Source organism: Vitis riparia, chromosome 4, assembly GCF_004353265.1.
Source record: "Vitis riparia cultivar Riparia Gloire de Montpellier isolate 1030 chromosome 4, EGFV_Vit.rip_1.0, whole genome shotgun sequence".
Classification (NCBI taxonomy): Eukaryota; Viridiplantae; Streptophyta; class Magnoliopsida; order Vitales; family Vitaceae; genus Vitis; species Vitis riparia.
Window position 1 is genome coordinate 9,295,113 of NC_048434.1, and position 140,000 is coordinate 9,435,112.

At 33.9% G+C, this 140,000-nt stretch overlaps 3 protein-coding genes and 1 pseudogene across 3 annotated transcripts; 2 read left to right on the plus strand and 2 right to left on the minus strand.

Annotated features, from left to right (window-relative positions):
• Positions 1–28,965: 28,965 nt before the first annotated feature.
• Positions 28,966–80,598, plus strand: LOC117912368 (structural maintenance of chromosomes protein 3-like). The gene is given in 31 exon segments (XM_034826926.1): positions 28,966–29,194; positions 29,322–29,397; positions 44,104–44,142; positions 44,255–44,322; positions 44,424–44,495; positions 45,433–45,512; positions 45,644–45,722; positions 45,819–45,936; positions 46,013–46,188; positions 51,868–52,113; positions 52,216–52,337; positions 53,517–53,551; positions 53,554–53,660; positions 55,052–55,224; positions 55,342–55,441; positions 55,994–56,130; positions 56,272–56,435; positions 56,438–56,472; positions 58,609–58,696; positions 58,791–58,940; positions 60,233–60,384; positions 60,605–60,796; positions 60,886–61,069; positions 61,160–61,230; positions 61,387–61,538; positions 63,993–64,161; positions 64,272–64,418; positions 72,306–72,401; positions 72,643–72,817; positions 79,657–79,848; positions 80,126–80,598. Coding segments are annotated over 30 exon segments (3,609 nt in total). The 5' UTR covers positions 28,966–29,179; the 3' UTR covers position 79,848; positions 80,126–80,598.
• A 33,897-nt stretch (positions 80,599–114,495) lies between these two features.
• On the plus strand, positions 114,496–115,678 carry LOC117913531 (leucine-rich repeat extensin-like protein 5). The gene is made up of 2 exons (XM_034828523.1): positions 114,496–114,585; positions 114,866–115,678. The coding sequence occupies exons 1-2, from the start codon at positions 114,504–114,506 to the stop codon at positions 115,375–115,377; spliced, it is 594 nt and encodes a 197-aa protein (XP_034684414.1). The 5' UTR covers positions 114,496–114,503; the 3' UTR covers positions 115,378–115,678.
• An 8,163-nt stretch (positions 115,679–123,841) lies between these two features.
• LOC117913472 lies at positions 123,842–125,130 on the minus strand. The gene is made up of 2 exons (XM_034828457.1): positions 125,035–125,130; positions 123,842–124,635 (listed from the first exon to the last, which is right to left on the minus strand). Exons 1-2 carry the CDS (start codon positions 125,126–125,128, stop codon positions 124,208–124,210), a joined length of 522 nt encoding a protein of 173 aa, XP_034684348.1. The 5' UTR covers positions 125,129–125,130; the 3' UTR covers positions 123,842–124,207.
• Positions 125,131–137,193: 12,063 nt separating this feature from the next.
• The window catches only part of LOC117913220, an 8,046-nt pseudogene continuing 5,239 nt past the window's right edge, over positions 137,194–140,000 (minus strand).

Sequence of the window (140,000 nt, forward strand, 5' to 3'; positions counted from 1 at the left end):
TTTATTTTAAAAAAATGAGTTTGAAAACTTTGGAAATCTCTTTGAGAATGGTATTTCAAAATAAATAAATAAATAAATAATTTAAAATAATAATAATAAAAAAAACAAATAAATAAATAAATTTTGAATTTTGGAAAATGGGAATTTTGAGAATGAATTTTGAAAATTAAAATTAAAAAATTGAAAATTTGGAAGGATTATTTTGAAAAATGAAAATTCGGAAAATTAAATTTTAAAAATTGTAATTTGGAAAATTGGGACTTCGAGAATGGAATTTCGGAAAATTAAACTAAAAAAATGAAATTTTGGAAAATTATTTCGAAATAGAAATTTTTTTGGAAATTGGAATTTTTGAAAATCGAAACGTGAAGATCAAAGTTTTGAAAATTATATTTTTTGATGTATGAGAATAAAAATAAAAATAATAAATAAACATATGGTACGTAGTCGGTGGGAATGTGGGCCAATCTTCACTATTTTCCGATAGCCCCCGAAAATTGAATTTGACAAAGGATGACCAAAGTGATAAACCGAAACCTTAGATCTTACAAGCACTGAAACTTTAACAACATTTAATCTTAAGATAAACTTAATCAAGCACTAAATATTATGCGACCTTTAAAATAGTACAACGATACGTATCAACTAATATTGACGATTTGGAGTCATAAATTTAATCGACTAACTAACAAATGAATAATAAAACAACAAACACATAAAATAAATAAAATTAATCAAAACTAAAATGAACTATTTTTTTAAGCACAAAATGACAACCTGGGGATAGATTAAACTAATAGCCTACAATTTGAAAGCATAGAATTAATAGAAAAATGGAATTAAAAAATCTTAACATAAACTAAACAATATGAAATCAATCGAATTAATTAAAACCCTAAAGAATATCAACTCAAGCAGGATCAATCAAACTAAAATAATTTTTTTTCTTTATTTATTTTAAAACATGATATATCAATGCGAATGGAATAAATTAACCAACTTAAATTCTAAAATTAATAAACTAAAAGAATGAATCATGAATTAAATTTAACAACCTTAGATATGAACAGATGTGACATGGAAACAATTGAACTAATAAACTGAATTTTAATAATATCTAAACTAAAAGATAAATTAAAACTAAACTAAAAGAAATTATGAATTTCCTAATTGAGAACCAAAATAGTGCCAATCAAAATTCTAATTTTTAACCACTATCACAATTATCTAAACTCTAAAAAAATTCTAACTTTTCCATTATTAACAAAATTGCCCAAACAATACTTGGAAAAACTAATTTGTCAAACTAAGAAAATAAATTGTAACTACATTGAACAAAACATAATTTTCAAGCTAGAATAATAAATCAAAAATAATTTATTTATAATTAGATAAATATATATATGATCAATTATTTTAATGAACTAAAATGTTATAAGAGTGCTTAAATCTAAGGTAAAATTAAAAACTAACAAAAATGATTTTTAAAACCAAATCTCTAACCTATAGAATCAATTTAATTATAATTAAATAAATTACAAAGCATTAAATTGGTAACAAACGAATAAATAAATAATCAATAATTAAATGAATCAAAACCACATCAAATAAAGATTAAAATATGTATTTATTTTTTCAAGTAAAGCTACCTAAAATCATATTTTATGAATTTAATATAATACATTAAAACTAACCTTTAACGTGATGAATAAAAAAAAAATTAACAAATGTGAGATTGTATTGCCATATTGAAACAAACACGTGTTGAAACTAATAAACATATCAACCCACTCACCCAATATAATAATCCAAATTAAAATGGTACACCAAATATAATAACTTAAACAATTAAACCAAAAAGTAGTATTCTTGCTGCCATATTAAAGAAAACGTACTGGACCAATAAAGCATTCAACCCAATAAATAATCTAAATAGGAATCAAACCAGACTTTTATATATATATATATTTTTAAAGCAACACAACATAAAAAAAACTCACCCAGCGGCTAAGTGCGGGGACTGTTCTTCCCAAAGTGGCAACCGTGTAAGTGGATCTCCCTCAGGTGGAGGTGCGTGTTGAAGGTGCTTCCGGAGATGTGCGGCTGGTATGGCGCAGGGTGCAGCCGTGACACTTGCAGTGTAAGATCACGCTCCGGAACCTGATATGGAGCCGTTTGGATGAAGAATCTCTCCTTAAAATTCTGGTGCGGCTATGGTGTCTCCGATGAGAGGGGCTGGACCCAAGATTGTCTTCGGAACTCGGCTTTCTTTCCTTCCTTCACTGGTACGGCTATTCTGGAAATTCCCTCAAGGGTGCGGCTTTACCTTGCACCTCCAATGGTGCGGTTGTACTGGAAAAATGTCTCAATGGTGCGGCTGCACCCTCTCACATTCCAGAAAAAAAATCTTGCTCCTTTCACCCGGATTCTCCCTAGTGCAACTGCTCCCTCCCCCCTGTTTGGTGTCCCCTTTCTTATCTAACCTCTCTCTCTATTTTGCTCAAAACCTCTCCCACTTCCCTTCCTCCTCGAATCTGTACCTCTTCCAAACCTCCCGACCTTCTTTTTTTTTTTTTCTTTCCTTTTCTTCTCTCTGTTTTTCTCCAAACCTCTCCCACTTCCTTCTTCTTTTTTCCTTCTGCCTCCTCTTCTTTAAATCTGAATGCCTTTTTGTTCCAAACCCTTCCTAATCCCCAGAAAAACCCCTCGAGAACCCCCTTTGCAGCCAATCCTTTTCTTTTTCTTCAAGACTTCCTTTCTCTGCATTTTCCCGTGCCTAAACTCTTCGAAACTCCCCCTAATCTTTTCCCAAGGTCCTCTTCATTCCATGCAGCCTGCTGACCCTCCCATTTTCTTTTTCGAACCCTACTCCACCATTTTATTTATTTTTTTTTTTATGTGGCTGCCCAACTTCCATACCTTTCCCTTTGCTTATTATTATTATTATTATTATTATTTTTAGTTAATAAAATAAGAAAATAAAAATAAAGATAAAGATAAATAAAGATAAATAAATATAAAAATGAAGCTAAAATAAGAAGAATAACTTAATGATAAAAAGATCATACAATAAATGAATACTAATAATAATAACAATGATAATGATACTAACAATAATAATAATACTAATACTAACAATAATAATACTAATAATACTAGTAATATAATAAATAATATAAGATCCCCAATCACCTGCATTTTTTTTTTTTTTTTGAGAATAAATAGGTAGATGGATAAGTGAATAAAGCGAGAAAAATAAATAATTGCCAATGCACGTAACAATAATCTAAACATTAAACTATAACACAGATAAAAACAAAAAATATAAATATAAATAAAATAGACAAGATATCAAATTGACACAATCAAAATATTTGAAAATTCAACTCAAGCAATCCAAAAAATATAAAAAATAAAAAATCAAGCCAAATACTTGCCTAATCTTAAAAATGAATCAATCAAGAAATTAGTCTTAAAGAATTAAGCCTAAAGAAAACATTTAAGTGACCCAGGTAACCTAAGTGGAAACTGTCAAGGTGAATTAGGTTGAAATTAAATTAAGGAGGTGTCTAAGTGATTGGAAAAAATGTGCTAAGTGACCTAGGAGTATACCTAATGGGCCAAGTGCAAAAGTGGGCTTAAGATGCTGCCCAATGGGTCATCAGAGAATTGTCGTAAAGTATCAAACGGACATGTAATAGAACATGTGCTAGTAGGACAAAATAGAGGGTCTACACTTAGGTGGATGTGTCTAGATGAGAGAGACTTACTGTTGTAATTCTCTTTCACGTTGGCATGTTGCCGATTATAGAGAAAGAGTGTACTTTTGAAAAAGGGTTCCAAACACACAACTCGAAAGACACTGGAAGTGGGGCATTCAACCAAAGTGTTTTTTTTTTTTTTTTTTTTTTTTTTTTTTTTTTTTTTTTTTTTTTTTTTTTTTTTTTCTGGCAACATGCACAAGAAAGTTTTCCAGCATGCATCAAATGACCATTGTAAATGTTTATTAATTATTGTAGTATTGCATGACATTCAAAGTCCACTAACTTTTATTGTTTAAAGAATTGTTGATGCATAGTGGACATAGCATTTCGTGTAGACTTATATTATAATATGCATGAAACAATGAGGTGCTTAGTTCATGAACAATGTTTTATTATTTTTATAGGCACTTGTATTTTAGGTTCTAAGCTATTGCGTATTTATTATTTTATTTTAAGTGTTCGGTTTGATCTCACAACATAAGAATTTTTGTTTTATTCCTCGTAAATTCATTTGAACATGAAGATAATTAAAATAATTTTTAACATTCATTTTAATTGCTATTTCTCAATGGTCCATGGTAAATTAGTTTTCTTAAATTCTCTCTTTTAATTAATTTTAGTTTTGCTTAAATTTTGAATAATAGTAGAAAATTGGAATTTTTTTTAAAATAAATTTAGTTTTGATTAATTTTAATAATAATGGAAAATTAGATTTTTTTTAAAATAATAATATAAAATAGGATTTTTTTTTCTTAGTTTTGGTTAATTTCAAGTAATAGTGGAAGCTTGAGTAATATTTTTTTTAATATAAAAAATTCAAAGTAAGATTAATGTCTATGCATATGGCCGGCCATGGGATGTTTCAAGTATGTTAGTGGTTTGTTTCATTGAATTAAAAATTCAAGTGAATGTGGTGTATCATGGTGTTATTGGTTTACATTGTTATAAATTTAAAATGAAAGAAATGAAAACTAATATCCATGTAGCTTATAATATTCATGAAATTTTGTTTGTTTATTTATTATTATTATTATTATTATTTTTCTTCATTTTCATAAAACCATTTGTTGTTAATTTTTAAATATCTATGTTAATTTATATTGCTCCTTAAATTTTTATTCTTAATTTTGGTCAATCCACATTAATTTGCATTGTCATTAAAATTATTAATTGTTATTTTGGTTGATCCATGTTAATTCTTTGTAGTCCTTTGAATTTTTAGTTTTTAATTTGATGGCCTATGATAATTTGTATATACCTGGGAGTTTTTAATTGTTGATTTTAATAACTCATTTTAGTACATATTGCTTCTTGAATCTTAGTCTTTGGTTTGGGCTGATCCATGTTGACATATATTGCTCTTTGAATGATTAATTGATATTTCGGTTGATCCATTGTTGTTCAATAGTTTTCTTTAAATATTAAGGTTTTAGTATTTATTTACCTCTTATTAGTTTGGGATTTAAATATCCTTAGATGTTAGTTTTTATTATTTTCCAATTATTCATTCTTATTGAACCTAAATTAGTTCATGTTTTTATTATCTCTAGCATTAGTTTGGTTGTTCCTCATTAATTTAGGTTTTTAATATCCCTAGTTGTCAATTTATTTTAATGTTTCATGTAAGTATATACTCTTAATAATTTTAGGGTTAGTTTCCCTTAATTAATTTTCTCATGTTCTGATATTCCAGTTGTCAGTTTTCAATATTTCATGTGTAAATAGTATTAAAGTATGTGAGGTTGAGACTATTTCATTATTATTATTATTATTATTATTATTATTATTATGTTATAAGATATTCCATCCCAGGCCCACACTTTACATGGCCACCTTTGGGATGCGAGTCCCACCGACTACGTATCATCCTTTTATTTATTTATTTATTTATTATTATTATTTTTTTTATTCTCATACGTCAAAATATAATTTTTAAAACTCCGATCTTCATGTTTCGATTTTCAAAAATTCCAATTTTCCAAAAATTTCTATTTTCGAAATAATTTTCCAAATTTTCATTTTTTAAGTTTATTTTCCGAAATTCCATTCTCGAAATTTCAATTTTCCAAACTTCCAAATTTTAAATTTAATTTCCGAAATTCCATTTTCAAAATAATCTTTCCAATTTTCCAATTTTTTAATTTAATTTTTTCAAAATTCCATTCTCGAAATTCCCATATTCCAAAATTCAAAATTTATTTATTTATTCATTTTTTTATTTTATTTTATTATATTTTATTTATTATTTTATTTTGAAATACCATTCTCAAATAGATTTCCAAAATTTCCAAACTTATTTTTTTAAAAAAAAAAATCCACTTCAAAAATTTCCAAAATTTCAAATTTAATTTTCAAAATTCTTATTTTCAAATTTTTTTTATATAAAAATGAATAAGTTTTCATAATTCCAAAATGATGGAATTTATGAGAATTAATTCATAGCAAAAATAAATTGGGCTTTGGTGGGGGCCCGACATTCATAACATTTTTTTTTTTAAATAATTCAAGTAAGTTGTGCTCTTGATTTTGTTTGATTTTGATTTGGTTTTGTATGAGATTTTTTTTACACTTGTCATTGTACACTAACCTTGTTTTCATGACAGCACTTTATTACCTGCTACTAAGGTACACTCTCACTCTCACTTTGTTTATTATTTCGTTATCATGACTTATTTTTGAACTATGATCATTTTGGTATCCATTGATCTCCTAGTTAACTGCCATGTCTGCTTCACCTTATTTAGTAGATACCCCTTTTTTTAGGGGCTTAGAGGGGTGCTACGGTTTTTACCGTACCTTCCCAATAAGTAACCTGATTCCTGGACCCAGACTCAAGTTTTTCACAGACAGCTTTTCCAAAAAAAAAAAATCAGGAATCCATTTAGGGGTTTTGTTCTTACTTGTTTTCCCCTTTAAAAATAAATAAAAGTAAGTGGCGACTCCAAGTCTTTTCTAAAAAACATATTTTTCACCAAATAAACGAAAAGAGAGTCTCGCCGATCGAGTAGGAACGCATCATTAAAAATGCAGGGTCCACAGGCCTAAGGAAGATGTTCTACATGTTCCACAAGGTTGGATTTCCATGATTCAAGCTTTGGAATAATTTATAAGAATCCATCAAAGAGAACAAGTCACAAATTATATGGATCGAATGGAGTTTCCTAAATTGATGATTACCGGATTTTTGACTCATCAAGGAGATTGGCTGGCATTGCTAAAGCAATCTTTTAAGATTGCTAAATTACCTTTCTTATTTATTATTATATTTTAATTTTCAAAATTTACGGGGAAGCAATAAATTAGAAATTCTCTTGTTTCCTTTTTACTTTGGGGTAGGCATGATTTTAGAAAATAATGGGTTTAATTTTCAGAATCCAACTCAAGATATTTTAGTTTCCCTTTTCTAGCTATCTGCGAAATCTAGACAAGATATTTGAGGATTTTCTAACTGCTAAATGTGTGGACCTCTTTGTATTTAAATAGCCATCAACTTATTGAAAAATAATACAAATTTCATTCATAATTTTGTGAGAGAAAATTCTCTTTAGTTCTTTTAGAACTCTTCGAACTTATCAGAAAGATTTGTATGGCGTTTTCCTTTGACTTATCAATTAATCTTTCCATAATTGATTATGACGTCTTCATTATACCAAGGTTTTGCTTCCATATAAGCAATGGGTCGCGGTTTCATAAAAATATGTTTCTAGGCGATCTTGGAGCCATTCTTGATCCATAAGTTTTTTAATTTCGTGGTGTGGATCATATCAATAGGTGGCTTGACATAACACAATTTTCCTATTCTTGCAGTTTCATAAGACCTATATCCCAATAATCTATTATGCCTCTTTCTAGATTTTTATCTAGAATTGAGTAGATAACCAAATCTTGACTAATGATTACAATATCCCTACATCATTCCCAATGACTAAATTATTATCTATCTATAAGATCTTAGAGCACCACCATGCTTCCTTATGCCTTCTTGTACCTATTAAACCCTTTATTATGAAAACATAAGGTTGCATGAAAAGATGTTATCATCAAGATAGCAATTGAAGAACTCTATCTTGACATTCATTTGTCATATTTCATAATCGAGATGCACCATAATGGGTATGAATATTTTGATAGATTTGACTATGACTATTAGTAAAAAAACTTCTCATAGTTAAAACAATATTACTATAACCTTTAACTACAACCTAGCTACATAAGTCTCAATCTTTCCATCTACTCTTATTTTTCTTTTGTATACCAACTTATATCTATGGGTTTTATCCTTATAAGTGTTTTTTCTAGAACCCAAACTATGCTAGAACTCAAGGATTCTATTTTCATCAAAACTCTCATTTTTCATATAGTATTTCCAATTTGATAAATATTCTACCTTGGACTTGATTTTCAAAGAAATATATTCCCATAATACAAAATTACCAAAATATCCCTATAACAAACAATTAAGGTTAGATCAACATAAAAACCTTAATGAGCCCATTGTTGCTGCCATAAACATTTGAGTGCCGTAAAAAAGTGTTTTGAGTGCCCAAGTCACTTGAGCGTTGATTTGCAATGCTTAAGCATCAACGCCTACAACTCCGATATGAGAATTGATATTCTTGAATTCTGATCATTTTTCTACCAAAAAACTTACCTTTCTATAATGGTTTTCCTCCATCAATATCTTATAACCATGGAAAGTTTTTTTTTTTTCTATTTCTTTGGTCACCATAAATGGATTAAAAATAATGATTTTTATGTAGTATGAAAAATTCCTATGCTCTTCAAACAAAGCTTATAAACTCATCTAAGGAAATGAAAAAGATTTTACAAACAAAAATCAAAACCTATACTCATTATAGAGTTTACAACCCATTCTAGAGAAAGAAACAATAACCAATATTCAGTCATTCATAAATCATAAAAATAAACCTGTTCACCCATGTATCCCTTTTAGCCATGAGGTGAATAAAAAATAACTAGCAAACTAGAGTTAGCACACCCTAAATTGGATTTATCATGTTTTTCTTATCTTATGATCACTTTGATACTAGTTGATGGGATACCCGTGGATCATATGTGCATGCTTTTACCAACAGGTCACCTACTAGTTGGCCAATAACCTAGTTTCCTTCTGCATTCTCGTCAGATTCAATAGGTGCATCAGGTTTTTTCCATTGAGGCTCGTACATCACCCATGCCGATACAACTTCACGATGAGTTCTGTACGATTTATAAACATTACCCTTGAAACCAATGACATGAGCTTGGCATTCAGGCCATGTTGTGTACACCTCCGGCCTCCTTCCAACAAAAACAACGTAGATCTTGTCTTCATTTGCCATGTATTTGTTTATACTAACGCAACCACAAAACAATCTATTCATGAGGCCTTTCTTTCATATTTGCCTAAAACTTTGATAATATGCTTAATTGAATAAATCAAATTTGAAATTTATGCCTTCAAACATACTTGGAAAAATTGGTTGATATACGTTTGGAATGAAGGTTCCTTACACGGTGCTTTGAACTAGCATATGGTGTTAAAGTTGAGGTTATACCATTTATATAGTTTGAAGATTGGTTGGAGGGCCTAGTCGTAATATTGGCATGAAGGCCTATCTGCAGTACAGTAGCAAGTACAAGACCTATATGAAAGTTTAAAATATAAATACATATGCCTGATAAAAGTGTCATTGTCAAGATAATTTTCAGAAAAATAGTGTTCTTGTGACCATCGCTTTCAGTCAATCCTAAAATTTAATAATATCCTATGACCAAAGTGTTCTTCATGTACATTATAACGTCCTATTGGGTAATTCTGAAAGATCTTCAGAACGAATATATTCGATTCGATTTGCGATGACACGCAAAATATTCGATTGGATTTGTCATGTGAAACTACAATTTATAGTCATTCTTGTCCTACCAAATTGGAGTTTTTAACTCGTATTAATTGGAATGCATAAGATCCAATATTTAGATGTAATGCCTCTTCAATCTTAAATTTAATATTGGATAATTACAGCTTCATAACTACAATCCTTTAAGCATTGCTACAGTGTTGTTACAATATGAAGACCTATATGTTAAAAGAATGGAATTATTATATGAAAATGAATCAATGTTGTTACATGAAAGGGAAAGCTCTAACATTGGATGAGTCCATATGCTTACATCGGCCTTGTTATAGGAATTGTCGGTCGAGTAAAAGGAAAATTACAATCCCAAAAAACTAGGATACAATTTACAATTGACATTTGAGAGCCCCACATGTATGGTTTCATTAAGGATATTCTCCCCAATAACTAATACTATTTCACTACACAAGGAATGAAAGGACCTCAACAATGGCCAAACCAAGCCCACTACTTAAATTCTACATATTCACCTTGTTCCTCATTTTGTTCAACTTGCCTTGTCTCTTCTATTTTCATAACAAAAAACAAGCACTTCTCCATTTAAATTCCTCATTCATTGCTATTTGATATACACTTCCTCACAATGAACCTAATATGCTACCACTGTTACACGTACTTTTGCTCTAACAATAACCAATCACATTGGAAAAGCTTCAAAAAGTTAATATACAATATGAACTAAAACTTTCATAAATCAAAAATACAAATGCAATACAATGACATAACATGAGTTTAATAATAAATAATAAAACATTTTATAATGTAGTCCAAACACCTAACGTAGCCTATCATGGAATCTAAATTAAACCAATTAAAATATGTGTATAATTCCAATTACATTAGGTTCTTGTAACAATGAACATACATTTACAATAAGAAACGAAGGTTTTAATTCTCTCTGTTCACTTCGAATTCAATGACAATCAGCTTAACTAAAAAAACAGTCCAACTCCTACTGATCCCATACTCCCATTGTTCAGTTACACAAGTGGCACCATACAAAAACATTTACAGAACTACATTTGTCCAACATAAATTACAACCAAATCAAATTTATACAGTATCATAAAAAATTACAATCCCTATTAATCCCTTTGGACACGCTATCGGTGTGCATTCTATGGTGAAAACAACAAACTCTCCATAATCTTCAATCTATAATGTTTCAATTTCCTGCATTCATTCAAGTTTATAGCAACAAATTAGCAAATTAATTAATTTAGGCTTTTGTAACTATGTTAACATTAATGAGATGATACTACATAATTCCTCATACGTACCACATCGATTGATTTGGACAACCCGCCCCCCCCCCCCCCCCCCTCCTCCCCCCCCAATTGACCATAACTCCATGAATTTCATTACAAACACTCCGCAATTGTGCCTACCTCAATATCATGACCAAGACATTATTAAGTGTGGAATTATGAATAACAGAGGAACTTAAAATAAGTTGCAATCCATTTTAACATAAACCTAGACTGCAAGATAAACACACTCATTAGGTTGGAGGGGTACATCAGGTGTTAGGAAATTGAATGTCCTCAATTCATAAGGTGAGACCTCTTTCTTGTGTGCAACCAACCATAGGACAACCTTAGCTTGAAACATTTATTAATGCAACAATTGAAATTTTTTTGGCAAGACATACCTAACAAATTATTAGTTGTTACTTGTTACTTTACCAGATTTTGTTGTATTCCACTTAAAGTTGTCTTCTTCCTACTAGGTCGAGAATCTAGCGGTTAAATTCTCTTGTTCGATAGGTCATATATGTAGAGTGTCCAATGGTTCTTTATAAGAACCGGTAAGAAGACCTGCACCAATAGACTGTCATTAAATATACATTTAAATAATGAACCTTTATGCAATCAAAAAGAATTCCAAGCATAAAACGCTACACTACACCTCGTTCACATTCATATATGGAATATCCATAGGATACAAATGTGGTTCAAATCATCCTATAACTGCCTCCCTCACTAAGTGTTTTCCCTGGGAGTGGATGACCATTTCTTGCATATCAAATAGGGGATAGCATCAAATTTGTCATTATAGGTAATGCATGGTTCAAGACATAAAATAAAGTTCAACAATTATTTAATGGATTAGTCATCATTACAGCTGTGTAGGGGGATAGAAACAGTTTCATTTTCGGTTCATGTTCATACTACAACAATCTACAGTAGACATCAATGACCTGATTTCGTACATCATAAAAGTGTAAGCAACTAAATACTTCAGAACAATACTTTAATTTTCAAACTTAAAATAATGCATAAAGAGGGATAAGAAGTCATATGCACGTCGTTCCCTATCCAACCTTCCCCTTCAAAGCAGCCCAAATTGCCTCTGGTTAAGCTAGTGTCATGCATTGCCACTAGTTTCTCACTATCGAAAACACATACAATTTAGTTTTTGTTTTATCACTTTCATACAATGAGAGGAGTGTGTCTGAAGTATGTTACCTAGCATCCAAATCCCCTCCAAAAACCAATGCAATTGCTTCTTTTAGGTCCATTCTTATGGTATACTGTTTGGTTTGTGGTTGGGATATAAATGGGAACAAGAGGCTTGGAGCCATTCGACGTACTCAGCATCTCTGAACGTTCCTATTTGTGGGGGTTATAATAAAATCACTCAATCGCATTACATCACCTTCTAGTTGTTCTTCATAATCTGCAATACAAGATTTAGCAATAGTCAACAAATAGGTATGCATTATGATTGGGTCCTTAGGTTGTTTACCATATGGGTGTTTGCATAAATTTTACCACTTACCACTTACTACATTAATGGATACACTGGGTTGCAACTCATAGTCAGGGGCGGCAACGCAATCTGGTGTGTATATCACATGGTCTGCACCATGTCAAGGCATGTCCTCTTCACCAGGAAATACATGGTCATCGGTTGTGGGATTGTCGGTTGGTGCATAGTCAGAGTAACGAGCAGCATCTATATTGACCCGACTATGTCTTCGAGCCCCTAACTTCTACATAAGGTCACACATTATTCCCAGCTGCTGTTATATGCCCCTTTGATATTGGTCGATTGCTCATTCTACATCATGATATTGATGCCATATTTCCTATCACATGTAAATTCATGTGCACACAGTCATTGTCTATCTTTGAGCAAAAAATGTCACAACCACATATTTCTTTGTAGTTAACAAGTATAAAAAATTACAATGACAATGAAATGAACCTAAATTAAATTTTTTTAAAATTGCCAGCTTACATCAACATTTGTCTCATGGTCCACATTAGTCTCTGGCTCCACAATAGTCTCTGCAGTTGGAGATCTCTTGAACGCCTACAATTAGCACTCAAGATTAGTACTAAAATAATGAGTGTTATGCTGGTAATGACAATATATTTATGCATGCATCACTTAAAAATCAACCTCAACATGTCCGAATCATCCAAACTCCCTTATCTCAGCAGCTAGTTGTTTCTTAATCAATTCATCAGTCCATGCCAATGCTGGGGGCACTATGATGGGGACTTGGACTGAAGGAATTTGGAATTTAATTACACAATGCAACTGCATAATAAATACAAACATCAGCAAGCAAATGTTACTTAGTAGTGCAATAAAATTATATTAGAAAATGGAAGACAAATCCCTAATAAGTTCACTACCTGTAGAAACAAAATGCAGCCATGTACCCAAGGGGTGTTTGATTGTTGATATCGTCTAATTCTCTCTACGAGCTGGTCAAGCACAAACTGGGCCTAGTTGATGTCATTTCTGAATCCATCCTCATGGATGGTATGCCACAAGTTATGACAGTCATTGAGCCTAGACGTGGGGGCTAATAATGTGGCACATGTGTAGTATATGAATGCTCGACAGAACTCCTCCCCAATAGGTAAGTTGAGGAGTTTCTCCTCGCATGCCCGAATTGTACCAAATAGATGCTTTGATGAAGTAAATGTAACCTACAGAATATGCCCTTCTGTTGGGAGGGTAAAATGAGGCCAACATCGGTGGCTAAAACAACATAGTGTTTGTGGGATGAGAACTCTATCCGTCTAAATCCAACATTGAAATGCTGGATTAGAAACAAACAAATGTTGTGTCAAACCTCTATGTAGTTTAAGGTCAAGAAACCTCCAAATTGGAGGTCTCTTGTGGCTTGCAATTTTTCCTCGGGTAAACGGTTGCTTATTTTCTTGAACCTTGCAGTTGAGCATTAGGTGGACATTGATGGCCCCTGCATGCAATGATTGATAGCATGGCCATGTTAGGAATAGCAACATGAGTGCAGTTGGTGATGCAAAAAATATGTTAAAAAGTAAAGATGTCATTTGTAATAGTTATAGAATGAAGTAACACAAAATGGATGATTAACCATATCAAGATATTCACCATAATAGCCATACAAAAAGTTGTGGTTCAAGTAAAGGTGAACACTTTAGTAAGATGATATGGATACTCATGAGCTGATATGAAAGATAAGGATTTTGTCTTAAAAAAACAATGATAAAACTAAGATACCCATAAAATAAAAATCATTCCAAAATAAACATGTAGGAAATGAGGATGACATGGATAATAATGCAACAATAAGATTTTGATCAAATAAACTTAGAATTGTTTTTCAACAGACAGAAGCAATTACAATCCCTGTAGCTGTATAGACAAGAACATCAGATCCCTAAAGCCTGATAGTTAGATATTTACTGAAGTACAGGTACTTAGTATTTATGTGTCTAACCGTTTTCCATATGACCAAATTGTACAAAAATATTACCCGACAACTTACAAAACTGATAGAATAAGATTAAATAAATAAATGTTGAATTGTTAATATATTATATTAGAGAACTTTCCAACATAATTGAGACATGATAACTATAATAAGGGAGATGAAGAAATCACATAAATTTCCTGCATAATATATATATATATATATATATATATATATATATATATATATATATATATATATATGTTGCATTAAAATGTATCATAAAATGAAAATTTCATAAAATGATATCACATAATATATCCACAAGGGAGTCATTTGTTTACACCAATTCAAATATGTAAATATCATAAAATGATATTTTACCCCTTTTGATACCAACATGCATTCTGATTTATGTTCTCACAATACATATAAATTGCATAACTTTAGAGTATAAGTTGTTGTGCCACTCTACTAGAAAAAGTCAAAACCTCTCAAATAGTATGTTTACAACAGAAGAATGCAAAAAGCAAATAAGATAAGCAAGTATGATGTACCATACCGAGATAGGGTGTGAATTGCTACCAGAACCATTTTGACCATTACTAGACATTGTGAATAATATAACTGCATCATTGAGCATAGAAGAGTACAACGTTATGCACGACTAAACTTACCAAGTAAATAACTACACACCAAGTATAGTACCATACTATGAAAGTTCAGCTAAGTCACATGAAAATGCATGCATCTAATGATGTGAACCCACTACAACGAATATGGTAGAGATCTCATCCACCAACACATTCTGAACAACCATACTCCCTCTTAATATTCAGCCAAAAATTGGACGAAAATAATGAGTAGGCTTTACTTAAAATAGGCAAGTGAAAATATACAAGTTAAAGGATACCACATTGAAAGTGCAATTTCAATTTAGTTCATTTATGAAAACAACTCCAAATCATGAAAATTAAAAAGTTGTGCATCGTGCCTATAATAAAGGCAACACATAAGTACCAAAAACAACTACCCCATCACCATATAGCAAATAATGGAATAATGAGGGATCGTCCAGAAGATGAAAACCTTACAAGCAAAGAAATGAACATGTCACGACAATGAATTATTACATTTAGATCGGTTGTGACCTATGCCATTGCATCGAGAGCAATGAATAGGTCTCTTATGGCTAAATTGTGACTCAATATGACTTTGTCGGGGTCTTCCTGGAGGACGTCTAACTTACGGGGGTTGGAAACCAGGAAATACATTGCATCCGCCATCTTGCAAAGTCCCATCCTCACAAACTTTGGGCATGTTGTGCATTGGTAATGGTTGAAACTGACCCGAGTAAATCAAATGTTGAGTGAAGATATTAAAACATGGGTCGATTTACTCCTACACATCATGTCTCAATATCCAGATCACAGCACATACATGTAGACATGGCAATCCAGACATTTGCCATGTTAGACACGTACACTTATGTTGCTGCATATCCACAACCAAATAAACATCTCCAGTAAACACCTTAAACGTCCCACCCAAATAGGGTATCACAGTAATCAGACTAGACCTCATGATATTTGACATTAGTTTTTCCTCTGTTTCGGTCCAACCACGCTCTTCCACTTTTCTGTACCACGCATATGGGTGTCCAACATGCCTAAAAGCTTATCCATGTGCATCAACAACAACGTATAATGTAATTAAAATACTAAAACTTAAATACGTAAAAAAAAAAAAAAAAAAAAAAAAAAAAAAAAACTAGATATCATCCTTAAAAACTAACTTATGGATACATAACTATATCAAAATGATCACTTTTTATCTTAATTTTTCAAGCTAGAAAGTGAGCAAAATTGATTTGAATGAATTTGAATTTACTAAAAGAACCTAATTAAATTGAAAAGGAATTATTGATTTCTTACTCAATGGATTCAAGATTGAGGATTTCACAATCCAACTTCAGATTTAGGGCTTTAAGTGAAACAAAGGTTATTTATTTTTATTAATATTTTGGTAATAAAAATGTGAGATTAAACAAGATCAACTTGAGTTCTATAACTCGGGATTGCACTGATTTCCAACTTTTAACAATTTATTTTATTTCTAATTATCTATTAGATGAATGAAGGTAAATATGGATTTAGGTCTAAGATTTTAGGCATTTTCCATTCCATATGGATTTGCTAGGTAAGGCACTCATGTGCAACATGTGTGCAACAGTATGTATAAAAAAATTAATTCGCTTATATATATATATAAAGTATGCCTTAGTATATTTCTAGAGTCTATTGCTAAAGTTCCTTTTGAACTTCCTCATGGTCCTCTAAAAAAACAAACAAGATTTTATTAATGTTCTTAGCTAATAAGTTTTGGTTGGTTGTTTGATTGTATGTATACGCTTTTAGTAAGGGTATTAACTAATAGTGTCACGCCTTAAGATCCACTTCAAAGGTGTGACAGTCATTTCACATCTCTAACCCGAAGGTTCAAAAGGGAAATGACACAAATATTCATCTTAGAACCGGATGGTTTCCAATTACTAAATTCTTATTTAGAGTAATAAAATAAATAAATTATATAATTCTCAATTCTCAACTTTAAAACTAACACATCAACCAAAGTATTATTGTCCAAATAACTCCAAACTCAAATAATTTAAACAATAATTAAATTTTAACATCTAAACAATGTCTAAAATAAAGTTTGAACAAAAATCTTAATAAAGAAAATTCTCCAGCCCAATCATCACTCTTCGCTCAAACTGAGAGTACTTGAAAATTTGTCAATGAAGAGGAATAAGCTCAAAGCCCAATAAGGAAAGTACTAATATAGTTTCATGAATAAAACATTTTCAATTATGATTTCAAATAAGAGATACAATGTATAATTGTTTTTGTAAAAACTTTTGAGTTCAGAAATGCTAATCCATTCAAAACTTTTCAACTAAACATTCTTATATCTATTTCAAAACAATTTCTTGTCAAATTCAAATAAAATATATTTAGAATATTTTTACTATGACTATTAAGTAACAAATGGTACCCAATTAGGTGAACTTTACAAATAAGTGACTAACTAGATTGATTCTTGGCCATTTGTTCTTTATAGACATATGTGTTGAAATTTTGGTTCAGAGATATGTAAGATGTGGATTCTTCTTATGGTACAATGCTCCAATGTGTGATAGGTCGAAGAAAATTGTTCCTAGATTGTTGAATAGTCTAAAGAAAAATGAGAATGAAGTAATTGTTTATCGAAAAATGGCTAAATGCATGTTTTGGTTGATGATCATTCTATGGACAATTTGTTTGGTTCTTCTAGTCATCATGCTACAAAGAAATGGTGTTGGCTCTTTTGGGCAAGATTTGTACCCAGTGTTACTTGGAAATTTGTAAATCCGATGAAGATTCCCAACTTGGTTTAGTTTTGTATTTTTTGTGAACAATTTGAATAGATGAGAAGTCGTGGTTGGGTCTTTGATGAAATTAAGTTATAAAATCCATGTTTTGTAATTAATGGAATGACGAGATTTGAATTACCATTCTACATTAATGTTTTGTAATTAATTTGTTTGTGACATGTTCAAATCCAAAATCATGTTAATAGAAACAAATGCGTACACATTCCTCCACTAATTGATTTGAATGTAGAATTGGCAATGCAAAAACCTCAATTGGGACTAGCTTCTATAACAGTCATTCAAGTTGAGTAGTTCTTGGTGAGGAAATGAGATGGAGTTAGGTTTTCAGAGAACCTAGTACATTTCAATGATGAATTTGCAAGGAGTTAGGTTTTGAGTTTTTGTGCCAATTACTTGAAGAGTAAGATCAGTAATGAATTAATACATAATTAGTTTTTCTTTTAAAGAGCCATGTAGTGTGCTCAAGCTTTGGAAGATTTGATCTATGACATTATCTATATATTAAAACCAGACTTGATAAAAACTTTGTTTAGCATGATGTTAAGAATCATATATAGTTTATTAGTAACATAACCTTGTTTAGAAGTGCTTAAGGACAAAATATTTTAGCATGGTGTATCAGGATACTACTAAGGTTCTTTGTCCAAGCAAGCATATAACAAAATGAATACCCATGTTTCATGAGAAATGAATAAATGAATAAACATCACTTGCTACAAAATTGAATACCCCTGCGTCATAAAACCACTTGTAATAGTTCTTTTATTGAACACACAAATTGTCAATCTTTGTAAGTAAAATGAATAAAAATAAATGGCCAATGAACTACCATGTTTGTATTAATAACTATATAAGAGTATAGTAGTCTTATTATATAAGCAATATAACTTGTAAAATGAGCCAACTATATAAGTATAACTTATTACAAAAGCAGGGCATTGCATGATATTACAAAACAAAAAATGTTTTCCATGTTGCCCAAAGAGTATAAGCATTCAACAAAAAAAATATCCTTCCCCATAGAGTATTATTCCCATGCAATCCAACATTTATATATGTTCATAAAAAAGAAGCCTAAAACATATCCCACAAAACGGACTAAAATTTGCCTTAGAAACATGTTTGATCATATTGCTTTGTAATGTTTAAGTCTGCACTTGATTGCTGAGTTCCATGTTCCATCTCTGCTTCATTTTGACCTCTCCCTGATATGCAAGTTCTTTTATTATGACCTTACTTGCCATATGTTCTGCACTTCATCACTTAATAAGTCCTTTTCAGTTTGCACGCATTCCTAGCTTGTTTAGTAGGTTCTCTTCTTCTTAGTGTCTTTTGTCTTCCAAGTGGTTTGTGATTTCTTGGAGGATATATTGTAAGTAGTCCATATTTTAGCCACATATCAGATTCATTCATTGGCTTCAGAAAATGTTCATAGGCCCTTTTATATGGTGCTACATGATAGCATGAATGCTCAAAATCTTCTGGTTCCATATTCCTATGAAATATAGCTAAGACTACATTTGGACAAGGGATATCGGTTAAGTCTCATCTTCTGTACTTGCATGTTTGATTGCCAAGATCGATAACATATTTATCACCATGCATGCAATTGATTTCAAACTTCAATTCACCGACCTAAGTAGGTATGCAACTTGTTGCCTTAACCTTATTCTTCTCCAAAATCTTATGGATATTCGGGTATAACAATTTCTGTCACTTATTCATGTAAGTCCTCCTTGCATTTATCCTCGACATAAGATATACCCTTATGTCCTCGAGCATACTCAATATTGGCTTCTATCTTACTTCAACAAGAGTTGCATTAAATGTCTCACACAAATTGTTGAGTAATAAATCACACTTAAATGATGTACCGAAATGGGATCTTGACGAATTAACTTCTGGCTTGGAGGCTAATCAGTTATAAACATTTCCATCTTCTTCATTCATCCACTTCACGTGTCTATTAAAAGTAGGCAAATTAGATATAATGACTATTTTTTATACTCTATCTTTCAATGCTAGTTCCTTGAAATTTTGCTTAAAGTGTTATACAGGTGCCTTAAGCAATGTCTATACTTTAAGTTCTGCAACAATTTCTCAATAGCAAGCACCAAAAACCCCTACACATACACACACATACTTCAGTTTATTAAACCAATAAATTTTTCAATAGCACACAGAAATGAAAAGTAACTATACTGGCAGCTTTCAGTAGATGAATGTATGGTAAAGGTAAATTCTCTATGTATAGACAACTCTTAAAATCATACAAATATTTACTGTTTATTTATACAAATATCTACCATTTAATTATATAAATTAGCCCCTAAAATTAGAACAAAATATTAAATGTATCCCAAAATAATAACTATAATTTATACCAAGACCCTAATGCAACATCAATGCTTCAAGCAATCATTCAATCACACAAATCCAAATAATAAAATATTAAACTATAAAATGTAGAGTGACATCATCATATGTAACACATTTAAGGACCAACCCAACCTAATAATAATCTATGCATAGAGGTGGGCATAAAATATAGACTCTAAAAAATACATAATACTTAACAAATATGTTAAAGACTAAGTTTATAATTCTATACATTTTGCTTATCACTAGTGAAAGCCTAAGCCTCGGAATTGTTAATGGAGAGGTCTTCAATCAATAACTCCATAAACCAAAGATTTTTTATAAGAAAAAATCTAAATTTAATTTAAATTATTTTATTTTTAATTTAATTTAAATTATCAATTATATGACCTTCTTTAAAAATGGCAAAGGAAATTTGATTCAAATCATTACTAGATATTAAAAATTAAAAATTAAAATTATTTTTCAAATATCATACAAAGTTACTTTAATAAATTATTAATTACAATAAGGATAAAAACTAAGTTAATTCTAAAAGATAAAAACTCTAAATAGTTTTATATTATTATGATATATTATTTATAATATATATATATATATAATTCTTAAACTTAATTTAAATTATCTTATTGAATACTGTAAACACATTAAAAATAATAAAATCAAATCTTCATGATTAGTAATTACCTTTCAAATCATTATATCTCTTCCTACCCATGGTTCCACCTATTTCAACTTTAATTTTTTTTTTTTTTTTTTTTTTGTGTAAAATCCATATTAAAAGATTATAAAATTTGAAATGACACATGAGAGTGACCAAACAAATTAAAATCTCCAACCTCAAACTTTAAGTTATGTTTTGATTCTCTACGTAGTCTTTACGTTGACTCTGAACAGTTTTTAATATTTCTCTAATAGTATAACTTTTTCTACAGCACCTTAAACTATAATATTGGATCTAAAAGCCTCTTATGGTGTCGTACCAACCAATTATTAAAAATTAATTTTTAGATATTAAATCATTAAATTATTGATATTAACTCAAGTTTTAGAGAGAAATTACACTATCAATAAGTCAAATATTACTTTTTGCCTTATTTTTGCCCCCTAAATATATATATATATATATATATATTTTGCCTCCTCAGGATCCTATTTTTGACTTCGCCCTAAAAGTTATTATGATAAATTTTGAATAAAAATTTAATTTTAAAGAGTGAGAAGAGAAAATTAAAAATATAGATAACTATAAAAAAAAACAACTACACACGTAATTTTAAATTTTATTCAAAAGTAATAGCATATTTATTATTCAAAAGAAAAATCATTTTAAAATATCAAATTATTGATATTCTACAAGTCTAATATGTAAAATTTGTTGTAAAACAAAGACAAATAAAATGCAAATCAAAGTAGTAGAGATAAAATATATCTTACTTTGATATATAATATGGAAGAAGGAATCAAAGAAGAGAATTGAGAAAGTGAAAGAAAGAGAGAAAGAGAGAGAATGAGAGGAAGAGCTTTCTTTCTTTCTCGGGATGCTTTTACATGGAGGGGTAAGAAGCCTTTTATAGGCTTCATAATATGAACTCCATTTACTCATCTTTAAGATGAGTAATGGGAGTTCATAATGGCCATCAATGTGGTCATTCATTCTTTTCATTTACAACACTCCCCCTTGGATGACCACCATATTAAAAGAATATGCCTCATTAAAACCTTGCTAGTAAAAAAACCCTATAGGAAAAACCTAGCGAAGGAAAAAGAGTACAATATTCTTTTCTTGGTATATTAGGACTGTCTCGTTAAAAACCTTGCCAGTAAAACCCAGTAGGACAAAACCTGGACGAAGGAAAAAAGAGTACAGTACACTAACACCCTTTTACAAGCATACTCCCCCTCATGTCGATATCCTTGAGTTGACGCATTCCAATCATGTGTATTAACTTCTTGAATGTTGAGGTTGGCAATGATTTTGTGAATAAATCTGCTAGATTATCACTTGAGCGTATTTGTTGCACATCAATTTCACCACTCTTCTGGAGTTCATGTGTATAAAAGAATTTTGGTGAAATGTGTTTAGTTCTATCTCCTTTAATATAACCCCCTGTTATTTGTGCAATGCATGCAGCATTATCTTTAAATAATGTTGTCGGGTCACCTTTGATAGAGGAGAGTCCACATGATTCTCGAATATGCTGGATCATAGATCTTAGCCATATACATTCACGACTTGCTTCATGAATTGCCAGTATTTCCGAATGATTTGATGATGTGGCTACCATTGTTTGTTTGACAGATCTTCATGAAATAGCAGTACCATTGCAATTAAACACATACCCTGTTTGTGACCTGCCTTTATGTGGATCTGAAAGATATCCTGCATCTGCATATCCAAGCAATTGTTGCTTTGATTCCCTTGAGTAAAATAAACCCATATCAGTAGTTCCGCGAAGATAACGCAATATATGTTTGATACCATTCCAATGTCTTCGAGTTGGAGCGGAACTGTATCTTGCTAATAAATTGACAGAAAAAGCAATGTCTGGACGTGTACAATTGGCAAGATACATAAGTGCACCAATAGCACTAAGATACGGTACTTCAGGACCAAGTAACTCTTCATCCTTTTCGCAAGGACGAAATGGGTCCTTTTTCACATCAAGTGATCGAACAACCATTGGAGAACTTAAAGGATGCGCTTTATCCATATAAAAACGCTTCAAAACTTTCTTAATGTATGTTGATTGATGTACTAAAACTCCATTTGGGAAATGCTCGATCTGCAGGCCGAGACAAAATTTTGTTTTTCCAAGATCTTTCATCTCAAATTCTTTTTCAAGTAATTTGTTGTTCTTGTGAGCTCTTCAGGAGTTCCAACAAGATTTAAGTCATCAACATACACTGCAATAATTGCAAATCCGGTTTCTGATTTCTTAATGAAGATGCATGGGCATATAGGGTTATTCACATACCCTTCTTTTAGCAAGTATTCGCTAAGGCGATTGTACCACATGCGTCCAGATTGCTTTAATCCATACAAGGATCGTTGTAACTTGATTGAGTACATGCTATGAGGCTTTGTATTATTTGCATCAGGCAATTTAAATCCTTCGGGGATTTTCATGTATATATCATTATCCATGGATCCATATAAATATGCTGTAATAACATCCATGAGACGCATATCCAGTCCTTCTGAGACTGCCAAACTAATTAAGAAACGAAATGTGATTGCGTCCATGACAGGAGAATATGTTTCCTCGTAGTCAATACCAGGTCTCTACGAGAAACCTTGTGCTACTAATCGCGCTTTATATCTTATGATCTCATTATTCTCATTGCGCTTTCGTACAAATACCCATTTGTACCCAACAGGCTTTACATCTTCAGGTGTTTGGACTACAGGTCCAAAAACTTCTCGTTTTGTTAATGAGTTTAATTCTGCCTGTATAGCTTCTTTCCATTTGGCCAATCATTTCTATGTCGACATTCTTCCACATTTCGTGGTTCGGGATCTTCATCATTTATTATGATATCAGAGGCCACTTGGAAAGCAAAATATTGTTAATAACAATATTATTTCGATCCCATTTTTCTCCCGTTTGTACATAACTTACTGAGATCTCACAATTTTCAGGTACCTGTGCCTCTTCAGGGGCTTTTTGTTCAATATGTGCCTCTTCGGGGGCTTCTTGTTCAATTTGTGCCTCTTCGGGGCTTTCTGCATTATTTGTGCCTCTTTTAGGGCTATAGATTTATCAATTTTAAACTGATCAGTCATTTTGATGGTCTCTTCTAGAGTGCCAAGTTTTTCTTGGGTTCTCCTCTTCCGGGGAGTTACATCCTTTGAGCCGACAGGTCTACCACTCTTCAGGCGTATCTTAGATTCATTTGTTAACTGTCCTACAGGGACATCAATCCGTGCTGGAGTATTTGCAGCCGGGATATGTGACTTTGTCACTTTCTTGGTATCAATGAATGCATCTGGTAATTGATTTGCAAGATTTTGCAAATGAATGATCCTTTGAACTTCTAGTTCACATTGATTTGTACGAGGATCAAGATGGGTCATAGTAGATGCCTTCCAACTAATTTCTCGTCGTTCTTCAAGAATCGACTTTTCTCTCCCTAATGATGGGAAAACACTCTCATTAAAATGACAATCCGCAAAGCGGGCTGTAAAAACATCGCCTGTCAAAGGTTCAAGATATCTTATGATAGATGGAGAATCAAAACCTACATAAACCCCAAGTCTTCGTTGGGGACCCATTTTAGTGCGTTGTGTAGGTGCAATTGGTACATATACTGCACAACCAAAGATTCGTAAGTGAGAGATATTTGGTTGTTTTCCAAGCACAAGTTGTGAAGGGGAGTATTCATGGTAAGTTGTAGGTCGAATACGGGCTAAAGCTGCAGCATGCATAATAGCATGTCCCCAGGCGGAAGTAGGTAATTTGGTTTTCATTAGTAATGGTCGAGCTATTAATTGGAGACGTTTGATGAAGGATTCTGCTAAACCATTCTGGGTATGAGTATGAGCAACAGGATGCTCAATATTTATCCCTACTGACATGCAATAGTCAATGAATGTTTGAGAAGTAAATTCGCCAGCATTATCAAGACGTATTGTCTTAATTGGATAATCTGGAAATTGTGCTCGTAATCTGATTATTTGTGCAAGGAGTCTAGCAAAGGCTACGTTACGTGTAGAAAGGAGACAAACATGTGACCACCTAGTAGAAGCATCTATTAAGATCATAAAATAACGGAATGGTCCACATGGTGGATGGATAGGCCCACATATGTCCCATGTATTCTTTCTAAAAAGATTGGTGACTCAGATATGACTTTAGTAAAAGATGGTCTGATTATCAATTTACCTTGTGAGCAGGCAGCACATGAGTATTCATTGGGCGAAAGAATCTTCTGGTTCTTTAGTGGATGCCCATGTGAGTGTTCGATTATTCGACGCATCATTGAAGACCCTGGGTGACCTAGCCTGTCATGCCAAAGGACAAAAACTTTTGGGTCGTTGAACTTCTGGTTCACGACAACATATGATTCAATAGGCTTTATAGTTGTATGATACAACCCAGAGGAGAAAGCCGGGAGTTTTTCCATTATAAGCTTCTGGCCAGATATGATGGAAGTAATATAAAGATATTCTACATTATCTTCATTCATAGTTTCAATATGATATCCATTTCTGCGGATATCTTTAAAACTGAGCAAATTCTTCTGGATTTGCTAGAATATAACGCATCATTTATATGGAATCTAGTTCCATTTGGCAACATTATGTTTGCTCTTCCAGAGCCTTCAACTAAGTTTGTAGTACCAGATATGGTACTTACATTAGCTTTTATTAATGTCAATTCGAGGAAATATCTTTTATCTCGAAGAATTGTGTGCGTGGTCGCACAGTCCGCGAGACATACATCATCCTCATTCATCTTGAGACCAAATAACACATGGATTTCAAATATAACAAAAAAAAAACAGGGCATAATGTAAATAACAAAGTAAATCAGATGTAAATATAAGACATAATAATATATTATTTTATATATAAAGTAACATCAATCAATGTTAATTTTTTCATCATTTATCAAATGGTCTGTTTTTTCATTGGGACCTCCAAAGAAATCAATGTCATAGTAGGTTAGGTCCAATCCATCACCATCGGTAAAGTTCATCTCTATCTCTTTTCCTTTAGCTTTATTGATGCTTGATAGAGGTCGACCAAATGTTTGGGCGTACGACAGGTACGCGACCAATGCCCCTTCATACCACATCTATAACAATTATTCTCATGGTTCTTAGGAGGTTTATCTTGTATACGCTTCCCATTTTCTTGTATTGTCTTAGTATTGTTCCACTTCTGGTGGTGCAATGAGGCTTTCATTTTCTGAGAATTATTACTATAAGAACCATGGTATCGGGGATTTCTTCCACGACCACGACCACGTCCTCGTCCTCATCCACGTCCATGAGTTTGGGACGATATTGCATTCACTTCAGGGAATGGTTCAGATCCAGTTGGACGAGACTGGTGATTTCTCATCAAAAGCTCATTATTTTGTTCAGCAACAAGAAGACATGATATTAATTCAGAATATTTTGTAAATCTACGCTCTCGATATTGCTGCTGCAGGAGCACATTCGAGGCATGAAACGTAGTAAAAGTTTTCTCTAACATGTCTTCCTCTGTGATTTTTCTCCACACAGCTTTAATTGAGAGCTGATTTTGAAAAGTGCAGAGTTGTATTCACTAACAGTTTTAAAATCTTGCAATCTTAGGTGCATCCAATCATATCGAGCTTTTGGGAGAATCACAGTTTTCTGGTGGTCATATCTTTCTTTCAAATTACTCCATAGAATAAATGGGTCCTTTACCGTAAGATACTCATTTTTTAAACCTTCATGGAGGTGATGGCGAAGGAAATCAATGCTTTTGCGCGATCCTGCAGGGATGCTTGATTTCCTTGTTTGATCGTAGCTCCAAGGTTCATTGCATCAAGATGTAATTCAGCATCAAGGATCCAAGATAGATAGTTCTTTCCCGAAATGTCAAGTGCCACAAATTCGAGTTTTGTGATATTCGACATTGTCAAATAACTTCATATATATGACAAAACAATATTATTAAAATCAGTTATAATAACTTGATAGCATTGGTATAACTTTGATTATAAACAAAATCAAATAATTTGTTTATAACTTTTAACAATATGTAACAAAACAAATCAACAATAATATAAATATGTAAAATTTTATTCTATATAAATAACTTCAAGTTTAAGATACGAGAATTACCTTTAGAGCAATTCGTGCTGATAACGTTTTGTAAAACAAAGACAAATAAAATGCAAATCAAAGTAGTAGAGATAAAATATATCTTACTTTGATATATAATATGGAAGAAGGAATCAAAGAAGAGAATTGAGAAAGTGAAAGAAAGAGAGAAAGAGAGAGAATGAGAGGAAGAGCTTTCTTTCTTTCTCGGGATGCTTTTACATGGAGGGGTAAGAAGCCTTTTATAGGCTTCATAATATGAACTCCATTTACTCATCTTTAAGATGAGTAATGGGAGTTCATAATGGCCATCAATGTGGTCATTCATTCTTTTCATTTACAACAAAATTATTATAATAAATTGATTTTCCAATTCTTTAAAATTACAATAGAAAATTAAAGGTCTACATGATTATAAAAATTAAATACACATGTCCTTGTAATTTTATTTAACTTATTAATAACACATTTATTATTAAAAAATTTATTTTCAAACATTAAATTTTCTTCTCTAAAGTTATTAGAAGGTTTAACATCACTCACACATCAAGTGCATCCATGCACATGTGCCCCTACTAGTGTTATATTAAAGTACAAAGTTTTTAAAGGCAAAAACAATGTTATTAAAATTGGATCGATCAAATTATAAAAATTACTAATTCACTATTCAATAGTTGAACCAGTGATTGAATCGCGGTGGAATCGGTGATGTTATAGATATATAATTTATATAAAAGTAAAAATAATTATAAAAATTAGGAATATATATAATTAAAAAACTTAAAAATACTTATTTTTTATATTTGATATTTTCAAAGAATAATAATAAGGATAAATATGTTAATATTTTTCATTTTATTAAATAAATGTGTAATATGTAAATATGAACAATATTTAAGATAAAAGGAAAACTATATTATTTAATTTTATTTATGTTAAACATTATATATTTTATTATTTTAACTTATATTATTTTTGTGTTATTATATTTATTTAAATGTTTCAAAAAATGAAAGTTTCAAAAATTTAATAAGGATATATATAAATTGTACAATAATAATTAAATAAAATGTTTCTAGGCACAATGAATCAATTTCAATTTTATAACCACCAAGTCCATTCCTAGCACAAAATCATCCCTTTTCCACATTTCAGAGTCGTCCTATCATCCCACATCAGAAGAGTTAAAGCCTGACACTTCTAATTTGTGCATGGGAAATGATAATCTTGGTTGGGTAAGTGAGACATAACCGTTAGCGGGTTGAGTGTGGCGAGCCCATTCTAAATTTATAGAACCGGCTCAAGGGAGCAGAAATGCTCCCAGTCCAACTGGTTTCATCGGCCAATCCAATCCAGTTTTTAAGACCATGGGCGGATGTATAAGATGTAATCATTTCAAAACTCTCATTTTTATCATTAATAAATATTTAAATATATAAAAAATAAAAAATAAAAAATAAAAAAATAATTAAATTATATAAATATTCAATCAATTACATAACTTTTTTTTTTTAAATATAAAGAATGAAGTTTAAATTCTACAAATTTATTTTCTAAGTAATTTAAATATTAAATCGATTATCTAATTTTTTTGCTATTGGAAAAAAATTAATAGCTAAAAAAAATTTAAAATAAAAATAAAAATAAAATCAATTATTTAATTTTTTTCTATTTTAAAAAATCAATTATCTAGTTTTTAACCCATAAAATCAACTATAGAAAAAAGAATTAAATTTTGCCTAATTTGTTAATTTTTTTTTTATTTATAAAAAGAGGCCTGCCTCGTAACATGAGGTGCGTCTTGGAAAAGAAAAGAAAAGAAAAGAAGAGAAAAAGAAAAGGAAGAAACAAATAGTCAACAGCAAATAGCAGTAAAATAAAATATTATCTAACGCTGAAAAAAAGACAAAAGAAAAGGGAAAAATGAAAAATGCAAAAAAAAAAAAATATAAAAACAATTCGGGAGAAGAGAAGGAATTAGAACTGGAGAGAAGAAAGACCGAAGAACAAAGAGGGAGTCGAGGACCATACCTGGAGTTCTCGTCGGAGCAACGGGAAGATACCGAAGCTTCCTATGCCGGAGTAACCCGCCGTCGACAGTCCACCGACTGTGAGTTAAGAGCTAGGGTTGTTTGTGTTTTTCTGCTGTTCTTCTAGAGAAATTGGATGACCCGGCATTATCAGCATGTATATAAAGCAGGTAACGATCTCTCTACAAACGTGTTTTGAGTATGTGTCCGTCTACAATTTATATGTAATTTTGAGTATTACCCGTAGTATTTGCTTTTCAGTTTTGTGGTTTTCTGATATTTGGGGTTCGAGTTCAGGTTATTATCGAGGGTTTTAAGAGCTACAGAGAGCAAATTGCTACTGAACCTTTCAGTTCAAAAGTTAATTGCGTAGGTAATGATTGTTCTTTACCCTTTGAATTTTCTCCTCCATCAAACAGTTGATAAGTAGTTCTGCCTTTTGGCATTTGGTTGTTTTAGTTACCTATGGATAGCTGTTAACATCTGCCCTGTTGCTTTTCTGTCTTGTACTCTTATTTTTAATATTCATCTGGCCACGTTTGACCGGGTTTCATTCATAGTAATGGTTCCAAGATACGTGTAGATGTATGAAATAAATCACAAGCTTACCTCCTTTACATTTTCACTTGAGTAAAAATGGTAATAGGTGAAGATAGTTTGAAGTACGTTCAATGGGATGTTGAATTATGTCAGCATGATTTAAGAGTGTAAATAGTTTTGTTTGCTTGGTTTTGTATATATTTTTTTGATAGTAAATAAGAGCTTGTATTAGAAATGCCTAGAAGTGGCGAAAACAGTACACACAAAGTATGCAAACATCGCTCAAGAAACTAAGCAAAAAGAAAGACAAAAAACCTTTGATGGACAAAGTATGATCCTTTAAACACCCTAGCCCCATTCACAAATCTATATGTATATCAGTAACTTGGTTTCATATTGAAGAATAGAAATGATTTCATGTTTTAGATGTTTGGAACCAATATTTATATTGATATAAATAAGAAATAGGAAATGAACTTTCCAAAAGCTAATAAGAAACAAGAGGTGAATAACTATACAAAAGCAAAATATGATTGGAGAGTGGGGAATGGAAGCAGGGAGCAGGATGTGTAATGGAAACCTTCTTTGACGTTTCTAAAATTATCTCTCGTCTACAAAACAAAAAAGTTTATAAAACTATCATTTCAATGTGAAAAGTTATTTATAACCAGAAAATGTTGAATCCAAGAACAAGTATATCAGACTGGGACCAATTCCTACTTGTTAAAATCAAATCCCTAGTATGTACTGAAAGGTTGCTTATTATTTCACATAGATGATATTTTACTTTGTATAATTTATATAGTAATATACAGGGTAAATTCTCTGTCTCTCACTATATCTATTTATCTACTTATCTATCATGTCTTAATATCCATTTGCAAAATCCTTTAAATCATAGATAATTATAAATGAAAGTACGTAAATTTATTTCATTCACATTGGTTGAGATCAATGGATTGGATCTAACAGTCAGAATATCATAATTTATTTATTTATTTATTTATTTTTTTTGATTTTGTTTTGAGTATTGTGACAGACAAGAATCACACAATGCAGGAATGAATTCTGCAGTTTTTAATGGCAAAGAAAGTAAATTAGAAAAGGAAAAAAAATGATGAAAAACACAATTAGTCACACAATGTACATGACAAGACAGACATGGTTTAACAATAGGGGTTATGGTATGGGGGAAGTAATTAGAGCCAACTTAACCAATATATAAAATTTCAAATTTAATGTATGGTGGCCCAAAAGCCAATCCGAAAACAACATAGAGAAAATCTATGTTCCATGGGTTTTGGGTATGGGTGTCGGATGTTGGTATGTGTCTTGGTATCCGATCCTTCGTATCCAAAAATCTTAAGGCATAAGAATTTGGTTGGAAAGGATCTAAATTATAGGTAGTACGACATTAATTATCATATTTTAGTTGAATGTTTAAACATTATTGCAGATTTCCTATTTATTTATAGATTTTTAATATATTAATTTTGATTTTTTATTATATTAATTAAATATTTTTATATGTTATTAATTATCATACATTTTTATTTAATGGAATGTTAAACATTATTGAAGATTTTGTTTAATTTTAGATTTTTTTTTTAATAGGATGTTAGAGAGAATATTTAAGAAATTAGATGCCAACATATTTGTTATTTACCATAAATGTTGAGAACTTCTAGGAAAATATATAGTTGATTTTGAGGGACCTTTATTAGTTGAAAACTTTCAAAATTCATATTTTTAATTGTTTAAATTAAAGCTAATTTATTTTAAATTTTATACAAATTAAGTTTTATTTTTTTAACATAATATAGTTCAACTTAACTATGTTTCTATGTAAATATATTTTCTTAAAATCTTGTTATTTTAAGTTGATAAATTAGTTTGAATAATTGAATTTAATATATTTTTTAAAAGTATGTGATTGAACTTCATTATACTAGGGAGACCTCTATGTTAGAATACTACTACATGGGAATACACAAATAAAGCATCTCATCACTTCATAAGGTTCAACTCCTCTCCTTTCAATAGAGTCTAATAAATGTTCGTTTCCTTGTTAGCCATACCCTTTTGTTTTAGACACCCAATTCTAATCGAGTTGAACAGACTTGAGATGAATGTCTTTAAAAGTAGTGGTATAGGATGCTCAAAAAGAGGAATGGTAATGAATTAGGCTCTGGAGAGTTTTTGAAGTCCTCCAGTTGTCCTAAAGAATCCTGCCATTTTGTTTTTGCCACACAATCCAAATCAAGGTGAGACAAGCTATTTGCCAAGGGACCTTGCATGTCCCAGTACTCCCTAATCCCTATGAGAGATGGTTAACATGTCACATATACTCCTTAGGGAAACCCAATCTAAATTGGCAAGATTAAATAATTTGTGCCATGACCCTTTGATGGACAATGTAGAAAAAGATGCTCAATCGTCTTTGCATTCTCCATTCACCAAATGCACTAGTCAGAACTAAGGGTTTTGCAAAGTCTTCTCAGTTGTAGCACGTCACCAGTGTTTACTTTCTTATGCGCCCCTAGCCAAACAAAGACCTTGACCTTAGATGGAGCTTTAGATTTGTAAAGAAATGTAGCTAGAGGAAAAGAAATTGGATTTGATAGATTGTGAAGAGTGAGGTTATGAGCTTCTTTAGGTTGTTCAACAAGCATGATAGTTTTGTGAAGAATTTGAATGCAACCTTCTTGGTTTTAATTTCCAAAAAAGGGGGGAGGGGCGGAGGATTTTAGGGATTTTAGACCAATTAGCTTGGTGGGTGGTTTGTATAAGTGGTTGGCCAAGGTGTTAACCAATAGGCTCAAAAAGTTGATAGGAAAAGTGATCTTAGAGGCCTAAAATGCTTTTGTGGAGGGAAGACAAATTTTGGATGCTTTACTTATTGCTAATGAAGCCACTAACTCGATTTTGAAAATGAATAATTGTGGTATTCTATGCAAACTTGATAGAAATTCTATGATCATGTAGATTGGACTTTTTTTGCTTTTGGTCTTGCATAAGATGGGTTTTAGTGAAAAGGGGATTAGGTGGTTGAAAAGGTGCATCTCTACAGTAAGCTTCTCTGTTTTGGTTAATGGTACCCCAACTAGTTTCTTTTAGAGTCCTAGAGGCTTAAGACAGGGGGATCCCCTTTCAACCTATTTATTTGTGGTGGCCATGGAGGTGCTCAGTTGTTTGATAAAAAGGGTAGTCAACGGAGGTTTTTTATGGGCTGCCAAGTGAGGGGTAAGGAGGGAGATGGGGTTAATATTTCCCATTTGTTGTTTACGGATGATACCTTAGTCTTTTGTGAAGCATCTGAGGATCAAATGACTTATTTAAGTTGATTGCATATGTGGTTTGAGGCTACATCAGGTTTGAAAATAAATTTCGATAAGGGTGAGTTAATTCTAGTGGGAGAGGTGAATGATATTGAAGATTTGGCTTCTGAGCTTGGTTGTAAGGTACGTGGGCTCCTTTTCTCTTATTTGGGCCTCTTGTTGGGTGCCCCATTTAAGTTTGTGGCGGTTTGGGATGGAGTGGAAGAGAGGTTTAAAAAAAGATTGGCCATGTGGAAGAGATAATATATCTACAAAGGAAGGAGAATTACCCTTATTCGAAGCACCTTGCCTAGTTTGGCCATTTATTTTATGTCTTTTTTATGTATCCTAAGGCTGGTTAGATTGAGATTGGAGTAGATTTAGAGAGACTTTCTTTGGGGAAGTGGGCCTCTTGAGTGGAAACTACATCTAGTGCGGGGGGATTCTGTTTGCCTAGACAAAAGGAAAGAGAGTTTGGGCATGAAGTGTCTTTCCACACTCAATAAGGCTTTTCTAAGCAAATAGAATTGGCATTTTGCTATTGAAAAGGGGGTCCTTTGGAATCGTGTTATCAAAGGGAAGTATGGGTAAGAAGAAGGGTGGTGTTCTAAGGAGACGAGGGAGGTATTTGGTATTGGTTTTTGGAAAGCCATAAGGAAGGAGGGGGTCTTGTGAGTAGTATTATCTCCTTCTTGGTGGGTAATGAGTGGAGGGTTAAGTTCTAGAAGGATAAGTGATATGAGATTGCTTCTTTGGGTAGCTCTTTCCCATCCTTATTTGCATTAGCAATTTCCAAGGATGTGTGGGTGGAGGATGTTTGGGATTCTTCTGTTTCAAGAGGGGGGTTGGAGCCCTTGCTTCTCTAGACCCCTCAATGATTGGGAGGTGGGAAGCATGGAGAGGTTTCTATCATGCTTGGATGGGTTGAGGGTGCATAGGGATGAAGAAGATAGGGTGCTTTGGATAAAGAAAAAGAATGAGAAGTTTATAGTGAAGTTGCTCTATATTGCTTTGGAGTCGGGGACATCAATTTTTTTTCCATGGAGCATCATATGGAAGGTGTGGGTACAACCTAAAGTCAGTTTCTTTGCTTGGGAGGCAACATTGGGAAAAGTTTTAACTTTGGATCAAATTCAGAAAAGAGCAAGGTCTTTGGCGAGTAGATGCTTTTTGTGACATATTGAGGAAGAATCCATGGACCGCCTTTTTGTCCATTGTGTAAAGACAAGGATCTTGTGGGAGTTGCTTTTTACTCTATTTAAGGTGTCTTGAGTGCCATCCTTGTCAATTAGAGAGGCACTCTTAGGTTGACATAGTTCGTTTCTTGGCAAGAAGTGGAGGAAGGTTTGGAGAGCGGGCCCCTTATGCTTATTTTGGACAATTTGGAAGGTAAGAAATAGAATCGCCTTCAATGGGGATGACCTTTCAATCCTAAGTCTAAAATGTTCTTTTGTTTGTCTTCTTTGGTCAGAAACAAAGTTGTTTATAAATGATGTTTATTTAACTCTTTTCAGTTTTCTTGATTGGATGAGCTCTTAGTGAGGGTGGTTTGGTTTAAGTCATTCTTGTTTTGTAGCTTTGGCTTTTGGTAAGTGTATACCTTCTATATAACGTGGGTCGCTCTTTTGGTGACCCTTATTAATATATATTCTTTCTCATCTATCAAAAAAAAAAAAAAAACTTTACCGTAAATAAGCTTGAAGAGGATAATGACTTAGCTCTTGTATTTGGGGTAAATGGAGATAAGTACATATGAGAGAGAGGACATGAGTCTTTTGATGTCCTTAATCTTCAAAATAGTGGGGTTACAACAAAAATTAAGGTTTCAAGAAAAAGGAGAGGTGCTAAGGATACTTGAGATCGAGAGATTTTTAGTCGTGACAACGCTGAAAAGATTGGGATATCATAAACATAGAGGTTTTTTTTTTTTATTGATAGGTAAACAAAGCAAATATATTAAAAGCGGTTCCAAAAGGCATACAAAGTACACACGAAGTATATAAATAGCAACAAAAAACAACCAAAAGAAAAGAGAGCCAACAAACCAACCCCTAAAATGCAAGATGGTGGCTTAAAGCCTAGAAAAACAAGAACTTAGACAACAACATGAAACACCTCACTATTACCACCATTGCTTAACCTTGTCGGAAAGACTAATCAAGAAGAAAACTACCTTAACCCAAAAGACCCAATCTAGATGATCACTTATAGACCACCTCCTTCCTATTGCTTCGGTTTTTCTCTTTTTTTTTGTTTGAACTGCAGTAATTAACCGAACATTCCAAATTTCAAAGCTCCTTGACTCAATGAGGTGTGGAAAGGAGCCTCTTCTTTGTAATCGAATCTCTACACCGTTTTCTGGATTCCAACTTCCTCAGAAGGGATGCGATTTCCTTCTCATTCCCGTTCACTGGCAAACCCAAAAACTTGCTAAACGAAATGAATTTTTCGGAAGAGGGTCCAGATAGGCTTTTTACTGTTGCCGGGCTGCTGCTAGGGCTTTTTAACCCTGGAGCCCCCTCCTCCCTCCTCACCACTCACGGTTGGCATCGCAAGCTTGTCAACCTTGGGTTGATTCTTTGTATCTTCCTCAACCATGTCCTCACCCGATAACACACGTAAAGGCCTGTAATTATCTTAAAAAAAAGTCTTGTCTTGCTTGCTCCAAGAAATCAAACTATTGGTCTTCCCCACAAAACACCCTGCGACAATGGGCAAAGAGAGCGTCGCCCCCCCCTCTCTCGTAGCCATTTGAAACTGAGAATTTATCGGTTGAGAATCTTGCCGCTTCCTCCAAAAGAGCCTCATCTGTTATCAGGAGACAGGGTGTTGAAGGTGAAGTTGTTGGTGCCCTAGCTCCATCATTGGGGCCCTCGTCTACACCACTGGGAGCAAAAAAAAGCCCTCTTTCCCTTTAAAGAGCCCTCCCAGGACAAATCTTCTTGGCCCAAACTAACCTAGCCCACCTCCAATGGCCCACTCTCTAAAAACTTCACCACTTGGCCTTCGTTGCATTGGGCCTCCATTTTGCCACGACCTAGAGGAATGTGGGCTCCAATTGAAGATTCAAGGCCCAAAGAAGCTTTGCCAGAAATAGCCTTATGTGGAGCCTCATCTCCACTTTGATCCCCTCTCTCTTGGGCTGCAGCAAAGCCAACCCTTGAAGAAAGACCAGCTGCGGGCTGGTCCTTCAAAGTTTCGGGCCCAAGAACATTTAAAATACCTTTAGTTGGGCGAGAATCATGGTCCAGGTTAGTTCCCCAATCACAAATCCTCAGCCCCAAAAAAAAAAAAAAAAAAAAAAAAAAATTCTTACCTTATTACCTACCACAAGGTGAACGTGTCAAGAAAAATCTTGAAAAACATGTGCGATGGCTTTCCAAGGACTTCGATGTGACTATCTAATCATAATGTTGGCATTTCAAACCATTAGTATGTGCCTCATAAATGCTCAAATGACTTGATGCAAAGAGCTAAAACTTCCCTAGGATACCTCTAAAGCCATTTCCCTAAGAGGGCTCATTCCTCAAAAAAATCTTCCAAAACCCTAATCCCCTAACTTCCTTAAGCTTGCAAACTAGGCCCTAACTAATGAGGTAATCTCTTTTACCTTCCCAAACTTGACTAAAGACAATCCCCTTGCAATTTCTAAATCTTAGGTTCCACCAAATGATGAATCTTGAAAAGAGAGGAAATAGCTAGAAATATGAGACACACATGATTAAATTAAAATTATCTTCCCACTAATGGAAAAAAAGATTTTTTCCATCCATTTAATCTCTGTGAGATTTTGTCAATCACTTGGTCATAAAACATGCTTGCTTTCAAGCTCCCCCTTAAAGGAAGACCTGGGTTGGTTGGAGACCAATAAAAGAATTTGCAAATGAGCATTAAAGCCAACCTAGTGATATGACTCTCTCATATTAATACCAGAGGGAGTACTTTTGTCTAAATTGATTTTGAGTCTTGATATTTGCCTAAAAACCAACAAGATCAATATTAGGTTTAGTAAATATTCCATACAAGCTTTAGAAAATAGATGGTATCATTTGTAAATTACAAATGAGACACTCTACTCTTATTGTTGCCCATCAAGAAGCTTTCTAATGAATTGCTCTTCTTTGCTCTCAGCATCATCTTACTTTAGAAATCAGTTGCAATGGTGCAAAGGAATGGAGAGAGTAGATCTCCTTGTCTTAAGATTCTAGTTGCTTTAATCTACTCTTTGGTGCTTCCATTCTGTATTATTGTAAAACTTGTTGAGGACAAGCAACCCATCAGCCAATACCTCCATCTTGCACTAAACCCCTTCTTTCAAGTGCATGGCCCAAAATATCCTAATTCACATGATCCCAAGCCTTCCTAAAATCAAATTTGAAGACAATCCCTTCCTTTGAACATTTTTTCTCATCCACTATTTCATTGACTATCGAGATTGCATTCAAAATTTGTCTTCCTTCAACATAAGATTCCTAGGAACTATAAATGGTTTCATAAAGGACTCTTCAGAGATGCCTTGATAAAACTTTAGCAATGATCTTACATAGGTTAGTGATCAAATTTATAGGTTTGAAATGTGAGATCTTATCGGTTTGACTTTTTTTCCGCAGAAGAGCAATGAAGGGAGCATTTGTAGTTTGATTTATTACCCCATTATTGTGAAACTCCTAGAATACCCTTAGTAAATCCTCCTTAATCACATCCCAATTCTCTTGAAACACCACTATGGTGAAACGTTCAAGCCCATGAGCCTTTTCCTTATCTAACTAAAAGAGGACTTAGTAAATCTCCTCTTTGGAAAAGGGGCAGTTCAATTGTACAACACTTTGTGCTGAGATCAAAGTCCAATCCAATCCTTCTTACCTCTAAGAATCTCTAGATGGATTGGAGTATAACTTCCCAAAAAGTGTATAATCTCCTCTCGTAGAACTATCCAAAATTGTCCTTTCTTCATTAGCCAAAGATATATATTTTTTTTTGTTTGATAGACAACAAGATTATGTATTAAGAACCGCCAAAAGAGAGGGGGCGCGCCTTGTATATATAGGCAGTATACACGGAAACAACCCAAGGCACACCTCAAACAAAGATGGTATACACTAACAAACAAAACAAAGTAAAGCCAACCACAATAAAGAGTATCTAGGCAATTCAACATAGAGGGGAGCTTCAACTCCAAAGAATCCCTAGACCACTCAAAAAGTGTCCGAATGAAGAGATTCTTTAATCTTTGGTTGGAAAGCTCTTCATTTTTGAAGGTCCTTTGATTGCGCTCTTTCCAAATACACCAAAACAAGCAAATGGGAGCTAAATGCCAAACTATTTTTTTTTTTCTTTTGAAACCCCTCAACTTTCCATTGTAGAAGGAGATTTCTCATTGAGTCTAAAATTAGCCAAACCAATTGAAAAAGGGCTAACAAAAAGGTCTATAGCTCTCTTGTCTTGGCACAATGAATCAAAATGTGAGTGGCTGATTCTTCACTATCTTTACAAAGATTACATTTGTTGACCATTTGCCATCCACTCTTCATTAAACTATTTACGGTTAAGATCTTCCCCCAAATAGCTTCCCAAGCAAAAAAACAAGTTTTGAGAGGATCATGAGTTCCCCAAATCTCTTTGCTAGGAAAAACTACATTATTCTCCATCCTTAGGGAACAATAATAAGACTTGACACTGAAGATTCCCTTTCTATCTTCTTTCCAACATATCACCTTCTTGCACTTTTAACAGGTAAAGAAATCCTAAAAAGCAAGTCACCTCCTCTACCTCCCAATCTTGGAAGGGTCTTCTAAATTGGACCTCCCAACATCCCCCTTTGTATTATTCTCTTTTCCATAAATATGCAATTGTAACATTTTTGTGGGATGCTATCCTAAAAAGAGTAAGGTTAAACATTTTTCAACTTGAAGTCCCCTGCCCAAATGTCCCACCAAAAACTTGTACGACTACTATTTCTTATGTGGATAGAAGTTTTGACATTGAACCCACCCTCTTCTAATATCCCTACAAAGGCTTATCCCAAAGGAATCCCTCCTCCTTCTAGTAGTCCAACCCCCCTCCATCTCCCCAAAATTTTCACAAATGATCTTCCTGCACAAACTCTCATGCTTAATAGAGAACCTCCATAAACATTTACCTAGCAAGGTTTGATTGAGACTGTCTAGTCTTCTTAGCCTCAACCCTCTAAAATTTTCATTCGTGCACGCATCTGACCATTTTACCAAGTGGATCTTTTCCTATCTCCCAAATCTCCCCACAAAAGTCTCTTTGAATTTCTCTCTAATCTAATTCTCATTTTTCTAAAAATTACAAAGAGAGACATAATAGATAGGGAGATTTGAAAGAGTGCTCTTAATAAGGACTAGTCTTCCTCCTTTGGATAGGTATTGTTTTTTCCAAGCAGTTGATTTCCTTTTAAATCTCTCCTCAATTGAGTCCCATACACCACAAAACTTATTAGGGGCCTCAAGGGGTAAACCTAGATAAGAAGTAGGGAACTTTCCTACTTTGCATCCAAAAAGAGAAGTTGCTCTATTTACATCCTCCATATTCCCTATTGGAATAATTTCACTCTTTTGCAAATTTATTTTTAAGCCTGACACCAATTTGAAACAAATGAGAATCCATTTCCAAATTTTTAGCTGCTTTACATCATCCTTGCAAAAAAGAAGGGTATCATCGGTGAACAAAAGGTGTGAAACTTGAGTTTCTTCTTCCCCGTTACCCTCAATCTTGAAGCCCTTAATGAACCCTCCTTGTTTGGTCTTTGCAATTAGGTTGCTGAGGGCTTCCATTACCAATATGAAGAGATAGGGTGAAAGAGGGTCCCCTTGCCTCAATCCTTTAAAGACCGGGAAAAAATTTGTGGGCTGCCATTAACAAGAATTGATGATAATTCAAGGGAAGAGGTTAGCGCAGAATTGGAGGATTGGGTGTTGTGGAAAAAGACAAAAAATGGGATTTTTTCAGTTAAGTCCCTTTACAGTGCAGTAGAGCTGGGAAATGCAGTCCAGTTTTTTAGGAACATCATTTGGAGTCCTTATGTTCCTCCCAAAGTGGGTTTTTTTTTTGCTTGGGAAGCCTCGAAGGGGAAAGTTTTAACATTGGATCAGCTAAAGAAGAGGGGCTAGACCCTAGCTAATAGATGTTACTTTTGTCTCATTGAAGAGGAGTCTACTAATCACATTTTAATCCACTATACAAAGACTAGGGTTTTGTGGGAGTTATTATTTGCTCTTTTTGGTGTGATTTGGGTTCTCCCTTGCTCGGTAAGGGAGGCGCTTCTTGGTTGGTATCCTTTGTTGGCAAGAAATGCAAAAAAGCTTGGAAGCTGGCTCCTTTATGTCTTTTTTGGACGGTGTGGAAGGAAAGAAACATGATAGCTTTTGACAATGAAGAGTTTTTGGTCTTGGACGAAGTTGTATATAGATATTGGACCTTTACCTTTAATCGATTTTTTTGATTAGTTGGGGTCTAGGTGAGGGCGAGTGAGGTTTTTTGCATCCCCTCTTTTTTTGTTCTTCTTTGCCTTATGATGCCTACTGTATACTTCCTGTATACCTTGGGATATCCTATGGGCTTCCTTTTTCTACATTTATTTATTTTATTCTGATTTTACCTATAAAAAAAAAATAAAAATTGTCATTTTCATAGAGGAAATGCAAAAGTGGATCCACTGTCTCCATTTGGGGTTGAAACCCATTTTTTCTAAGACTAAAAGGAGGAACTTCTAGCTTACATGATCGTAAGCCTTTTTAATATCCAATTTGCAAACTAAGCGCTTGCATTGGAATTATGTTTCGTTGAATCAATCGCCTCATTTGCAATCAAAGTAGTATCTCTGTCTACCCCCCACAAAAGCATTTTGACTATTTGACACCACCTTGCCAATCACCCTTTTTAATCTATTAGCTAGGACTTTTGCAAGAAGTTTATAAAGGCTCCCCAGCAAGCTGATTGGTCTAAAGTCCTTCACATCACTTGCCCCTCCTTTCTTAGGGATGAAAACTAAAAATGTTGCATTAAGGCTATGAGTCAGGGAATTTTGCATATGAAACTCCTCAAATAGTTGCATCACTTCTCTGCCCACTATAGGCCAACAAGATTTCCAAAAAGCCAAAGATTTGATGAGCTTCCTGGTTTGCCTACCATTTGCCACCCTATGGAAATGCTTTAAGTTGTAGTCCCCTTTAATCACTCATCTCATCCTTGCCTTTTGGCTCTAATGCACGTCTTCCTTTAATAAAAAAAATCCTCCAACTCCCCCTTCCTTAAGGCCCTTAACACCGAAAGCTCAGGAGACATATTCCTTTTTTTCTCACTCGCATCAATGCTAGCAATATTAGTAAGAATATTATTCTTCTTCTTCTCTTCAAAAGACACTATTTCATTCTTTCAGTTTTGATTTAATAAATTGTAGCTTCTTCATAAATTTATGACCTTCCCACCATTTAGTTTAAAACTCTCTCCATTGAAAGCTAAATCTTTCCTTCAGATTTAGGTGGAACAACCACATGTTTTTAAACCTAAGAAGGGTTGGCCCCCATTTAAATGTGTTGGTGTCTAAGGCGATCGGGCAATTATTAGAGGTAACCCATGGAGAGTTTCTAGGAGGCTTTGAGGGAACCTTTGCTTTCACTTGGTTAAATGAAATCTATTGAACCTCTTGTAGATGCAGGATTCCTATGACCAGGTAAAAGATGTATTCCTAAGAGGGGGGTCGATTAACACACTTTCTCTTATAAATCCATCAAAGTCCTCAGGCTAGGGGTTAATTTGGAACCACCTAATTTTTATGAAATTCTTCTTGTGACATTAAAATCTTCCCTAACACACCATTTCAAATGGGTTAGGCCAAAAAGATTTTGTAGCTCTATCCAAAAATCTTGCCTAAGGGTGGTATTGTTGGGACCATAGATTGAGGTCAACTAGAAAGTCCTTCTTCATCTAATATTAACTTAATCGTTAATACCACCTCTATACAACTAAACTTGTTTAAATCCTAAATAATCAATACCTAACTCAAAGCTCCACAAGCTAGAAGAGAAGCCCACTCCTTGTTCCTAACTTTCCACACATGCTCACATACCTCCTATCACGTATTTCCTTTTTTATTTCTTGGGGCATCACTATTTCTGGAGATGTATGACAGATGAAATCCCTCACAAACTTTTCTTTTTAGAACCTAGTCTATCACGTGTCTCCCTTTTTGTTCCTTGGGGCATCATTATGTTTGGAGATCTATGACAAAGGAAATCCCCCACAAACCTTCTTTCTTTCTAGAACCTAGTCCTTGGATATTCTAGCTAATGATCTTCATGCCAACTCTTTAGAACCTGTCAACCTTTGGACCATCTACTAAGAAGCTCTAAAACCTTTGGATAAAGGTCTATCCTTCTCCTAAAATACACCTAATCCATTGGCTTTGCCGTACTACTGCATGCGGGATGATATTCTCACATCACCAAAAGACCCTTTGGAAGATTGCTTGTCTCACTTTGATGTGGATTGTGTGGAGAGAGAGGAATGCTAGGATTTTTTAGGGTACTTGGAATATGTTTGAGATGATGTGGGACTTACTTCATTTCTTTGTTTTGTTTTGGGTCTCTTGTATTGATGTTGTTAAAGCCTTTTCCTTGAATGTGATTCAACTTTGTTGGCTTTCCGTATGTACACCTTAGGGTTGGGCATACTTTGCAAGGTGCCTAGATGAGCTTTTGGTGATGTATTACTTGTATAGTCTCTTTTGTTCCTTTTGTACAAATCTCCTTGTAATGTGGAGGTTCTTTTTGGGTCTTTTGATTAGGTTTGCATTTTATGGGGAGGATTTCTCATCCTTCTCATAATTTCTTTACAGTAATTAATACAACTTCTGTTTCCAATAAAAAAAAAAAAAAAAATGAAAAACTTGATATTCATGGTGGCCAAATCGATTGAATTCCAGCCATTTTAGTAGGGGAGAGACCCTCTATGGGAAACCCATCAAACGAGGAGACTGATTCTAAGGGTTGTCTTGTGATATGGGAATGAGTCTCCCTAGAGGTGCTGGAAAGTGTCAACCTTTAACACTTTGCTATAAAGAGCTAAAGGAGACTCCGCACCATCATGATTGGGATTACCAACATTAGAGACAGGCTTTGCTTCAACATCACTTACTGTGTAAGGGTTAATTGGAGGATCAAAATTGGGCAAAGATGGTTGAGCAGAGGTGGGGGATGACTGAACGGAAGTTATTCCAGAATTGAATGCACGAATAAGGGGAAAAGGGGACAAATCAGAACCCCATTTGAGTTCTGGCACTGGTCCCATTTGAGGGAATATTTAAGAATCAATTTTCTGAATTGTAGTTAATATTCTACTTGATGCTAATATTTATGGTTTGACCAAAACCTTGTAGATGAATCATGGCAGCGTAATGGCCTTAAATATCAAAATTTATGATTTTTGATTAGTTTTATGGGTTGTTTTGGTTCTTTTGGACTAGCTAATGCTCACAAAAGTTAGTTTGAGATTCTTTGATAGAGAATGACATTATCACTGATTTGTTTCCTTTATGGATCTTTTTGCCATCTTGGTGCTATAGAGAGCCCTGTTATATGACTCGACATTATTCATTTGCTCTTTTCTTCTGCACTTTATTTTTGTTGGTTCCTTTGCTTCAATGATGGTGGCAATGTGATGGAATGCGAGTCTAAACTTGTTAGATAAAAAGAGCTGGTTATTTTGTAAATTTTAAATGTTGTGTCCTTGATTTGAGTACAATTTCTTGGTTAAATTATTCTCATCCTCTATCAGTCTGCCTTATATTGTGCCATGTATATTGGTCTATTTTGTCGCAAGTGCCTGAAAAATTATACTTTGGCGAGAAATAAGGAATTACTTCTTGGTGTAAATGAATAAAAAACTTCAAAGCATATAATAAAGTGGACGCTTGTTCTAAGGACCATCTGATTTTCTTGCCAGTGGCAATTATCTAACCACGATGGAGGTTCTCTTGCTAAGCAATGTGCATTTGGCTTGTTTTGTTTCCCATTGCAGAGTGATAATATTGTCATCTTTCCCATGTAGTATTCTCACTGCTTTTTATTTCCATCCTTTTATGAAATTTTCTATCTAAAATATTTTGGTGACCATGTTCAAGTGAGATTCTGGTTCCCCATCTTGCTTATTCTTTTTTTTGGGGGGGTTTAAAATAAATTATGTTATAATGTTCTTCTCAGTTGGCGCTAATGGATCTGGCAAGACGAACTTTTTCCATGGTGAGTGAATTTATACTTTCATATCATTTTTCCTTTTTGTACTCTGCTTTTCATGAAGCTCATTGACATCAAACTTGCTTTTTTCTTGTTCTGAAACTTATCTCACTTGTAGCAATTCGTTTCGTACTAAGTGATCTCTTCCAAAACCTGCGCAGTGAAGATAGACATGCACTACTTCACGTATGTTCTTGTGCTTTTTTTTCTTTTCTTGCTATCATATTAGGCATTTCATTTTATGCAATTTCTTTGTTCTTAATAATTTTATATTTCATACTTAACAGGAAGGTGCAGGGCATCAAGTTCTATCCGCTTTTGTGGAGATTGTGTTTGATAATTCTGACAATCGCATTCCGGTAATATTTGGTAATTTATGTTTTGTTATTCCCATATTTGGTCAATGTTTGGGGTGTGGGAGGTGGAGCTTTGGGCTATTACATTTCATCTCATATAAAGTTATCTCTTGCATATTTTTGCTAGTGAATAAGAAAATTCAATTTTGTTGCATAAGACTGGTAAGTGTTGCTTCTTGCTGTGTGCGGAAAAGATCAATGTAAATCATATTATATTTAAAGCATTATTAGTTATTTTTTCCCTAATTACTTGACATTTTTGATAATTTTTCTCCAAGGTTTCCTTCAGCTTCATCATGCACATTACTGGGGATAAAAAAAGGAAAAAGAAAAGCATCACATAAACATAGTTTGTTTGCAAAAAGAATTAGAACTATATTATGTATGGATTAACAAAGGCAAGCTCATTTTTAACAGATGCTAGATATGGCCTTTTTCTTCTGTTTTCTCAGTCAATGACCATTGGAAGCAATAGGAACAAAGAGAACAGTACAAGGTTAAAGATTGAGTCAGACAACCTTTTCCAAGTGTCATTTCATGTTTCTGCGTTAGAATATCTAGTGCCAATAAAGGGTACACTGATTCTTTGTATTTTTGGGGTGGTGTTTGCTCTTGAACTTAATACTGATGAGTGCATTGGTTGGACCCAATGTTGATTGTCATTGGAAGGTTTGCTTCCTTTGTGCGATGCACATCTTGACAAGGTTAAGAATATTGTAATCTTGTGGGTTATATAAACGTGTCAATTAATTAGAAAATAAGTTATTTAATAATAGTTGTTCTAATCATGTAATATCACAAGTGTTCCTATGCATAGATATATTCTGCACCTATCCTTTTTCCTGGATTCTTGTGCAACAAATGTTGCAAGTCCTCTGGTACCTGGGTCATTTTTTTCTGTTTGGTCATTAACTATTTCAAGCATCTGCACTTTTGGCAGGTTGACAAGGAGGAGGTGCGCTTACGAAGAACTATTGGTCTGAAAAAGGATGAGTATTTCTTGGATGGAAAGCATATTACGTAAGCATAATGCTTACCTTTTGTTCCAACAAAAAAAATGCTTACCTTTTGTTCAAAAAATAATCCTTGTTCTGTATATCATGCTTTTCATTCTTTACAGCTTTACTGACAATTGACAACGCAATTTCCAGGAAAACAGAAGTTATGAATTTACTGGAAAGTGCTGGTTTCTCTCGTTCCAATCCTTACTATGTTGTGCAGCAAGGGAAGGTTTGCCACTGATGCCCACTTCTAATGATTTGATATCTACATTGTCTTAATCTGCTGAACTGCATATGTTGTTATACACTTTTTTATGTTTCACAGATAGCATCATTAACATTGATGAAAGACTCTGAGCGACTGGATCTGCTGAAGGAAATTGGTGGCACCCGAGTTTATGAGGAGAGACGACGTGAAAGTCTGAAAATTATGCAAGAAACTGGTAAGTCACCATTTGGGATTTTGCTTCTCGTATATTTCGTATGTTTCTTACAAATATATATATTTTTTTCATTTAGGTAACAAGAGAAAGCAGATAATTCAAGTCGTTCAATACTTGGATGAGCGATTAAAGGAACTGGATGAAGAGAAAGAGGAACTGAGAAAATATCAGCAGCTGGACAAGCAGCGGAAATCTCTAGAATACACTATTTATGACAAGGAACTCCATGATGCTAGGCAGAAATTGGGGGAGGTCAGTTCTTTTAGATGCTTGGATTATAAAGATGTTAATTGTTTTTATCATTCTTGCACTAGTCCACTTTATTTCCTTCTTGGAGTATTAACTATGGTCTTGGTTTGACAAAAAAAAGCACGCGCACAGACACACACACACACACACACACTTAAGGCGCTAGATATTAGTGTTTGCTTGCCTATCTATAGACAAGGCTTCTATGACCAGGGGCTAAGTGTTTGGCTTATGGGGAGGCTTAGGACTTATTTGGTTTTTCACCTGTTATTTGCATATGATGCTCTATTGTTTTGTGATGTGGATGGAGATCAATTGTTATCTGTGAGGTGGATTTTGTTTTGCTTTACGGTGGCCTTGAGCCTTAAAATTGATTTCCATAAGAGTGAGCTCATCCTGGTGGGTGACATGGTGAATGTGGAGTTGCTTGTGAAGATTCTTGGTTGCGAACTAAGGAAATCTATTTAGGATTACTATTAGGCATTCCCTTCAAATTAGGGTCCCCTAGGGATTTAGTGGAGGGAGGATTTAGTAGCTTTTTTTTTTTTTGATCAATAAGTATATGATTGTATTGCAAAGAGGCGCTAAAGAAGCGACCCACCGAATTACAGTATAAAGGGATTTACCCCCTTACAAAAGGGCCCAAACAACAAAGGACAAGGCAAAACAAAAAAACCTCACCCTTAATGCATACACACCCACTCTATAAATTCTATTAAGGTCGAAGGACCATTTTTTATCCACAATTTGGTTTCCGACTACAATAAATACACAAAAGATACTTTCAGCCTTTGAATGGACAACCCACAATCCTCAAATGCAATTGAATTTCTAGCCTTCCATATAACCCAAAACAAGCATAACGGTCCCAATTGCCACGCCACCTTCCTCTTCTTTCCCACAAAAGAGCCCCTCCATCCTAAAAGGGTTTCCTTGACCAAAAGGGGAAAAACCCACGAAACACCAAAAAGGAAAGGAACACCATCCATACTTCCCTTGTTTTTTCACAATGGATAAGAAGGTGGTCAATTGACTCCTCACTCTTATGGCAAAGAAAACATCTATTTGCCATAACCCAACCTCTCTTTTGCAAGCGATCCAAGGTTAGAACTCTCCCCCATGAAGCCTCCCATGCAAAAAAGCTCAATTTGGGCTGCACACAAGAGTTCCATATAATTTTCAAAGGGAAAAAAGCAAGAGACCATGGCTGCATGGTCCTATACAAAGATTTCACCGAGAATTCCCCATCCTTTGATGCAATCCACTTCATCCTATCCTCCTCATCCCCCCTAACCTTCTTCCCCTCCAAGCAACAAAATAGCCTTTCCACTTCTTCCAACTCCCAATCATTGAAAGGTCTATTGAAACAAGGGTTTCAACTTCCCCCCCATTCCCCCTCAGCTATCCACACTTCATTTACCCAAGCCTCTTTGTTCGAAGCTAAAGCAAATAAAGAAGGAAAAGCCTCACTCAAAGGGATGGTTTTACACCATTTGTCTTTCCAGAACTTCACCTTCTCACCATCACCCACCACAAAGCCAAAAGAAGGGGTTACTAGATGTCCCATTTTACTTATTGCCTTCCACAACCCAAACCCATAGGCCTCCCTAGTCTCACAAGATCTCCACCCTCCTCTTTCCTCCCCGTATTTCCCTCTGATCACTTGATTCCAAAGAGCCTTTCTTTCATTTGCAAAGCGCCAAGCCCATTTGCCAAGGAGAGCCCTATTGAAGGCCCCAAGACTCTTAACCCCCAACCCTCCATTTCTTTTGTCTAAACACACAATTGACCATCTTACTAAGTGTGGTTTTTGCTCAAGAGCCCCGCCACCCCACAAAAAGTCCCTTTGAATCTTCTCCAATCTGATTCTAACCACTCTAGGCATCTGGAAAATAGACATAAAATAAATCGGTAAATTTGACAAGGTATTGTGTGCACTAGAGTAATCCTCCCCCCTTTTGAAATGTACTGACGTTTCCACATAGCCAATTTCTTTCTGAATCTTTCTTCTATTCCATCCCACATTGCAACACTTTTAAACGGAGCACCTAACGACATCCCTAGATAAGTGGAAGGGAGTTTTCCCACCCTGTAACCAAACTCATCAGCCAACTCATCCACATTCTTGACTCTACCAACCGGAATCAGCTCACTTTTCTCCGGGAGGATTTAGTAGCTTGTTGGAAAAGGGAATTTTTTTTCCAAGGGTGGAGACTGACTTTGATCAAAAGCGCATTTTCTAGCCTCTCGATTTACTTTATGTCAGTGCTTTTGATCTTGCTTGGAGTTAACACTAGATTGGAGAAGATTCAGAGGAATTTATTTCAGAGAAGCAGTAACTGGGAGGAAAAAGTGTCATTTGACCGGATAGTCAATTGTTTGCTTGGAGAAAAGTGAATGAGGCTTGGGAATCAGAAGGCTTTTAGAGCTCAATAAAGCTTCAAGGTATGCAAAAGAATGGGATTTGATGTAGAGAAGAGTCATCAAAAGAAAATATGGGAAGGTGGAGGGGGTTTAGTACCAAAGGTAGGAAGGGAAGGGTATGACGTCAGTCTCTGGAAGGCTATATGAAAAGGTTGAGAAGCATTGCAAGATTGTACAAGCATTATTGTTGGTGATAGATCTCAAACAACGTTTTGGTTTCATTCTTGGAATGGGGATTGCTTGTTGAAGGAATCTTTTCCAGTTTTGTTTTTGGTATTTTCTCTTGTTGTGATGCTTAGGTAGTTGATTTTTGGCAGGGGGAGGTGACCATGGCCACTAGTTTACCCATTTTGGGAGATTTTTTTTGGATATGGAGTTGGGATTAGGGCAAGTTCTTCTTTATAGGCTAGTCTGTGGTGGTTATGGGTGGTTGTGTTCATAGGTTGGGATAGAGTCTAAATAGAAATGACAATTTTGTGGTGAAATCTTTCCATAGCCTTTTGAATCTAAGGGTGCAAGGCTTTTTTCCTGCCAAGGAAGTTTGAGTTCCTTGGGCACCTTTTAAGGTTAGTTTCTTCGCTTGGGTGGAAATCCTTACTTTGGATTAGCTTGAAAGGTGGTATTGGGCGATTATGAGTTGGTGTTTAATGTGCAAGCAAGTGAAGAATTGACAAACCTCATTCTCATTATTGTATGATAGTGCATAGTTTATCATAGTATTCTCTCTTTTTAGTGTGATGTGGGTGATACTTAGTTCAATCAAGGAGTTGTTAGGATCACATGAAAATTTTGTGGGAGAGTGCAAGAGGTTTTAGTGGATTATCCCTCTTATCCCTTTTTCTTCATCTGGAAAGAGATCATAATACAAGCTGTTTTGAGCAAGGGTGAAAGTATTGGTTTTAACGGATATGTCGGTAACTTGATTTTACGGATATATCGGGAAATATCGGTAGATGTTTTGACACAAAATACTTGTATGACAAAAATTGATAAAGAAATTCATAGAAATATTGGAAAAAACTAAAAAATGATAGAAAAATAATAATACATATATTGAATTGCTTTAACAAAAAAATTGATATACATTGAAGAATATAAAATAAAAAATGATAGATAAGTATTTTTTATTTAAAAATGTTGACAATTTTATTTATAAATTTATATTAGTTTGTATTAAATTATTATAGAAAATATATAATAAAATAATTAAAATTAGTTTATTTATAATAATTTTATTTTAATTAATTCATAATATATAGTATATAAAATATCAGTATATGCGTAGATGTTTCTTTTCTTTGAATTGATATCAACAAAGTACAATTGGTCTAATGGTAGGGATGGTTCACTTCAATCTTATTAAGGTCACTGGTTCGAAACCAATAGTTGCATATTTAGGTGTTCTTTCTATTTAGCCTTAAGCAATCCCACATCAGAAGTGGGAGAAAAGGCAATGCCATATTTAATGGCCTTTGCAGCTGACAGTGAGCACAGGCGCATGGAGTGGAATTGGCCCCAGTTCCATGGGTTGATTTCTGGCCCAGTAACCCAAAAAAGAGTTTTGACCGAAAGAGGACTGCTGACTTATTGCTTGAGGGCTGAAATATATCAGAAATATCACCTATAGATCGACGATTAAGGAGGGAAAATAACGAAAAATCCTTCAACCGAGCTATTGATGTCCATATCGTGTCGAGGGGTGCTGATACCCGATATTTTGGCGAAAAATCGCTGATATTTCTCGACATTTTAAATCTTGATTTTGAGGATGTAGAGAGCTGGGAACTAAAATAGAAAAATCTCTCTGGACGCACTCTGCTATCTTGTCTGATATGGTTTTAAGTGTAACATTGTATCCTTTCTAAATCTAGTTGACTATTTAGGTAGGGGTTTAACGTGTTGCTAATGCCTTAGGCATTCATTATATACTTTCTATGTACATAGGGTGATCCCTTTTTATTATGCACTTTGAATAAAGTCCTTATGGCCCAGTAGGGAAAAAAAAAAAAAGAAAACTTCAAAAAATTTGTTTTATGTTTTTAGAAAGCAAGAGTTAAAGATCAGGTTGATATCAGAGAACAATAAATAGATGTTCTTTGTTGTTTAAAAAAAATGTTCTCGCAATTAACAAAACACTGAAAACACATGGAAATAATAAGTAATTGACAATGTTTGTTACCCTTGTTAAAAGTAGATAATCATTCTAATTAAGAGGATGGTGTTTTAGGATGAGGATAGTCAGCAACATTGGGAATTTAAAGGGAGGAAGATTTTTGAAATAATGGAAAGTCAAGAGTTCTACAGGAAAAAATTTGGTAAATAAAAATCTGAAAACTTAAAGATTAAACTAAAATCTCATATCGATCTATATATACGAGCTAAACTAAAATCTCATATAGATCTATATATATGAGCATACGAGAGATCTTCCATTCAATTGTAAGGATGTATATATATATATTTTTTTCCAAACACCTTGACCTATTCTGATTTAGGCTCCTTAGTTTTCTAAACATCCATGGCATTTACCAAATTAACCCCACTTGTACATTTTAATTTCTTCCAATTCCTTATCTGAAAAGTTGGCTAAAAATGGAATTTTGGCACAGGGAATTTTGTTGAGAAGTTTTGCCCTGTTTGAGTTGATTTTACTTTACTTGGATTCTCTTGTTGGATTTTTGGGGGTTCTTCCTGTTTTATATCTCTGTATTTATTTTGGTTTGGAGGATAATCCATCCTTGTAACTTTCTTTACTGTGAATGAAGTTCTTTTTATATAATGATTAGATAAATGTGTATATTTATTTATATGTATTGGTATGTTTCTAATTTTTATTTCAGTATTGACTCTTTATGATGAATAAAATTTTACTTCTATACAATTTAGACTCCCTTGGGAAGAAAAATGTTTTTCTTCAGTATTCTTGCTTTGCATCGCCTTACTTTAGTAAATCAGTTGTATGGGTTCCTTTGTTAAATTGCATCAATTGCTTATGAGCTGCGACCTGCTCTTGATCTTATCTTGCTTACTCTTTGCTTGGAGTGCAAAAATTATTTTATTTTATTTTATTTATTTAAAAAAATTTTTGAATTGCAATATGGTTTGTGAGCAAATTTTTGTGGATTTAACTTATTGTTTCTTTGTAAATGCTTTGAGTCTTTACTGTGCCTAAGCTCTAACCGAGCACTGCTCTTGTTGATTGTTTTATATGGCGGAAATATCTTGATGTTTGTATCTATGTTTTTTCCCTTAATTCAGGTTGAAGAGGCTCGAACCAAAGTTTCTGAAACGTCCACAAGGATGTATAACAGTGTTCTGGAAGCCCATGAAAAGTCTAAGGACTTGGATAAGACATATAAAGATCTAACAAAAGATGTTCAAGGTTTAAACAAAGAGAAAGAATCAATTGACAAGCAGCGATCTGAGGCACTACAGAAGCGCACACAGCTTGAACTTGATGATAAAGATCTACGAGAAAAAATGTCTGTGAATATTAAGGCCAAGGTATTCTTCTAATAAAGTCCAGTTAATACTTTATAACAAAAAGTTTTAAGAGAAGAAAAGTTTTAAGAGAATGGTGCTGCATTTGTATTTTCATGATTCCAGGAGGATGCAGCAAAACAGCTTGAGATTCTACAGAGAGAAATTCAAGACTCAACAGAGGAGCTTCACAAAATTACTCCTTTGTACGATGAGAAAGTCATAGAGGAGAAGGAGATATCTAAAGGGTATGTTTGCTGAACATTTACCACTTGAACAATTTTAAAAGGCATGTTTATATACTTCATTTCAGGTTTTTAACAGTGCACATCTTTTCTTTGTTAATATATATTTTTTTTCACTCTGTAAAGATATCTTAGTATCCTATCCTAGTTTTTGCCTGGAATGGATAGAAGGGATTCATTTAGCCCTAACCCTAGTAGTTGGGATACGACTTTGCATTGAGTTGTGTGCTAATGGGCCTCTAATTCCAGCTGGAACACACTTTCATTTACACTGGGTGCGATATCGAATCTATGTTTCTGCACAGGTGCAGTTGCCACATTGTTGGTTGTGCCATCCAAAATTGGCTTCACATCTTTTGTGATGCCAATTAAGCAAAGAATTACAGTTTCTGCAATTGTCAACAATTTTCTTCTGTTCTTAGCTTGTTGTCATGGACTTAGTCTTTTCCTAAGCTCGTGCGGCACTTAGACAAGTCAAGACCCTTGATCTTGCTAAGTCAGCCTTACTCTCAATGCTTAGCTTGTTAGGCTAAGACGCTCACAATTTGGAAGCTTTAGAAGGCGTAGTAGGCAACTCTTAAAGAATGGAAGTTGTTATTACTTAAGGAAGCCTTTACAAGTGCTTTTGGGAACTCACTTGCTTGGTTAGGAAGTGATTTGGGTGGTGCCTTGGCCAAATGAGGCCCTCACCTATTTATAGGTACCAATGGAACTCTCTAGAACCTTGGAGGGTTCCTTACAAATCAAGAAGATTCTAGAATACCCTACACAATTCTATGTACAACCCTATGTACAAGAGATCTCTAGAATTCTCTAGAAAGCCTTGGATTCCTCTCATGCCTTCCACTATAGTGTAGAGATGTGTGGACATCTCTAGGCATCTCTAGAACTTTCCACACTCTTCCCTCCAATGGCTTAGTGTAGATGGCTCCAGGAGTCTCCAGAAGCTTCCTGGGCTCTATATAAACCCATGAGGAGGCTCATTTGAAGCATCCTATGACATTGTGCTACCTAATCCCTTCATTGAACTTTGGCATAGTGGCATTTTATTGTTATATTCTTTCTCTTTATTATTTGTAGAGTGCATATGCCTAAAAGAATTGCATTTAGTATGTGATTTGGACAAAGCTTTGGGTTGCTTTTATACTATATTTATGTGTGAATATTCCCTATGACAAATAGAATAATGGAGCGTGAAAAGCAGCTTAGCATTCTTTATCAAAACAAGGTCGAGCTACTCAATTTTCTAGCAAAGCTGCACGTGATAAATGGCTTCAAAAGGAAATTGATGATCTTGAACGAGTTCGTTCTTCGAATATGGTTCAGGTAACTATTCTCAATGATTTGTTGTAAGAATCTAGAGTCTCACTTTCACCTTAATGTTTGTGCTGGTATATATTACATGGATGAAACACTTATTTTGTCTTGGTTTTATAAATGATTCAGCTAACTGTTCTTATTGATTTGTTCTTGTAAATGATTCAGCTAACCGTTCTTATTGATTTTTCATTTTAATGTAATATTGTTGTATCTAGGTATATGATACATGGATACAAACACCATTTTTTCATCCTACTTGGTCAAGACACAATAGGGAATTAAGTATTTTTGTCCCACCCTAAAGTCACACTTGTAGAGATGCTAATCAAAGAAATGGTTCAAGTGATTGAGATTCAAATGAGACTTGAAGTAGGAAACATTTGTGAGTTAATGGTTAAGCTCACTTATATTGCTTATTTTCATTTATTCTTCTCTTTTTCAGCTGTAATCTCACTGACTGGGAAGATCAGATCAAATTGCACCATTTACATGATAAATTGGTTATCTTTGTTGTCAAGCTATAATTCAAGATAATTACAACATATTCTATCTAATTGTAGTAGGCTGAAAATTTTGGGTTGTAATTAGAAGGTGTTGCCTTTTTTTTAAAGGGTGATTTGGATCAATGCTGAACTACTTCACCGAATGGAGCCTTGATCTTGACTGCTTGGTGTCAGATGCATGTATTCATTTCCATTGTGCAAATGTATTTTCTCTCTCTTTTTTGAACATGTCGTTTCCCACCTCCTGCACTGTTGTCTTTAATGAATGGAGTTATTGAGTGAACTGCAATGGTTAAACATTGGGTGACATTTGCACAAGTTGGTGCAGGGCTTGGAACAACACAGTTTCACTAAACTCTTTGTTGCATTGCAGCTATTTCACATAGGTGGCTGCTTGTGGCAGCCAGCATTTTCTTCCATAGGTCCATCCTTACTCCCTTAGTATCTGCTTGTGTCTGGTTCTTGTTTGCATGAAGTCATTCATTGATTGGAACTCTTGAAACTGTTTCATCTGTTGTTCTCAGTGGTGCATAGTGTGCCCTTTCTTATGTTATATCTTTCGTTGCATTTTGACCAGATCAACCTATTGATGGCTCACCTTCATGGTAGCTGGTCTTTTCTTAGTGCATTCCTTGATCCTTTTAGGTCTCTTTTATGTCTTTAGTGGATTGCTTGGTGCTGTTGGGGACAACCAGCAGTCAGAATCAGATATACATGTTACTGAGTTATTTGTCTCTCTACTTACCCCACAGTTTTTATTCTACAGTGGAGCTTTCTTGTGCATAAATTTCTTGTATCTTTTGTCTGGGGTGGTTAAGTCTTTTTCTAAATATATCATATCGCTCTATTGATTTTTCCTTTGTATAATAACTCTCCTACTTTTGCACGTTTCAGGAGAAAAAACTCCAGGATGAAATTCATCAACTCAACGCTGAGTTGAAAGAAAGAGATATCTACATTGATAGTCGCAAGAAGGAAATTGAATTGTTACAATCACTCATCTCTCAGTCTCGTGATGGTTTCAACGATTACAAGGCACAGAGAGACAAGCTGCAGGATGAGCGGAAGTATGATTTTGTAACTTTGTGGTCTATCGTGAAAAGACAAAAATTATTTTGTAATTTTCTTTTAGGAATAGTTGATGCAAAGGATGTGAATATGATCAAGAGTGTTTCTTTGTTTAGGTCCTTATGGGGGAAAGAAAGTGAACTCTCTGCTGAAATTGATAAGCTAAAGACAGAAGTTGTAAAAGCCGAAAAGAGTCTTGACCATGCAACTCCTGGTGTGAGTGATTCTTCCTTGACTTGTATCAGGTTTTGATTTGCAGAATAAGGTTGTCAATATCCGTGAGTGAACCTTGATGATGATCTGTCTAGCTAGGGGTTTTCATTCCATGTTATAAGTGATGTGTGCTGCAGTACTATTGATACGTTTGTTATTAAGGTTTTAGTGTGTATGTTATGAGTAATGAGGAGAATGATACAACGAAAAATCTCATGAGAAAAAGAGTGATGGAGGGAGTCATCTTGTTGGGTTAATTCTGTTGGATAGGCTGATTTATGTTCTCCTCTTATGCTATTTTTTTAGTAATTCTTTTAGTCAAGTAATTTATTGTTCCTACAATGAATTGTTTTTGTGTTCATTATTGTGGTGGCAGTTGATATTGGTATTTTCTCAAGGCTCTAATCATGACTGCTTGAGTATTCTTTCTTTCTTTCGCCTTTTTTTTTTCTTCCATTGGCTTGATGCACTATTAAACATTCTTTCTTAAAGAACTTCTGCTAGATATCTGTTGTCTTGTTTCCATTTCTTTCTAAAATTTATTAATACACCCAGGATATTAGGAGAGGACTGAATTCTGTTCGGAGGATATGCAGAGAGTTCGAAATTCATGGAGTCTTTGGTCCAATTTTTGAGTTACTTGACTGTGATGAAAAATTTTTCACTGCTGTTGAAGTTACTGCTGGAAACAGGTAGTACTACAGTTCATTGTTGTCCTGTCCCAATTCTGCATTATTAGGATATCTTTCTGACAAGCCACCTCAGCTGGTAAATTGTTGACTTCTAATTCTATGTGCATTCAATGCTTGAATTTCTCATGGCTCTTTGTGCAGCTTATTCCATGTGGTGGTTGAAACTGATGAAGTATCAACCCAGATAATTAGGCACCTTAATGCATTGAAAGGTGGACGGGTTACTTTTATACCACTGAATAGGGTGAAGGCTCCACATGTGGCTTATCCGCAGAGCTCTGATGTGATACCTTTATTGAAGAAATTGAATTCTCACCTAATTATACTCCAGCTTTTGCCCAGGTTTGCCTTTGTTGTGCTCCTGTTTTCTCTTGGAACATGAGATTATATTTCAGATCAATGTTTGAGTTACATCAATTTTTCTGCAATTTACTCGTGGTTTTCCTCTAAAAGTGTCAATTTACATGTAGATGATCTCTAAAATTGTTCTTTATGATGAGTTTCTTTGGTTGAGGCCACAAAGATAGCCAATAAGTTTATTAATTACGTCTCTTTGCTGGTTTTCTGTTGGTATTTTTCCTGTTCCTGTTCATGCTGTGCTCTTGATTCAAGAAAAGATTTATTGTTTGTACTTTTCATTCTTCACCTCAAGACTTAATTGGTCTGTTTTTTTGGTTTCTTTTTCTTGATAAAAATGGGGGAAAAAGACTAGTACAACAGAGAAGGCTGTACTTCAAGAAAGAGAAAAAGAGAGAAGGAACCTAAACAATTATGACCCCTTTCTGCTAGGAAATCCACTTTATTGGTGGATCTTGGAGTCCTCTTGAAGTTGACTTCTACTCAAGAGGCCGTAAGCTAGGTCCTTTTTGTGTGTCAGACGGCTTCCAAGAACCCACTTTCTTGGTTTTGGCCTCATTAATAATACTAGATTCAATTGTTTTTAGATTTTGAGATGGCATTTTTAAACATAATGATGACTGCTGAAAAACCTTTTGTTCTTCAGAAAATTTTAACGCCTCAAGCGTAAAAGAAATTAAAAGGAAAAACAAATTAAAGGATACAATCTAGTCTAATATGGCATCCTCATGTTCAACTTATTTTGTATGTTTCTCATTAGGTTTCAGGGCTGTATATTGTTTTTAGATGAGTGCCTCATCTTGTCACTTGGTAATAGAACTTTGGAAGAGTATTTCCTCAAATCTTTGTTTCAGTGCTTCAGGCATTCCTTGGAGGGTTCTAGTTTTTCTTAGAGTTCATTGGCTGTTTGGAGAGGGGTTGGGCTAGTGTAAGGCGTTTTATCTTTGTTTTGTTGTTTTTTGCGTTATAGTGGAATTTATATACTTGTTGTGTGTTGGGGTTTCTACCCCACATGTATATAGCTAGATTGCTTCAATCTCCCCCCTACAAACTTGGAATTGAAGATTTAGTTATGATTAGAACTCTACTTTTCTATCTTCATTCATGGATCCTTTACTCACATTCATTCAATTGGAAGTATGGGAGCATGCATGTGGTAGGAAAATTAGACCAATCTTGAGATATGATATGCTTAAAGTGAATATTTGTGACAGGAAATGAATACTAATTTTAGGATGACTGACCCTTAAATCCAGTCCACATAATGTCTTTCACAGGAGCTAGAGGAAATGCATCTCAGGTACACCAATTAGGTATGAGAGGATTAACTTCAGATCCCCTATTGTCTGAAATGAATTTCTAGATCCATGGATTCATCAATATCAAGTTCATAAAAAGAACCAAATTCTTGTTGGCAATTTTGTATGATAAAAAATAATTATGAGAAGTATATAGATAGATATAAGGATACATTGATGAATTTTCTAATGAGCTTGTAGAGGTTGAAAATAATATCAAATTGTGCAAAGAAAGAGAAAAAATTTGGGAGATAGAGAGATCATATGGAAGAAGAGGAAGAAAGCTTGGAGGGCTGCTCCCTTGTGCTTGTTTAGAATGAAAGGAATAGGAGGGCTTTTGAAGATGCAGAACAGTTAGATGAAACAATTAAGTCCTCCTTATGAGTATCCTTTTGGAGTGGGTTTGATTGTACATAAATGCTTTAGCTGTGACCAGGGTATGCTTTGTAGATTGGATGAGTTCTTTATAAGGAGAGGAAGGTTGTTTTTGTTTCTCCTTCTTTCTTTTTGTTAGCCTGTGTGCATGCTACTTGTATACTTCATGTGTACTTCACTGCCTCCTTTTTCAGGTGCTTCTACTTTGATCTACTCTGTTCATGACATACATATAGATTTTATGAGTATGTCTTATTGAGTGATTTGCAATCTTTATCCTCAATTGATTAGTTATTTTGATGTTTTATCTTATTCTGTTCTCTTACTCTCATTTTATTTCTATTTTCGAAGTCTGGGTCATCGTTGAGTTTTGAACTGTAATTATGCAAAGCATACTGTCCATCCTTCATGGGCTTAATTAGTAAATATTTCCTATTCTGGTTCCTAGGTATTTGCCAGAACAGTGATTTGCCGGGATTTGGATGTCGCTACAAGGGTTGCTCGTACTGATGGTTTAGATTGTATAACCTTAGAAGGTTGGCACAGAACCAATTACTGTATTATTTGTTGCTTGAAAATTACATCTGGGTGTCTAAGAGCTTCACAATTTGTTCATTGTCTTTATAACAGGTGATCAAGTAAGCAAGAAAGGTGGAATGACTGGGGGATTTTACGATTATAGGCGCTCAAAACTGAAATTTATGAATATAATTAGGCAGAACACAAAGTCCATCAACATGAAGGAAGATGAGCTGGAGAAAGTTAGGTTTAAGCTTCAAGATATCCTTTAAGCTAATGAATTTCATGTTATGCAAGACTTGTTGCCAAAACTTTCTTGTTTTTCGTTTTTTCTTTTTGATAAATACATGTTGCAGTTTCTGGCTGGGTAAGTTTTGATAAAATCTAGGGAATATATTTCCTTAAGAACAAGTGTGGATTTTCCATTGCGAGTCTTTTTTTTTTTCAATTACAAGAAACAAGAAATAGTATTACCTAAAAGAGATTTACATAGAATACAGAGAAAGATGGGAGTTCCTCCTCAAATAAGGAAAGCAAAATTATGATAAAACAAAGCTCAACAAACAAAAAGGAAAGGCAAAAGAACAAGATTACCACTCAAAACCAAAGGTTGATTCCCCTTCTACAAGTCTTCTCATAATCAAATTTTTGTTCCATTTCCCACTACAAAATTAGCATGATTAGAGAAATCATTGAAGACCTGAGAAATGGCCTTCCAAGGACTACAATGTGACCACCTAACTAAAATGTTTGCATCTCAACCATTTGGATACTTTCTATAGATGCTCAAGATAACCTTGTGCCAAAAAGCAGTGCACTCCCTAGAGAACCACCACAGCCACTTCCCTAAAAGGGGCCTATTTCTCAAAGAAATGCTCACAAAACAAACCCTCCTTCCTCAGCATTTTGGATTTTATGTCCACCTTGATCCCAGTTGGCATGGAAAAAGTCCAAATAACAACTCATCCAACCATTAATCATCCCACATTTCTACTATCATCTAATATTTTCTTTGAAACATCATTCACTTTTCACTAAAATCATCTAAGGAGAAGCTGGAAAAGTACACTTCCAAAGAACACTGCATCTAACTGTCTTGTTAAAGCTCTAAGGAAATAACCATTGGACTATATCCTTCAGGGTAGGTAAAAAAATCCCAATTGATGCAAACAACCTCTACAAAGATCAAAAGAAGATATGTCAAGGATGGAAGCTGTATAGGTTTTCTAACCTGGGAGCTTCTTGTTGTTATATGTCAGTATCCATGCAATAGCTCTGACTTCAGGGGTGTGTGTGTGTGTGAAAGAGAGAGGGAGGTGTGCATTAAGAGTCATCTATGGTTATTATGTTAACATCATTGAGCAAACTCATAACTAAGATCAGTTGGAATGAGTAGTCATTATAAAACTCAAAGCTGAACTTCTAAATCACTCTTATCGCTTGTATGTTAATGTCGTCTGTGTCTGGGCTTGGGTTTATCCCGTTCCTAAAGTTCTTGGAGCATTCTTCTTGTCAAATTTTTGTGTTTTTGTTTTTTGCTTAATTGTGCCCACAGATAGATCAAAAAATTACAGAGCTAGTCACTGAGCAGCAGAAAATTGATGCCAAGCAGGCTCATGACAGATCAGAATTGGAGCAGCTAAAGCAGGACATTCTTAATGCTAATAAGCAGAAAGAGTCCATTTATAAAGCTCTTCAAAAGAAGGTATCTTGCATGCTCAATTTTACATTTGTTCCTCAACATGGGGTGCATTTCTTTGTTCTCTCTCTTTTTTATTTTTTTATTTATATATATATATATATATATATATTTTATTTTATCTTATTTTTTTAGAAGCTTCACTGTTCTGCTGGCTTATACTTCTTTTTTTTTCCCATTTATCCTTTTCCTTTTCTTTTTAATTCTTTTTTGGTTTGCATTGTAGGAAAAGTTGCTTGCAGATGTTCGGACTCAAATTGAGCAGCTCAAAGCCAGTATGGCTATGAAACAGGCTGAAATGGGTACGGATCTCATTGATCACTTAACACCGGAAGAAAAAGATCTGTTATCACGATTGAATCCTGAAATAACAGACCTGAAAGATCAGCTTATCACATGCAGAACGGATCGCATAGAGGTTAACTAAACGAACCCTATTGGAGTTTATGTGAGCTTACACCATATGCACCTTTCTATTTTTATTTGTGTATGCTTTTCATTTTATAGATTGAAACAAGAAAAGCAGAGCTTGAGACCAATCTAACCACCAACCTTGTTAGACGGAAGCTAGAATTAGAGGCTATAATATCTTCTGCAGAGACTGACATTTGGAGTGGGGAAGCTGAGTTGAAGAGGCAAGAACTAAAGGAGGCTAAGTTGTTGGTTGAAGATTTGACGCAGCGGCTCAAAAGTGAGACTACTGAGCTGCATCTCCATAATTTCTAAGTTGAAGGTTATAATTCATGATCTCATGTTTAAATGGGGTCATTTTTTTTTGCAGGAGTTTCTGAAAATATAGATGAACGAACAAAGCAACTGAGGAAGATCAAAGATGAAAAAAATAAGTTAAAGGTAATCCTCTTATATGGGCTACTGTTCTAGTCATTGTTCTTTACTGCTGGTGGTAAGATAATTTGTTGTGAATGCAGTTGGTAATTGGTGTCTATTGCTGGTGCTAAGATGATGTTTTTCTTCTTTTTATTTTTTATTTATTTATTTTGAATACAGAGTTTGGAAGACAACTATGAGAGGACGCTCCAGGATGAAGCAAAAGAACTAGAGCAATTATTAAGTAAAAGAAATCTTCTTCTTGCTAAACAAGAAGATTACTCAAAGAAAATCAGAGAATTGGGTCCACTATCCTCAGATGCTTTTGACACGTATTACATCTTTCTGAACTTGACTCCTTATTTATGTTGCACTTTTTTCAGTTCATTCTCATATTTGCTGATAAATATCTAAGGTCTGAACCATATCAATTTTATTTTGTATTTAGATTTCATATTTATTGCATGTGACTTAGTGTGGGTCGGCATGTATGCAACTATGAGAAATAACACATTATATGTAGAGATCCTCTCCTTTGACAACTTTATTGCTTTCAATCTGTATTGTTATCATCAACTGACCTGATCTCTCTCTCTCTCTCTCTTCAGAAAGGAGAGTGATTAATACTTGATAGCATCTTAGCTGGTAGAGGAATTAAAATTTTAGACTTGACCAATTCCTAAGCATTGCTAGTGCCATGAGGTATAGGATGAAGGAAATATTAGTGAGAAGGACAAAGAACAGTGAGAAGAGAAAGAGTGGAGAGTAATAAAATAAGGCCACACACAAACAATCAAGTCTCTCCCTTTATGTGTGCTACATACTGTTTAATTGAAACATCTAGATATCCTTGTATTGGAATAATATGACTTTATGTTTAGCACTACTTAAAAATTTGTGATATATTGATGCCTAGCTTGTTACTTATGCCGTGAAACTGATTATTTTATTTTATTATTTATTTATTTATTTTATTTTTATTGTTGTGTTCCATAGAAAATGTATGTGTACTTGTGCCAATTATATTGGGCAAATAGAGGTGAAACTGGTGTTTGAGTCTTAATGGGTACGATCTTCGAACAACACCAAGGACTTCACAACCTAATAAGCTGGAAAGTGCCTTCAAGGTTTATGCCAATTAATTGGCAACAAAAGGTTGGGTGAAAAGTGTTTGAACTTTAACCAACTTAACTCAATTGGGTTTGCAACTCGAGCATGTTAGAAGGCTAAACGACACCAAACTTGTATATCGATATTTCCGACCCACACTAAAACCTAAGGTTGGATTGAAAACTCTCAACCTACATGAGGCTGGTTGGCAACTTTGATCTCCATGGATTATCAATTTTCTTGGTGGTTAACCCTTTAGCCTATCAATTTTCTTGGTGGTTAACCCTTTAGCCTATCAATTTTCTTCCTTACCCGTACTATAGAAAGCCCATATTATAGACAAAATGTTTCCATTTTCAAATTTATGAATAAACAGTTGAGAATGAAGTTTTCCAATAAATAAAACAACAATTTCAAACCTATCAAATATAAATCATAAACCATGATAAGAGGTAAAAATAGAAATATGTCTTAAAGCAATAAAATGTAAGTGTCATTATTTATTAATTCAACATAAATGACAACTTCCAAACTCAAGTTTTAACATTTAAAGACATTTTAACAATTCAATAAAAGTAATAAACCACTATTAGTTTTCTTTGCATTATTTTCAATAAAATAATAAATAATATTATTAAGAAAATAACAAGTAAATAATAACAAGTGAGTTTAGATATCAGAGAATGAGGGGAAGAGGGGGAGAAATGGACTTTCAACTGTTTGACCAAAAATATCCTGTGTCTATTTAAGGAGTATTCCTTTTTCTTTCATTTGTTTGTACGCATATCACCGCTGCCCCCACCCCAATCAGTAAAAAAAAGAGAGAGAGAAGGAAACAAAGAAAACTCTTAATAGTGAGTTTTTGCCTTTGATGGGCTCTTTTGTTTTGGGAATTTTCAAGGATCATGCTTTAGCTTTGCATAGATGTTGGAAAACTAAGTTATATTGATATTTAATTGGACGTGTTAGTGTGTTACTAGATTTAAAATCGCAATTATGCTAGACAGAACTTTGATACTACCTAAGGTTGTGCCAGTTTGTTCGGAACTGGAGAGATATCATTTCACTGTGCTGGTGTATAGTTATATGATTTTGATTGAAGGCCCAGCAATGATATGGGGAAGTGAAAAAGGTTGTTGGGTGAGTAATGAGAAGAGGGTTGTTTTCCTGTTATTAGCAGACATTGTTTCATAGATAGAGCTGAGAAGATTTCTAACCTGATTCAGGAGGGGAAAGCTCTATCTCAGTTGGGTACTAGGAAATTTTTGTTAGTCTGTTATACCATATTACAAAGTCAGTGCAAGAATGATATTATCATCAACTTTTCCTTGTCTCGCCTTGTTCTTGTAGAATAATTAAAAAAGATTAAGCAGTGCAGAAATTAAATATGAAGTATTAAATTGGGTAGGTGGAAAAGAAATTACAAAAGGAAGGTGAAAGAATATTGAAATAACTTTGAGATTCTTTGTGAATGATTCTACATTATTAGTTCATGCATATGTTAGTATTTACTTCTGACATTTTTTGGATGATGGTATTGTTATTGTTGGCCATCAGACCTACTTGGTAGTTGTTACATACTTGGCTAGTTGATTGAAGCATGTTTCTATGGCATTAGTTCTGTATCTCTTCGTGTTTACCGATTAACTTGTTTTTTCTTCTATTGCAAATAACAGATACAAAAGGAAGAGCATCAAAGAATTGCATAAAATGCTTCACAAGTGCAATGAGCAACTCCAACAGTTCAGCCATGTAAACAAGAAAGCACTTGATCAATATATAAATTTCACAGAGCAGCGGGAAGAACTCCAGAAAAGGCAAGCAGAATTGGATGCAGGTGATGAGGTATTACTTCAAAGAAATATCTATTGATTAACTATCATGCAGTAAACTTATAATTGAGCTTAAGATCAGACTATATCTCAAGCTGTGTTGTCTTTTAACCTTTCTTTTAGAAAATTAGAGAACTTATATCAGTTCTGGATCAACGGAAGGATGAATCGATAGAGCGGACGTTCAAAGGTGTTGCTAGGCACTTTCGAGAAGTATTCTCTGAACTTGTACAAGGTGGCCATGGGTTTTTGGTTATGATGAAGAAAAAGGTTTGGGATTGTCTTATTTGATGCTGGAATATATTATGTTGCATTATCTGCTCTGATAATTTCTTTTTACTACTGAGCTGGCCAATCTGGATATTTGTGATTTATTTTATCAGAAACAAAGATATTCATTTTGGTGGATGATAAATACAAAGAAGGATGATTAGTTATTTCAAAATGTACAATTTCTGATTAGAAAGTAGAAACATATGTTGCTTGTCTGCTCCACAAAAACATATGGTTCTTCCAAGATGATTAGTTCTTCTTCTCATTATTTTTTTAATCATCTTCAGCATTTTTTGGAAGGACTTTTCGTCCTTGGCTTGTAGCGGGTGGTTAGGGAGCTTCGAAATTTGGAATGCTCAGTTAATTACAGCAGTTCGAACAAAAAGAGAAAAACCTGAGTAGCAGGTGGGAGTTGGTTTGTGATAACCATCTAGGTTGTGTTTTTAGAGGGGGCGGTCTTCTTGGTGTTAGTTTGGCCGGCAAGGACAAGGGGTGGTGAAAATAGTGAGGGTTTTCCAGTTGTTCTCACCCTTTTGTTGGTTAAGTCTGATTTTCTTGTTGTTTTAGGCTTTAGGGTGCTGTCTTTCTTTTTGGGTGTGTGTTAGTTGTATCTCTTTTCTTTTGTTTGTTTTTGGTTGCTACTTGTATACTCTGTGTGTACTTTGTGCACCATTTCCAATCGCTTTTAATATATTTGCTTTATTTACCTATCAATTTTTATTTTTTATTTTTTTTATATTTTTTTTGTCTTTGGCTTGCACTTAGAACTTCGTCTTCTTCTCGATTGTTTTGTAATCTTCGTCAGTATTTTTTTTAAAATCATATAAAGTATTTTTCGAAGGATTTTTTTAATCATCTTCAGTATTTTTTTTAATTATCATCAGTATTTTTTGGAAGGGTTTTTCATTCTTGGCTTGTACTTAAAAGTTCATATCAATGACTTTTTTTGTTTCTGATAAAAAATAAAAAAATTAAAAGCACCATGGACATTGTTGAATATAATGTATTTATAGTATATAACCTTTCCTTGTTAATATAGGATACATGTATGGTAGTTAGGACTCCTAGCCTTGTATATATATATATATTTCTCAATTGTAAGTAGATTATTACATTAAATGAGAATTAAGGTTTTTCTTCTTTCTCTCTCTCTCAACATGGTATCAGAGCCAAGGAAGAAAACCTAATTCTTTCTTGTTTCCCGTGTCATCAACTCCGGGAAACCTTCCGGTGACCGTGTTTCATTCCGGTCACCTTCCCCATCTTCCAATACTTTCCGGTCATTCGGATCGTCGACAGAAACTACTCACCGCCGGCGAACTTTTCCGGCGAATTTTCCGGCGAGCTTTTCCGGCGACTTTTCCGGCGACGTATTTTTCCGACACCGACTATACCAGAAGGAGCGCCTGGAGGAGATCTACAACTTTTGTGAAGGCACCGGCACCAAAATCCCATCCACGCGCCGTCCACGCGCAAATTTCCGGCCGGCGACTGAATCTCACGCGCCGGCGCGTGAGGGCGCGTGAGGCCTTTTCCGGCGACGCGCCTCCTCCTCCAGCTTCGCCTGACGCCGACCAGCCTCCCTACCTCCCTGGTTCTCCCATCCGAGCCCTGCACATACCTCTTTTGGGGATTTTTGTCTCCGTCGGCCCTCCAAACAGCCTTTCCGGCGAAGCTCCGACTACTTTTTCTCCACTCCAACCCCTGCACGTGCCTTGGGAAGTGTTCTTCTACCTTTCTGGTGGTACCACGCCGCGATCTGAGGCCGTCTCCCTTTTTCGGTGGTGCCACGCCGCAATCTGAAGCCGTATTAGGGCTCTCTTCGATCCAAACATACTTCATTCTTCAGATAAGTAGATATGACTACTAAAATTCCATTTTTTCCGCTGTTATATCTGGATCTCCTATGATTACTTCGGAGAAATTGGTTGGCAGTGACAATTATCTTTCCTGGTCTGCGTCTGTTGAACTTTGGTTTATGGGTCAAGGATATGAGGATCACTTGATTACACAGGAGGCAGATATCCCTGAGGTTGACCGCGTACAGTGGAGGAAGATAGATGCACAGTTATGTAGTGTATTATGGCAATCGGTTGATCCCAAGATTCTTCATCATCTTCGGGCCTACAAAACTTGTTTTAAATTTTGGACTCAGGCCAAAGGATTATATACGAATGATATCCAGCGTCTTTATAAGGTGGCTTCTGCAATTGTCCATCTCAGCCAACAGGACTTGGATCTATCTACTTATATTGGCCAGATTGCCTCTCTTAAGGAGGAGTTCTTGACTGTGATGCCTCTTACTCCTGATGTTGGGGCTCAACAAACACAGCTTGACAAGTTCTTCATGGTTCTTACTCTTATTGGCCTCCGTCCGGATCTTGAGCCTGTCCGCGATCAGATTCTTGGTAGTTCATCAGTTCCGTCCTTGGAAGATGTGTTTGCTCGCCTCCTCCGTATCTCCTCCACTCAGACTTTGCCATTTGATAGCACTTCAGATTCTTCTGTGTTAGTTTCTCAAACTAACTCTCGAGGAGGCCGTAGTGGTACCCGAGGTAGAGGTCAACGTCCTCATTGCACCTATTGCAATAAACTTGGCCACACTCGCGATCGTTGCTATCAGTTACATGGACGACCTCCTCGCACTGCCCATGTGGCCCAGTCCTCTGATTCTCCGCTGCCTCAAGCTCCGAGCTCTTCCGCATCTCAGGCTTCTGTTGCCTCTGTTGCCCAGCCTGGTAATGCCTCTGCCTGCCTTACCCACACATCTTCTCTTGGACCCTGGATTCTAGATTCTGGAGCTTCTGATCACTTATCTGGTAATAAGGATCTTTTCTCCTCTATTACTACTACCTCTGCTTTACCTAATGTTACCTTAGCTAATGGTTCTCAAACTGTGGCTAAAGGTATTGGTTTGGCCCTTCCTCTGCCTTCTCTACCTCTCACTTCTGTCCTTTATACTCCTGAATGTCCTTTTAATCTTATTTCAATCAGCAAAATCACTCGTACTCTTAATTGCTCTATTACCTTTTCTGATAAATTTGTGACCTTGCAGGACCGGAGTACGGGGAAGACGATTGGCATAGGACGTGAGTCTCAAGGCCTCTATCACCTCACCTCGGATTCATCTCCTGCAGTTTGCATTTCCACTGATGCTCCTCTCCTCATTCACAATCGTCTGGGCCACCCTAGTCTCTCCAAGTTCCAGAAGATGGTCCCTCGTTTTTCCACTTTATCGTCGCTTCCGTGTGAGTCATGTCAGCTTGGGAAACATACTCGTGTCTCGTTCCCAAAGCGTTTGAATAATCGGGCAAAGTCTCCTTTTGAGCTTGTCCACACTGATGTTTGGGGTCCTTGTCGGACTGCGTCTACTTTAGGATTTCAGTATTTTGTCACTTTCATTGATGATTATTCTCGATGTACTTGGTTATTTTTAATGAAAAATCGAGCTGAGTTATTCTCTATTTTCCAGAAATTTTATGCTGAAATCCAAACCCAGTTCAATGTTTCTATTCGTGTGTTACGCAGTGACAATGCCAGGGAATATTTTTCAGCCCCATTTACTTCGTTTATGTCTCATCATGGGATTCTTCATCAGTCTTCTTGTGCTCATACTCCTCAACAAAATGGGGTAGCTGAACGCAAGAATCGACATCTTGTTGAGACAGCTCGTACTCTTCTCCTCCATAGCAATGTTCCTTTTCGTTTTTGGGGGGACGCTGTTCTTACCGCTTGTTATTTGATTAATCGTATGCCCTCCTCTGTCTTACATGATCAGATTCCTCACTCCCTTCTCTTCCCTGACCAACCACTTTATTTCCTTCCTCCTCGTGTCTTTGGTTGTACTTGCTTTGTTCATATTCTCACTCCTGGACAGGACAAGCTTTCCGCCAAAGCCATGAAGTGTCTCTTCTTGGGATACTCTAGACTTCAGAAGGGTTATCGTTGTTATTCCCTTGAGACTCATCGATACTTTATCTCCGCTGATGTCACCTTCTTTGAGGACTCACCATTCTTTTCCACCACTTCTGAGTCTCTTCCTGTTTCTGAAGTCTTGCCTATTCCCATTGTCTCCCCACCTGATGCTATGCCTCCTCGGCCACTTCAGGTTTATCATCGTCGCCCTCGTGTCGTTGCTCCTCTCCCTTTTGCTGAGGCACCTGCTGACTCACTTCCTATCCCTTCGGCTTCACCTACCCCGGCTCTGCCTTCTCCTAATGACTTACCCATTGCTGTTCGGAAAGGTACTCGCTCTACTCGTAATCCTCATCCTATTTACAATTTTTTGAGTTATCATCGATTATCTTCACCCTATTTTGCTTTTGTTTCTGCTATATCCTCTGTTTCTCTTCCAAAGAGCACCCATGAAGCTCTTTCCCATCCAGGCTGGCGACAGGCAATGGTGGATGAAATGGCTGCTCTGCACTCTAATGGCACTTGGGATCTTGTTGTTTTACCCTCGGGTAAATCTACCGTTGGTTGTCGTTGGGTTTACGCAGTTAAGGTTGGTCCTGATGGTCAGGTTGATCGCCTTAAGGCCCGCTTAGTTGCTAAAGGCTATACTCAGGTTTATGGTTCTGATTATGGTGACACATTCTCTCCGGTTGCCAAGATTGCTTCTGTTCGTCTGCTTCTCTCCATGGCTGCCATGTGTTCTTGGCCTCTTTATCAATTGGATATTAAAAATGCCTTCCTTCATGGTGATCTTGCCGAGGAAGTTTATATGGAGCAACCTCCTGGTTTTGTTGCTCAGGGGGAGTCTGGTTTAGTATGCAGGTTACGCCGTTCTCTATATGGCTTGAAACAATCTCCTCGAGCATGGTTTAGCCGTTTTAGTTCTGTTGTTCAAGAGTTTGGCATGCTTCGCAGTACAGCAGACCATTCAGTTTTCTATCATCATAACTCTTTGGGGCAGTGTATTTATCTGGTTGTTTATGTGGACGACATCGTCATTACAGGCAGTGATCAGGATGGTATTCAGAAACTAAAGCAACACCTTTTTACCCACTTTCAGACCAAAGACTTGGGGAAACTCAAGTATTTCTTGGGAATTGAGATAGCTCAATCCAGTTCTGCTGTGGTCCTTTCCCAAAGGAAGTATGCTTTAGACATCCTGGAAGAAACTGGTATGTTAGACTGTAAACCGGTAGACACACCTATGGATCCGAATGTCAAACTTGTACCAGGACAGGGGGAGCCTTTAGGAGACCCCGGGAGATATCGACGGCTCGTAGGTAAATTGAACTATCTCACCATTACTCGTCCAGACATTTCTTTTCCTGTGAGTGTTGTTAGTCAATTCCTACAGTCACCATGTGATAGCCATTGGGATGCTGTAATCCGCATTCTTCGATATATCAAAAGTACACCAGGCCAAGGTGTGTTGTACGAGAACAGAGGTCATACTCAGGTTGTTGGTTACACAGATGCAGATTGGGCTGGCTCACCCACAGATAGACGTTCCACTTCAGGGTACTGTGTTTTTATTGGAGGTAATCTAATATCTTGGAAGAGTAAGAAACAAGATGTAGTGGCCAGATCTAGCGCTGAAGCCGAGTATCGAGCTATGGCTTTGGCAACATGTGAACTCATATGGTTGAGACATCTTCTTCTAGAGTTGAGATTTGGAAAGGATGAACAGATGAAACTCATATGTGATAACCAGGCCGCATTACATATTGCATCCAATCCAGTCTTTCATGAAAGGACCAAACATATTGAAGTTGACTGTCATTTCATTAGAGAGAAGATCGCATCAGGATGTGTTGCTACAAGTTTTGTTAATTCAAATGATCAACTAGCTGACATCTTCACTAAATCTCTCAGAGGTCCTAGGATTAAATATATTTGTAACAAGCTTGGTGCATATGACGTATATGCTCCAGCTTGAGGGGGAGTGTTGAATATAATGTATTTATAGTATATAACCTTTCCTTGTTAATATAGGATACATGTATGGTAGTTAGGACTCCTAGCCTTGTATATATATATATATTTCTCAATTGTAAGTAGATTATTACATTAAATGAGAATTAAGGTTTTTCTTCTTTCTCTCTCTCTCAACAGACATCTTGTTTGAGAATTAATGGTTTTAAATTCAGTATGTGGTCGCTTGTCATGACATCCTGACAAATAGTTCGTTTCCTGTAAGTAGTAATCAAATTATTAATTTCATGTTGACCATGGAAATCTTGCATGTTTCAATTTCTCTTTGATCATGATAATAATTTCATTTCATGTTCATGATAAAAACCTTTTATTTTCTTTGAGGTCATGGTGTGCAATTGATTTTCCTAAAAGCTTAAATTGTTATGATTTGAGCTCACAATCCATATTAAGCTCTACAAAACCCTTCCTCATGCTCAACCCAGTCCCATATCTGCACATGGAGAGACACAAATAGGCAAACAAACTGTGGATGGCCTTCTTTTGAGCTTACGTGGGCTCGATAAATGGAGTAAATAAACATGTGTTGAGGTTTGAAGACATGCCAATGATATCGCGTTGGATTATTAATTTTTCTAAAAGCTTAAGTTATCAGGATTTTGGTTTACAATGTATATCAAGCTCTCCCAACACCCTTCTTCAGTGCAACCTTGTGTTTGCACATGGCTACACATAGGATCAAGGCAAACAAACCATTGACAACCTTCTTTTGAGCTTAAATGCGGGCTTAATAAATTGGAGTAAATAAACATGTGGGGTTTGAGCACATGACCTCCCACCAATTTATATCATATCGGACAATTAATTTTCTCAAAAGCTTAAACTGTTAAGATTTAGGTCCATGATTTACATCATGCACTCCAACAAATCATTTAAGAAAATAAAAAGTTAGTTTAGAGCTGGTATGAATTAAGTTTTTGCAATTTTATTGAAAGAAAATCACATGTTTGTTTAAACATTTTTATTCTATTCCTGAGCATATCAATAATTCAGTGTGTATAGTTTCATATCAGTATGTTTTTTAATATCTCAATAGATATTGAGACACTTTGATATTGATGGTGAGACATATGGATATCAAATATATCAATGGAAATATGACATGTTGGCCATAGTTCATTGTTACATGCATGTGTTCACGTTCTGTTTCAGCAACTTACTCAAATGCATTGATAATGAGCAGCCTCATATCATTTGCTTAGGTAGGTGCTATTCAGCAGCTTACCTGCACTTTTTCTAATTCTTTTGTTGGAGGGACTAGTGCTGTTGAATGTTGTCTTTTTTCTTTTTTTTTCTTTCATTCCAAGGTGATTATTTTGATGTCTTGAAGTTTTTGAAAGATGGCAATGAACATCTATGGGATTTGGTTTTCATGGGTTAGGAGATTAAGAAATCTACTATCCAATTCCTTACTGGATTTCCAGGTTGCCTTTTTCCCCTCCTGTTACTTGATTTTTTTTTTTATATTTTATTATTATGATTATTATCTGTTTTAAGAAAAAAGAGTTCAAATCTGTTTCTATGTGATGTACTCTCCTAAAATGGATTGTTAAATTCCTCCAAAAAACATCAAAGTAGTTCTATGTACTCATTCTGTCCTCTCTTAATTTGTATTTTAATCTTCATCCTTTTTGCTTACTATAAAAGTCGTGTATTATCTATCAAGTTGTGTTGGTGATGTTCTGAGGCTTGGCTATCACTGTTTATCTGTATTTACATTTCCAAAGTAATCGTGTTTTCCTCACCAGCTTAGGGAATGAATATTCTATGTTTTCTTGGTTCAATGGTACTATTACTTTAAGCAGTTTCTATCTCTTCATATTTTTTGTGGTTTGTTTGAGAATATGAAGAATATATGGAGATCCTTTCTAAAATTTTACATGCGTTAGTTTGTTAAATGTTTCAGTTTTAAAATGATTACTTGTCTCCTTTCTACAGGATGGTGATCATGGTGGTGATGACCATGATGAGGATGGGCCTCGTGAAGCTGACATGGAAGGAAGAGTTGAAAAATACATTGGTGTGAAAGTGAAGGCAAGTATCCCCTGTGTTGAGGCATTTATTTCATTTCTTGAAAATAAATAAATATTTGAGGATGTTAAACTGTTAAGCATGCAATAAACATCTTCTTAGTGCTTTTTCTGTTGGATATGATTGGCAAGGAACATTAGGAATTTTGTTAATTTTGAAACTGTCTAGCAAATACCAGTCAATTTATTCTTAAATCCTTTCTGGTTCCATGTAATCTCCTTTTAACTGGCATTAATTATTGCAGGTTTCTTTTACTGGGCAAGGGGAGACACAGTCAATGAAGCAATTGTCAGGGGGTCAAAAAACAGTAGTAGCCCTGACACTAATCTTTGCCATACAACGATGTGATCCTGCTCCTTTTTATCTTTTTGATGAGATAGATGCTGCCCTTGATCCTCAGTATAGAACTGCTGTTGGAAGTATCCTATCTTTTATCGTGTTATATGCTGGCTTGCTCTTTTTTTCTCTCTCTCTCTCTAACACACACACAACTTGCTTGCATGTTCACTTGCAAGAATAGCATTTTGTTTTATTTTATTTTTCAGAAGTTTTTTATTAGACTCTAAAATTACTCCTACTCCCTCGCCCCCTTGTCCTCAATGCCAATCCAACCTGCTCCACCCCCGTTGCCCAATCCCCTTTTAGGAGAATAGGCCTTTGTAACAGCTACCCAAAGCTTCAAATTATTTCTATGGTCTACTTCTGTCTACATAGCAAGTGTGTAGATCAATACATGTAGACCTGTTTGCTTACATTGATGACCATGAATTTGGACAAATATACAAATACATACACTTAATTATCCTTTTACCACTTCTTGTGTTGAAAGATGGAATGGTTGGGATCACTTTGGCGAACAATGCTGTAGTGTCTGTAATTGTGGTCATGAAATCTCCTTGAGAAGGTTAAGATCTTTGATAGGATCTCATGTCCACAATTCTTGAGATCTATTCAAGTAGTAGTGGTATTTCTTTGTTTGTGTTCAACTTCTGAGGTATAAGTAGGTGGTAGTTTGCTGCAAGAAAATGATGGTTTTAGGTAACAATTTAATATATTAAGAAGCTTATTGATATTCATATATATGCTTAATAGTGTACACATTTTTGCATTCTACATGCAACTTCATTTCATGCATTTAGTTTTGTTTTTGTTCAGATCTAGAAATATTTGTGAGAATATTTTTTTCTTTGTTTATTGCATAGGAACACATGAATATATATAACATAATTGTCTAAAAATAGCCTAGGAAATAAAGGCTATGATTATGAAAGTGAAGAATGCTAGGAAAGGAAAGAATCCTAAGTAATTCTAGATACAATTGTATAACGGAAATTCAATGTTCCTCTATTGGCTCATATGAGTTGTAAGAATCTTCAGTAATCTGCCATACAAGGTAGCAGATTTTCCAACACTCCCCGTCAAGCTGAAGAATAGATATTTTTCCCAGCTTGCTTAAGATAGTTTGGAACGATTGAGTAGGAAGCCCCTTTGTTAGAATATCAGTTAGTTGACCCTTGGTAGGAATATAAGGAGTACAAATAAACTGGTTTTCAAGTTTTTCTTTGTAAAATATCTTTCCACTTCCACTTAGTTCAATTATGTTGCACTGGATTGTGTAATACTGATGGCTGACTACTTATCACATTAGGCTTTCATAGGTTCTTCCCATTTCATAGCTTCTTGACATCTAGTTGTTGTAATGACTAATCAAGATTAGAAGCTAAGGACAATAGAATCTGAATAGTGTTCATCTTTGCCTTATGTGCAAAGGTTTGTGGTAATCAATTCCATGAGTTTTGAGTGTGCCCCTTTGCCACTATGTTACTTTATATCTTTCTAGTGTGCCATCAACCCTAAACTTCGTGGTAAACATCCATTTGCAACACACATTGCTTTTTCCTATGGGAAGATCAACAACCTCCCATGGGTTATTTTTTACTAGTGCACTCATTTCTTCTATCAATTGCTTTTCTCCAATTGTCATTTCTAAGTGCCTCTCGGACGGTTTTTGGTGTTTGCATAGAATGTAATTTTGAGACAAAGGCTTGGTAAAGAGGTGATAGCTTTTCTAGGGAAACAAAATGGCTAAAAGAGTGCTGAGTACATTGTCTTTTTTCTTTCTTGAGGGCAATGGGCAAATCGAGATCATTAAGGCTAAGAAAACCATTACTCTTTTTTGGTGAATCAGGATCAACAAAATTAGTACCTTTTTCTGGTTGAACGACTGGAATATGTGGATTTTTTAGGGCCAGCTGCTTCCTCCTTGGATAAGACCTTGAGTGGCACTTGAAGATCCTCCTGCTTTGACCTTGGTTGATAGGATTCAAATCTGAGTTTTTGTGTAGGTAACGCAGGGGCAGCTTCTAGTACAGTTTCTCAGCCATTTTCTAAGGTATTTTCTAGAGTAGCTGCTGTGGAGAAATTGGGTATGATTGGTGCAGTTTCTGAGGCATTTTGTGGGGCAGTTTTTGAGGTAATTTCTGGAGTAAGTACAACTGAAAAGTTTGGCCTCTCAGGTTGGACAGTTTTGGTAGAGTTCTCTAGGATAGGAAGAGTAGGTGAGGTAGGAAAGAATTCCTTATCTTCTGAAAAAGCCCCCCTTGAAGATAAGGATTAGGAAAAAAAGGTTGTTTTTCATTGAAGGATACATCCATAGTAACCAAAAAAAAGAAAAAAAAGAAAAAACCCATTTGTTTTTATTAGGAACAAGACATGTATTAATTATGAACAAAAAAACCATTTAGAAGCTGGATGATAGCACTTGTAGCCCTTTTTTGTAAGAGAGTAGCCAACAAACATACATTTAAGGGCTCTTGGGTGAAGATTCTTTCTTGGTGGGCATGTATATGTACAAAGGCTACGCCCCTAAAGATTTTTGAGAAAGTTGATAGAAACCATTAAATTTTGGATAGATTCTAAAAGGTGTTTTAATAGGGCTAACATAGTTAACCATCAGAGAGGGTATCCTATTTATGAATATGTAGCAGTTAGAACAACCTCTCCCCAAAATGATTTTGGAACATTTAGTTGAAAAATCAAAGACTTAGTGATCTTCAATAGATGTTTATTTTGCGCTCAACTATAACGGTTTGTTAGGAAGTATCACTACAAGAGGAATAGTGAATGATTCCTTCTTTTTGGATGCAAAGAGGTATTGATTGAAGTACTCTATTCCATTGTTTGACCTTATTGCTAGGGCTTTGGCATCAAACTGGTTTGTTGCCAATTGTGATAAAAAGGGAAAGATTGTACTAACCTTGGATTTTTGCTTTATGAGATATAATCAAGTAAACACTTGTCAATATATATATATATATATATATATATATAATCAAGTAAACAAAGTGTAGTCATCAACAAACAAAACAAATCAGTTTACCCTATAGTTGCTATGAACTTTAGTGTGTCCCAAGCCTCTCTATGCATCTAGCTAAATGGAACAAAACTTTTCTTATTACCCAAAAGAAAAGATACACAGTAATGTTTAGCATGCTCATAAACATCACAATGGAAGTTTTGAACATTAGCTTTTCAATCATATTTTTAACAATAAGAAATGTGGATGACCAAGACGAAGATGGAATAACTGAACTTGTTCCTCAATTATAGTAGTATTTTCTGACAAGTAGGTATGAGGAGTATGACATGTTGTTCCACTTTCATCTTCAAGGAGATACAGTCCCCCATCTTCTCTAGCATGTCCAATCACTTTAACTATAAGGTCTTGAAAAAAGCATTTAGATCGTGTAAGCTTTGCTGATCAATTTAGACCCTTAGTAATTTGGGGAATAGACAATAAATTTATTGATTTGGAATGTGTAAGACATTTCTTAAGGTTGGAGAAGATGTTAGGAAGACATCCACCTTGACTAGTCACAATTACTAAGGTACCATTACAATTTTAATCTTTTGATTTTTTTGGCTTGAAATGTAGCTATGGTCATGTGGCTTGAAGACCCTTGATCATCTGGGTAAGTGATTTTTAGAACACTCAAGGTAGGGGAATACTTACCTGTTTAAGTGAAATGACCATACCCCTCGGGTTTTTCCAGCCTAGAAATGAAATTGTTTAAATTTGTTTATTTCCTTTGTGTTGAGAACCATATCTCAGTCAAAGCTTTCGTCTTGTATTTTTTTCCTCCATTTTCAGTAAGGTTGACTTATGATTTATAGCCAGAGTTTTCCCCTCTATCCAATTGCCCAAAAAGAATTTTGGGGGACTTGCCATGAAGCTTCTAACAAATCTCCCTTGTGTGCCTATTTTTCTTGCAATAGTTGCACCATAAAGAGTCTTTGTCACTTGTTTTCTTTCCTTTGTTTTTGCTAGAGTCTGCACCGTAGCATTTCCTTCATTTCCACTTGGTTTTGAGATGGCTAAAGCAATTCCATCCACAATGCTTCCCTTTTCTAATATTACATCTCTCCTTCCTTCTCCTTTAACAATCGCAAAGGCTTTGTTTAGAGATGGAAGTGGCTCTTTTTTGAGAATTTGGACCCTAGATAAAATTCCACATTCAAACCCACTAAGAAATCATACACCCTCTCTTGTTCAATGAACTCCTGATGCATTGCTGCATCTATGCTATACTTCAGTCTTAAATTTTGATACTAACCAAATTTAAGCCAAAGACTTTAAATAACATTGTAGTACTTAATTATGGAAAAAGTACCTTGTTTGGTGTTGTGAATCCTTACCTTTAGTTCAAAGATTTGGGTTGCATCCCTTAAATAGGTATGACCCACAACTCCCAAATTTCCTTGGTTGTTGAGAGGAACATCCATGTGTGGCTTATCTCTGACTGCATAGAATTCCAAAGCCATGACATGGTTTAAGAGTCTTCTTCATTGCACACAATAAACCTTGGATCATCCTTGCTCTCCATGGATCTAATGAAATGACTCAACTTCCCTTTACCCTTAATCAAGGTTCAAAGTATAGGACGATTCCGGTGTGACTAGACACTTTCCATGCTATGTCCGATATCTGATACCATCTTAAAAAAAAAACTCTACCACAAATTGATTAAACTCAATGGACTCGGTTGAGATTTGAGTTGACTTGGTTGAGATTCTAAGTTGACTTGGGTGGATCATCTGAGTTGCAGACAAATTCCTAAGTTCAACTCAAAAATCAAAATTTTCCTTCCAAATAACAACAAAAGAACATGATACAACAACTAAAATTGAGAAATCTATCAAAAATCAGTGATTCTCTTCAAAAGGAAAAGGTTTTCACAACCCATGATTGAAGACCTGTGATGAAGAGGAAGACCCTGGTGAAGCCTTTGAAAATTTTTTCAATCCAACCCCTGACTGTCTTTGAGGTGTATAAGAAGAGGAGGTTGAGGGCGTTTCATTGTTGACCTCGCAATCGATGGATTGTAGTGCTTTCGTGCTAGCAGTGTTACTGTGGTGATTGGTGAGAAATATCAGCTCCCAAGTCCTCCATTGATGACGATCCTGGTGTTGGTCTCTCATCTCTCTCTGCTTGTTGTGTGCCACAAAGGAAGCCCTCTGCTTCTACCAAACTAGGGTGCTCCTCTCTCTCTCTTTTCGTGGTGTGGATTTGAGAATTCGGGAATTGAATGCCAGGGGGGAATGCATTCTCTTATTATTTTAAATGCTAATATATGTGATATAAATTGTATGGTAGTAATGTGTTACTTTATTGTTTTAAATGCTAATGTGTGGTATTCATTGCAACTTTCCATTTTTTTATTTGAGTTTTGTAATTAAAAAGTTGGGTTGTTTTCAATTTCAACATTAAAAATTCTTCGAACAATTCTAATTTTCATAGCATTTTATTTTATTAAAATTTTAAACTTATTTTATTGTATTTTTTAAAATTTTTATCTATCTTATTTTGCATATCGTTCGATATCGAGTTGAGATGTTGAGACCGATGTATCTAGTAGCTCATGGGAAGGTTAACACTAATGACAAGTTGCAATTGAGAAGACCCTACAAAGCCCTTTGTCCTCAATGGTGCATTCTTTGCAAAGGAAATGGAGAGTCGGTTGATCACCTTTTCCTTCATTGTCCCATTACCATTGGACTTTGGCACAGGTTGTTCAGTCTAGTAGGTATGATTGGGTCCCTCCAAGGAGCCTTGAAGACATGTTGGTTATTTCTTTTAAAGGCTTGGGGAAATCATTAAGAGGCAAGACACTTTGGCAGATTGCTTGCCTTACTTTGATTTGGATGGTGTGGCAAGAAAGAAACAACAGGATCTTTGAGGATAAAGGGAGAACGGAAGAGACGATTTGGGATTTGATCCGGTTTTATTCTTCTCTTTGGGCTTCTTGTACTGAAGCCTTTAGAGGAGTTCCTCTAAGCGTTCTACAACTCAATTGGATTGGGGTTTGCGTTTCAAGAGTTTGAAGATTGTTGGGGTTTCTTTTGTTTTTAGGTTTCTATTGTTGGGTGTTTTCTTTGGTATTTGTGTAGGAAGGACCTCTCATCCTTCCCTTGGTTTTTTTCTTTCTTTTGTCTCTTTTTCCCTCATGTATTTGTTCTTTTATTAATATAATCTTCTTTGTTTCTGATAAAAAAAAAAAGATGTTGAGACCGATGTATCCAGGACCCTTTGAGTCAATGACCGTGACCATGACTTTGAACCATGCACTTAATATATGTATTTACCAACTGTGCTCACTCTAAATAACTCCCCTTGTTGTGGTTTGGTTCGATATTGAGGAATTAGTGTTTGAAGTGATTGACATTATGAGGGGAAGAAAGGATCTGAAGTTCAGAAAAAAATAGAGGCAGTGATGGCCTGATCTAAAGCAGCAGTTTCTAACAGAAGGTCAAAAACTGATGGAATATGTTCCAAAGAACAAAATAAATAAAAAAAATAAAATTCCTGGCAATGAAGGCACATAGCATGGAGAATGATAGTGATTAAGACACTGAAAATTCTAGCTCTGGTGTCATGTTTTTGTTCAGATCTAGAAGCATTTGTGAGTATTTTTTTTCTCTGTTTATTGCATAGGCATACATATGAATATATACAGGATAATTGTCTAAAAACAGGCTAGAAAATAATACCTATGATTATGCTATCAAAGATAAAATAATGAAAAATGCTAGGAAAGGAAAGAATTTGGGTATTCTTTTGGGACAATGCTACTAGTGACTCGGTAACTTAAGTAGTATTGGTAAATGTATTGGTCACAGCTATTTTCCCCTTCTTTTAGTTATTTCTTTGTTTTTGAATTGCTTTGCATTGGTAAGAAATCCTCAACTACTTTTTTGGTAGATATGATTCGTCGCCTGGCAGACATGGCTAATACTCAGTTCATAACCACAACATTCCGTCCGGAGCTTGTGAAAGTTGCTGACAAGATATATGGGGTGACACATAAAAACAGAGTCAGCCATGTCAATGTTGTCTCCAAGGAAGATGCATTAGATTTTATTGAGCATGATCAGTCTCACAACACTGATTAAGGTTGGAATCTCATTTTGACCTCTACACCTTTCTTTTTGTTTTTACCACCCCCCCCCCCCCCCCCCAATGACTGTACTATGAGGCACTTCATTAAATTTATCAGGAAAGGTAGGATAAAAAATGGATTATCTGCCTCCATTTTTTTTTCCCTCGAAACTAAAGTGAACTCATTACTTCAATACTGTATGGCTGATTGGTTGCCATACCAAAATGATGAGTTTAAATCTTCTGGTTAGGTCCTGTTTTAAGTTTTAATCACTCTATTTTCTTGTTGCAGTGAGGTCCCTTGTGAGAGAGACTGTTACATTAACGTTGGATATGCTGGTGGAACGTTGAAGTCTCTGTATACTTGTGCTGCTAAGAGTGTAAACCAGATCTACCTCTTACAACTATACACCCTTTGCTCTGTACAAAACTGATGTTTTCTGCCTCTATGTTAACCCTTTTGTAGGTAGAACAACTTTGGAAGCATAGATGATGGATCCCCTATAGGCTGATAAATATGGAACACTGGATGTTGCTTGATTAACAGTGAGGCTGTTATGGAACTTTAATTGTCATTATTGTTAGTTTTTTCTTTTTCTTTCCTGAAAAAGGTTTTTAACTGTTATTTAGGTTGATTGACTCTGTGTTTTAACTTGTATGTGGTGTACATATGCATCCTAATTTGGTAGGAGTATGCTTTTTGGGAAACTGAAAACCCTATTTGGCTGCAGACTGAAAATGAATTTCATGATCAATCTTTCCTAATGCATTTCCTTTTGTGCTTTTTTTTGTTTCCTTGTACATTTTTCTGCTTTAACTACCCAAGAGGGTGCTCATTTGACAATTAGTCATGATATGTTGTTATTTGTGTAGAGATGGTAAACCCATCCCAAGTACTTTATTAAACGAAGAATATATATTGAAGGTTAAAAATAGAGTTAGGGAAGGACATATCTAATCTGACTTTCTATTTCATTATTTTGTTTAAAGTATTGATTAGAAATGATAATATGGATGAAATATCGAAATTAAAACTTATTATTATCAAGATTTTGATTCCTTCTTCAATAGTATTAATGTAAATGTAAATGCACCCTAGTAGAAATGAAAGAGAAGAATGAGAAAGCCAGACGTAATGTATTGGCTTGAACTGGTTTTATATCATACAGGCTCTTAATAGGCTGTGACTCATTTGTTATTTAAGTATTTTTATATAAGTTTGAAATTCATGTGGGAGCCTATTTACCTGTAACTAAGCTTGGTTGTAGTGTGAAGCTGTGTTTTCCTCTAAACATTTTAACGAAGCTTGAACTGAATATGGAATTTGCTGGAATACATAAATTGATTGCATTCTATTTCTTCTAAGATTAGAGATTGTGTTTACTAGTAACAAAGTTTGATTAGATTGGACAACATGACTTGAATCCAACATAGGTTTTGTAGGTTTGGGTTAAGTATATTTGTGTTAGGGTTAAATTAGATGTCGACATGTATAATCCGTTTAATAAATATGTAGTTTTTGGGTCATCCTGTACAACATAAATTTCATCTAAACCGATTCATTTAATAATCATGTCGATTGATTTAATTATAACTCAAAACTATTTATCCCATATTTGATTCATTTTAAATTTGCTTTTTGAACAAATAGGTTAATTGAGTCATAAACATTTCTTGTTGGGGTATTAATCATATTGACTTATTTGAGATGTAATTGAACATGATTATTAAATATGAGAATCTATTTAATAATTATAAAGTATGTAGATTTATGTTTTTAACCTGGTTATTATTTGTCTCGTGTTTGGGTTGATTTATTTAATAGAATGTCCAGATTTTGATACGGGTTGCATACGACCCACCAACATGAATTGCCACCCCTAATTATTTCCATGGTCATGATGATTCAAAGCAAGATTGAAACTTTCTAAAGCTTTTATTTCTTGCTAATCATACTGAGAATTTTGGTGAAATTAAAAAATGGTCTTAAGAATTTTAAGTTGACAACATTTTTGAGATTCAAAATGACTTTACTAGACTTGGTGAAACTACAATTATCAATGTTACTATTTTCTATTTTAATTGGTGAATCCCATGGCATCTTACTGAATGAGCAATTATCTCTTCATCTGAAATTTGATGCACTTGAGATAATTATAGAGGATGGTTCAAATTTCAAATAAAGAGATGTATTATTCAAATGGATGCAATCATTTAATTTTATTATTATTATTTAAATTGATGTTGGTTTGAGTCATCGAATCAAAACCTTTACCATAAGGTTAAATCCTCAAGTTTCTTGGTTCAAAAACACTAAATGATCTTCCATCATAATACCACTTCCACATTGGTGCTAAGTTTAGGCAATCAAACTAACAAACAAGAGAGGGAAAGAGAGAGAGGAAGCGAACTCTTAGATTTCTACTTTGAGATTTTATTTCTATACTAAAGCATAGAAATACTTATATGATCCTAATGATCAAGTTTGACAAAATTGGGTCGTGATAAAATCCATATTTTAGCGTCATGAGCAAAAAAAGCAAGCAATAGATGCTAGAAAGCAACTGTCCAACATGGGATGCTCAAGCACCGCAATGGAGGGCGCTCAAGTACCCCATTGGAGGACGCTCAAGAGCCGCACTGAGGGTGCTTAAACACCTCACAACTTTGGTCTCAAGGTTAGGGTTTTCGTATAAAAACAAATTGAAAAATTATTTTAGAGAGGCCCCAAAAATGCTAAGAGCTATCATCATTCTTCCTTAGTTTCTAAACCCTCTGAATCAAGATTTGCCCAAGAAAATCTTGGAAGTTCGTTCAGGGAGGAAAGACACAAGTTGTTTGAGCTATCAAGCCTTAATATAGCCACCTAGGAGCACAAGAGTTTGCTATGTGACAAAATATAAGTGTTGGCTGATATATAAGTTTGATGGGGTAGGTAGCATCTAGACTAGGTAAAAGTTCATACTCTTCTTTCATAATATATTTGTGGTAGATGGATTCATGGTTTGTGGTAGATGAATTGATGGTTCATAAGTAGCATCTAGACTAGGTAAAAGTTTGTACTCTTCTTTCATGGTATATTTGTGGTGGATGGACTCATGGTTTGTGGTAGATGGATCATAGTTTCATAGGTAGCATACTCTTCTTTCATAATAGATTTGTGGAAGATGGATTCATGGTTTTGCACTCATTGAAGTTTAGAGTAAATCTTTGTTTAGGTATCATATGTGTTACTGATTGATTATTGATTTATCGTACTTATGATTAAATATTGATAGGATTGGTATAAACAATTTAATGGTTTAATCGAATTAATATGAATTTAGGTTAAGAAAATTGAGTTTAGGATTTAAAATTTGGACATAAATTATGAATTACTTATTCACATTTTCTTTTCGGATACTTCTATTTGGAATACAATCAAACTACCATGTACCTAAAAAAATTCAAATATCAAATCACACCTTTGTATATCTAAAACTTTGGATTAAGTGGCAACATGGGAAGATTACATGCAAAACTTTGGAACAAAATGGGAAAAACCAAACCATCTTCCATTCAAAATAAAATAGGCAATTGAAATAATATACTTTTTCAAGTTCTTTTCTTTAAAATATGTAGATATCACAATTTTAAATAAAATACATTAGTACTTTATATGGTTTTGCAGGTGGGGCACTAGAGGTGCATAAAATTAGATGACCTTTACCGAGGCACCATCCTCCCACCAACCAGTAAAACCTACCCAACCCAAAATTTGGCCTAAAAGGAACAAAGCATGATTGACAAAAGGTTGAGACCAACGGGGCAAAGAAAAAGCTTGTATAATGACAAAATAGCTATAAAAATGGAAGTTACCCCCATTGTAAGGGAGGAGAAATTCTTGTCTTTCAAGAGAAGATGTAAAAAGTTTTAGATCTTTGGGTTTTTATCTCTTCAAATAACAATTCTTCATCACATAGAAAGTTCCAATTTGTCAATACCTATGGCTATGTTTGGTTCCCCGGAAAATTTGAGGGAAAATGCGAAGGAAAGAAAATACAAAGGAAAAGTAGAAGGAAAGAAAAAGTGAAGGAAAATAAAAAAAATAGATTAAAAGTTGATAAATTATTTTTTTTTTTGTTACTTCAAACTCATTTTATTTATTTTAACTCATCAATATAAAGATTAAATAATTTAAAAATACATAAGTTTTTAATTAGTTTTAATTATATTTGTTTTTCTTTGATATTTTTCATAGGACAATCAAACATGAGAAAATCATTTTCCTTAATATTTTTTTTTCTTTCCTTTATACTTTCCGGAACCAAACATAACCTATATGTATACCATTTCATAAGAACAAAAAGTTCTAAATAGGCTCAATGAAGCTCCTTCACATGTCACTTTTCTTAATCTATGATAATTTACAAAGCTACATTAGTAACCACATGATTATTTTACCTCAAATATAATTTATTAGTTTAATTTAGTTTGATTTGACATGTATTGTGTGAATGCACTAATATGCTAGAATGAAGCAAACAAACTTCATATATAATTTTAAGCTAAAATATTGTTGAAGCAAGGGACATTAATTCTTAGTACACCTAATAATGAGATGGTTGACCGTTCTGCAAGATTACAATTTTTCATTAATATAATATATATTGGACTATAGAAGATTTATAAATTTTGTAAATTATGACTTTGAGAGAACAAATTAATGCTTGGTTATAATTTGGACGGGTTGGTTGGATTCACGGCTAATCCAAATCCTATATGAATTAAGAAATAGTTAACCTAAGTTTATCCTAACCTGACATTTAATACAAGGTGCTTAACCTAAATTGAACTCAATCCCATTTCTCTAAGTTTGGGTTGTTTAAGTTAGATTCAAGTTGATGGGATTAGACTTGAGTTGATCAGGTTGTATAATTCGAAATCCATTTATAATTTTTTTTCAAAGCTTTTTTCCATGTATTTATATGAAAATTTAAAGCAATTAAGTTAAAATTTTCATGATAACAACAAAAAACATAAATTTATATGTTTTTCTAAAAGAATTAAAAAAGTATATGGTATAATATAATTTGATATTTTTCTTAAAAATATAAATGAAAATGAATATTATTATATAATATAATATATATCATAAATATTATAAAAACACTAAATTGGATTCGAATTAGGTTCGAGTTGTTTATACCTTAACTTGAATCTAATCCAAATTGACTTTGGGTTGAAAAAACTTCATCAAAACTCAAATTGAGTATTGAAAATGATTGTTTACGCCCACCTCAACATCGGGTTGGGTCAGGCCAATCCACTCAATTGAATAAATAAGTGGAAAGGAGACAAATTTTCTTCCCATTTCAATTTTTTCTTTTTTAATTTCAATTTTCTTAGTAGATTGGATATAAAGTAGGTGTTGTGGGACGCTCACCACCATCTGACATGATCCCTACACTCTATTTTAGAGCGGTGCATGTTTTGCATAAGAGCCATGTAACATTTCTGTCCACCCCAAGGTACTAAACAAACATAAACCAACCAGATACTATGCATATCCGTCTGCCAAGCATTAACTGCAACGAGAATTAAGTGCATTGATTGATGTAACCAATACGAGGCTAAAATGTCAGACTTTAAGGCTCATTAAGGCCCAATAAATGTTATGGGTTGACAATTATTGACATTAAAGACGGTAACACGCAATCAAAGACACAATTAAGGCACATGAGAAAACATTATATTTGGTCAAGGAATAAATAACCATTCTTCAACACAAGAAAGGTATGCTGCTATTTTTTATTTTTATTTTTTCAAAAAACAACTTTTGCTCAAGTCTTCCATTCCTGACTTAAGCTTCGAAGGGGTGTGCTTAGAAACCTATTTCGTACGTGTAGGTGCAAGCACCATCTGCATCACATGGAGGGTAGTTAGACACTATCATTTTGGTTATGTGTATCAACATTGATGTCGTCTGTGGGAACAAATACAAAAGCCTAAAAAAATGCAATGACTAACACACTTCTTGCAACCCATTCAAAAAACATTGACGAGTGCTTCTAGGCTTGACAAGAAAAAATAGAACGAAATCAAGAGGAATATAAGAGACATATACAAGGCCTGCTCCAACATGCAAAATAGTTGAAGTAGGAAAATCAGGAGTTATAGGGGCAAATGGCCCTGGGGCGCTGTTCAAAAAATTGTCACACCCCTAGCTAATAGACAACTTTGAGATTAGATTAAAGCCAAATGAAGAGAATTTCTAGTCATTATGTTGACTTGTCCTTACAAGTGGACGAGGAACTGTCTACTAGCAATTCTCCAACATTGCTAGAACCATTGCAACCCGCAACTAACCAAACTCAAGTAGAAGAGATTGCAAGTTCAGTTAGAGAAACATAAAAGGGGTCATGAATGGGGCTCGTGGCCTTCAAACGCCTTTCTTGGACCTTAGAAGAGAGTAGTGTTGGGACCGCTATGCATGTTAGAATCTTTGAAAACACGATTGGGCCAACCAAACAATGAGACATCACCAAGCCATTTTCCCTAGCGTACAGTACCAAAACTGCCACTAGAAAATGATCCGACGATGAAAGCCTCTCTAGGCCTAATAAGCAGACAGTTGGATGACATGCTCTCAATGCGGTTTGGCCTCCACATGATCAACTATGAGCAACCTAGGGGGTTTTTGGAGCCTAAATTCACAATATATGATGGGGCAAATGACCATTTTCTACTATCTGATGCACTTTTGGCAGCAGATGACGTTGGATATAGGTAATGATGTGTTGTGCAAAGTCTTTCTGACTAGCTTCCATGGTCCAACTCTTTCTTAGTTCCACCAACTCCCGCAGAATTCTATCAATTCCTTTTGGAATGTCTCGAGGCCTTCGTCAACCATTATTTATGTTTTACTCGCTAAAAGTAAAATATAAGCACCTTATAGAACATTAAGATGTAGGAGAATGAATCATTGAGGGATTTCATGAAGCGATTCGGGTAAGCGGTGCTTTAGGTGGGATCATATAGCATGGATGTCATCCTATAATATTCAATTCAAATGGAGCATCAGTCCAGACATTCCATTTTTCATGTCCTTCGCCAAGAAGCCAAGCGCATCAATGGATGATTTCTTCAAATATGCAGACAAATATGCCATGCTTGAGGACGATGTTCGAGTAGCATCTCAACAAATCATGGTTACTAGTCGATCATAAAATATAATGAGGCTGGGAGTTCAAAGCTTTCAAGTGACCTGTTAAGATAGGGTAATTAGAGATAAGAGGGACAACAATGACGATAAACGCCCAAGCTCACTCCGTTGACTGTCCCTTATGAAAGAATCCTCCCACTGATCCGATAGATGCTCGAGTTTACGTGATTAAAGCCCATCAAAGCCGACCCATCCTGGTGAGATCGGATACGGTGATGTTCTTATCATAAGAAGCACATGCACACCATAGAAGAGTGCAAACATTTGCACTACTTGGCAGAAAAATTAATCAAGGCTGGACATCTCAAGTAGTATGTCCGAACAACTGGTGGACATGAGGAAACAACATGTGAAGCACTGGAGAGAACTCCTGTCTCTCCCATAGTGCACTTAGCGGTAATTAACTAAATTCACAGGTGACTAATAAATGAAAAATATCACTCTAAACAGCAAAGGAGGAGGATGCTTCGCACAACCACAATAAGGGAAAGAGTGAGTGTAATTTAATGCACATTCAATGTCGAAAGTGCCCGATTAGTCGACGACCCAATCATCTTCTCTCTAATTAACCCTAATTGGGTGATCATTTTGCATGAGGATGTTTTGATGCTGATGTTGGGCTCGATGGATTTGACGTACAGAGAATCCTAGTCAACCTAGGAAGTTTCGCTAATTTGTTTTCAAATGTCAGCCTATAGGCAAATGAGGCATTATTCATTTGCATTAGAAAATCTGGATTGAGTCTTGTTCGAGTTGAATGAGGCCACCACAATATCCTTCGGTGATGTTGTGCTCCCCATCCAAGCCGGCCCACCCACTCTCAACATACAATTCTTTATAGTGGAGGATTTATTTCGATGCAACACCATCATGGGACGGTCATGGTTGCACAAGATGAAAGTCATTCCATTCACCTACCATCAAATGTAAGTTACTTGACAGAGTTCAGGCAAGTAAATCTACATGGAAGCTAGCTAGCTGCTTGACATTGTTACCAAGTGGCAATAAAGTCCGAGCGCATTGGCCCAACTAAAAACGAGCCCGAATCATCAACTAGAGAGGACTAATATCAATTACAGCATCGGGTCAAAGAAAAATAAGAGGATAGAGACTTGTTGGCAGTCGACCCACTGCAACAACCATCTGTATTGGAAAATAAAGAGTAGATGACTTATGCCAATTCTCTACTAATCGGGGACGAATGTGGTCATTTTGGCCAAATGCTCCGTGAAACAATGATATCTTTAGATGGAGCCACTCGGACATGCTTGGAATAGACCCAGTAGTGGCCTCTCATAGATTGAACATCTTTCTTACAACACAACCCATTTGACAAAGAGTCTGACACTTCCATCCAGATCATTAGAAAATTATGTAGATAGAAGTCAAGAAGCTACTAGACGTAGGATTTATTAGAGAGGTAACCTACTCAGATTAGTTAGCAAATATGGTGGTAGTACCAAAGAAATGAAGAAAATGACGAGTGTGCATGGACCACACAGATTTGAATGAAGCTTGCTTGAAAGATAACTTCCCTTTGCCCTGATAGACCAAATAGTAGATGCCAGAGTCAAGCATGGAATGTTGTCATTTCTTGATGCCTTCTCTGGATACCACCAGATACTGATGTTTCCACCTGATGAGGAGAAAACGACATTCATTACACCTTAGGGGTTGTACCGTTACAAGGTTATGCGTTTGGGTTGAAGAACATTGGAGCTACATACTAACGGATGATGACTCTTATTTTCAAGCCTTTGATAGGTTGAATGATGGGAGTTTATATCGACAATATAGTCGTCAAAAGTAGAACTTGCTCTAAGCATATTTTTTATTTGGAAGAAGCATTCGGCCTACTGCGCAAGTATGACATGAAGCTTAACCCACTCAATTCTCATTCAGAGTTAGTGATGGGAAGTTTCTTGTATTTATGGTAACACAAAGGGGGATCAAAGTGAATCCGACTCAAGTCAAAGCAGTGTTAGAAATTCCTGCTCCTACTAACAAGAAAGAAATGCAACACTTAATTAGGTGTCTAGCTACATTGGGTCGGTTCATAGCACGCTTCACAGATAAACTCCGACCCTTCTTTAACACACTTCGGGGAGCAAAAATATTTGGCTAGATTGACAAATGTGAGCATGGATTTGAGGACATCAAGCAGTATCTCATAGAACCACCAATCTTAAGTAGTCTTGAAGCTGGAGAAGAGCTGTACATGTACCTGGTCGTGTCATATTTTGTTGTTAGCATTGTATTATTCTGACACAACCAGAACAATGAGCAAAGACTCATCTACTACATTAGCAAAGCTCTGATAGATGCAAAAACATGATATTCCAAGTGGAACAGACAACCTTGGCATTGTGGATTACTGCTAAAAAGCTCCATCCATACTTTCAAGCTCACCAAATAACGGTGTTAACAAATCAACCATTGCGAGTCACACTGCATAAGTCGGATATGTTTGGATGAATGATGAAATGGGCGATTGAATTGAGTGAATATGATATATGATACAAACCGTTCGGATCAATTTCCTAACATCTAATAATGAGGCGAAATATGAAGCAATCTTAGTTGGGCTCGATCTAGCCTTGGCTCTCATGGCTACAAAAGTAAAAGTCAGAAGCGATTCACAACTAGTGGCTGGGTAAATCCAATGAGAGTATGATGCTAGAGATGAATGCATAGCTCGTTACTTCACTTTAGTAGATGCTCAGATAGAAAAGTTGGAGGGATGGTCTATCAAAAGCACCTCCGATTGGACAGACTCTGACATATCGTGCCTATTTTTAAGGCTATTATTGGCCCACCATGAAGAAGGATGTAGAAAGTTATGTCAGGAAATGTGATCAATGCCAAAGATATGCTCCTATACTACGACTACCATCTAAATGCCTCAGTTCGATTACAAGTCCTTGACTATTTGTATAATGGGGGGATGGATATAGTTGGCTCGCTTCCAATCGACGTGACGTAGAAAAAACTATTACTCTTGGCAACAAACTATTTTAGCAAATGGGTAGAACTAGAAGCCTATGATGGCATCAAGGACAAAGATGTCTCTAAGTTTTTTTGAAAGAATATTGTGTTCCGTTTTGGAATTCCCCAAGCAATTGTCATAGACAACAGGCCACAGTTTGACAATAATGTCTTTTAAACATTCTGTTTGAAGTTGAAAATAAAAAATTTCTATGCAACCCCCAATACCCCTAAAGCAATGGGCAGACAGAGACCACAAATAAGACATTGTTGAATTCCTTAAAGAAATGACTCGAGGAGATAAAAAGAAAATGGGTAAATGAATTGACCAATGTTTTATGGGCTTATCGGATGACCAACATAAAATCCGTTGGGGCCACACCATTTGCCATAGCTTACGGGATGGAAATGGTTATCTTGAAATTGGAATGCCCACATGAAGAATAGTCATGCAAGAGATTGGGAGTAATATTGTTGATTTAGAAAGATGTTTGAATTTGGCGGATGAGAAACAATAAGTAGCAGCTATTCAAATAGTTTCATATCACTAGAGGTCATTGCTCAATACACTAAGAAAACACGACAATGGCTACTCTGTCTAGGAGATTTGGTGTTGAGACGGGTCTTAAAAAATTTAGCAAAAATAGGAGCCAATAACCTTTCAGGCTAATTGGGAAGACCTATATATTGTAACCAAAGTAGGAGAGTCAATGGTATACTATCTACAAACGATGGATGAAACACCACTACTCCGTCCTTGGATGTAGCAAATTTGAAGAATTATTATCAATAAAGCTCACTATTTTGTATATACATCACTTTCAATCAACTAAAAGTTGAAGTATGACCCCTTATCAAACAAGAGTAAGCCAAATGGGAACTCCAAATGGTAGAGGCTAAGTGGCATAAGCCATAGAGCCAAAACGACTATTAATACAAAATTCAAACGATATGAAGCCAAAATTGGCTAAACAATGTAAAAGTTAGATGACATAAAGCCAAAACGACAAAATCCATATGACATAAATCACAAATAAAAAAAGAATCACATAAATCTAACACTAGAGGGCATGCATTTTCAAATGTATGAGCAAAAAGTAGTACTTACAGGCCCAAACTATAATCAATTGTTTTGTAAAAGCGAAAAATAAAAGGCTTGAATGATCAATGTCTTACAGCAAAAGGCTAAAACGACCAATAATATTTTTACACAACCAAATACCTAAAGAACCAAATGTGTCTTTTATAAAAGAAAGATAAAGAATAGGCCAACCAACCAGAACATTCTAATTTATAGCGGTACTCAACCAAGCTTCAATAGTCTTGTCCTACACATCATGCCCATCCGCTGCAGGGATGCCCTCGTTCGACTTGTCTTCGTCATCATTAGATGGAATATTGGGAATGTCGCCACTAATTCTGTGCTTTCTCATGCAACAGTTTTAGCCGTAGAAGAACATGTCATCTACTTACTTTTGGTAAGCTACTTTAAGCTTTTTCTTCCTCTTGACGAAGTCGGCCTGGCTTTGCTTGAGGTCAAGCTTTAGCTGGGTACCCTTTTCTTCTACTTTGGCCTTAGCGGAGCTTAAAAAGGCATTCTCTAGCTCTAACTGTCGCACCTTCGCTTGAAGTGTCTTATTATCTAGTTCTGCTTTTTTCAGCAAGTCGACTCCCTTTTTAGTAGCTTTTCTAGTCACAACTGTAACTGCCTTAGTCGCCTCCAATTCAACACACAGCTCTTGTAGGTCGTCCACATTTTGAGCCGTGTAGGCCCTAATTTTCTCAACCGCTTCCAACCTTTGGAATAGATGGTTGCATTGCCTCGTCAGATTTCAAACCCCAGCTACAATCTAAGAAAAACAAAAATCAGATGAAGTTTGGGAAATAGGAAGACACAATAAGGAAATGGTAGAATGCTTCTTACCAATTCTACTGTCTGCATGGTTGTATACTCTTTCAAGCTCATGATTGCCTTTATGGCCTCATTCGAAGTCCTAAAAGGAACCCGAGTGATGAAACTCTGCTTAGGGTCACTGTTAACATTTACAAGGATTCATTGGGTGGCCGGAAGACGTCATTCATGTTAGACACAGGTGGCTCCATATCTATGAACGTGGGGAAGCGATTCAGCAGTTCATCTAGCTTTTCCTGATCAGACACGTCTATATGTGCAACTACTATAGAGGGACCTTGTGAGTTTAGGACTTCTCCCAGAATAGTCACGGGTTCTTTGGTACAATAGAATGAGATCTCCTCAAAAGGTGGTTTGACAATTGGAGTAGTAGGGGAAACGACAATAGTAAGGAAAACAGGAATGAACTTTGAGCCTAAACCTTTATTGGCAGTCGTCTTCTCCTTCTTAGCCAGAGAAGGTATAATTTCAAGGACTTTAAACAACCTTTTTTGTTACTTTTCATGAAAGTCGGACCATAGGTTGACAACCATTTATTTTTCTTCTTCCTCTTTAGTGACTATTGGCGGAACAATGTGCTCAAGAGCCTCAATATGCTCAACGCCATATGAAATAGTAACTTCATTAGAGGCGGTTACTTGTGCTTGAGCTTGACTCTTCCTAGCTGGGCAAGGCATGGGTTTTGTTTTAGTTGGCTGGGGCATAAAACTTGAAGCTAGACGGGAAGCGGAAGTAGGAGCCTAACGTAAAGTGCTTTCCTGGCATTTCTTCTCACACTCATCTAAAAGGGCTTGCCTTATCTCAGCATTAGCGAGCCAAGTGACCTCGTAAAATGGCATGTCCTTTAACACAAAGTGTTTGCCAGACATTAGAGTGGGATGAGCAAGACACGAAAATATTGGAATCATGAACGGTCATGGGTGCTCCAGTAAACTTTTCAAATTCTTCTTCATTAGCAGCACAGAGCACGTTCATTTAGCTTGGTCAAACTCAAACAATTTGTTGGGACGAGCCCACGAAGCTTTATCCACTTAGTCCATAAGGTGACTATGTCTTTCTTTGTTTGCATAGAAAAAAAATAGTTATTTGTTCAGATAAACCACCTAGAGTAATAAAGCAAGATAAGCTACATTACATCGTATGAAAATCTAGATGACGTTTGGATGGATGTAAGTGGATAGAATCTTAGAAAAATGCAGGAACTATTTGAAGGGAGACGAGATTGATAGACGGAGTTCTACTACAAACTATTCTTTTGTGAAATAGATCAAGTAGTGCGGAAACCCTTTTGTCGACGAAGCCTCTTTGTCTGACAATTAGATGACGATGGAATCAGGGATATGAAAATGAGCTCAAAACTTTGGTTCGCATAGCTTGTCCACAGGGTGATCCGTTCTGGAGCGCACAAACCTAGAAGCCTTTGTCTCGCCGCATTGTGACCTATCACTTGTGGAAATGACCCTTTTTTTGTCCATGATACTAGACGGAACAAAGGCCATATAGATATCTGTGCCAAAAAAACACAAATTGGTCAACACGGTGACACCATAGCCGAATAGGATCGTAAATGGGTTGTTTTCCCAGAATGGACAAACCATCTTAATCTAGATAGACTATAGTCAAAAGAGGCTTGTTGGTCAAGTTATCTGAAATTGTCCAAACCTTTCTTAGAGACAATGCTCTATGCTGAAAGCCTAGAAACAAATTTTGACACTAATCTAGGCTATGCAAACTCGTAACAATAAACAATTAAGAACATTTAGAAGCAATAATGACAAGAACAATCTTCAGATGCAGAAAACATCAAGTACGACAATAAAAACAAAACAACACCAATAAAACAATAGGTTTCTATAATAAACGGGAACTAACCTAATCAAAAGAGAGACGACCAGTGATGATGTCGTAGAGAATTGCCACTGCCGACAACCAACAGTACCATGAGTACCACCGGTGGTAATGGCGAAACACCATAGTGATAGCGACAATAAATAGGAATCCAAAAGGAAATGGAAAATGAGAAACCCAAAAGCAGCCTCCCATATAAGGTATGGGTGCGTACATTAAGGTGTTTGAGAGGACACACTGCCTGACAAGTCATCTTAATGATGTGATCCCTCGTGATGCAAGCAACAAACACGTGTCCCTATGACACCAAAATTTAAACATGAAAGGCCATAATTCATCTTGGTTGTTTAGAACATAGTCAGACCTTGTTGTAAGCATTAGGGGGCAATGTGGGATGCTCACCACTGTCTAGCATGATTCCTACGCACTGTCTAAAGTAGTGCATGTTCTGCACAAGAGCCATGTAGTGTTTCCATCCACCATAGGGTACCAGACAGATATAAACCAACTAGACACCATGCATATCCACCTGCTAAGCATTAACTACAATGGGTATTAAGTGCATTGATTGACACAACCGTTACAAGGCTAAAACACTAGATTTCAAGGCTCATCAAGGCACAACAACTGTTATGGGCCAACAATCATTGGCATTAAAGATGGTAATGCGCAATCAAAGGCACAATTAAGGCACCTAAGAAGATGTTATATTTGGGTAAGAAATAACTAACCATTTTTCACCACAAGAAAGGTATGTTGCTATTTTTTTTTTTTTTTTGAAAAACAACTCTTGCTCAAGTCTTCCATATTTGACTTAAGCTTCGGAGGGGTGTACTTGAAAACACATTCAGACATTCCTTTGTGCAAGTGCATTAACCATCTGTGTCACATGGAGGCTACTTGGACATCATTTTATTGGCTGTGTACCAATATGTGTGCAATTCATTCATTATTGTTTGGCTATTGCAAAGAGCAGGGGTTGAATCAGTTACCATGTGAAGGAGCTAAAATAAAAAATTTAGACATGAGACCATTCCTATGATGAAAGAATTGTTTTTCACATCTGAAAGAATAGCGAGAACAATGAATTTTTAGGTTAAATATTACTAAAATATGAATATAATAAAATTTTATAAAAATATAGATATTAACATCCTTATAAAAACATAATTGATTTATTTGTTAAAAACAATTAATAGTAATTTAAAATTAATAATTGTTAATATTATTTTATTTTAAATGAATTTATAAAAAAATTATTTTTAAGGTATAAATGCATCAAGTTTTTTATTTCATGCATACATTTAATATTTAGTTAACAAATAAAATATTTTGAATTTTTTTATTTAGTTTATAATTAATTAATCAATTTTTTGAATTCCAAATTATTCTTAAAAACGAGAAGATTCATTAAAGTATCAGTTATGTCCCACTTAATTTAAAATCTATTTACCTAGTGAGAAAATTAAAAAATTATAATTGTGTATATAGAAGAAACGTTAGAGTTATGACTCATAATATATTAATTTTGAAGTATTATTTTTTGTAGTGATTATATATATATTTTGAACTTCAAATTATTTTTAAAAATTATTAAATTTATTAATAAATTCAAAGCAAATTCTCACTTGATTTAAAATTCATTTATCTATTAAAAAAAATGAAAAAAATATGGTCCTATGTGAAAAGAAAAAAACAATAGTCATCATAAACAAATTTTCATCCATAAATTTCTAGTATTTATTGATTAGTATTTAAAATTTAAAAATTAGTAGACTTGTTAGCAAATCCTACACATTAAGTTTTGTTTAATTTGGAGTCTATTTATTTAGTGAATAAATTCAAAAAATTATGACTATATGTAAAGATAAAAAAAAAACAAAAAAACAAAATCATTCAAAATGAATTTAAGTTTTTGAATTTTTAGTGTTAATTTGATCGATTTTGTTTTTCACAACTTTCCAATACTAATTGAATAAGTTTTTAAGTCTTAAATTATTTTTAAAAATTAATATATATATATATATATATATATATATATATATATATATATATATATATATATATATATTTGTATGTATGTATTAAGTGTTGCTTTATTGGAATCTTAATTGCTTGGTAAACAAAATTTAAGCAGTTAAAATAAATGCATATAAATTAAAGGAAGATCATATTTGAAATTTTTTGTATCGGTATTGAGCAATGAAGAGATAATAAAAGAAGAAAGATATTGGGTTTTACTTTATTTTCTTTTTATGATTTTTATTTTTCTAATTTTTTATGCTTTTCTTTTGTTTTACAAAAATAAGTGAAAACAACTTCTACTTATTCTGTAAAAACTATTATCTATTTCACTTTATTTTTAAAAATTGTTTCTAGAGAACAACAACCAAACAATGCTATAAATTTTTTAAAGTAATTTTTTTGTGTTAGAAAACAAAACATTGATTTTAAATCACATGACCAAATAAGATTTAGTTATTTAACGAAAAAATCTCTCAAAAGATTATTTTAAACTATGTGTAATTTGAAAGATTTTTTTTTTTTAAAAAAAAAGATGAAAATACAAATTATTTTAAATATGTGTAAAAATATTATTATAAATTTATTTATTTTTTCATTCTCATTGTTATTATTACCTAACATTTAAATAAAAATAAATAATCAGTTTAACATTACATTTTTAAGTTACATCCAAATACTATAATTGGGATCAAATTCAATTTTATGAAAGAAGAAATTGACATAAAAAACAAAATATTTATCACTATTCCTCAATTCCCATCCCATGTACCAAACATGGCATAGAAAAGCCTATTATTATATTCCTTTGTTTTTCTCCCTCCAGCCTTTCTCTACCGTCATAATACATATCTGCCACATACTTAAAAAGAATAGGAAGAAAATCAAAATCTCTCCCATCATTTCTTTTAGATGAGAGACTCGTTGACTCATGGAAGCTACCGAACAAAATGTGAAATCTAATGTAACATAATCCATAAAAAATCTACAAATATTTTATTGGGGTACAAAAGATTTATAATTTTTTTGTAAAATTAAGACTTTGAAATAACAAATTAAACCCGATTTCTTTAAGTCAAGAGGAGATGAATTTTCTTCCTTTCTCATTTTTTTTCTGACTTTTTTTAAAAAATAATTAATTTTCCTAATAGAATAGATAAACAATAGTGAGAAGGATGAAGTTTTTGGTTTGAAAGGTTGGTTCATGCATGGTTTTTCACATGCAAAAGAATAGTGAGAAGGATGAATTTTTAGGTTTGAAAAGTTGGTTCATGCATGGAATGCATGGATATTATGTAAAATTTAATATTTATTATTTAATAACTTAAGTTGATTTTAAGTTATTAATTTAAAATTTATTATTTATTTATTTACTTTAAGTGTTAAGGTTATTTGATAAAGTTAATTTTAAATTTATTTTAAATAATCAAATTGATAGATTTTCTTTCTAATTTTAACTAATATTTATCTAATTGATTTTAACTCATTTATTTTCATTAATTTTAAACACATTTATAAAATATTCATGTCTAAAGTATTATAAATAGATAAGATAATCATAAAATTTTTATTATAAAAAATAAGTAATAGATGTGGAATATTAATTCTAAAATATATTCTCATTAGTGTGTAAACAAATAAAGTAAAAAGATTTGAAATTAAAAATAAATTAATTATTTTGACTTAATATTTTTTAAAAAGTAACTATAAGTTGTAATATTAATTTATTTTACTAAACGTGTTTAATCTATTTAATGAATTAAATTAAGTTATTAAGTTATGAAGTTATATTAAATTATTAAATTGATTTACCAAACATGCTCTCATGTGTGAAGCATCACATAGAGTAAAATTGACTTGAAGACGAGGAAGCATGGAGTTGTTGATCAATTATTGATAATGTAGGCACCTTTTTGCATCTACAAATGACTTCTTAGATCCCATTCCTTTTGTGCATTGAATGACTTAAGTAGCATGATGGGAACTTCACTTCTCATCTTCCTCTTTGTTTTGCTTCAGCTTCTTGCTATTCTTGCTCATGCAAGGACTTTATCAGGTAACTAAACAAACACTCACTTCTTCTTTCCCCAACTCTTTCAACATATCCTCTCCCAAAATACAGGAGGCTAACCTTGTTCACGCCCAACTCTATCTTCCTTATAAGTGAACTGAACCATTTTCTCTCCAAAAAACGAGAAAAAAGGGAGGCCTATTGATTTGAAGTCACTAAGAACAGTTTGGTTTTTTTGTTTTATTGATGTTTTCACCAGTACTCCTCAACTCTGTTCCTACAATTTGTAATTATGAAGTAAATTTAAGTATTAATCTATTTACCATAAGCCAAAGATTCAGCTATATAGGCTCTTAAGTTGCTTACTTTTCAGTTTTCACAAATACGTTGAGATGGATTTTAACTTACACAACTGTGAATCTGAATTATACATTTACTTTTATGCCATAGAGAATTCACTGGATGCGTTCAGAGAGACTTATAATTTGGAGATGCCCACGACTCTTTCTCCTCCATTTCCAGCAGCACGGGAGATAACTCCAGACAGTTCTTCATGCAACAGACTGATCATGAGCATTACCCAAATCGAGAAGCCCCCAGCATCACCACCTCCACCCCCACATACACTGTTGGAATATCCAAAATCTGATAGATGAATTAGAGTTAAAATCACAAATAGCCAAACAGAATTCATCTAACTAATGTCAGTTAAATTAGTTATATTAGTTGTCAATACTTAACAGCTTTATTAATCCATTTCAAGTGTATAAATAGACATCATCTGTATCTTTTTAGATCGTCTGAATGTAAGGAGAATTTCAGTTTCAGTGCTCCTCTGTTTCTCCTCTGTTTTCTCCTCTGTTTTACTTGTAATTCTGCATATCTTCACATGGTATCAGAGCTTCATATTTCCTGCTGTTCTTGATCTTTCTTGATCTTTCTTGATTCTTCTTCATCTTTCTTGGTTGATTGTTACTTCACAATGACTGAGGAAGAACATGCTTCTATGGCTAACTCTCATTCATCAAATGGACCTGTACAGAATCTTTCAGACGATTCATCCAGCTGCTATTACTTACATCCATCTGATAATCCTGGTGCACTTCTGGTTTCCGAGATATTCACTAGTGAGAATTATATTGCATGGAGTCGATCTATGTCAATTGCTCTAACAGTGAAAAATAAAATTGCATTTGTTGATGGTTCTTTGGTTCAACCAATCACTAATGATCCTCATCTTCGTGTTGCTTGGCTAAGAGCAAATAATCTTGTCTTGTCTTGGCTAATGAATTCAATTGCCAAAGAAATCCGTGGTAGTCTTCTCTATTTCACAAATGCTTTTGATATCTGGGAGGAACTGAAAATCAGATATCTTAGAAGTGATGGACCAAGGGTTTTCTCCCTGGAAAAATCCTTAAGTTCCATTTCTCAAAATTCCAAATCTATCACTGAATATTTTAGTGAATTCAAGGCTTTATGGGATGAATACATTAGCTACCGTCCTATTCCCAGTTGCAGATGTGGGAACCTTAATCGTTGTTCTTGCAATATTTTGAAGGACTTGACTGATAGACAACAATCAGACTATGTAATGAAATTTCTTGTGGGGCTTCACGATTCTTATTCAGCAATTAGAAGTCAATTGCTACTGCAATCTCCTTTACCATCTATGAGCAGAGCTTTCTCCTTACTTTTACAAGAAGAGAGTCAAAGATCATTAACTAATGCAGTTGGCATTTCCATTGATTCACAAGCAATGGCTGTTGAACAATCATCAAGAATCATTTCAACAAGCAATACTCAATTCACAAAGCAGAAAGGAAAGTCTGATGCAATCTGCTCTCATTGTGGTTATTCGGGTCACTTAGTTGATAAATGTTTTCAGCTAATTGGATATCCTCCTAGATGGAAAGGACCAAGAGGAAAAAGATTCAACTCTACACCAACTGCAGCAAAAAATTTTCAAAGATTGCCCACTGCAAATAATACTAATGTTTTGGAGCAAAATTCAAGTAATTCCAACATGATTTTTTCTCAAGAACAAATCCAAAATCTGCTCACTCTAGCAAACAGCCTTTCCAGCTCAAACACAAATTCTAATGCAACTGCCAATGTTGCATCCATCTCAGGTAATCCCTTTTTCTGCAATACCGTTTCCTCATCAAAGAATCAGTTTACTTGGATTCTTGATACAGGAGCAACAGATCATATGATATGTTCTCCCCTTCTATTTGACTCGATTGTTTTACCTAAAACATCTTCCAAAGTTCATTTACCAAATGGACAAACAGTTCCAATTATCTTCACTGGATCTGTAAAATTCTCACCTGATATTACTTTACACAATGCTCTTTATGTTCCATCTTTCAATATCAATCTTGTTTCTGCATCAAGATTAACTAAAGATAATTCAATTGGATTATTTTTCTTCAATCCAAATGTATCTTGCAGGATCTCAGCAAATGGAGGATGATTGGGCTTGTTGAAGTTCAATCTGGTTTATACCATCTTCAACAATTATCTACTCAAACAAATAAAGAAATGCTTTCTAGTTCAATTGGTTTACCTTCTAGTTCTTTAGTTGAGTCTTGTACTGTTAATTCTGATCTATGGCATTTTCGTTTAGGCCATATTCCAAATGCAAAAATACAACTCATAAATAGTTCTGATTCTTCTGTAAAGGCTATTCATAACAAAGTTTGTGAGATCTGTCCATTAGCTAAGCAGAAAAGCTACCATTTCCTATATCAAATAGTCAATCAAATAAAGCTTTTCAATTGGTTCACACTGACATTTGGGGGCCTTTTTCCATTCCTTCGTATTCTGGTTATAGATTTTTTCTAACTATTGTTGATGATTTCACAAGATTCACTTGGTTATTCTTAATGAAAACCAAAACAGAAACTCGAGCTATACTTACCAACTTCCTAGCTTATGTTCACACTCATTTCAACACTAATATTCAAACTCTTAGATCAGATAATGGTCAAGAATTTAATATGCCTACTTTCTATCAAGAACATGGCATTATTCATCAATTATCATGTGTTGAAACACCTGAACAAAATGGAAGGGTTGAAAGAAAACATCAACACCTATTGAATGTAGCTAGATCTCTCATGTTTCAGTCAAAATTACCCTTGTCCTATTGGACAGATTGTGTATTAACAGCCACACATCTGATAAATCGTACTCCATCATACATTCTAAATAATCAAACACCATATCAGTTATTGTTTCAAAAGCCACCTAACTACAATTACTTCAAAGTCTTCGGTTGTTTATGCTTTGCTAGTACAATCACAAACAATCAAGGTAAATTCCAGCCAAGAGCAACAAAATGTATTTTTCTTGGTTATCCACCAAACATTAAAGGATACAAAGTTCTTGACTTAACAACTCTCAAAACTTTTGTTTCTCGGAATGTACTCTTTCATGAATCTACATTTCCCTCTATTCCGGACACAATTCACAAACCTTTTGTTTTTCCAGATTTTCCCCAAATATATGAATCCAAATCCTACAAACCAAACAACTCAGTTTCTATAACTTCTGGTTCTACAAATTCTACTGATCCAACCTCTGTTATTGAATCTTCAATTCCTGAAAATACAATTCATGCAAACAATGATGCTAATAGTCTTAGAAGGTCTGAAAGAACTAAGCATTTACCTAAATACTTGCAGAATTACTATTGTGGTAATATGACTAAGATTGATTCAGCAACTCAAGCACCTTCAAGCTGCTCCTCATCTGGTAAGCCCTACTGCATATTCTCCTTTTTATCTGATTCCAGATTATCTTCCAAACACAAAGCCTTCATTTCTGTTATTTCATCCACTTTTGAACCAAAAACTTACAAACAGGCTATCTCAATTCCTCATTGGCAAACTGCCATGACTGATGAAATAAAAGCTCTTGAGCATAATAAAACTTGGGATCTTGCAATTTTACCTCCAAACAAAACTGCTATAGGTTGTAAGTGGGTATATCGAGTGAAATTTAAGGCGGATGGAAGTGTAGAAAGGTACAAAGCCAGGCTTGTAGCCAAGGGCTACACTCAACAAGAGGGGCTTGATTTTTTTGACACATACTCTCCTGTTGCAAAGATGACAACAGTTAGAGTGCTTCTTGCTATTGCAGCAGCTAAACAATGGTATTTGCATCAACTTGATGTAAATAATGCCTTCTTACATGGAGACTTAAATGAGGAGGTCTACATGCAATTGCCACCAGGTTTTTCAACACCAAATGACCCTCGGGTTTGTAAACTCAAAAGAGTTTATATGGTTTGAGACAAGCTTCAAGGCAGTGGTACTCAAAGTTGTCTTCATCTTTACTCAAGTTTGGTTTCAGTCAAGCAAAGACAGATTCAAGCCTTTTTGTCAGACAAACATCAACTAGTTTCATTGCTCTATTAATCTATGTTGATGATGTTATAATAGCTTCAAATGATCTCAAGGAAATAGATGGTGTGAAAAAGTTTCTCCATGAATCTTTTACTATAAAAGATTTAGGTGAACTGAAATATTTTTTAGGCATTGAAGTAGCCAGATCAGCAAAAGGTATTGTGTTGTCTCAACGAAAGTATGCTCTGGATATATTGAAAGATAGTGGTTTCTCTGGCTCTAAACCAGTTGGTTTTCCTATGGAATCAAGTTTAAAACTTACTGCCAATGATTCAAGTCCTTTATTGTCTGATCCTGCATCATATAGAAGACTCATTGGTAGACTTCTTTACTTAACAATCACTAGACCCGACTTGGCATATGCAGTACAAGCTCTCAGCCAGTTTATGTCTAATCCTCATTCAACACATTTACAAGCTGCAGAAAGAGTTCTTCGATACATTAAGGAACACCAGGTCAAGGTTTATTCTAAAGGCTTCATCTGATCTACATTTAAAGGCATATTCTGATAGTGATTGGGGTGGCTGCATTGACACTAGGCGAAGTGTTACTGGTTTCACAGTTTTCATGGGAGACTCTCTCATATCTTGGAAATCAAAGAAGCAACCTACTGTAAGTAGGTCCTCGGCAGAAGCTGAATACAGGGCTTTAGCCACTACAACTTGTGAGCTTCAATGGTTGGTTTATTTGTTGGCTGATTTGAATGTTAAGCATCCTCAACCAGCACTGCTATATACTGACAGCAAACCTGCTTCAGAAATAGCTTCCAACCCAGTACACCACGAACGAACAAAACATATACAGCTCGATTGCCATCTAGTTAAGAGAAATTGCAAGAGGGTTTGATCAAAATAATCCACATTCCTTCCAAGCATCAACTGGCGGATATATTGACCAAACCTCTCGGATGTCTCAATTTTCATCATCTTATCAGCAAGATGGGAATGATAAACATTCATTCTCATCTTGAGGGGGGGTGTTGGAATATCCAAAATCTGATAGATGAATTAGAGTTAAAATCACAAATAGCCAAACAGAATTCATCTAACTAATGTCAGTTAAATTAGTTATATTAGTTGTCAATACTTAACAGCTTTATTAATCCATTTCAAGTGTATAAACAGACATCATCTGTACCTTTTTAGATCATCTGAATGTAAGGAGAATTTCAGTTTCAGTGCTCCTCTGTTTCTCCTCTGTTTTCTCCTCTGGTTTACTTGTAATTCTGCATATCTTCACATACACCACCTGGGCCCGTTCCAAGTAGAAGACCTTTTTCTCCTGCAGAGTGCTTGCACTGTAGTTGGTTCAATTCCATAACAACAAGTACTTCTCCTTGTCATGGAAAGAGTTCATCATCTCTGGCATCATCATCACTAGTACATGAAAAGACTTCTGATTTTAATTATCATTGTACAGTAGCAGGTCTGTGTAACATCTTCAGAAGCAGAGTGGGTTTCAAGAGGCCGTCAGTTCGATCACCACCATCACCAATACCAAATATACCTGCATCATCATTGCCAAAATCCCCACCCAGTACGAGCTTAGCTTCATAACTGATATGGTACAATAGCCTTGAGGAAGACCAGCTACAAATCGAAGGACCCAATGTCATCAAGAGAGTAATTGGACATTATTGTACTTCAGAACATCTTTCTACTTTTAGAATCTTAAGAGTAAGGGTATCTTATGCAGTTCTAGAATTTTAATGAATGGCTAGCTATATAATTTGGGAAACTTGTGTTTTGGAGCTGCTATTTGGGAATTATATGGTTTACAAAACCCAACAATAGGAATATGAAAATTAGCTTTTCATATGAAAAGTATTATGGTTTTTGTGCACTCTGAGCTGGCTCTATCTTCTGTACCTAAATTGCCCCCTCCATTTCTCTATCTCAGCATCCTCAGCATCATCCCAACCTCCATGTCAACAGGACCACTGAAATTAAGAAAAAACACTAAATTCTGAATCTTTAACTTCTTAAAAGAAAAAAAAAACACTCGACTCGACTACCCAATCTAAATGTTTCCTCTTTCATTTGGAAGCTTTCTCTCATTTTTTTCATTCTTGACAACCCAAAATTTCTTTCATTTCAATTCAGAAATGAACTAAACCAAATCTAATCTTATTTCTCTAAGTTTGGGTTGTGTTTAGGTTAAACTCAAGTTGGTGGGGTGAGACTTGGGTTCATCAGGTTGTATCATTCAAAATCTATATATATATATATATTTAAAAATAAAGCTTTTCTCATGTATTTATATGAAAATTTAAAGCAAATAAGTAAAAAATTTCAAGATAACAAAAAAAAAAAATGAATATAATTTATATCATAAATATTATAAAAACATTAAATTGAATTCAAATTAGGTTCAAGTTGTTTAAATCTTAGCTTGAGTCAACTTAAATTGAGTTTTGACTGAAAAAACTTAATTGAAACTCAACTCGAATATTGAAAATGATTCTCTAAACCACCCCAAATATCATATTGAGTCAGGTCAACTTACTTAAATTGCACAAGTTGTTCGGAAGGGAATGATTGGACAAATAAACTTCTGCAGGGTTGGTTTAAGTGGATGCCCAAAAAATAGAGGTCTAATTATAGTTGAGTGGGAGTGGGTATAAAGGCTGTGAACAAATGGTTTGTTTGACATTGTTTGCATAAGAAAAGAGAATCGTCTCAAATTTTCTACCATTTTCAATATATTTTTTTCCTTTTTAGTTTCAATTTTCCTAATAGCTTAGGTGCAACATAGGTGTGCAATCCATTCATTATTGGCTGGCTAGTACAAAGAGCAGGGTTGAATTACATACCAGGAGCCAAAATTACAAATATTGACTTAGGACGAAATCCTATGATAAAACAATCGTTTTTCACGTATGAAAGAATAGCAAAAACAATGGATTTTTAGGTTTGAGATATTACTAAAATATGAATAGTAATATTATAATAAAATCATAAATTATATTTTTATAAATATTATAAAAATATAGATATTAACATCCTTATAAAAACATAATTGATTTATTTATTAAAAATAAATAATACTAATTTAAAATTATTAGTTGTTAATATTATTTTATTTAAATGAATTTATAAAAAAATAAAGTTTATTTTTTAAGGTATAAATGCATCAAGTTTTTCATTTCATGCATACATTTAGTACTTAGTTTCAAATAAAATATTTTAATTTTTTTATTTAGTTTGTAATTAATTAATCAATTTTTGAATTCATAATTATTCTTAAAAATGAGAAGATTCATTAAAGTATTGTTTATGTCTCACTTAATTTAAAATTTATTTACCTAATGAAAAAATTCAAAAATTATAGTTATGTATATAGAAGAAACATTAGAGTTATGACTCACAATAGATTATTTATTATTATTTTTTGTAGTGATTATACATATTTTTTAGCTTCAAATTATTTTTAAAAATTATTAAACTTATTATTATATTCAAAACAAATTCTCACTTGATTTAAAATTTAATTCTCTATTAAAAAAATCGAAAAAAAATATGTTCATCTGCATAAAAAAGAAGAAGAAAGAAGTCATCCTAAACAAATTTTCATCCGTACATTTTTTGTATTTATTGATTAGTATTTGAATTTTAGATTATTTTAAAAAATTACTAGACTTGTTAATGAATTCAATGCATTAAGTTTTGTTTATTTTGAAGTTTATTTACCTAATAAATAAATTCACAAAATTATGGTTATATGTAAAGAAAAATTAACAAAGTCATTCAAAATAAATTTAGGTTTCTAACTTTTTTAGTATTAATTTGATTGGTTTTTTGTTTCATGATTTTCTAATGCTAATTGAATAAGTTTTTAAGCTTTAAATTATTTTTTAAAATTATTAAACTTTTTTGTATTAAGTGTTGCTTGATTAGGAATCTAATTTCTTACTAAAAAAAAATAGAGAAGTTAAAATAAATTAAAAAAAAAATGCATATGTATTAAAGGAAGATTGTATTTGAAGTTTTTGTTTTTTTGTTTTTTTTTTTTTTTTTTTTTTTTTTTTGGTATTGAGAGATGAAGAGAGAATAAAAGAAGAAAGAAACTGTGTTTTATTTTATTTTTTTTTCATGATTTTAATTTTTCTAATTTTTCTATGTTTTTCTTTTGGTTTTAAAAATGAGTGAAAACAACTTCTACTTATTCTCTATTTCACTTTATTTTTAAAAACTATTTTTAGAGAACAACAACCAAACAACCCTACATATTTTTAAAAAATAATTTTTTGTGTTAAAAAATAAAACATTAATTTTAAATCACATGGCCAAATAAACTTTAATTATTTAACAAAAAAAAAATCTCTCAAAAGATTATTTTAAACTATGTGTAATTTGAGAGTTTTTATTTTTTAAAATGAAAATAAAAATTATTTTAAATATATATAAAAATATTATTGTTAATTTTTTATTATATAACATTTAAATGAAAATAAATAATCATTTCAACCTTACATTTTTAAGTTATATCCAAATATTTATTATTTTTTTATGTTTAAAATAGAAATTATATTGCATTCAAATATTTTCTATTTAAAACAAATATGAAAATTTTCTTACCATTAACATTATTTATGATTAAAATATTTAACTTTATAAATAATTTTTTTTTTATGTTATTCAATAATATATATATTATATTATTTATATATATATATATATATATATAATATATATATATATATATTATATATTATAATACATATATTAATGTTATTTTATAAATGTTTTTTTAGTTTTTCTTTTTAACCTAAAATTTAATTTTATCATTAAAATAAGTTCTATTAAAAAAATAAAAAATTGATAAAAAAATTAAATTTATAATACATAGGATATGTATCTTACCTTAAGATTAATATATCTCATATAAAAAAGATATAAAAAAATAAATAATATATCTCACCACATATACTATCTTATATTTGATTGAATATAAAATCGGATAAACGGTAAGATAATTTCTCATATCTTATCACAAACCAAATATGTGATAAGATATATTATCCTCTCCCTTATCCTGTCTCATGTTATATACAGACAAAAGTCATTTGGTGATTCTGGAAAACCTAGGCAAGCAACAAAGTAAGATTTATTGATGAAGTTACAATTCCAAATGCTTAAAGCAAGATGTGGGATCTTTTAATCACAATCTTCTATACCATATAATCCATTACAGGGAAGTACTAACAGATATGTCATCCTGATATAGTCCCAACCAAATATATTCTAGTTGTATTTAAAATGTTGCAAGACTCATTAAGGCTAGGTAATTCTTGACTCCTTAAATTGTAACCACATTGCCTATTGCCACTACCCAAGAACCACCAGATAAAATGCATTAGTGATGGTCTAGTTTTACAAAGAAGTGTATAAATTTTATAGTCTTGAAAGAAAAACATCATGAGAAAATAATACACAATAGAACTCCATCGTTGATCATAGTTTGTTCAATCCAGGCCATCAACAAGGGAAAAATACACGCTCAAGATGCTCCATATTCCAGGAATATTAAGTATACTATTTCTGATGAAGAATGGATGGGGCATTCCAATGGATAATCCACTTAAGAATGACCTTTTATCATAGGATCTCTATCTCTCCATGGTCAAAGGACTTGATCTTTCAGAAAGTTCAGAGAAATCAATGTCTTCAATTTCAACCATTGTACTTGAAGAATCAATTTTTTTTATTTTTATTTTTATTTATTTTTATTTTTTTTAATTTTTATATATATATATACTTCCATTCTGAGCCACATTGGCAGAAAGCTCAGACAATGGTGATCCAATGGTGATTGATTCTTGTGCTCAACTACCTGCTATTTGATTAATATAATTGAACTAGTCATAAAAAGGAATCACAAGTATAAATATAGAAACTATACACAAAGCTTTTCAAGCATTGAATAAAACATGTAATAGAAAAACTACCCACAGGAAAAGAACGAACCAACCACACTCCAACTCCGATTAAATCAAAACATATGACATCTAAAATTTGATAGATACATGTATTACATCTCTTTGCATAAGATTGTTTTTTATGTGAGTGCAGAAGGACAAAAAGACATTATATTTCTAAACTAAACAAATAGAAATTAAGATGAAAGGTAAGACATTTTAAATTTTAGAATTACCATCCTTGGATCAACAAATAAATAAGTTTTAAAACAAAAATAAACATTTATGTCCTATTACCACTACTACAAAAAATACAATTAATGACGCTTAATTCCTTGGTGCTTTGTAAATAGTTTGGGGCAGAGTAAGCATCATTGTAGAAGTAATTAACATCTTTCTAGACAAGCTAAAATGTAATACAAAGTTTCAGCTCTCTGAAAGCCATTCAACCAAGAGAGGGGTAAACAAAAATGCTTTCCATGTCAATTTAGGCCGATACGAGCTGGCAAAACTTTTGCCATTCCCTTTATTTCAAATGAAGCAAAAAAGGTAGAAAGGGGCTACCCTCAAAACCCTCTTCCTCTCCTGGCCAATAAACTATTCAACCAAGCAACCAGTATTTTTTTATCCAAGAAACTGCTGAAGGGAGCAAGAGGCATTGACCATAAAAGGGATTCAAGAATGAGGTTTCTTTTTATAATGGTCAAGAACCCCATTACATGGGAAGAACCAAATCCATGCAGACTTAATGAAGGTTCCTTCACATGCCACTTATCTTAATCTATGATCGTTTACTAAGCAATATTAATAAGTTCTTGATTATTTTGCCTTAAATAGTTTATTAGTTTCGTTTAATTTGAGTTGTCTTGTATTGCGTGAATGCACTGATATGCTGGAATGAAGAGAACAGTCTTCGTATATAAGTTTCAGCTAAAATGTTGTTAAAGCAAAGGACATTGATTCTTAGTAGACCTCCTAATAATGACAAGGATGACTAGTCTGCAATATTACAATTTCTCATTAATATAAGTGACTAAGTCCCACTTCCTGCAAAGACTAGGAAATAAGCAGCTGATGGTCATAACTTGTATGGGTGTGGACTAGGAATCTACTACTTTTCATACATTAAGTCCCGTTATGCTTTTATTTCACAATAAATATATTTTATTTTTTGGAAAACAATATAATTAATTATTTAAAATAAATTTTTATATTAATTCCTAGTCTTCTATAATAATGATCTCAAAATTAATCTCAAAATGTTATTAGTATATGAATACTGTCATGATTAATTCGATATCAATGCACGAGTTTTTATTTATTTAATTCGATCGATATTGTTTAAGATGAAACTAAGATCATCAATCGATGATGAAATTTTTAGGTTGAATAAAAAATACAGTTGAAATCAAATATACGAGTATTACAATATTTTTTTTCTTTTTTTTGGAATATATGCTATGTTTGATGATGACATCAGTTTTATTTATGTTAAAGATTGTCTATGATATATATCTGTAAGACATAAATATATTGTATATGACTCTCAATAGATTATAACTTTATAAGACCATCTAGAAGTGAGGGTATGGATGATGACAATTCGTAGGGTATTTTTTATTGATTGAAATTTAATATTATAAATCAAGTGGACGGAAATAATAATATACTGAAAGAATCCAACAAAACAAAATTTATAAAGGTGAGAGTAGTTGTATGATGAGTTTCAGCTAAAATATTGTTAAAGCAAGGGACATTGATTCTTAGTAGACCTCCTAATAATGACAAGGATGACTAGTCTGCAATATTACAATTTCTCATTAATATAAGTGACTAAGTCCCACTTCCCGCCAAGACTAGGAAATAAGCAGCTGATGGTCATAACTTGTATGGGTGTGGACTAGGAATCTACTACTTTTCATACATTAAAGTCCCCGTTATGCTTTTATTTTCACAATAAATGTATTTTTATTTTTTGAAAACAATATAATTAATTATTAAAAAGATTTTTTTTTTATTTAATTCCTTGTCTTCTATAATAATGATCTCAAAATTAATCTCAAAATATTATTAGTATATGAATACTGTCACGATTAATTCGATATCAACGCACGGGTTTTTATTTATGTAATCCAATCGATATTGTTTGAGATGAAACTAAGATCATCAATCGATGATGAAATTTTTAGGTAGAATAAAAAAATACAGTTGAAATCAAATATATGAGCATTACAATTTTTTTTTTCTTTTCTTTTGGAATAGATGCTATGTTTGATGATGACATCAGTTTTATTTATGTTAAAAATTGTCTATGATATATATGTAAGACATAAATATATTGTATATGACTCTCAATAGATTATAACTTTATAAGACCATCTAGAAGTGAGGGTATGGATGATGACAATTCGTAGGGTATTTTTTATTTATTGAAATTTAATATTATAAATCAAGTAGGAAGGAAATAAGAATAAACTGAAAGAATCCAACAAAACAAAATTTATATAGGTGAGAGTAGTTGTATGATGAGTTTCTAACTAAACGTGCTTTTGAAATTAATTAAGAAGTCATAGCAATTATAAAAAAAAGTTTTTTGAAGCTTCCTAAGTTTGGGATAGATTGAAAGAATTCATCCCTTACATAAATCACTCTACTCGCTCCAACTTTAATTAATATAAATTGATGGATGAAAAGGGATGGAAAAAAAAGGGAAAAAACAAAAACAAACACTTTCGAAGTAGTTAGAACTAAATTTTGTTTTGTTTGTTTTCGTTAATTTTAGAAGCATGGATGCATCTACATATGGTATGCTTTTTATCTTTCTTTTTTATTTTCTGCTTTTGGATTTGACTGGTGTAAAATTTTCATTTTCATTAGGAGTTCACTTAAAATTAATATAGCAGTTGAGCCTTAAATGTCTAGATTGTTGACTTCCATGCTTATGAATTCTTTCTCTTGAGGCCATCTACATTTAAAAGTTCTTATGATTTCATTAATATTGACATTGCAATTTAAAATTATAATCAAGTAAATGATATCAATCAAATAAGAAAGAAAATTTGACAAAACTCAAGGGGAAAAAAATGATATCTTAAATGACCATTAAAGACGTTAGGAGTTATTTATTTATTTGGTTATTATATATCTAGTTACTGTAAATTTATTTATTTAGTTATTATATCTATTATTTATTTAGTTACTATGTTAGAATTGTTTTTTTTTTTAGAAGTAAAGGTGAGTTAGTCTTTATTTTCTTTTATTAAGTTTATTTATTGTATCTATATTCAAGAGAGTTAATAATAAGAAACCCAAAATTTTCTCCTCCCTTTTTCTCTTTGAGTCTTTTTGGATTTCACATGGTATCAGAGTAAAATTGATTTTTAATGAAACTTTTGGCTTATGATCTCATTGAAAAGAGTTTAATATCATACATTGCTTTCGCAAATGTAACTATCATACATTGCATGCACCGACTCGTACCATTTGATCATGGAATTCTTTTTCATCGTGTCTAATCATGGGATATATTAACAATGGTTGATTGCATTAGTTTTTCCTATTCGATTCTGGTATTTGATTTCGTATTTGTTTGTTTCGGTTTGTATATATTTTGTTTTGTTTGGTAGTTATTTGTTGTGTATTTGTCATGACAGGTAAACAAGATGATTCCCTTTAATCTATTTGTACTTCTTCATGTATGTCTTCCTCCATGTGGGTCTTAGACTCTAGCGCTTCTCATTATATGTCCCTTGATTCTTTATCTTTTGCTTCATTATCTCTTATGTCTTCTTTGTCTGTCATGATTGCTGATGGCACTCCTATACCCTTAGCTAATGTTGGTTTTGTTATTACACCCCATTTGTCTTTTTCTACTATTTATCATATTCTCAATCTTACATTGAATCTTGTATCTGTTGGTCAATTATGTGACTCTAGTTACTTAATTTCTTTTTCTTTTACTTCTTGTTTTGTGTAGGATCCTCAATCCAAGAAGATAATTAGGATAGGCCATAGGCGAGGGGAATTATATATTTTGGATGAGCTAAAAGTACCAACAATTAATTGCAACTCTTAGACTTGATTTTTTTTTTTTTTTTTTTTTTTATTTTTTTTCTTCTTTTTTTTTTTTTTTTTTTTTTTTGTTTTTTGGATTCTTTTCTTTGAGTTATTCTTCATCTAGTTCTATTTTTGTGTCTTCTTGTATCTCTCTTCCTTGATCTCTCCTTTGTTGATAGTTTAATGTTGATTTTTGTGTCTCTTTCCTTGATGGTTTTAGTTTTATGTCCTTTTCTTCTTCTTCTTGTTCTTTAAGCATATACCTTTCTTTTCTAGTCATATTTTCTTCCTTGAGTATATATTTTTTCTATTCCTATCGAGTCTCATAATGTCTCCAAGTCTGAAATTGTTCACATTGATCATTTCTTAGATGATACATATAGTTTTCCTATAGATATTGGTACTTTGCTTATTGATTGTGATGCTCCTTCCTCTCCTACAACTACTCCATCATCTTCTAAGACCGAATCCTTCTCCCTCACATTCTTCTTAGCGTCTTTGTAAGTCTACTCCATTACCAAATGTTGTTTATTTCTCTTATTCAAATTCTTTTACATCATTTTTAACTTCCATATATTCACCAAGCCTATATCATGTAGAGAACTTCTTCATCCTTTTTTGTAATAAGTTATGATTGAGGAACTTTTTGTTTCACATAAGATTGATACTTCAGATTTGGTACCTTTATGGATTATGAAGGGACTTTTGCTCTTGTTACAAAGATGATTATTTTTTATACTCTTATTGCAGTTGCTTCTCTTTTTTCTCTCATTCAGATGTATTATGACAACAAGAGTGCAATTCTGATTGTTCACAACCTTGTCTTTTAAGAAAGGACCAATCATATTGAGATTGATTGTCACCTTACTCATCATTGCCTTCAGCATAAGACTTTCACTTTACCTTTTATTCCTTCTTCCATACAAATTACAAATTTGTTTACTAAGTTACACAAACTTTCATGTTTTCAATTTTTTGTTGGCAAACTCTTGATACTTTTTACAACCACATCATGAGTTTGTGAGGGGATGTTAGGAGTTGTTTATTTATTTAGTTATCATATATTTAATTACTATATATTTATTTATTTAGTTACTATATTAGAATTTTTTTTTTATAAGTACGAATAAATTAGTTTTTGTTTCTTTTTATTAAATGTATTTAAATTTTAATGATGTTGTTGTACCTATTTTCAAGAAAGTTCATAATAAAAAACACCAATTTTTTTTTTCACTCTTTTACTCTTTTTTAGGATTTCACAAAAGAAAGTGCATTCATTGTAATAATATTATGATATTCAAATATGCTACCACTTCTTTCAAGAACCAAACTCAAAACCCCTGGTTAATTTTATGGTTACCACTATTGCGGAATATTCTTGTTTTCCACCAAATTCTATTAATAAAATCCACATAGTTGCATTATTTAAAAATCAAATAATTGTACTTAAAATTAACAATGACATAAATTAATGAAACTACCATATACCTCAAAAATACATGCAAAACTTTAATTTAAAAAAAAAAACATTTGAACCTTATAAGTGTTCTTTTCTTAAATAAGAAACTGTTATCACCTAGAATCTCTATCTCTACCGTCACACGTAACTGCCACATTAAAAAATCTAAGGAAGAAAAATTAGATTCTCTCCCTTCTTTTCATTTAGATATTAGAAGATAGTTGACTTATGGATGCTACCGCACACAAAGTTGAATCTAATAAAACATAAACCATAAAATTTACAATGTTTTATTGGACTACAAAAGATTTATAAAATTATGACTTTGAGGGAACAAATTAAACCCGCATTTGTTTAAGTCGAGAGGAGACAAATTTTCTTCCTTTTTCATTTTTTTCTTCTTTTTTTTTCCTTTTTAATTTTATTTTTCCTAATGGAATGAATAGATATAAAGTAGATGTGCTATCCATTCAATATTGGCTGCCTAATGTCAGAACAGGGTTTGAATTAGTTACCATATGAAGGAGCCAAAATTACAGATATTGACATGGGACCAAATCCTATGATAAAACAATATTTTTCACGTATGAAAAAATTAGTGAGAAGGATGAATTTTTAAGTTTAAAATGTGGGTTCATGCATTGGCTAAGTCAAGACGCCAAACATCACAAGAGTGGAATTGGCCTAATTAAAGAAGAGATAACATGCATGGACTTCTTAATAATTAATAGATCATCCACTTCTCACACGCTTATTTGATAACGTAGGCACCTTTTTGCATCTATAAATGACTTGTTAGATCCTCCTCCTTTTTGTGCATTGAATGATTTGAGGAATATTAAGCATCATGATGGGATCTCCACTTCTCATCTCTCTCTTAGTTTTTCTTCAGCTTCTTGCTATTATTGCTCATGCAAGGACTTTATCAGGTAATTAAAACTAATACTCACTTCTCCTTTCCCCCAACTCTTTCAACATTACTTCTCACAAAATATAATTTTTTCACCGATCCTCGATTCCTACAATTTGTAATTATGAAGTAAATGTAAGTTTAATCCATTTAGTATAAGCACATATATTAAAGCCAAAGATTCAGCTATATAGGCTCTTAAGTTGCTTACTTTTTGGTTTTCACGAAGAGGTTGAGATTGAGTTTAACTTACACAACTGTGAATCTGAATTATACATTTGCTTTTATGTATGCCATAGAGAATTCACTGAATGCCTTCAGACAGACTGATAATTTGGAGATGCCCACGAGTCTCTCTCCTCCATTTCCAGCAGCTCGGGAGACAAGTACTCCAGACAGTTCTTCATGCAACAGACTGATCATGAGAATTACCCAAATCAAGAGGCCCCCAATGCCATCACCTTCACCCCCACATACACCACCTGGGCCACATCAAAAACCAAGACCTTATTCTCCTGCAGAGTGCTTGTACTGTAGTTGGTTCAATTCCATAACAACAAGGACTTCTCCTTGTTGTGGAAAGAGTTCATCATCTCTGGCATCATCATCACCAGCACATGAAAAGAGTTCTGATTTTAATTATCATTGTACTGCACAGGGTCTGCGTAACAACTTCAGAAACAGAATGGATTCCAAGAGGCCGTCAGTTCCACCATCACCAACACCACCAATACCAAATATACCTATAGCATCATCGTCAAAATCCCCACCCAGGCCAGTACGAGCTTACCTTCATGAGACAATCGTATGATGAGCAGAATCCATTGCCTTTGAGGAAGACCAGCTACAAAAGGACCCAATTTTATCAAGAGAGTAGTAGGACATTCTTGTACTTTAGTTCAGAACAGCTTTCTACTTTTAGAATCTTAGAGTAGGGGTATCTTTCTATTACATGACTAGCACCTCCATAATCCTGGTTGATCCTATCTAAAATTTTCTAAGGGTGCCAAAGCTATATGCACTTCTAGGCTTTTAATAAATGGCAATCTTAATAATATTGAACATTTATTCAAGCTATTGACGTGTAAACAAATGGACTATTGCTTAATATTGCATATATCGATTGAATAATTAATAAAGAATGTCTTTTTTATGACCTTTAAATACCACTTTTATCTATTTTTCCTCAAAACCATTGTTTTAAAAACCGGACCGGACCGGTCGAATCGTCTACCAATGAACTTTCCAACAGTGCATCTAAATAAACCGCTTCATAATTCCCTATACCATTAAGCTATAAAACATTCCAAAATTCCCTATACCATGTATTTACACCCTGAACTATGAGTTGTAACTCTATCGGGTGTCTACAATTCTTCCTTACATTACTGCAATATAACATTTTCTCTTCATGACTTAAAATATCTAATTGTTGAGCCCTAAAACATTCCATGTTTCCCTATTCCATATATCTACACCTTAAACTATGAGCCTTAACTCCATCGAGTGTCTACAATTCTTCCTCATATTTCTACTTTATAAATTTTCTCTTCATGACTTAAAATATTTATAAAGAAATTCTCAATAACTTTTTTTTTTATATAAACAACTTTAATATTATAATGATATATCAAAATAGAAAATATTTTTTACAAAAAAAAAAAAAAAAAACATATACCAATAATTTGAGATATTTTTCAACAATCTCCCAACTTGATTCAAATTCTATCAAGTCAAATTTTTATATCTATTATACATGCTTTTAATAGATGACTCCTCTCATACATTATTAATAAGAAAATTGCCTAATGTACTCTATTTGGAAATTGGTTTGAACCAAATTAAACCTTACTCCATAGCATTTTTTTTTTTTTTTTTATGTGTTATTCTCTCCTCGTGTGTCATGATCCCTTTTCCACACCATGACACTATCATGTGTCATGAACATTTGTCATTTGCCTTCTTGTAGTATAAAGCTTTCAACAATTTCAACCTAGACTTTGATACTATTTGTTGTGTAGATAGAAACTTTAATGTCAATATCATAGTACACAAACACAAAGACAAAAAAATTACATGAAAGTTTGTGATCTCAATTATGAAACTATTGGGTCATTGAGTTATTGTACTATGTTTGTTGGTAATTTTGTTCCTTTTCATTCTAGCATAGGAAACCTTTTAGACAACGACTTATTGTTCATTGAAGATTTGAGTTGCTATTTATTTAATTGGAAGGTCACAAGTCTAAAAAAATTCATGTCGTGGCAACTTAGTTAAGTGGTTTGGTTTGGATCAATAATTCATTTTGGAGCTAAAATGGTGTGTGGGGGGGGGGGGGGTGAACAAGGGCGCTAAATTGCTAGAATCAACGCTCAAGCATTTCCATTGCTTAAGTGATTGAGGTGCTTGAGCGGTCTTTCTGAATATGCCAGAACATTGTATATCACATTTTTGGAAATTAATGACTTATTCTTATAGTTACTGATCCTCTAGGCTTTAGGACCTATGTAAACTTTTCCTAAACCAGTTCTAGGATTGGATACTTTAAGAGAATTACTAAAGTTTGTGTTTTTTGTTACATTTAATGGAGTACATTATTATGAAGATCAGTTTTCATGTAAAAGAATATTTATTAAATTGAAAATGTATAGGAATATTGAAAGAAAATTTATGAGAAATTTTGAATGTGAGAACTAGAATTCCTATATTTGGATAAAGTATTCTAAAAAAGTTTCAAAATCTCATATAAATTGGAAGTTTCCTTATTATATTAGAGTTTCCAATTTAGAAAATAAATATTATGAAAATTTTCATTAAAGGTTATTATCAAAAGGTTTAGTAATTTGATGAAAATAAATTTATTTGAAAATATTTCCTAGACAAAAATATTTATTAATTTGAATTGTGTGAAGAAGAATTTTTATGAAAATAAATTTTAAAATTTGAGAGTGGACATTTGATCAAAATTCATTTTTGGATCAAATACTCTCATAGAAATTTTACGTTTTTCATACGGACATTCTCCTATAACACTAGGTTTCTAATTAAGAAATAAATATTTTTGAAAATTCTCAAAGAAGATAATTTATTCATCAAGGTAGTTACTAGTGTTTCAAAGAATGCTCTAATTATTTCAAAATATTAAATGAGAAAGGGTCATAGGCAGGCCCATAGCCTCCAAGATCGAGCCTATCTTGATTTTGAGCCCATCACCATCCTAAAGATGGGGTGACCTAAGGAATCAAGGGATATGGACTATTATTTATGGATGAGACTATATATATTTAAGTGAGAATGGGCAATCCTAAAATGGAACTCTTCACTTGGTAACATTGATGTTAAGGATCTTAGTTACACACTTAACTTAGACATGAAGTGGTAGAATCAGCTAAAGTGATCCCACTTGCATGAGCTAAGGGCTAAACATAAAAATATGTTGATCAATGCCTTAGGATAACCTTTTAAGGTTTAAGGAGGGTTGATTAATTACAGAGGGTCTTTACCCTTATAATAAGAGTCATGGTCTACCTAAAGTAGGCTTGACCCTTGTGATATTAGGATATCTTGTAAAAAGATATTTAGTTTGAGAGCACTATATTTTTGCTAAATTAATTACCAACATGTCTTGAATGCTTAGTTTACTTTATTAATGCATGTAACTTTTTTTTATTTGTTATGGGATATCATGTCTTTAACCTAATCACCTTTTATCTCATGTTTAAATTGGACCTAGTTATAAACTGAAAAATAATATGGATATAATAATTGTATAAAAGCTAATTTAGGTAGAGTTTGTTATTTTCTTTTAATAAACCTAGTAGAAAATTATATTAGCATATCTAAGGTGGCATAGGGCAAATCAAAAGACTAAGTGTCTTATTCTTGGATCTTTGGATAATGTGTTTCAAAAGCAACACATGTCTATTGACATGGTCTATGATATTCTCTTTAAAGTTGCAAAGATTATTTAGTGATAAGGGAAAGTTACCAAGATTCATGTGATCTTAAAGATCTTACCAAATTCCTTTAGGACAGATAAGAGGATTCTCAAATATTATAAGGGTGTTCATATGAAAATCAGAGGTTTTTCAGGCTCTTTGACCAAGAAGAAGAAGAAAAACACCAAATAAGAATAGTTCAAGAAAGGAAATAAAAGAACAAGTTCATGGGCACTAGGTGATTCCTTTGTGATCTTTTGAGGACATTGCAAAAGGAATTCCCAATTCACCTGAGGAAAAAAGAAAAATACACATCATATTATTGTTGTTGAATACATAGAGGGATTTCACCAATCATGATGAATAAGTTTTAGATCCACTATCTGTAGTTTTCTATAGGGTTTTCAAGAAGTGAGAAGGTTACATGATGGGATTATAATTACCTTAGGTTTAGTTGTAAGGTTAGTCATGTAGGTTAGTGGGAGGTATTACCTCTTTTGTATTGATTCCATTATCACTTGGCTAAGAAATGAGAATCAAATCTCAAGAATGAACCTAGCACTAATCAAACATTTGGCTTCTAAAGCGTAGGTCATCTTAATATAAATAAGATCTAAATCCAGAGGATTTTTCGGTTTTTGAATCCTATATAGATGATAAAATGACCAAGAAACCCCTTTATTTCTAAAGGACATGAAACTAAGAAATGTTTGGAGTTAGTACATACTCACATGTGTGAATTTTTTAATGTTCACACATGGGAAGGGTACAGGTACTTCATCACTTTTATTGATGAATACTCTAGGTTTGTATATGTGTACCTAGTACATAGGCTGATGTCTTTGATAAATTCATTGAATTTAAGGTTGAATCCGATAACCTATTAGGTAAACATATCAATGCACTTCAATTAGATTAAGATTTTATGTTTAGTATATTTGATTCATTCCATAGGAGCACAGGATTATATCCTAGTTGTGTGGACTTAGGACTCCATTGTATAATAGAGTAATGGAATGAAGAAATAGAACTTTGATAGACAGTGAGATTAATGATTGGTTTCTCATCACTTCCTATATTCATTTGGGATATTCCTTGGAATTTGTATCTTAACTCCATTACTAAGTCAGTATCTTAACTTTTAAAAAGATGTGGACACATTGTAAACTTAGTTTACCACAAATTCATATATGGGAGTGTGTTGGACACAAAGGTAAACTAATTGAAAGCAAGGTAAGAGATGCATTAGTTTATAAGATATCAAAAAGGATTTTAGGGTTATTACTTTATAACTAGGATGATTAGAAGATGTTTGCTATTACAATTGTCAGTTTTCTAATAAAGACCATATGATAAGTAGTAAGGTAAAGAGTGATATATATTGGAGAATGCTAGAAAATAATACCACAATGCACAAGATACTATGGATCCAAAGGTATAAAGACATATCATTTCCATTATTATACATGAGTGCCTCATCATAGTGGAAGGTTTATGTCCCATAGATTTGTTAGGATTAAGCCCTAGCAATCATGACATGATGTAAACAATAGAGATTTATTTATTTATATATGTTTCCTAGTTTTCCTTTATTATCCCATATGCATTAATTGGTTATGTGAACATACACACCCACATCACTTTTATTGAAGATGACTTGGGTGCATTAGGAGTTTCACAGAAGATCCAAGTTATGGGTTCCATGTAAAGTGATAAGTAGTTCATAATTAGTTCATGGATTTAGGCAATCCATCTAAGACTGTAGTGCACTACCTCCTAATTGAAAGGATGATTTGTTTTAGTCATTGGGATGGTTTTTCCCATGATGAGTACACTAGTATATATGATACATACTGGACAGGACCTATGGTGAATGATAACGTAAGGATATCAGTTGTCATGATTCACTAAGCTACTATATATACTATATGAACTCTCAAACTTTAAAGGACATTAAACCTATGTCAAAGTCAACAAAAGGCTTTTGACCTATAAGTGAGACCCCAAGGTAGTCACATATCCTTATGAATTGGGTCACTATTGATGGAGGTTGGTGACAACAAGTATTTTTAATAAAGGTACTATGATATCTCATGGGATTGAGACAGTATGTCCAAATGATATGTGATCTAGAATACTATGGTTATAACATTTCTTTTAGTTGAAATTTGACATACGCTCCTTAGAGTTAGAGTATATCAATTGACCACATAATAAGTGAGATCTGTAACTTAAGAATTGAAGAGGTAATCTTGATAGGTGATAGATGATAACACTACCTTATTAGATTATAGGCATGAATTCATAGGGAGTCTACATATAGTAGATAGCGGGTCATGAACCTGAGCTTAGATTTCTTGTTATTTACAAAGGATATTAGAGTGTAATTGATTCTTTGTAATGAGATGTTGAATCAATTTTAGAATTGAATTCTGAGGGAGCCCATACCTCGCTTTAGGCTCGTATACCATGTTGGCACGAGTTATGAGGATTAGATTGACTTTAGGTTCACTCTTGTGCATTAAGGCATTTTGGTAATTATATAATGTTGCACAAGGAAGAGTGAACAAGGTCTCTAGATTCGGCTACTTGATTAATTAGATGGTCTTGTATGGTTAATTAATAATTAAGACCTGTTTGGGCTAGATTAAGTAACTCAAGCCTAAGTGGGCTAAAGTTACTTAAGCCCACTAAGAAAACCCTATAAAATACACCCCTTAGAGGTTAGGGATTCAAAAAAGATTTTTAACTGTTGTTTTCCATTTTCTAGAAAGAGAAAGGAAGAGCCAAAACTTTCTTCCTTCCAAAGTCCACTCTTTAAATTGCCAAGGTTGTCCAACTATGCTCATGACCTCTTAGCCAAAACACAAATGCTTGATGCTACCAAAACAAATTCTCCCATTACCTAACCAATCCTCTTCCAAATGATGATCATCCTACCGATCCTACCATTTATCGAGGACTCTGTGGGTCCTTTCAATATCTTACTTTCACTTGCCCCAATCTTACCTATGTCATGAACTTAGCCTGTCAATACTTCTGAAATCCAACAATGAAGGATCTCCATGCCATCAAACGCATTCTTTGCTACATCAAGGGAACTCTCACCCATGGTTTGAGATATTTATCACAAAGTTCACTCATCCTCAATGCCTTTTGTGATGCAAATTGAGTAGGTTGTCCCTTAACTTGACAGATCACCTCTGGGTTTTGTATCTTCCTTGACTCAAATTGCATCAACTGGGCCTCTAAGAAGCAACCCACTATACACATTCTAGTGCAAAGGCAGAGTATCGTGCCTTAGCCATTATGCTATAGATCTCATGTGACTCTAATATCTACTTGATGACATTGGTATTCATCTTGACCATCACCCTCTCCTCAATCCTCCGTGACAATAAAATGCAATTCACCTATCCCATAATCCCATGTTCCATACTTGTACCAAACACATTGAAATGGACTACCATTTCATTTGTGAAACTGTCACTGTTGATGCACTTCAACTTTGTTATCTTCCTACCTCTAAATAGATTGTGGATATTTTCATAAAGGCTTTACCATGCCACTTGTTTACTAACTTTCGACATAAGCTTGGCATTCATTCTGTTTCACTACCATGCTTGAGGAGGATGAAAACCAGCACATCAAGGAGAAAATCAAGCACTAGTTGTTAAAAGACCACAACTAGCTAGCATTTTGACTATCCTTAATTATCTCCTTTTGGTTTCCTAAAATCATGGATATGATTTTCAACTCAAGAATCATATCCTTTCTTTCCTTCTTCTATCTTTCTATCCGATGCAACTTACGTGTATAAAGAATATTACCTTTATTACCTTTACCCACTTGATTAAGGCTTTTGGAGATTATGTATGGTAATCTGATCATCATAGCATGTGTCCCTACAATATTTTACTCCAACTTCATTGTTTAATTTGAAGATGCGTCTTAAAAGAATTATTCTTTATATATATATACACATGTTTTACTTTTGTACACGTTGTCTTACCCAATACTATAAATAAAATGTTAAATTAAAACCATTTAAACAAGATAAGATTCAAGTTATGCTGTTCGAGTTGAGTCTTATATTCAAACCAAAATCACAATTTTGACTTTTAATTTAGGTTTATTTTAACCAATTTTAACTTGATTCATATAGTAAAAGAAAAAAGAGAAGAAAAAGTTCCATGTTGTTCCACGTTAAAATTTGGCCTTATACAATTCGTAATAAATGATAAAATTTTGTGGAGAACAATGTGAATTTCGTAAATATTAACCTTAAACAGCCGTCGAAAATAGTTATATGGAAAAAGACAAAAGTAGTGAGATCCAAGTTGAGTCCTGGTCCATGCCGTTCTCTCATGCCGTCCATACAGTGAGATCCAACTGTTGACCCAAGTTGGGCTGTGCCTTTTTTACCTAAACAGAGACTGGTTCAATAAATTTTCTCGCGCAGCTAGGTCAATGGCACTGAATGTAATTTGGACACAAGAAACTGAAAGTTTCATTTTAATTTGAAAGGAATTCGGGCTTACCATTAGCTTGATAGGACACATGCATGCATGGAGACATGCAATAGACCATCATCTAATATTAAACTACACATTCTTTGTTTTAATTACTTCTTTTTTTTAATTTATTATCGTTGTTTGAGTTATGTTAGGATTAAGCAGTCCATTTGCAGTTATACTACGATCAAGGCAGGTATTTAAAGAAATCAAATAATTGTAAAAATAAAAATAAAAATTATCAACAATAATTGAAATAAATAAATAAATAAACAGGAGTAGATGATGGAGGTATGTATTTTGTGAAGCTCAACACATGGCTGGTATTCCACTTATCATTTAAGCCAAATATCAAATCTATCTATGAACTAGAGATGGGGCACTGATTAATCCATATAGACCGCTGAATTTAAGGTTTCATTTTAATTTGAAAGGAATTCGGGCTTACCATTAGCTTGCTAGGACACATGCATGCATGGAGACATGCAATAGACCATTATCTAATATTAAACTACACATTCTTTGTTTTAATTACTTCTTTATTTAATTTGTTATCGTTGTTTGAGTTATGTTAGGATTAAGCAGTCCATTTGCAGTTATGCTATATATGATCATGGCAGGTATTTAAAGAAATCAAATAATTGTAAAAAAAAAAAAAAAAAAAAGATTATCAACAATAATTGAAATAATAATTATTAGAATAAAAAAAAAAAAAAAAAAAAGATGATGGAGGTATGGTACAGCTTGAGTGAGATTCATCATTAGAATAAAAAAGGAGTTTTATTTGTATCGATTTCAAGATAGCTAGCCATAGATTAAAAAGTTAGGGACCGCATAAGAAAATTTTAGATAGACCAACCAGTAGACATTTAGATGTGCTAGCTACAAAATACAGAAAGTACCCTTACTCTAAAAGCAGAAAGATGTCTGATACTAAAGTACAGGAATATCCATCATACTATACTGAAGTATATCTAAGAATATCTATCATTTTAACCTAGTATATATACCTAACACTCTTGATGGCATATAGGTCCTTTTCTAGCTGCTTTTCCCCGAGAAAATGGAGTATTCTATCCATTACAAGATTGAATCATATCAGGATGAAGCTAGGCTCAGACTAGGAGGTGATTTTAACCATGATACTATAGGTTATGACCTCTTATTGTCCATCATGTTCCAGAATTTGTTACAGACTTTTTGCTGAACAAGGATAAGAATCTATTCCCTTTACATGGCGCACTAGCGATGAGGATGCAGGAGATGTGGGAATGCTTGATGACGACCTCTTTCCATAATAGTTTGTCTTGAATCTAATGCATAGTCTCTCTGCTAAACAAGGAGAAGTATTTCTTGGTAGGGGCGTCGACGAACTGCGGAGACACTCTGCAGGAGAAGGTCTTGAGCTTGGAACGGGCCCAAATGGTGATTTTGGGGGTGGAGGGGGAGATGTTGAGGGGCTTTGATATTGGGTGATTCTCATGAATTTGCCGCAGGAAGAACTCCCTGGAGCACAAGTAGAGGCGCCTGTTTTCTTCTTTTCTACTGGAGATGGAGGTTGAAGACTTGTGGGCATCTTCACATTAGTACTTTGTGTGAACATATTCCACGAATTCTCTGGTACAAAAGCAATAGTGTAATTCAGATTCACAGTTCATGTAACTTCAACCAAAGCAGACCAAGTCCTAACATAATGCAGTGTATATTTAAGTTCTAAAGTAAGCAATTGAAGAGTCTATAGCTGAATTTTGGCCTTGATTAGAGGGAAGTGAAGAAGAAATAGTGCTACCCTTGTTACTCTCACCATCAGTACTATTGATCCCGAAACTATTTGAATAGATTAAACTAAAATTCTCTTCATAATTAAAAACTATAGGTATAGACTTAAAGGTCAGGAGAGAATTATTTAAAAGAAAAAACGGAACAAAATGTTGTGAGAGCATGAGTCTCCTGTAATTTGTGAGAGATTATGTTGAACGTGTTTGAGAAAGGAGAAGTGAGTATTAGTTTAGTCACCTGATAAAGTTCTTGCATGAGCAAGAATAGCAAGAAGCTGAAGAAAGACAAAGAAAGACATAAGAAGGGGAGTTCTTATCATGATAATACTCATCATATTCATGTTCCAAAACCATTCAATGAACAAAAGAAGAGAAACTCCCAATCCCATTTATAAGGCTGTAAGAAGTGAATCAATTTATCAACAGGCCCTTGTTGTCTTTTTGGGTCAATGGTAGTCTAGGATGCATATGGTAGCTAGGCGTGTTGACTTGGTCTATGAATCCACCTTTTAGACTAGAAATTGTCACAACTCTGCCCGTTCACACGTGAAAAATAATTGTTTGATACCATGTCAAAGTTGTAATAATTTGGCTCCTTCACATGGTATAATTATTAATAAAACATATGCTCTTTACAAAATCAACCAATGTGGAATTAATTGCCCACCATTTCTTTATACCTATTCCGTGAAGAAAATGAAATAATGTTCGTCTCCTCTAAGTCTTTCCTCAATTACTGTTACAGGCCTGAAGAAAGTGGCCTTCTGCTCACTTGATTGCTTCAACTTTTAAGTTTGGCTCCCAAAAGGACACCACTTAAAACTGCTTTTTATCTTTTTCAGTCAAAAGAAAGATAAAACTCTTGTTTATGCAAGTCAATTCTCCTACAATCATATAAAAAATTGTAAAACATTAAAGACCGTGTTACATTGGATTCGTTTGGTTACTGTTCATGACTTTACTTTCTCATCTATATAAAGAAAAAGAGAAAAAAAAAATTAAGAATATGTTGAGTATTCTCTAAAACTTGATCACTTCTCAATATTGAATGTTCTTTTATCATATTTTTGGCTTTTGTCTTATTTTCTCCAACTTGGTGAATGGGAAGTCTTTGTATGACCAAAACTTACTAGAACGAAGTCCAAAGGGTAGTTTCAACTTTCAACTAAAAGAAACTTGAGAGGCCATGACAAATGAAATGGTTTTTCTCTCTATGTTAGCAAGTTTTGCATGTAAATTTTTATGATGGAGTGCTAGGGCTTTTAAGATTACATTTTTAGGCATATGCATAGTAGATTCATACAAACTTAAACTGGTTTCACCTTTGAAATGAAATCATTTTGTTGGCATTGGGTGATTCAAGCCAAAGTTGACATGACCCAAGTTGTTGCCAATTATATATATTTTAAAATTTTAATATTATTATAACCGTTTTTGCAAAATCATATGAATTTGATATAAAGCACCTTATTATGAAAAAGACAAAATAGTTACTTGTCATAATTGAGTTCTTACTTTAACCACTGACAATTCAACAATTAATTTTTTTTCATGCAAATTGGTCAAGTTGGTAAGCTAGTTCAATTTTTTATTAGATAGATTTGGTGGAAAGTTGAAACCAAGAGTGGTTAAGTGAAAAACCATGGGTTCAAAGTTTGAATGTTGAAAGAAATGATGGCACGCATGCTTCATTTCAAGCTTTTGCATTCATATATATATATATATATATATATATATAGCCTACTAAAATAATCATAGATTTGAGCATAATGAAAGTATTGTGTACCATTTTATTTTTCTTTTTCACAACATTTTGATACAATCTTTTTTCTCTCGAAAAATATGCATGGGCCTCCTGCTGGCCTTTTATTTTTTCAAATAATATGTTTGATAAAAAGGTAATGGCCATTGATTTTGATGACTTGAATTTCAAAACCATTCACAATTAGTGCAATGATTAAAATGTGCTTAGTTTCTATATTTACTCGGTTAATGTTAAATTTTCATAGTTTAGGCCATCTCAGTGTCATAAAAAAATTCATGAGAGGTTCCTGAGGTTGATAGTAACAAACACTGTGCAACTATAAGCCTAGATTAAAAAGAAAAATACATACCAAACTAGGTTAATCTTAAATAAACTTTTAGTGAAAATGAAATTTTGAACTAAATAAATTTTTGCACTAATTAAATCCAAAAGAAGAGAGAGAGAGAGAGAAAGAAAGAGAGAGCATGTGATATGAACACCCATGCTTGTGAAATTGAAGAAACAATACCAAAATAAGAATAATTTAAAACTGATTTAAAATATTTAGAAAATAGATTTTTTCCTCATCCTCATTCTATGACACAAGAGTTCAAAAAGTAAAGATAAAACTTTTCCTACCTAAAGTGTCGATAAACTGATTGATTTAGCTTGGATGTATTTTGTTGATATATTAAATTATGTTGGCAATTTTGTTCAATTTTTACATTGAGTTTGATGCATCTTATCTCCAAAGGTCTATCAATTACAATCAACTTTAAGCTGCTTCAAAATATTTAATTTTCAAGGTACATATGCCTTTTAAGCAATTAGAGCTTAAGCAATGACTGCACTATGTTTGCTTAGATGAGAATTTTGGAGAATATATGAAAATAGGAGCAAATAGTGCAAAAATATAATAAGATGTTGAAACACCTTGAAGGTCATTCAAATGCTTGAATGACATTTGAATGGTCCTGAGGAGGTTGTTCAAACACAATCCTTTCCTATAATGCTCAAATGTCCCTCTTGTGGTATTGAAACATTGGTCCTTTAGTTTGCGATTTTTGGTCTTTTTTTTTTTTAATGTTTTAAAGGACTTTTTGGAAAATTTACATAAAATATATCTCTCAGAAATGTTCTTTTGGTATCAATAGATCATTTTATTGAGTTAAATAGTATGCACAATAAAATAGTCATCCTTAAAACCCTAGTTGATCTCCATTTCTCAAGCTTTCAAGAGTGATCTTGAAAGATTCTTTTAGCAAAAAGAAAAGGGTGCATCAATTTGCTAACCTCATTATAGGATGGAGGTAATGCACTAAGGAGCATGAAATATTCTATCAAGGATGGGAACGGTTGTGTGGATTTTGACTGGTATCTAGATTGATACTAGGCATATCCAATTAAGGTATTCTATGTAGGTAGTTTTTCCACGCCATATATGGTGCTCTTGTGTGAGATTGATTATCTTTTACTCATTCTTAAAATCATGCATTGAGATTAATTGAAATTATCAAAACCACAATAAAATTCCAAATTTAAGGATAATTTACTTGGATTATCTTTTCCCCCTTTCCACATCTACTCCCCTCTAAATAGTCCCTTAATCAAGAATGAAACTTATAAGTGATATCAGAGCAGGTTAAATTTTAAAAATTAAAAATTTCAATTTTTGTTGATTATGCTTTGATCAATGGAGTTCAAACATCCATAAATTGACCTCCATTCTTTGATGGGAACAACTACCCCAACTAGAAGGTTTAAATAGATTTTTTCTTAAAAAGACAAGGTGAAAGAGTTTAGAACATAATAAAGTATGGGTGGTTAACCATCTCCAGTTTTTGTTGATGAGGATGGTAAGTCAACTGAGTGAGATGAGACCCAAGCAAGAGAAGTATAAATTGGATAAAGAGGGAAGTGAAGCAACTGTTGAAACCCTTCGTTGTATTTTGAACAATGTGAGTCTTGACAATTTACACAAGATCACATCATTTAATTATGGTAAAAAGGCATGAGATATTACTAGTAACTCATGAAGGCATTTCTACTATAAAGTTGTCCAAGTTGTAAATGTTAACTACTAAATTTAAGAGCATTAAAAAGAATAAATATGAGTGTTTCTCTAAGGTCTCCATTGAACTCATTGATATTGTCAATTCTTGTTTTAACTTCGAAGTAAATTTTCTTGAGTGCAAGGTGGTTGGGAAAATATTGAGATCTATCCTAGAATAATTTAGGTGGGTTCCCTACAAACCTATGAGATTATTTTTCTATCCTTATGGAGATCCAAAGGGGTAGCCCTTAAGGCCTCCTCAAAAGACATAAATGAGTCTGAAGTTGTGATTGAATAAGTTCTTACTCTACTTGAAATTCTAGTATTTACTAAGAAATTTAAAACTTATATGAAATTGTAAAGAAAGCAAACTTAAAAGAAGATTCAAAGAAACAAGAAAAATCTCTCCAAGAATAAAAACAAAGATAAAGGCTCATCTAAATCTACACAAGTCGAATGTTGCAACTATGGAGGGAAAAGACATATCATAATTGATTGCCCAAATCCTAAAAAATTTCAAAAATTTAGGTAAATGACTTGGAGTGATTTTGAATCTAGTGATTATGAATCCATATATTTAAATGAGAGTAATGAAAATTCAAACCTTATTGCTTTTTGTGGACCCGCATTTTTCACATGCGCCTCCACTCGATCGGCGAGACTCGTTTTTATTCATGAAAAATTAATTTTTGGAAAAGTCGGAGTTGCCACTTATTTTATTTTTATTTTAAAGGGAAAATAAAACGAGAAAGAAAAACCCTAAAAAAGTGACTCCATAATTTTTGGAAAAACATGTCTTTGAAAAACCCGAGTCTAGGTCCAGGGATCAGGTTACTTATTGAGAAGGTACCTCTAGGAGGTAGCACCCCTCTAAGCCCTAACGAGGTCTCTACTGATTAAATTAGGGGAAATGTGGCAATTAATTGATTAATTGAGGATACCTAAATAGACTAAGGTGATTTAAAAAAATAACATGCCAAATAGGATCAAATTACAATGAAGGAGAGTTAGGGTGCATACCTGGACTACTTTTTAAGCGCCATCAAAAGACATCAATGATTAGTTTGGAAAATAAAACACGCAACATTTATTTTATCCTAGTCTCTTAATCAAACATGGCAAGCTAAACAAACAATTAAAAAGATATGCTGAACAGGTTGAGAATCACATACGAAGCAATACATAACGATCATATATAAAGCAATACATAATTTATGGAATTAAGATACGAAGGTAAGAAGCGTACTTGAATAGCATGGGTAACTCGTAATGTGCTTCCACAAGACATGAGGGGTTAGATAATAAATAGTAAAATAAGAAATCCTAACATGCATATCAGAATATACAAAAAAAATCAAGTATCATATGCATCTTGTATACAATTCCTCAAAAAATAGATAGATATGATTACAACAGATGGCAAGGGTGGTAGCAAAAATAATTTTTGAAAAGAATTTCTTATGTAGGGGATTCACCAATTTCCCAATTGATTTACACGAATTTAGCCCAGAATTATCCCATTATTTAGGATCACAAGCTTTGATTCGTGTTTTTGTTCAAAACCAAACATTTTGTTGAAAACCGAGAAGGATGCAAACCGATGAAGATATGGTTGCATATTATTTTTTTAAAAAAGATTTTGATCCTGAGGACTCTAAATGGGTTCTTTGAAAAATAGATTTTCTTAAAGGGGTCTTTGGAGAAAAAGGTTTTGATTTTAATATAAAAGGAATTAATTTTTAAAATAACAAAACATAGAAAACAAAATACCAATCAAAACAAAAGAAAACGAAAATCATAAAATAAAGATTTAGAAAATCATGTCAATTAAAGTGGTGAGGGTAAGACCAACCTTCATGAGTTTCCAGTGGCCTTCAAAAAAAGAATTTAACTAACAATCACTAAGACATCAAATTTACGACTTCCTAATCAAACAAACTAACAAAATATTATCCAAGACTAACATTTAGATTTCAAGAAACACATGAATTAAAATAAAAATAACCAATCAAAGATTAAAGCCAACAAACTTAGTATATGGAGATAATAATATGGGATCAATTAAGGTAAATTTAGCATTCTAAATAATATGATAAATCAAAGACCAAAGTTCAACAATCTTGAAGGTATGAAAACAATAACATGCAATTAATTGGATTGATTATCTAAAATTCCTAAAGCTCATACTAAATGTCAATAGATCAAAGCCAAAATTACCATACTTAAAACATGAAAATAATTACACGTTGACTAAATTAATTAAACAAAATTATAATCAACTACAAACTTGGATATAAATGGATTAAATTCGAAGTTAATGAAATAAAAAACACACAAACACATTCAATACTAAAAATAATTAATACTAGATTAAATTAAGAACATCAACGTCATCTAATAAGATTGACTAAACTATCAAATTGAAATCACAAATATATTTAAACTAAAGCAAATAAATAAATTAACAAAATAAAATTAAACTAAAATCGAAATTAAAAATATGGAATTTGTCTAAGAGGGTTAATCAAACAATTGAATTAAAATCATGAACGCATTCAGATTATTTAAAATCAAACTAAATTGAAATTAAACTCTATTTAATAAAATTATTGGAATTAAAAACTCAAACTTTATTTAATACGATCAATTAAACTAATAAATTAAAATCAACGAATGCATTTAAACTAAAAACGAATTAAAATTAAAGTAATTGGAATTTAAAACACAAACTTTATTTAGCATGATTATTTAAACTAAAAACGAATTAAAATCAAACTAATTAGATCACTAACACATTCAAATTAAATCATAAACTAAAACTAAATTAATCCGCAATTAAAAAAAATAAACTTCATCTCACAAATTATTTAAACTAAGGAAATAACATCATTAACACATTCAAATTAAATTATAAACTAAAACTAAATTAATCCTGAATTAAAAAAATAAACTTTCTCTCTCAAATCATTTAAACTAAGGAATTAACATCATTAACATATTCGAATTAGAAATAAATTGTAACTAAGTTAAATCAAACTTAAAAATATGTGTTTTATCTAACAATATTAATTAAGTTAAAGAATTAAAATCATGAACAGGCTTAAACTAACAAGTAGATTAAAAATAAACTAGAGTAGAACAAACAATATAAATTTTTACAATTATTTAAACTAATGAACCAAAACGATAAAAAACATCTAATCTAGGAGATAAATAGAAATTGTGCGAATTGAGATTAAGGAAATTTATCACTAAGAACCAAATTAACCAATGAACTAAAAATTTTAAAAAAAAAATGTTCCATTGAAAATTGACCTGTGTTGTAGAAAAATTAAAAAAATACCCTCTTGATGCAATCAAAGTGGCAATCTGATGCTTGTCTGAAGTCCCTGCTACTCCTAAAATTCTTTGCGTGCCCTCCAAAAGAATCCTCTCGTGTGTTCTCTCTGCCAAAGAAAAAAATCCTCTCCTGTTCCTTCCCTCCTACTTCTTCATCAATTTTCAGCCGTTGAAGACCCTCGTCAAATGCACATATATTTAACAGAAAATTCAGTCAGTCCACCAACAACATGAGGTCATAATTTCCTCCACTATTCTGCCATAATTTTCAGCTCACTTATCAATGGTCCTTCACCAAATTTCCAACACATTTCGTTGTGAATTTTCAGCCATGAAAAAGCTTCCATTCACAGCCACAATTCTCGTGTGTCCACCACAAAATTCAGTTTTCAAGAATTCACCTTTTGCATGAAATTACCTTCAAAGGAATTCTCCATATGCAACCGCGATTCATCCATGGAGATTTATAAATTCAAGGCCATTATCTCCATTAAGCTATTTTAAAATTCATCCATGGAGATTTATAAATTCAAGGCCATTATCTCCATTAAGCTATTATAAAATTCATCCATGGAGATTTATAAATTCAAGGTCATTATCTCCATTAAGCTATTTTAAAATTCATCCATGGAGATTTATAAATTCAAGGCCATTATCTCCATTAACCTTTATAAAAGTCATCCATGGAGATTTTATATGCAAGGCCATTGAAACCTGATTGGAATCAAGTAATTAATATTCACAAAGTGGCTGCCCATTCTCCATCAGAATCAAAGTGTTAACACGACTGAAAGTGAATGAAAGCCTTTCCATTTAACCAAGGCATCAACACGGCTGAATGTGTATAGAATCTTCTTCATTAAATCAAGGCGTCAACACGCATAAAGGGGATGAAATTCCTGCCCGCTCCTATGGAGATCCCCCCTCTTCCCAAAATAGTGCAGCTGAGTTCCAACCCCCCACCTCAAAAATCTGATTCTAAATGTCTTCGACCTGTTGTGTGTGCTGCTCTCCCGATCTGGCCTGTGCGCGTGTTCTTGGAAAATCAGAATTGTGCGTGGACTCCTTCATGCAGCTGTGAAGACTTCCGAAGTGGTGTGTGGCTGTTGGTGCGTGGTCCCCATGCTTGACAAGGTGGCAAAGAAGAAGAGGATCCTCCTGGGATCAATAAGCCAGGAAGGAGAAGCCCGCCTGAAACTGTATCTGTTACAGATAAAGAAAAGAAATAATAATGTTTCTGCTGAAACAAGTAAAAGGAGAACTGACTAAATATCTATCTTATTCAACCAAAAGAACTGCTATTCAACCAAAAGAACTGCCTTTATATAGGCTTATATATAACAAATAAAAGCAAGAAAATAGGCACTACATATCGTGCCAAAACTAACACCTACAGACTAGGAAAATAATAAACTAACTTGTTGAACACAACAAGTTCCCAAAAGACTAGGACAAAAGCTAGCAAACAACTTTTTCTCAACAAAATCTCCCTTAAACTGATGTGTTCAATCATACAGTTTAAAATACACAGAATTCTCCCTCAAATTGAATCTTCTAGAGTGGAAACTCCAAGTAACTTCCTCAGCTTCAAGAAGGCAGCCAATTTAAGGGGTTTAGTAAAAATATCAGCAACTTGGTTTTCACTTCTGCAGTAGACAAGATCAATAACTCCATCATTGCTGAGTTCTCTTAAAAAATAATACTTCACGTCAATATGCTTGCTTCTTCCATGTAGCACGGGATTTTTGGAGAGTTTGATGGTTGAGCTGTTGTCACAAAAAATTGTAGTAGCTCCCACTTGCTTGAGATGGAGCTCTTCAAGAATTTTCCTCAGCCAGATAGCTTGACAAGCACAAGCTGTTGCTGCAACAAATTCAGCTTCAGTGGTGGACAAAGTGACAATCGGTTGCTTCTTAGATGACCATGAAACAGCCCCTGTGCCCAGCATAAAAACATAACCTGAAGTGCTCCTCCTATTATCTTGATCTCCTGCATAATCGCTGTCAGTAAACCCAATCAAATCTGACCTTTTACCCTTCTTGTAGAACAACCCAAAATCTTTAGTTCCTTGCAAGTAACGACAGATTCTCTTGGCAGCTAAAAAATGCAACTCTGTTGGATTCTCCGTATATCTGCTAATTAGACTCACTGAGTGCATTATGTCTGGTCTTGTTGCAGTTAAATACATCAAACTACCCACAATTTGCTTATAGATTATGCTGTCCACTTTTTTTCCTCCATGATCTTTGTTAAGCTTCAAGCCAAACTGAGTTGGTGTACTAACAGGATTACAATCCTTCATCTGAAACCTATTCAAAATTTCTCGCACATATTTCTTTTGATAAATAAAAATTCCAGTATCAGACTGCACCACTTCGATGCCAAGAAAATAATGCATCATACCAAGATCAGACATTCCAAATTCAACCATCATAGACTTCTTAAACCTCTCAAACATGACACTATCATTGCCAGTAAATATAAGATCATCTACGTATAAGCAAACAATGAGCATTTTCCCTCCATTACTAACTTTGACAAAAAGTGTATGCTCATATGGACATTTTTGAAAACCTTCTTTCAAAAAATAAGCCTCAATGCGACTATACCAAACCCGTGGGGCTTGTTTTAATCCATAAAGAGCTTTCTTTAATCTATACACTTTATGCTCATTTTTAACCTTAATATAACCAGGAGGTTGATCAACAAATACCTGTTCCTCCAAGTTTCCATGCAAAAATGCCGATATGACATCTAACTGGAAGATAGGCCATGAATTCTGTGCTGCCAACGCGATCACCAATCTGATTGTATCATGCCTTGCAACTGGAGCAAAAACTTCTTTATAGTCCACTCCAAACTCTTGCTTGTATCCTTTAGCCACCAAGCGTGCCTTGTACTTGTCAACTTCACCATTCTCTTTCAACTTTGTCTTGTAAACACACTTTACACCGATTGTTTTGTGTCATTTTGGAAGTTCAGATAACTCCCAAGTATCATTTCTTTCGATGGCTGCAATTTCAGCATCCATGGCCTTCCACCATTTTGATTCTTTGACAGCACTTTCGAAAGTTGTAGGGTCACAATATGAAAATAGAGCAAAATGAGTGAGTGGGTCTTCAGATTGATCAATTCCAGTTACCTCATAATCTGACATCCATGCCGGCCGCTTTCGAACACGATGAGAACTTGAACCAACTGCTGCTTCAACCTGTTCATCAAATTCTGGTGTTGTTGGTGAAGTTTCAGCAATAGTTGGAGCTTCATTTGGTGGAATTTCAGCTGTTGGAATTCATTGTTGTAGGGGCTGTTGTCTTTCTTCTTCATTTTCACCATCAAAATCAGCTTGTATTTGCTGTTTGGTAGTGTTGTCATCCCATTTCTAGAAACTTCCTTCATAAAAAATTATGTCATGACTTATGACAATTTTCTTGGTGATAGGATTGTACAATTTGTATGCTTTTGATATCTCACTAACACCAAGAAAAATGAATTTTTCTCCCTTGTCATCAAGTTTTTTTTCTTTTTTGATTTGGAATATGAGCATATGCTATGCAATCAAAGATTCTGAAGTGGTTGACACTTGGTTTGCGTCCATTCCATGCTTCTTCAGGTGTCATGTTTTGAACAACTAGAGTGGGACTTCTGTTCAAAATGTGAATGCTCCAGATGACTGCTTCAGGCCAAAAACTTCTTGGGATATGACCCTTTGACAGAATAGTCCACACCATGTTTAGAATTGTACGGTTCTTCCTTTCTGAAACACCATTTTGCTGTGGCGAATATGCTGCTGTAAGTTGCTTTTGAATACCATGGTTCTCGCAAAAATTTACAAATTCTTGTGAGGTGTATTCTCCACCACGATCACTATGGAAAATCTTAATAGGTTTGCCTGCTTCTTTTTTGACCAGCATCTTAAAGCTTTTGAAAATTGAAAAAGCTTCAGATTTCTCCTACAAAAAATAAACCCAAGTTTTTCGACTATAATCATCAATGAACGTTATAAAGTAACATTTACCACCATTGGATGTTGGATTAATGGGTCCGCATATATCAGAGTGAACTAGCTCCAACACCTTATTCGCTCTCCATGATTTTCCTTTAGGAAATTGATATCGATGTTGTTTACCAACAACACATTCTTCACAAATTTGAGAAGGAGTCTGAATTGGTGGAAGTCCAGTCACCATGTTCTTCTGTTGTAGCGTCTTTAGACCACTAAAATTCAGATGTCCATAGCGAAAATGCCACAACCATCCCTCATCCATTAATTTCGCAGAGAAACATTTCTGAGTAGTGTTGTCTAGATACAGCGGGAACATCCGATTTGTAGTCATGTTGACTTGAGCAATTAAGCCTAATTTCTCATCTTGGATGCGATAAACTCCATCTTTAATAAAAATCTCGTATCCCTTCTCTTGAAGTTGACCAACACTAAGCAAGTTGGTTTTTAAATCTGGAACAAAAAAGACATTAGAAATAATCTGATCAGATTTTTCTTTGAAGTGAATTCGTACACTTCCTTTGCCCATGACAGAGACTTTGGAGTTGTCATCAAAAGTTACAGAGTTGCAAAATGTTTCATCCAAGTCTGAGAACGTTGACTTGTCCTCACACATATGATTACTACAGCCAGTATCTATATACCACAAGTTCGGATGGGTGCCTTGATTCGCATGACACGCCATTAAAAGAGACACCTCTTCTTCCTTTTCTGCAAAGTTAGTTCTTTCTTCACCTTGTTTATTCATATTAGTTCGGCATTCAGACTTGTAGTGACCATACCTATGACATCTGTAGCACTCCACATTGGACTTGTCTGTTGACCTTGATTTATATGTAGTTGAGTAGTTGCCACCTTGTCCTCTTCCTTGAAATCGGTTGTCTTGACGTTGGTGTTGGTGTTGATTTCCACGATCATAGTTTCCTCTGCCTCTACCTCGACTTCTACCTCGTCCTCTCTCTCCTCTTGTTGCCAAGTGATTTTCTGTTGAGGCCTTCAAAGCTTGCTCCTTTTTCTCCTTCTGGTTAAATTTACGCTCATGAACCAACAAAGAACTTTGTAATTCATCAATTGAAAGTTCATCAATATCATGAGATTCTTCTATTGAGCAAACAACAAAATTAAATTTTGGTGTCATGGATCGAAGAATCTTCTTTACTATGGTCACGTCCTCTGTCTTGTCCCCATGGATCCGCATCTTGTTCACAATCGCCATTGTTCGAGAGAAATAATCTGTAACTGATTCTCCTGATCTCATTCAAAGTGTTTTGAACTTCATGCGAAGTGCTTGAAGCTGCTGCCGCTTTGCCCTTGCAGAACCTTGGTACTTCTTCTTCATGGAATCCCAAATATGTTTCGAAGTGTCTTTGCAAAGAATGGTTTCCAAGATTGAGCGATCAATTGCTTGGAAAAGATAATTCTTTGCCTTGAAATCTTTCAACCATTGCCCGTCTAGCTCCGTTCTTTGTGCTTGTGTCATTGTCGCATTATCTGTTGGTTCCGTAATTCCTTCAAAGACGACATGCCAATACTCCTTAGATCTTAGAAAGTTCTCCATTAACATGTTCCAATGATCATAATGACCATCAAAACGTGGAATGGCTGGCTACACAAAAGTTTCAGAGGCCATTGTTTTCTTCTACTGCTGTTGCAAAAAAAAAAAAAACAAGAGACTAGGTGAAATAAAAATGAAGCTGCTGTTGTATGACTCTATCTCACACACTTCTTTTTGTTTTGTTTGGCACTCTCAACTTTACTTTTCTCACTTTCTCTCTACCATGCTCTGATACCACTGTTACAGATAAAGAAAAGAAATAATAATGTTTCTGCTGAAACAAGTAAAAGGAGAACTGACTAAATATCGATCGTCTATCTTATTCAACCAAAAGAATTACCTTTATATAGGCTTATATATAACAAATAAAAGCAAGAAAATAGGCACTACATATCGTGCCAAAACTAACACCTACAGACTAGGAAAATAATAAACTAACTTGTTGAACACAACAAGTTCCCAAAAGACTAGGACAAAAGCTAGCAAACAACTTTTTCTCAACAAACTCTCCCTTAAACTGATGTGTTCAATCATACAGTTTAAAATACAATTTAAAACTGCTTTCCTTTCTTTAACACTATAAATCTCCTTTCCATCCTCCATTCATTCGTGATCTGTTTTCCTTTCTTTAACAATATAAATCCTTTCCATGTTGCATAGAATATCCCCACATATATGAGCCATGTACATCAAGGATCTTCTCCAATGTGTTCATTCAAATCTCATCCCAAAATAAAATAAGAATTAAAATTAGTAAAGGTCATGAAATTGAAAATTAAAACTAATTTAAAATTATGCAATTAAAAACATTATATCTATCATAGGTACACAACAATAATTAAAACATCAGTTTACACAATTAATCATCAATCTCATGCAATATTCTATAAAATAAATAAATAAAAACAAATAACTAACCAAATAATAATAAATAAATAAATAAGAAATCAAGTACATGCAAGCATTAAAAATACAAATCATGCAAATTATGTAAGTCATGTGGGAATTACCTAAAAGGTAACATAGGTGGGCCAGGATACTTAAGTGGATCTAGCGAACTTGAGTGGGTCTAGAAAAGTGCCTAAGTGAGCCTAGGGTGTTTAGGACAATGCTTAAGTATGCTATCCTAAAAGTGCACCTAAAAGCTATCCTAAAAATGAAGGAAAAGCCTAAGTCTAAATTAGGGCTGCCAAGAGTCACAATAAGGGGTCAGATAATCCCTCAACCAGAGTCTCCGAGGTAGCTAAAAAAAAGGTTAGTATGAGTAGTAATGGGCCACCAAGCAACTATTGTGGAGCACCAAAAGTGAACTTAAAGACATGTGCTAAAAGGACAAAATGGAGTGTGTGCATGTCTCTCTATTTCACATCCAAATGGCTTCCATTAACACCTAAAACGCCAAGAGAAGCATCGAATCCAAAAATTAAAGTTTTAATAACAATCATGGGTATTGAGGTTAGTTTTAAGTACTCAAATGCTCTCAGATTACTTAAAATGGCCTTACCAAAGTGCTAAGTTTGAGTTCTTATCATCTACCTAATAGTTGAAATTTTGAATATTATGTGATGTCATTAATGAAGCAAAGCTTTCAAACTCTCAATCAACATGTACAAATAAATGTTTCTTTAAGAATCTAACTAATACATATTAATAGTGCTTTGAGTATGCATGACAAGGGGAGGCTTCCAACTTAACCCTAACCTATTCCTAAGAGACAATGTTCAATTAAAGGAGGGTAAAATGAAAGCAAGGTGGAAGAGGCTAATGCAGTGATCACTCTTAAGAGTGGTGGAAATGTGGAGAGGGAAGAAGAAGAAAAGAAAAAAGAAAAACAAGGTTGTGGAACAACCACAGAGGTTAGAGAAGAGCAAAATAAGGCAGAGAAAAATGTCAAAAATAACACAAAAATGAAATAATAAAAAATGTAAGGTAAAATGAATAATGAAGAAAGATTAAAGAAACTTTTAAAATAACAATCCAATCTCTCCAACATCGCCTTTTGTCTTTCTCAAAGGAAAGGAAAATGTACAAATGTGCATAATAGGATATTTATGGACTAACCAAGTTAGTGTTATCATTCAAAGAAAGGCTCCAGCGAATTACAATGATCCAGGATGTCCCACAATATTTGTTTCTATAGGAGATAATTGTGTTAGAAAAACCTTATGGACCTTGATGTTAGTGTTAACCTGGTCTCATGCTTATTATTTGAAAAAATGGGTCTACGTGAATTGAAATCCATTGATATTATTCTTTACTTAGCTTATAGATCCGTTAAGGTGCCTAGAAGAGTAAGTGAAAATGTTTTAATTCAAGTTGATAAGTTTTTTTACCCAATTGATTTCATTGTTATGGACAATGAAGGGGAGGATAGAATAAAGCTAATCCTATTACAATAATTTTGGACAAATCATTTTTTACCATTCCCAATGCATTAATGAACTGTAGAAATAGTCATGTGCAACTTACATTTGAGATCATGACTTTTGAACTCAATATTTTTAATCTAT

Excerpts from the sequence above, each read along its gene's own strand:
- LOC117913531 (XM_034828523.1), top strand. The coding sequence starts at position 114,504 with ATGATGGGATCTCCACTTCTCATCTCTCTCTTAGTTTTTCTTCAGCTT. Across the intron at positions 114,586-114,865 it reads TCATGCAAGGACTTTATCAG|AGAATTCACTGAATGCCTTC; the intron begins GTAATTAAAACT and ends TGTATGCCATAG.
- LOC117913472 (XM_034828457.1), bottom strand. The coding sequence starts at position 125,128 with ATGAGTATTATCATGATAAGAACTCCCCTTCTTATGTCTTTCTTTGTC. Across the intron at positions 124,636-125,034 it reads TCATGCAAGAACTTTATCAG|AGAATTCGTGGAATATGTTC; the intron begins GTGACTAAACTA and ends CTTTTGTACCAG.